This window comes from Diabrotica undecimpunctata, chromosome 5, assembly GCF_040954645.1.
Source record: "Diabrotica undecimpunctata isolate CICGRU chromosome 5, icDiaUnde3, whole genome shotgun sequence".
Classification (NCBI taxonomy): domain Eukaryota; kingdom Metazoa; phylum Arthropoda; class Insecta; order Coleoptera; family Chrysomelidae; genus Diabrotica; species Diabrotica undecimpunctata.
Window position 1 is genome coordinate 120,600,211 of NC_092807.1, and position 112,931 is coordinate 120,713,141.

The window sequence follows — 112,931 nt, forward strand, 5'->3', positions numbered from 1 at the left end:
ATTTTGGTGTATTTTAGCTAAGTGATTCTACCCTCAAAACAATTGAGACAAAATTAGATGAAGGATTGGTTTAAGGAACACAAAACTTTTTCTATCTAGTTTGGCCTAATTGTGTCAAAAAGTTTTCTTAGATAAGGTTATTGTCCTTCGTTCAAAGGTAGACCGATTTGTTTAAGGGGTGAAATTAGGAAGAAAGTTTGTTTGGCAAACTTCAGCAGCTTCTGTCGGCAGGAAATTGAAAAACGAATGAAACTGACAAGTCTCAAAATCCAACTCTAATATTTTTGAAATTGTTCCACACTGCTTTTATTTTATTATATTTGCACAAAAGAAAGAAGACAACCGAAACAAACATAATATATATATACTTCCTTTATATTTTGTTAAATCCGTTGTATTTAGTCTTGAAATATAATCATTTTCCTTATTATAATATTTTTATAGACCAGGCCGGATATGTTTTGAGGTGGATGTGAGAGGTGGCATTTTGATTTTGCAGAAAAAGTTGTATGATAACTTTAATAATAATAATTGACTTCTCCTTCTTTTTAAATAGGGCGGGAATAATAATAAAACAATTAATTTTTTTAAAATTACATATTAAAAACATCTTTTTTTTATAATTTTTCTAATTTCCTTGCTTATAACTTTAAAACGATTTATTTTGGAGCAAAGTCGTACTAAAATAAAATAAATAAATATAAGGTTGAATGCTCGAATAAATGAACTTTGATCAAATAAAAGGCATATATCGAGCACAGTTTAATTTAATCTTGCCCAAGTACTTTCGATCCCTAGATCATCTTCAGGGGCATTATTGGCTTATTTCAGATGCCCCTGAAGATGATCTAGGGATCGAAAGTACTTGGGCAAGATTAAATTAAACTGTGCTCGATATATGCCTTTAATTTGATCAAAGTTAAAATAAAATAGCCATAATTAAATTTTCTATTAGATACGACTGATTAAAATAATTATGTTACCCCTGCTGTAAAATAGCAATAAATACAAAAACAAGATTGCTTTTATTCAATGTTTTTTAACAGCTTTGATTCCACTTTGGACCTTTGTAATTCGCTTAGAAAATCTTTATAATACAGTAAAACAGTCCACCGAATTTGAATAAAATCGATTCAATATATTTCGCATAAAAATTTTGCAATGAAATTTTTTTTAAATTGAAATTCTTGAAAATCTTTAAAAGAACAACAAAAACTAAACTATATAGACTTTTGCCAATTTTTTAACGTATAAAACAGCGCTTGGCCATTCCATCGCACTTTATATAATTGAAATCGAAGAATTTTAGGCGACGTCGGATTTTTTTTTAAATTTGAAACATATTTTTAACTTCTAGGCAAATACAATATCTCGGTATCTACTAGTATTGTAACGATATAGCCCATCTTCGATGCATGGTATGCGTCACAATTCTTAGAAGGATGATTCTCGGATACACAATTGATGGTATTTTCAATAGCGCCTGCCTTCGAGGCGCTTCGAATGCCTTAGAGGTGGACTACGCCAGAATATTCTAGTACATAATACCTTTTGTATATAAGCATACCTTCTAGGAGTTAAAGTTTAGTTGATAAGATATAATCGTGCTGTAAACTTATAAATAAATATACTCATATAAATTCGAACCGCTAGTTTTATTAAATCTCGCTACAGTTAGTGTCCGGTGTGAGATTTAAAAATAAATTCAGCAGAGACTTTTGAAAAACACTTTTGAACTTTTGAAAAGAATTAGTTTTCGGGAACATCCGCGTAGTTCTGTAGTGGTCTTTGTACGAAAGAACATTTAAAAAAGTAAGTGTGTGCCTGGCCAAAGACGCTGCTAGTAGAACTTTCAGTAAAACAGTTGCGTGAGCAACTAGAAGAACGCGATGAAGACTGAAGCGGGACCAAGAAGATACTCCAAGAACGACTGAAGACTGTTCACAACAAGAATGGAGACGACCCAGAGACATTCCAGTTTCAATCAGCAGAAGAAACAGTTTTAACGAAAATAATTGATGGAAAATTCGAAAATGTTGTTTCCAATGTTTCCAAGAGATTCGATGAAAAGTTTGAAATTATTAAACAAGCAGCTAGACAAAACGACGAAAAATTTGAAAATGTCTCGCAAATAATTGAAGAAACTTCTAGAAAGAATGATGAAAGATTCGATGAAACATCTCAAATTATTAAAGAAGTAGCTAGACAAAATGATGAGACTTCTCAAATAATTAAAGAAGTATTTAATCAGAACAATGAGAAATTTGAAGAAGTTTCTAGAACAATCGATAGGATACAAAAAAATATAAACGACGTAGAAGAGAATACCAAACAATTAGAGACCATGATAACTAACACGAAAGTACTACCACCAGTTAATACAGTACCTTTAGATCCGGTAGTGAAAGAAGAATCACCTAGAGATGAAAAGACACATCATATAAGATTCAAATTGCCACCATTTAATGGAAAGTCCTCTTGGTCCATATACCTTAGACAATTTGAAGCTATTGCGACAACCAATCATTGGACAGAACAAGAAAAAGCTGCTGCTTTACGAGGTGATGCTGCGGATATCCTAAGATCGATTCCTAAGGGTCAATAAAAATGTTACCAGACCTTGTTCACTCTTTTATACAAACGTTACGGAGATGCTTATCTACAACAAGTTTTACAAGGCGCAACTAGGTGGTAGAATTCAACGAGCAAGCGAAAATTTGCAAGAGTTTGAAGCAGACGTTGCTCGTAGAGTGCGGTTGGCTTATCCGGAGATACCAGACAACATTTTGGAAGAAATTGCTGTAGATACCTTCGTCAATGGGTTAAAAGAAAGTGAATTACAGAACGCTTTACGACTAGCAAGACTAAAAGTTTTAGATGAAGCGCTCGCTATTGAATTGGAACATGAAACAGCTAGTCAAACTTCACGGAGCCATCGAGTAAGATCTATTGAAGAAGGCGACGAACCAAACGATGAACGTCTGGAAGAAATGGTACAAAAAGTAGTTCGTAACACGATGCCGAAGAGACGCGAGCCCAGATGTTGGAATTGTGGTGATGTAGGTCACATTCGCCGTAATTGCAAGAAAACAATACAACAATCGGAAAACTAGAACTAGTCGACACTAAGGGGCAACTGCCGACCTCGAGAAACACAGCGCCCATAGTAACTGTTAACATTACGTCCTCCGGTGGAATTCATAGCGTTTTGGTAGATACAAGTGCAAAAAGAACTATTGCACGTCCAGAATTAGTACGAGGCCATCTTAAATTATCGCCTGCAACAGTAAAGCTTAGAACAGGAACTAGGGAGATAATTAATACATATGACGAGGCTAATATGTCAGTATCCATTGGCCAGATCACAGTGAAACATAGAATATTAATTGCAGAGATCTTCGACGAATTCATATTGGGGATGGATTTACTAAGGAAAAGTGGGGCTCTACTGAATGTCAAGAATGGAGTTCTCGAGATCAGTGGTGAAGAGTTGCCGTATCATGAAGACAAAGAAGATGTTATCAGCTTAATAACTACTTGTGACGTAACAATACCTGGTAATAGTGAGAAAATTTTAATGACCAGACCTGATGGTTACTGTTGAGATGGAAGTTTAAGGATAGTCGAAGATGTGAACAATGCCGAGTTCCTAACGGCAAAAGCTTTGGTGAGAATTCGAGATGTCGTTCCTATAAGAGTTATGAATTTAAAGGGAACTGCTATTAAGTTAAGTAAAAGAACTTTAATCGGACAGTGTATTCCCGTGACTTTGATTTGTTCTATGAATACTAATGAGAAACTATCGAAATCTAAGTATCCAAAGGAGCTTGTTGAGATTTAGATTAAAAGGTACCAAGATCTTGATGATGAACGAACTAAAAAAGTGAAATCTATGCTAATAGAATTTCAAGATGTTTTTGCCATTGATAAGAAGGATACGGGCAAAACAAGCATAGTAAAGCATACAATTAATACCGGAGACGCACAGCTAATCAGACAACAACCTAGACGACTTTCATTTGCGAAAAGAGAAGAGAAAAAAAACACTAAAATTAAAAGGAAAGACAGTTAAAATTTTATTTCACGTATAGTTCGTCTGTATATCCGCTTATACGTATTTCATCCTAAAAGGAATCCTCAGAGCGGATATTTACAAACGCTCTGAACGTAAAGACAATCTTTCCTGTCGTAGTAGAAGCAACACTAAAATGGCTTCGATATGGACGCAATATTATTTATTTTTTTATTATTTATTTTTTTATATTTTTTATATTATTTATTATTATATTATTTTTTATTATTATTTATTATCAGATGTCGCTATTGCGTCCATATCGAAGCCATTTTATTGTTGCTTCTACTACGACGGGAAAAATTGTTTTCACGTTCAGAGCGTTTGTAAATAGCCGCTGCGAAGGTTCCTTTTAAGATGAAATATGTATAAGCGGATATAAAGACGCACTATACGTGAAATCAAATCTTAACTGTATTTCCTTGTATTTCGGTATAGTCTTTATGAGTACTAGAAACCAATTCGCTAAGGATTTTTGCTTAGTTGAAGAGATATGTTGTGGAATCCAATTTTAGATTCCCCATGCCCATGTCACTAATTACATCTTTATCAACGTCTGTTTTACCTTGCAATTCTTAGAAGGCACAGATTAAAGCAGAAATCTGAATTTGGTTTCGACAATTAGTTTCCGGATTTAATATCAGATGTCGCTATTGCGTCCATATCGAAGCCATTTTAGTATTGCTTCTACTACCACAGTGAAGATTGTTTTCACGTTCAGAGCATTTGTAAATAGCCGCTTCGAAGATTCCTTTAAGGATGAAATACGTATAAGCGGATATACAGATGCACTATATGTGAAATCAAATCTTAACGGTCTTTCCTTTTATTTCAGCATACTAACTCTTTATGAGTACTAGAAACCAATTAGCTGAAGATTTTTGCTTAGTTCAAGAGATATGTTGTGGAATGCAATGTTAGATTCCCCATGTCTCTAATTACATCTTTATCAACGTCTGTTTTGCCTTGCAATTCTTAGAAAGCACAGATTAAAGCAGAAATCTGAATTTGGTTTCGACAATTAGTTTCCGGATTTACTAAAATTAAAGTTTGAATAGATGTCGATTATTTCACAATTTAAAATTGCATAATTACATTTTATATTGTTTAAGGAGCAGGGAAATCTAATGTTACTTGGTTGGTAGCACTGTTACTACTTTGAACCCCACGGGCTTTGTTGAAAAAATGTTTCAAATAAAAAATGTGCGGAGATAATTTTAAACAAAAATGTTTAATAGCAATTTCTGTGTAGAATGAACCGTTGTTCCACAAACAACGCTTAAAGGGACCGTCGATTTTGCATGTCAGCTACGCGCGCGAAATCAATAAAATTTGTATCAGCTCGACGGTAAAAATTCGATATCGTTTGATTCAAATGTCCAATCGACAAAAATCACGATGCATTTTAAAGGCAAAGAGTTTTTGAAACATGTGTGGTTTCTAAGAGAACTGTTCATTGTACACAAAAAGTGCTTATAAATATTTTTGTTTAAAATTATCTCAGCTACATTTTTTATTTGAAACACTTTTTTCTACGGCGTACAAATTCTTGGTAAATCGATGTTTTTGCGTTTTTACCCCCCTAACAGGGGGGTTTTAGGGGAAAGCCCGGAGGTAAAAGTGGTAAACTTTTTTGCATCTTTTTTAAAATTAATATTTTCTGCAAACTCAGCTTGTTTGTATGATTTTTAGGAGTCAACTTTCTGACGACTGGACTAGAAACATATTACTGACTTTGTAAAAAAGGTGTATTTTGCATATTTTGGTGTGAAAATTGGTGACCAAGACAAAGTGGTCGAAGAAAAAAAAAGCTTTCAGATTTTTATTTTTGTACTGTCGATGTTTCTGGATATAACTCCAACAATAAGAAAATTATTATTTATCCTTAACTCCAGTCTTCTATCTGTCCGGTAGAGAATGGGCCTGGACTGCCAGTCCCTATGCCTCCTCTACGTATTTATGACATTTTTAAGACTAGTGAATCAGAAGAGTTAGATGGCTTAGTAAGTTATTTGGGTTTAATAAAGGAAAAAATCAGACTTACACCTGTTTACAAGAACAGGTACAGAGATCAACAGGTTGCTCAGTTTTTTAGACAGAAAGGAGATTTGGTCAACTGTAATAATATTGGTGGTCTAATGAATGAGTTTGGTATTGAGTATAATAAGGATGATGAGAAAAACATATACTCTTCCACAATTAGAACACTTATTTACTTCCTATTGCTCATTCAGTTTATATGAAAGAGACATATGAAAATCTTGACACAATTTTACATAAAATCAGCTATTTAGATCACAGTTTGGATGATCTGTGGATATTAACACGTTGTTTGCATGCTACTTGTTCAACAAAAGGAATTTACAAAGATTCCATGTTTTATTTGTGAATGTGGCAGTAGAACAAGATATAAACACTGGTCCACAAAACAATGGCCCATAAAAAATGTTTTAACACCTGGCGAGAAGAACATTTTGTACAAAACTTTGGTAGATCCAAAAAAGATCCTCCTTCCACCTTTATACATCAAGTTAGGCTTAATGAAACAGTTTGTCAAGGCCCTGCCTAAAAATGGAGAACATTTCAAGTACTGGAACGGAAAGTTTCCCCATCTATCAAAAGCAAATTGAAAGGTGTTTTATTGGATTAGATATTCGTAAAATGATGTTCGACTTTACCTTTGAAACCAAGCTGACTACTAAGCAAAACTAAACTTGGATTGCATTCAAAAAAAATTGTAACCAAGTTTTTAGGTAATGTGAAAGACCCTAACTACGAGCTTATAGTAGCTAATTTATTAGAAGTTTAAAGATTTGGAATGTCTAATGAGCCTCAAAATCCACTTTTGACATAACCATCTTGACTTTTTCCCTAAAAATCTGGGTGATTTTCAGGGAAATTTTAGAAGTATATGCAATATTTTGTGGAAAAATTTGCTCAATTAGTGATTTTTGGGATTTTTTTTTTTTTCGAAAAAACTACTAAATGAATTGCAATTCTATAAAAAGATTTATAATCTTTAAAGCCTCGCGTACAAGTAAGAATATTTTAATAAAAAAAAGAGGTTTCTATCTTACTAAAGTCATGTGTTGAGAGGCGAAAAATACGAATTACTTCAAGTTATACTGGAAGGAAAAGTACAGGGCAAAAGATCAGTAGGAAGACGCCAGAACTCGTGGCTGAAAGACCTGAGGAGATGGTTCGACCGCTCATCCGCAGAAATCTTCCGGGCAGCAATTTCCAAAACGACAATTGCCATTTGGATCGCCAACCTTCGAAAGGAGACGGCTCCATGAGAAGATCTTACTAAAAACAAATTCAAACAAAGATTTCTACGCGTCCCGCGACTGTTTCGCCGTAACCGTACAGGCTTAACGATAAATTTCTCGAAATGCATATTCGAAATAATTTTTAATTCCATGTTTTCAGCAAACTAGAATCCATTTATCGTTCCTATCAAAATATTCTGACTTATACTTAAAGATTTTAATATTAGAAAGCTTTTTATAGAATTACAATTCATTTATAAAATTAGCATTCAAAATTATATAAATATGAAAATCTTTTGCATATAAAAAAAATTTAAGAGCATCTCTGTTGATGAAAATTGTAATTTAAATATTACGTGTTACAAATTTTAAATCTAATTTGCTAGTTCGTTACTGCGCTATCCTGAAATGGCCTCGGCGATAAAATGTAAAACTAAATTCACTCATTTATTTTCGCAGCTTGTTAATGGTCTAAACTGAAGATATTTTATTGGTCTCTTTATCAAAGGGACAAGTTCTCTGCCCATAAAATTTCCGGCCACTTTTTTTCATAAAAACCTGACAGTGTAGCCCTCTTCAAAAGACACTATTGGATCAATAACTTAGTAATGCAGATTTCTGTAATAACACTTTTATCTTGTTTTAGTAAAACACAGGTAGCGCTGTTTGATTTAAAATTAAATCAATAATAAAATACGTATAAATAAGGTGATATTTTTGGTTTGACATCTAAAGGTAAGGTTTGATTAGGCCTGTATTTGAATAAGCATTTTTGAGAAAATTTAGTAATTAATAAAGAATAATAAATATGTAAAAGTAAACAACTAGTAAAACAGCATGAATTGCAAAATGAAAATTATAAAATGATGTTTTTAACAACAGACAACCCAACGAGTTCAAATTTAATTTTACATAAGCTAACCCAGTATTTTTAATCTTACTTTGACACGTTGAAGTCCTACAACGCGACGCGAATATAGCCTGTGAATATAGCCGTGAATATAGCCGTGAATATAGCCTCAGAGGCGACCAGCACGAGTCGCGCGGTCTTTGACTATATGACAATATATGAACGTTATCTTAGCGCATTTTTCATAAATTACAACAAATATCTGCTGGCCGCTTGGAAATACTGGCATATACTGGAGTTTGTTTTGGTTTACGAATTTTGATGTTAAACTTTATTATGAGTATATGACAATGTATGAATGTTATCTCGGCGGATTTTTTACAAATTACAACAAATATTAGCGTTACCAGCTGAAGTCCGTTTGAAGAGGTTTACTCTCCGGACACTGGAACTCACTTATGGGTGTATGTTACCTGAAGTAAAATTTAATTAAAATATTAAACATCATATAATATTATCAACATCATGTACAATCTTTGGTAACACATTACATTTTAAAGGGTTTTTACCCAAATATTTTGGTGGCTCAGTCATGGTAACCTGTATTTTAACCTGATGATGGAACAATTGTTCCGAAAACGTTCGTGTTTTTAATGTTGCTCTTTTAAGGGTTTTTATAAAATAAAATATACCCACATACAAAGATTAACATCTTTGGTAACACATTACATTTTAAAGGGTTTTTACCCAAATATTTTGGTGGCTCAGGCATGGTAACCTGTATTTTAACCTGATGATGGAACAGTTGTTCCGAAAACGTTCGTGTTTTTAATGTTGCCCTTTTAAGGGTTTTTATAAAATAAAATATACCCACATACAAAGATTAACCTCTTTTTTTTAAATATCTTCTGTCCCATTGATAAATTGGATGATAAAATATGAAATCCAAAATTTCATTGCTTACTTTTCAAATAGTCAAGCTAGACGTGCTCGAAGACGACAAAATTAGCTGTAATAAAAGATTGTAAAGTAATAAAAGTAAAAGCATCGGTAAGCTTTGAAAGAATCACCAAATATATTTAGATTGTATTGCATTTCCAATAATTTGTTGTATTATCATAATCCAATCCCATAGGCTATGTATTCCATTCAGTACTATTTTCTACGCTTTCGGTGTTGGATGTCTTTTGGTTGTATAAAAAACCAAAGTTTTACTGTAAGCCATTGCACGTGTTTTGCTAAATACTTCAATTTTAAATTATTTTTAAAATGAGTGATGAATATTGCCAACCTTCGACTTCTAAACGAGGTAGGTGGGAAACTTCCCAGCAAATCTCAGATGATGAATTATTACACATATTAGAAGATTCACATAACGACAGTGACGCAATTAATGAAGATTTATATTGTGATGAAGATGCTCGGACAGACGATCCTGATTTACAAGAAAAATCTAAAGACGATGATGGGAATGACGAGCCTCAAAATATTATTAATGGTCTTCAGAGGTTCAACATCCTACAGTGCTACCATTTACAGCAATACCAGGATTGAAAATTAATGTGGATGAAAGCAATTTTATGAAGTACTTCAATTTATTGGCATGTGAATTATTCTATGACCTAATTATTCAAAATAGCAATTTATATGCCGTTGATATTCTTTCTCAAAGTAAATCTGAGAAAAGTAGAATTGCAGCTTGGAAGGATATAACTGTAGAATAATTTAAAATTTTTCTTGGTCTGTTGTTTCACATGGGAGCCATAAAAATAAATCATCGTATGAACGATTATTGGAAGAAAAATCATTTATTTAGTATTCCAGTGTTTGGACAATACATGAGCCGAAATCGTTTTATGTTAATTTTGTGTGCCTTACATTTTAACAATAATAATGAGAATAACCAATCCAGACTTGCCAAGATATCTCCATTGTTAGATTTTTTTAATAATAAAATGGAGAATCTTTATTATCTAGAAAGAAAATTAGCCCTGGACGAATCTATGATTTTATGGAGAGGAATACTTAGTTTTCGTCAATTTCTCAAGGGCAAACGACACAAATATGGTGAAAACTGTATACTTTGGCAGAATGTACCGGGATGATTCAACGCATATTATTTTATAGTGGATCTAGTGACCCCGTAGTTGGAGGACGTAATCATACGGAAAAAGTAGTGCTAAATTTGATGGATTCGAAACTCCTTATATATGAATAATTTTTATAATAGTGTTCCATTGTGTAAAAAACTACTTTCGGTTAAAACTTATCTTACAGGAACATTGAGAACAGGAAGAGCGGAAAATCCACAAGAAGTTGTTTTTCTAAAATTAAAACAAAATGAACTGGTGAGTGCTTACAATAATAAAGGGATATATGTGTGTAAATGGAAATATCAGCGAGATATTTTAATAATTTCTTTCGAATTTGGTCTTGAAATGGTTCCAACAATATCTAGAAAAACCCCGTTCAGTCGCTGAATATATAACAAAAACAAAGGTGGCATTGACGTAGGCGACCAGATGTTAAATTATTATAGTTGCGTACTATATACAACACAAAACTTTTGTTATATAGCACAAAACTATGAGGTGGTACAAAAAATAGGCATACATATTTTTCAAATTATGCTAATCAACGCATACTAGGTATTTCTATAATAATTCTAATCTAATTCTAATCATTGTACGACTTTCGATTGTCGGTGATTGATAGACTTTTGGGACCAAACCCAAAAATCCCTCTAGTCAAGAAAAAGTTGATGTTTCATTTGCCATCCCATTGTCCTACATCAGCTAATGGTATTACAAAACGACGACGGTGTAAATATTGCTGGCAAACTTCAAAAGAAGGAAAGCACTCATTGTTTTTTTGTGCGGAGTGCCCTGAACATCCGGGATTGTGCTTAGAAAATTGTTTTAGACGTTTTCATGAAGAAATTTAAAATTAGGTAATTAGTTTGTTTTTTTAATGTTGTTGCCAATTAATAATTACTTATGTTAGTTTTCTAGGTTCATAATTATATTTTTTCTTAATCAGATTATTATTTTTTTTTTAAGTTCAACCGACACATTTTCTGCCCTGTGGCCACCAACGCGACTCACACGGTGAGTTTTTTTTGTCACAAAATTAATTTTTTCGTACCCATTTTTATTATAAATAATTTTTAAAGTGTACCTTAAAAATTAATTAGTTTACACAAATACATCTCAGTGGCCCACTGTTTTCCCTTAAAAAAAGGGACGAAGCTGAACATGTAGTTCCCTGATAACAAATTTGTATTTTGCCGTGAGCAAATCATGGTCATTAATTTAACAATGTTTTTAAACAATTTTAAAAAATATTTTTTGTATTTTTAGGTATTTTGGACCGTCCTAAATAAAAAATTGTTGTTAATATTTTTCTCTAAAATGGATAGTTTTGAAGTTATACGACATTTTATGTCCGAAAGAACATAAATGTTCGATGTCTCTGATGCTCCAAATCAGTACTAAGAACTCGTACTAAGTTTTAATGTTACCAAAGTTTAAAATGTACTTTAAACATTTATTTACAAATCCCTTAAATTTTTTGACGATATCGCTATTAAAAACTCTTATTTTTAAATATTAATTAAACGCGCTCGTCGAGTGTCGCGACCTCTGCATGAGCCCGAAATCCAAAGTTACCTATGTAAAATATTTTTTATTTGGTCTTTAAAAATTGCATCGGACACCTAATGCGAGGGGATAGATACGAAATACTTCGGTTAATCATCGTAGGTAAAATTCAGAGGAGAGGTCAATAGGAAGAAGATTACTGGTTCAAGGATCTTCGCCGATAACTAGGCAAAACATCATTTGAAATCTTTATAGCCGCCCTTTTACGTTTGGCTTTGCCAATTGAATCTCAAACCTTCGAATCGTGGCTGTTAGTTGTAGCTCTAGAACGTAGGGTCTTCTGACCCTACGTATTGCCACAATTGTTAACATTGCTCCTGAGTGATCTTTTCATCATTTTGCAGAGTTATTGGGCTGGAATGCAGGGAACTTCTGGCAGTGCTGCCAAAATTGGTCACATGGCTCCTGTATATCCATTCCCAAGTTAATTTGCATTCTTTCTGACTTGGCTCCATCGTACTGATCAGGACCAAATAGTCAGAAATACGTATTTTTGGTTGCCCTCCGACCTCCACCATTATCTATCTTCTTTTGTTTTTGAGTTACGAGTTTGTTCAATAATTTTTTCCTTATCCATGTTGTACTAGTTTTGCATTATATAATATTATTTATTACGCACACACACACATACCTACACACACACACACGCACACACACACACACACACACACACACACACACACACACACACACACACACACACACACACACACACACACACACACACACACATACACACACATACACACACAAACACACACAAACACACACACACACACAAACACACACACAAACACACACACACACACACACACACACACACACACACACACACACACACACACACACACATATATATATATATATATATATATATATATATATATATATATATATATATATATATATATATATATATATATATATATATATATATACATATATATATATATATATATATATATATATATATATATATATATATATGTATATATATATATATCTATGTGTATATATATATACACATATATATATATACATATATATATATATATATATATATATTGAAATGATATTGTTTAAAAAATTAATTTATAAGTTATATACTAGAGAATTTAATAAAAATTATTTATGTGAGGGCATTTTTAAGAAATTAGCATATAATAATTGTAAAAAGTTGTATTTTAATGTTGTAAATATATTTAAGTGAGCCATGTGCATAGGCAACCAACTATACAGTAAGTGACTGACAGAAATTAAGAATTTTTAGGAATATAAAGTGGGGTTATAATAATAATGTTAGTTTAAAATGTTTAATTTATATATATTTAATGATTTAAATGTTTATTCTGATCTGAAAAGCCTAAATGTCAACAAAATTATCAATAGAACATTAACGAATTCTCCAGAATGCAGAATTTGACCTTTGTTGACGGTCGAACATTCTGGAAATAATGGTGATGTCTGTGGATCCAACATATATTTTTTTCGAGAACATCCATATAGAAGAAATAGAACTAAATCGAACATGACTTCTTACCAGATGGTTCTGGAAGATTGAAAAGATATAAATACCCGTGATTTGGATTCAAGATGGCCAGTTTATTATGAAAGTTAGTAGAAGATAAACTCATTTAGTTAGTGAAGTCAATTGTTCAGAATTTTCAAGACAGTCAATCAGTTACAAATAGTCCAATTGTTTAATATAGTGAGTTAAATGAAGATTAAAAATTATGCATATATTTTAATGCACATTTATAATTATACACAAATAATAATTGAAGATTAAAAAAGTATATTAAAAGAATATTGGATGGATATTGGAAGAAATTAAAATTATATTATGATTGGAGATTAGTATAAATCAACTTATAATAATTGGATATTGGTATATTGAAAAGAAAAATAAATATAAATGCTGTTTTGCTGGTTTGCTTGGTGGTTTATAAATGCTGGTGAAGAAAAATATATCTTAAATTGGTAGAAGCTGATAATTGGAAAAAGTAATTTCACAAAAACAAGGATAACCGAAGTACGAAGACAGTCAGTGGTGATTAGAATCTATATAGTGGAAAACAGTTCATTTAGGCATTCAGTGAAAGAAAGGTACAAAATTTTGTTAATATAATTTAGTTAGTGTCATAACAATTTCAATTTTGAAGATAGTTTGTTTAAATTTTACATTGTCTATAGAATTTAATTAGTTTTATAAGAATATCAATTTAAAGATAGTTTATTTTAAATTTACATTGGCTAGGTTAGATATATATGTGTGTTTCATAATAGTTATAATAAAGATAATTTAAAAAAAATACTTACAAACTAATTCTTTGAGAACCGCGATAAAAACCCTATATTATTAAAAATACTCATTGCTCATCATTCAAACAAACAATACATCATAACAATATATATATATATATATATATATATATATATATATATATATATATATATATATATATATATATATATATATATATATATATATATATATATATATATAAGGTATTATATGAGGGTGATTGTTTCTATTCCTCTATTTCATTATCATCTTTACCTCGACAATCCTATCTGGATCCTGGCCTATTCTAAGATTCGTCGCCATTCTGTTGAGTTTCTGGGGACGTGTTGCCATCTTCTGAACTCTAGTATCCTTAAGTCGGTCTTCACTCCATTTAACCACCTAATTGGCAGTCTTGGCCGCCAATGGGCTTGCCTTGGTAATTGGCCTCTGCTACTTCTTCCTATGGATGTTCCTGTCGTTAGCTTTTTACCAATCATATTGTCAGTTCGTATTATGTGTTGAGCCCGTCTAATTCGATGTGTTTTAATGAGCGTTACGACGCAACATCTGATCAAATATATTTAAAAAAATTTTGGATCTTTCTGCGTTAGAGTGCATGTTTCCGCCCCATATGTGGGGACTGCTGAGACTGTTTTGTATATATTAATTTTAGTTTTTCATTGGATATTTTTTAATTGGAATTGTATAGTGCCATCATCTCTCATTCGTGTGTCTCGAACTGCCTTTTCCAAGGTAATGTTAAATATAGTCGGTTCGCTATTCCCAGTCCGAACTGTCTAGTGAATTTAGTAATTTTTTTGCCAAGTTAGTTACTTTTTGACAGACTAGAAGTGGCTGGAAATTACTATACAACCAAGCACACGTACTTATAGCCAATATTAATAGTAAACAAACTAAATAGTATATAAAATAGAACTTTACGAATTACTGACAATCAATATTTATTTATTTGCTTCATATAATAAATAGTTATGTTAAATTATAACAACTAAAATATATCTTTTAAATATATACTAGCCAAAATTTTATGGGTTTAGTATACACTTCCACTATTTATAATAATTCTTTTTTTTTTCAAAGAAAGAAGTCTGTAATAAAAGTTTATTTAAGCTGTTAATACTGTGAGCTAGGAACTTTTGTGTTGTAGGTTTCCAGCTATGAATCTGTTAAAATATGCCCGAGTTGAGCAAATGGACCTTAGGAGGCAAGCCAGGGCATCCTCTGGTCTGAGTCCATCTTTATCTCAAAGGATCGAGAATTTTCTTCTTGTATTCTAATACTTGCTGATAAATATTCTATTCTCCTTGTATTCTAATACTTTGAAGTATTTCTGGTATACTGGTAGCTGATCGCCTTTTTCATGTAACTGGTATCTCACGCCTAGAGATAATTCACACTTCTTTTTATTTAAGTTCTATCTTCTACCGAAGGTTGGAAATCATGATAGTATGCGGACCCTGTTGACTGTCGCTCTAAATAGTTCTGCACTACTGCATTCAAACCATTCCCTTAAGTTCTTAAGTCACGAATATTCTTCGTCTTGCCACATTTCGCTAATAATAATTTGGCCTTGCATAATAAGCTGTAATAATGAGTATCTTAACCCTCTCATAACATGGCCTAAGTACTCGAATTTTCTTCTTTTGATAGTCAATATTATTTCAGCTTCATTTTCTATTCTTCTAGTAACTTCTGCGTTTAACATTCTTTGAATCCATGATATTCGTAAGATTCTTCTGTAACGCCAAAACTCAAAGGCGGCCAACTTATTTAGATGCACTTGTTTTAATGTCTATTCTTACAAGCCATAAAGGAGAGTAGTAAATACGTAACACTGAAGCATTCTTACGCATCCACACTGCATGATCTCATTTTGCCAGACAAGAAGTAAAAGTTTGTGCAGTGTTTATAGCAAGGCGTTGACACCATTCTTGTAGAGCTCACTGCAAATTTGATAATTTCCTGGTGATTTATTATTTTTAAGCTTTTTAATGGCTTAGGAAACCTTTCAGTGGTAGATAGTCTTTTGTTTGGGTTTAATAGATTCCAATCATTTTAATCTGCTCTGGTGTTATCTGCTTTTTTGATATGATAGTCATTAAATTTTGCATCGAAAAATTCAACCCATCTGTTAAAGATTGAGGCTTTATCACTTAGGATATTCCCTTCATCGTTATAGCTTCCTATTCTTGGCTTAAACTCTTTACTAATTTTGTTTCGATTTCTGTAGAACTTTCTGTTCTACAGAACTGTAGAAACTAGTTTCGTTTTGATTCCTTAGCCATTCTATGCTTTCTGACTGATTTTCCTCAAATTACCTTTTTTTCTTTTATATAATTTTTTTTTCTCTCTTCTTAGGGTCAGGTATTCCATCTTTGCTCTTCTTGTGCATCTAGCTTGACTTGTCTTTAGGTATGCTCTATTTTTGTTATCTGTTGCTTTAACTGGTTTGGTGTTCGCCAATATTTTCGTTGCCTTCTCAGTTATTATGTTTCTACATTTCCTTATCCTCCTACATTTGTCTCCTCTACTCTCTTGAAACGCTTACAATGCGCAAATAACAATAATAATTCTGTCTTGTTTTATATGTTTATCCTTCTTTAGGTTTGATATTTATTCCTCTGATTTTTGCCATTACAAGAAAGTGTTCACTATCTATGTTTGGATCTCGATATCTTCTGACATATGTGAAGTCAGAAGAATGCCTTACATCTATTAGGATCTAATCTGTCTGATTAACGGTTTCGTTATTAAGTGATGTCCATGTTCCTTTGTGTATCATTTTATGGAGAAATCTTGTTCTTTCTACTATTATATATTATATGTTTATATTATATTATATGTTATATGTTATATGTAACATATTATATATTATATGTTATATGTTATATTATATGTTTTTTGTGTTTACAAAGTTTATTAGTATCCACCCTTTATCACTTGACTCTTTATGTAAGCTAAGTTTTGCCATTAAGGTCCCTAGCTATTATCTTCACGTCATGACGTAGACGTATGGAGTAAGCTATAGTTAAAGTTAAGGACTAGTTACTTTGCTTTTTTACTGACTAGAAAACCACTGCCAAACTCGTGTCAAGTGTTATATCTGCTATATATTGTATTCTTTTCTCTCGATAATTCCTGAACTAGTTCATCTCATCTCTTGAATCGCTATTACATCGGCTTTCATTTTATCTAGTTCTTGTGTTAGCAATTAGTTAGTCATGTGCAAATTCGATAATAGTTATTTCTTTGTCGTTTGCTAAGTCGTCGTCAATTAAACAATATAGCTTTTCCTTCACATCAGATCAACATCAGATATGCAGATGATACAGTAATAATAGCCGATAATTTACAAGACCTAGAAAGACTCATAAGTAAAATAGTAATGTGTAGTAGGGACTACGGACTCTCGCTCAATATTAAAAATACGAGGTTTATGAAAATTTGTAAAAACAACCATAATACTAACGAAATCTTAATAGTAGAGGGCCAGCAGATTGAAAGAGTAAAAAAGTACACTTACCTAGGAACACTTATAACAGAAATTAATGACTACAATGCAGAAATCAAAGTCAGAATCGAAAAAGTACGTTCTAATTTTATGAAAATGAAAAAGGTCCTATGTGGCAAAGACTTAACATTAGCTCTTAAAGTACGCCTAACAAAACGTTACGTATACAGTGTACTATACTATGGAGTGGAATCATGGACGTTAAATCTAGACACAATGAGACGACTTAACGCCTTTGAAATGTGGACCTATAGAAGAATTTTGAGGGTTTCCTGGGTAGATAGAGTTACGAACAATGAAGTACTGAGAAGAATAGGTAAAGAGAAGGAAGTTGAACTTATAATTAAAGAAAGAAAGCTAGGCAGAAAAGAAAAGAGAAGTATGGCATCCTGCTACTCATAATGCAAGGAAAGATAGATGGCAGAAGAAGCATCGAAAGAAGACGAATTTCGTGGCTTAAAAACCTGAGAGAATGGTTTGGATGCAGCTCAAAACAACTATTTAGAGCTACTGCCTTAAAAATTAAAATAGCTATGATGATTGCCAACCTCCGTAGCGGAGATGGCACATGAAGAAGAAAAAGAAGCTTTTCCTTCTTTTGGGTTCATAACAATAAGTTTTTTTAAGGATAGAGGTCGTTAACCTTCTGCTCATTCCCCTAATCTTTGAAAAACCATGGTTGCTTCTATTTATTTAGCTAAATATTGGTTTAAAAAAAAGATCAAACTTATTTGTTAAGTTTTTTACGAATCCTATACCATCTTGGATCCTACGAGTTTTCCTTGTCTCTCAGAGAAAAGATAAGGTGGCGTCCATTCTATTTAGTTCAATTTTTTAATAATCTAACCTCCTTTCAGTTAATATTATTCTCTTTCTTTCTGCCTTAGCATTATATAAATAATATATATATATATATATATATATAATATATATATATATATAATATATAATATATATATATATATATATATATATATATATATATATATATGTATATATATATGTATATATAATAAACCGACCCCATATCCTCAGTCTAGATCTGTCCTTCAAAATACATGAGAGTCAGTAGCACTATGGTCTTTAAACCTAGCATTCTTCATTTAATTTAAATTCAAAGGCAGAAAATAATGTTCTGGTTTAATTTTTACATTGCCCTACATAGCACCCAACTTTTGGAATCCTTTCTACTTGTGCATATTTATTATATTTAAGAAAGTTGGTGTTACTCCAAGGTACTTTTACTCCCTCCTTCACTCTCTGCAGGTTAATCTGCAACTCCCTCAGTTTCAGTCGATATTAAATCACGCATGATATTAACGTGAATTAAGTTAATCAAATGAAGCTGTTTTCGCATCTATAAAAAGCGACTTTATACGAAGCACCTTGCCAGTAAGTGACACGTGCACCATAACAATGGATTTGCAGAAAGTTTTTTCGTTACCCAAACTAACTCACAGTACTATGTACTATTCCCGCCAAATATCTAGTTACAACTTTGGTATTCACGTGGCTGATACAGATGATGGATTGATGTGTATTTGGCATGAGGGGCAATCAGGAAGAGGAGGCAACCAAATGGCATCTTGCCTTTTACAAACACTAAACTGTGGACTACTCAATACATACAAAAAAAATCTGTGCGTTTGGAGTGATAACTGTGCTGGTCAGTTGAAAAACAGAATGCTTTTGTTCTTGTACATTTTTCTTGTCTGCCATGAAGTTTTTGAAACGATTGATCATAAGTTTCTTGTATCAGGTCATTCGTTCTCAGCTTTAGATCGGGATTTTGCTTTAATCGAAAAAAGAGCAAGGCAATGCAATCTAATTAATATGCAGGATGTTATGAAGGCGATAGTCACAGCGAGACCTTCACGTCCTTACAAAGTTCTGAACATGGGTGACGAGAAAACGTTTTTTGATTTTGATGCAGCCTCTTCCGCGTTTCTGAATACAGCCAAACTTGGAATTTCTACAGCTGTTTGGATTCGAGTTTCAAAGAACAACCCTGGGACCGTCATGTACAAGAAAAGTTACAGTGATTTAGCACCGTGGGAAAGTTGTATAGTCCTAAAACCTGGCATTACTGCTACTACCATCAAAAATGCTACACGGTCTTCTCTTCAAAATTCCTTACCTTTAAAAGAATCTAAAAAGAAAGACATTACTGCAATGTTGCAATTTCTCGATGATGACAATAAACAATATTTTTTAAACATTTTGACAGTTTAAGCACTTTATCATTTTCATTTTTTGTAATATGTGTTATATTTGAAGCATGTTTAATATTTAAAATGACTTAATTTAACAGTTTTTATTTTTAAATAAACGATTTATGACAATAAATTTGATTCAAAAACGGTTTTTTGTGTTTTCCCAATAAAATGGTTTTTGGCACTTAGATCACTTTTCCCCGTCACTCTACAAATAGTAAGTTAAAAATATACATTTTGAGTGATAATACATAACTTTCTTTAAATTAGACTCATGCAAACTTGAGAATAAGTTTTACTGATGTTGCCTGGATACACACAAGCTGGTACGTTTTACATTTGTTTTGTATTTTTTTATTTAAACTTATATAAACCTAAAACACATTTACCAACTACTGCAACACTATATACAAAACTTTAAGATTTATGAATAAAATCATATAATTCCCAACTGAATATCAGTTTTTATCCTTGAGCTACATGGCATTATGATAAACCGATAAAAATTCATTGCCTTGGGTGAAATTCTTATCGTGTATTGGAATTGTATGAGGTTAGTGTTTAGATGCGTATTATGATCGTGACTTTTTATGACTTTCTGTGTGGGAAGCAATATATCACTAATGCAACTGTTTTCATTGATAAATTTAATTAATTGTTTTAACAACAAGTAAACAAGGCTTTCTTTATAAGTATTTATTTAAAACACATTAATAACATAAACTTCACCAGATATTGAGTAATAAATTGGAGCCAGGATTATTTTAGTTGGGTATATTATTATTTTAGGATATGCAAGCGATATTTCTGTTGAATTTTGCTTTAAACTGTTCGTTAACCTACTTACTTACTTTTTTTCCACATCATAATCGATATAGTATCTTTTAATCTTTCTACAAAGTTGTTAGATGATTTTTTCTGGTCGTTATTTTTGTTTTTCAAAGCTACTGTACCTCGCATACAGTATCTTGCATACAGTATCCTCGTCTGAAAGCCCTCTTTTTTGTTTTTCAAAGCTTTAATCATTAAAGCACTGCATAATAACATAAAACTAGAATATGAGATCATATGAATAACAGTCTTATGTAAAATAAAGAATATAACCCAGATAAGATTTTGGTATTAACTAAAATATCAATTCAATATAAAAAGGATATTAAAGATATTGTTCTGAAGCTATTTTCTTGTGGCATTTTAAATTAATTACTATTTAAATGGGAATAAGCCACAATTAAAGGTTCAAATACGTTTATTGACGTTTCAATTTCCACTTCAGAAATCGTTCTCAGAGAACCTCACCCTTGACCTCATTGAAAGAATTGTTCTCCAAAATCTGTACAAACTAAGCGTCTCCTTAAGTCTTTAAAAATAACAGAGCATCCAAAATGAAGAATGAAGAAAATCTCAGAATGAGAGAAAATAAAATTAGCCCGTTAAGCTAAGCTTTTAATTACGCCGAGCTTGGATCTGCTATTCACATTCTATTAAAAAAACAAAATCCCTGGTATTGATGACCTGAGTACAGAAGAACAAAATCTAGATGAATAATAGTTGTGTCCCAACGAATAAACAAAAACTTGATAATGATTTTAAGCCAAAGAGACCTTGGAAATTACAAATTTTTAATCTCATCGAACACATGTGTATCTATGAGCCAACGAAACAAAATCTGTGCAGGTAACATCTACCAATCACAAGGGAAACTTTAACGGAACAAGGATATCGTTAAATAGTCAACTTCTGCCACAGAAAGACAAGATATAATACTTGGAAATGCATTTAGATCGCAGCCTCATATGAAGAAAATACATATTCGCTAAACAAAAACAGCTGGGCTTTTAACTCAGCAAACTACACTGGGTAATAGACCGGAAGTCAAAACTGTCAATCGACAACAAAATTTTAACATATAACGTTATTTTAAAACCCATTTGGAGCTATGGAATTCAGTTATGTGGAATAACAGCTAGATCCAGTATTGACGTTCGTGAAAGATTGCAATCGAAAGTTTTTCAAATGATAACTAATGCTTCATGGTATGTACCAAATAAGACGATCGCACAAGACCTTAAAATGGCAACGGTCAACGAAGATCTATGTTGACTCTGTCAATATGATCAGAGACTAACAAACCACCCCAATATCTAGACCCAAATTTAATGATACAACCAATTGGACGAAGACTCTAACGAAAGACCCAGGACTACCCGTTAGCTATAAACTACCAAAAACTCAACCAAGCCCTAAGAAATATGTGACACTATAGCAGTGCCAAGAATCCAAGGAAATTGTCAATGGGCAATTTTCTATTAGGTATGTTTCTTTAATAATATTTATATTGTTAAATATTGTTAGGAAATAGGACCGGAGGTAGACCAAGACTGAGATGGAGGGTCTTCCCAGATGTGGGCGGGGATGCGAGGAAGGTCGTCGCAGCAAACTGGCAACGGTTGGCGATGAACAGAAAGACTGGCAAAATAGACTGGGGAAGGTCAAGGCTCAACAAGGGCTGTGGCACCACTGATGATGATAAAATATTGTTAGGCAATTTACTTAGTATAATTATGTTACAGATTGTAAATAAATTGGGATTTAAAAAAAAACACACATCGAAGACGGTTATAAAAAGACATCTGGTATCCGGGGTACTATTTATAAATTTTACCACTGCGTACGTTACCGTAAACTACAAGAAACTGCCAAAATTTGTATACATCTTAGAATACTCATTCTAACAAATAATACACATTACTGTATAAACTCATTGATCTTATCCTCGTGTTCTTACAAAGCAGAAGATTATTTGTCTCTTTTAATAGAAAGTATAGCAGAAGGAGAACATTGAAAAATGGACTAACTCAAGGCAGTATAATTATTGTATTTAAACTCTACAAAATCTACACTAACTGCTCACCCATGCCGGTAAATTCTAGCACTTTTATGTATACATACAACACTTGCAGCTAATGCAGTTAATGTTACGCAAGCAAACATTTTTGCCGAAATAGAAACAGCACTAACTAAAAGCCTGAAAAACAACGACAACCTAATACTAAATAAAATACTTTAAACCAAATTCCAAAAAACCTTACGTGTACTTCTTAAATCTTCACAATAGAGATGCATCCAGAAAAGTTAACATTTAATGGCAAGAAGTCGTTAAATACTGTGTGTCCCGTAAATACATTAGTACCTTGATCACACGCTTGAAATTAAAATTCAAATAATAACAATAAACAATTTTCTCCGAAATTATTAACTAAAGTGGCATGCACATCTTTCCACAGTTAGAATATGACACGTGTACTCTGCAGTTCGGTTGAAATGTCTGAGACCCTGAGACCCATACCCATTACTACTCTATAATTGTATTTCTCACTTAGAACATTTTTTGAAAAAAAAAAACTTTATTTTCAAAGCAGGTATATAATTTACAAAATATGTTTAATAATAATGTTAACAATTACTGTTGAACTTTAAGATATGAAGTAAATCACTAAATGAATGAATGTACTTTTTTCTTTGTAACTCTATAATGTTTTAGGCAATAACTTATAATCTAATGGTGTCGTTGTCTTCCGTCTGTGTGGTCTTAACGGTGGTCTCGTCGCGTTGGTATTATACTTCTTTTATCTAGGCATTATGGTAACATTTCTCCTTCTTCCTTGGCATTGAATTCCGTCCTCGGAATTTAGAGAAGTTCTTGAAGAGCTGCTACTTGGTGTTGTAGCATTTTAGATCCAAAAAACAGTTTGTAGATTCTTCTTCTCTTGTGAATTGCTATGTATGAAATTAGTACTAAAACACACATGATTATTAATGTCTATGAGGGTGAAACTGATGCTAGTTTTCATCAATGGCTGTAGATTTGTTGTTTCGATGGGCTCGAGTCTGTGATGGGTTTTGGAATTTCCAATTTCTCCAATTTTTAAAGTGAGTGTTCTGGGTGAAGTTTCATTTGTATGATGTTGGACATTTGCAGTTCTTGAATGGTCTGCGGGTTTATTGTCCCATGATGTATATTGTTTCATCTGTGGAAATCACGCTAAAGTGATTGACAGTGTTTTTGCCAATTTTAAGGGATTTTGCTAATCCTAATAGAACGATGTGGTGAGTCTCTATGGTGAAGTTTTCTGTAACATGTGCAGTGAGACATCCTTGTACGTCTGGCATTTGGTATTTTGAACAAACTCTCTTTTGGCAGATGTTGGGTATCAAATACATTTTGGAAGTTGGGTAAGAATGAACGTGGAAAATAGAAATAAATTTTAAGGAATATAAGCATACTTGTCTGAGTTATACATATTACTGAGTGTGAGGCTTCTAAGAGTTTATAGGGGTGTTCTTCATTAAGTATTAGGGCGTCTCGAGGATAAATTGAGAATAGTGTATTTTGGAGATGGAGTAGCTTATGTAAGTTAAAAAAGTTAGATATTTGAAGTGTTCGATTGAGATATTGTTATTGTTTTTAATAGTTTTTTGATATATTAATTTATGCTTTGTATTTTCTTAAATTTCATTCATTATGGCTAACTGTTTAGAAACGTGATCTAATTCATTTGATAATAGAACATTGTTATTATTCAACTTTTTAAGAAGTAAGTCGAATCTGGTATTGATGGTTACGCTATAAGAGATTTTGATTATTATATTTTTTTATAATTTCGTTTTGTTTAAGCTCGACTGCAGCGAGGTGAGATTTGAGAAGTTCGAAGTCTGAGTCGTCGGGATTGTAAGAAAAAATTTTTTTGTATTTTTTTTTCTAGTGATTTTGTGTAAATTATCTTCTGCTTCTTTCAGTGGGTGTGTAAATTGGTTTTTTAGAACTTGTATCGTAGGTATGTTTAGTAAGACTTGCTGAAATTGTCGCTACGGTTGGATAATGTTTGTTCGAGTTTATCTAAGTAATATTGCATCGAGTGATCTAATAAAAGTAAATAAATTATGACCTGTTGTGTATTCGGGGAGAGTAGCACACAGGCCAGAAATATCGCTATTTGAAATTGGCATTTTACTTTTATCCTCTAGAATCCTAGGAATTTCTTGAATAATAGGAAGTCTATTTAAATGGCTTCTATCACGAAGATGATTTCTTTAAGACTAAGACAGGATAATATTAAGTTCAGTTTCAGTATACTCAGAAAATATGCTCATAAGTAAAAATAAATACAAATAAAATAGAATGTATACGGAAAACTTACAGAAATACAAGCAGTGTTGCTGGTTTATTCTCCATCGTTTCCAATTATATATCTCACTCACTTTAAACACTTTAAAAAAACATTAGTTTTCAAAGTATACAATTTACAAAACTATGCTTAATAATAACGTTAACAATTACTGTTGAACTCCGTCTAAGGGGTGGTCATAACGGTGGTCTCGTGCCTTAGTATTATACTTCTTTTATGTAGACATTATGGTTCATCATCATCATCATTTAACCCGGATCTATCCACTGCTGGATATAGGTCTCCCTCAGTCTTTCCATGTATTTCTGTTTTGTGCTGTTTGCATCCAATTTTTGTCGATCCGTTTTATGTCATCAGACCATCTTGTTGGTGGAAGACCTCTACTTCGATGTGCTTCTTGTCTCGGTCTCCACTGTATTATTCGCTGTGTCCATCTGTTATCCGACATTCTAGCTATGTGCCCCGCCTAGTTCCACTTAAGGGTCATAATTCTTTCTATGACATCTGTCACTCCTGTTCTCCGTCTTATTTCCTTGTTCGTGATCCGATCCCTACGAGAAATGCCTAACATCGATCGTTCCATGGCTCTTTGGGTAACACAAATTTTATTTCTTACTTTCTTGGTTAGTGTTAATGTCTCTGCACCATATGTAAGTACTGGCAACACGCACTGATTAAAGACTTTTTTTTTAAGACACATAGGCATTATGGTTACATTTCTATATATATATATATATATATATATATATATATATATATATATATATATATATATATACATATATATTGTTGGAATTGCACCATTTTTATATCCGAGAAGAAGTTGTTAGAGATGTGGAAGGAAAGAAACAAATTAAGAAACCTCGACATTTACTTCATATTCACCAGCATACAGCACGAAGACTCAAATTAAGGAAAACTTTCTGGCCATATCAATAAATCTGCAAGATATGAAAAGATCTTCAAGATAACTTGCCTTGTTAATGAAAAGAAGCTATAGAGAAGAAGCGTCGGAAAGAACTCTCATTTAATACCGACCTTCCCTATCCTATGTAGAGATATCTATATCGCCAGCGAATCCGATTGTCCAAATTTAGAACCAACATAAAAAAGTGGAGACTACGAGCTGATGATTCAGATATTCAATTAAAATCTGACGCACTATGAGATCTATCTCATCTACGTATCTGCCATATGTTGAAAAACTCTGCATAGAGCTAAACCTTTTGCATACAAATGACACCGTCATCCAGATCTTTCTTGTCTGAATAAGCAGGATTTGGTTTAATATAAATGAACACAAAATGTAAAGTAAGTCAACCAGAAAGGCACAAAAAAAATATACAAACATCTAAGAGATATTCATGTTTTATATATATATATATATATATATATACGTATGTCTGATATGTCAGGGGTCAATAAAAAGGAAGCGAGCTAATGATAAGGGACTTGCATTCATTCAAAGTCAGCAATCCTGAATATTTCAGTTGTGTATTTTGCATTTAGAAGATAAGAACATTATCTGCGACATGTAAAATTAAATATGGCTAAATGTTATATTTTTTTGATACTTTTACCCTTTTTTGTATTAAAAGTGGCGACCTCAAATTATACGTAAGGCCTATAAGGTTATTTGTTTGTTTGTTTTATACCTATTCGTGTGGTGTTTTAGTGAGAACCAGTTTGCTTCAAAAAATGGTGGGTTCATTTTTTCCATGCCGCGTGTGGTTGTTTCTGGAAGGAATCATACAGTATGTATTTCATTGCATGATATTATCGTTCCTTCGAAATGTTCTGTAGAAGTAAAACAAAAAACTGAATATAATTCAATTACAAGCATACTTAACTCAGGTATATTTAATTTTCATTATTATTTATTTATAAAATAATTTATTAAATGAAGGGTATAGATGCAAAAGTCACATTCTTCACTTTTTAAAATTTTAGAGGAAATGAAAAAAACGTCTACAATGTGGTGGAGAATACAACGCTGACAAAAAAAATTACTTATTATTTGGATAATGTGACGTTTTGTACTAAAATTTGGAGAATGTGAGGTACTGCACTGTAACAAGGTGGAAACAGTTAGTTTTTAAAACCAAGCTTAATGGTTTAAGAATTAAAAAATTCAGGTTTTTTTTTAAAGACTTGTTTTATTTTGCTCAAATTTGACTTTAAAATATAAAACTTGCCAATAAAAAATTTAATTTGGAAAAGAGGTATCTCAATAACAGCAAGGCACACTTCTTTTTCTTCAGTTGCATCTCCCTCTTCTGGATCGTTTAATACATGCTTGTAAAAATGTAGTTCTTTAAAATTTTTTCACTCACTTCCATAACGTTGCTTAAAAACAAATTTACGTCTTTTCTTTTGGGTTTTCTCTATACAATTACCTTTAGTAATAGTCTCGGGCCTTAAGCTACGCAAAGTTTGTCGTCGTTTAGTGATGCTTGTCCGCAACTTCACTTATCCACTTGTAAGTTGTCTCACCTTGAACCAAAACAGGAGTGACGTTCTGTACCTTCTTTCGGATAAAGTATAGTCGCTTACATGACTGTATGCCAAAATGCAAAGAATCAGGAGCTATATTAACTTCCTTTGGTACCGATGTCCAATTTGCCACTGTTACGTAATTTCCAAGCTTTTTAGCAGTAGCAAACCTATCTATTATTTGAATAGATTCATCAGAGCTAACGATTATCTCACACTTTCTAAGTTCCTTTTCAATATTTTCAAAAACGTGAACGTATTTCCAAAATTATGTTTTTATTTTGAACGTCACACCCATCACTAATAAGACGAACAACTATGTGGGTCATATCAATAGCACATAATAAATCAAATAAACAGGATACTATTACATCTGAACCTTCTTCAACCTCAGACCATATGTAGGCAGTTGTGTTTTCCTTAGTAAGTTTTGATGATCTGGAAGTTTCGGTAGCGCCTGATTTATTTGACAATCAAAGCTCAAAATCAACAAGTCATCTTTGACCTCCTTAAAAAGGTCATAAAATGCTGTATATTTTAACTTGTGTACTCGTTTAGTTGTTATGAGAGTAGCTTTTTGCTGTACATCCTTGCGTACTTGTAGTTATTTACTCGATAAGTGACAAGCAAGTCGAACAAACGTCCACCCGAGGCTACCAAATCCTAAGTTATATTCTGTGTTAAAAATATATCTAAAGTATATATCTTTTACTTCAACAGTTTTGTCTTAAACAGTTGTTATGTGTATTCGCCAAAGTTTCTCTACATTAAATTCGACTAAGAGATACTTTCGACTGTGTATTTGTACAATTTGTTTCGCTACAGTTCAAGCTATTCAAAAAACGCATAACACTAGCTGTTTTGCTGTAAACTTGTAAGAAGTTTTGTCCCCTTCTCTTCTTTCTTTTGGAATTTCACCTGTTGTAAAGTACCTTTGGGATAAGCGATTCACCCTAAACTTGGATACATTTAGGTTTTCCAAAAATGTAGTATAGCAAACTGGGACATTTTTTTTTATTTGAAACTGCTTTAACCACAGGGTTATTAGCAATGGTCGATTTAACAGGTAACATAAATATAAAAAAATAAAGAATATAATTAGATTTTGTTAATTAGTCCTGAGGAAACAAAAAAAAGTATGGTACGATTACGGTCACTATGTTCACTTAGAATATCTTTTATTGTTGTAGGTAACTGTTCATATTGCCTTTCAAATGGGTACAACGGACACTCCGCTAATAAGTGATGTACTATTAGATCACTATCACACGCGTAACACAAAGGTTTGGATTACTTCTGTAGTAAGAAATCATGTGTCATCTTGGTGTGTCCTAATCGTAGGCTGGACATGAAGTTTTTAAGATTGTGACACGAATTTCCTTTGAAATGTGTTTCTTGCAAGCATAGGATAGAGAGATGAAATTTATTCATAAGAATTTTAAGATCTTTTAAATGGGTATAGTACTCATTTGGGTTCCATTGAATAATAGAATTTAAAATAGTTTAATTAGTAAGTCTCCGGAGAGGAATCACTAAGATCATCGGTAAAAGTATTACTTAAAATTTGTTCTGTAATTTTGTTTTTAATTCTTGAACAACGGGATTTAAGATATCTTAGACTTAACGTAGGACGTATTTTCTTTACAAAGTGTATTAATTCTTCGATATCCTCCGAGTAAGTTCTGGCCACACTGAGAGGATCTGAAGCATCCATGAAAGAGGTCAATAAGTTCTTTCTATGTTAAGTATCCATTGTTGGAGTTTTCTTTGATGAATTGACTGGTGCATTTGGTAAGATCTTCTACTAATTTTCTGTTGTTTTCTTGTTGAGTTTTTGGTTTTTTGCTTCGTGGTTTCGGATTAGCGAAGGCATTTTCGTTTTCTCTTATTGGAGGGGATATTATTTCAGCTAGGTTTCATTTAGGGTGCTAGGATGATAATGTATCTTGATCTAAGGTATCCATTTGAGTCTCATTGGGTAGGTAGCAGCTTATCGGAGTATGCTTATTTGATTGAGAGATAATAATTTTTCTCGACGTTTTAGCCTCAGTAAGGGAGGATTGTGTAGAGGAATTTATCGACAGAGGAGCTGATTTTACTGCAGTTTTAGTCTCAGTAGGAGAAGATTGTGTAAAAGAAATTGTCGAAAGAGGAGCTGATTGGTGTACTTCCTGTAGAGAGTTTAGATGAACAGTATTTTGGGTGTTGTTTGAAGGAGTCTGATTATTTTTATTGGGGCACTGTGATGCAAAATGTCCTTGCTGCTTGCATAAGTAGCAAGATTGCTTTTCGATGGAAAAGAAAATTCGATAGTTGTTATCCTTGTTAATTAACATAGAATAAGGTAATTTTTCTAAGTTAGTTGGCGCTATAAAAGTGTATCGTCGGGAACTTAAGACATGCTTGAATGCTAGATTTGAAGTCCCTATTCTGAGAAAGTCAATTGGAGTTATTAGATGTATTCTTAAATTTCTTAGTTGTTCTTCTATAATGCTGTGCGGAATACTTGTACATACGTTGCAAATAATCAATCGTTCATTTGGAGTTATTAGTCTTCGAGCTTGAATACGTTCTTGATTAATTACTACAATTCCATTGTCGTTTGCTAGAAACTCATCGACTGTTTTTTCACTGATAAAAAAGATACAAATACGATCGTCTATAATTTTAGAAATAGAATTTATTTTTCTGGGGTCCACTTTAGAAGTTACTGCATTATGGTAAACTTCAATATTAGAGTTTGGGAGTGAGTGAAGTAAAATTGCTTGTTTTTTGTTTGGAAATTTATTTATAGGTTGACTAAGAGCTGAAGAATATAATTTTGATGATTGATTTCAAAACATGCTTTTATAGAAGCTGAGAAAGATGTTATAGGTTTGAATAGAAAACTAGAGTTTATTGTATACCTAAACTTTAGATTGTAGATTTTAATGGTGTCCGTTGATTGGTCCTTAGACCTCATCTACATTATCTTGCTCTTCTTTAAGCGCCGTCTCTCGATCGGGGATCTTTACTATAATACCACTGCTCTGAATAACTCTATTGAACTGCATCTAAACTAGTTTCTAAATTTTTTCAACCATTATACTCTTCTTCCTTCTATACCACTTCCTCCTTTTATCCTTCCCTGTATTATCAATCTTTTGCAAAAGCATTTCATATCACTGTCCCACCGCTGAAAATCTTGCTTTATTTATTTTAGTTGTCATAAAAAAATGTTTTGTGGAATGAAGTTAATTTAAAAAACGTTTGAACAATTAAAGGTTTAACAAACTAAAATATATTATACTAACTAGTTTAAATAACACAAATCAATCTTACTTTCAGAAAATAGTTGTTTTGAATTATTTATTCCCAAGACAAATCTCCAGGAACCGCATTTAATTAATGTTAAGGTACAAGTTAAAACAAATGGATTCGTTTATTCCGCTCACAACTTAGATCCTATTCTAGCTTATCCAAATAAATGGACCAAAACTTTCATTGATACAGATAGGGAAGTATATAAGCCAGGTGATAAAATCAAGTTTAGAATATTGGTAGTAGATGACAAACTTTTACCCATTAATATAAAGGTTAGTATAATAATTTTAACAGTCCGTTTAGGTAGACAGCTTCTACTATGTATATTTAAATGATATTGACTTACATTTCCATTAACTCTCTTAAATATTCCTTGTCTTTTGTATTATATTATGTTGAAATAATAAACTGATATCGAGATCTAGAAATATTTGAATAAGTTATCTTATTTTGTTATGATCGAAAGAAGCCAAATAATACATCCAGGTTGACATAGTCCAATAATATATTAATAATTTAATATATATATAACTAAAGAATTTGTAGTGCATTCCTGTTAACTAGAGTATTCTAATACTTTTAATATATATATATATATATATATATATATATATATATATATATATATTAAAAGTATGAGATATATATATATATATATGTATATATACATTTATTTATATTATATATAATAATATTATAATATATAATAATATTATAATATATATATATTATATTATTATATTATATATATATATATACAGATTTGGAAAAATTTTTACGAAACGTAGGATTTTTAATACATTAACTCACATCCTCTGATTTGCAGTTAACCAGTGTAAATTTCAATAAAACGTCGCGATGTTTATTACTTAATTCATTTGTTTGACTGGAGTCTCAATTCATGCCGGGATGCTGTCAGTGTAAGTGTAAAAACGGAACACAACTAGAGTGCATGTCAAAACGTAAGTATTTATAAATATAGATATGGAATTAAAAATATTATTTAACTAAAGAAAATGGTTATGTTGTATTGCCAAATCGGCTTGAAAAAAAGTAGATTTCTAAATATAAAAATAAAAAGGAATTTCAAAAATAAAATAATAATACACTCTTTTTAATTTGAAATTATAAACAATAGTTAAAATAATAAATGTATTTAAGTATAAATTTAATAATTCAAATAATACCTAATGAACACAAACAAAATTGATGTTAATAAAACATTATTTATTATCTGCACAAAACCGGACTTTCAGGAAAAATCGGTAAACGGAGCAACACTGGTTATAAAACATCGCTACGTTATATAGAAATTTACACTGGTTAATTACAAATCGGGGAATCTTAGTAATTCTATTAAAAATCCTATGTTCCGTACATAAAATTCCAAATGTGTATATGTATATATATATATATATATATATATATATATATATATATATATATTATTCAAACGTATCTTGAACTCCCTAGTAGTTACGCCTGAAAAAAATTTAAACGACAAGAGGTAGCCTGTGATACAGCGTTTAAAAGTGTTTTCAATGCTCTATTCAGCAATGTAAATACAGTACACCCTTGATACTCCGACGTTTTGCAATCTGACACACTTGGTAGTCCGATGCATCTCCCGTCAAGGTCGCTGCCGTGTCTCCTTGTACTGAAACCGGTCCGACAGGTATCTCATTCTTACTGGATGCTTCATTTCGTGTGTTTTCCGTGAGCAGTTCGATTCGATGGGGTTTTTATATACAGAATCTTCTTCTTAGGGTACCTGTCCGTTCCGAATGTTGGCGATTATTCTGGCTATGATGACTTCCCTTTATCCTTCAATTTTACCTTGCAAAATTCATTGAAGTAGCTCGTATCTGCCTTGATTTCTCATTATATGTCCAAAGTACTGCAGCTTACGGCTCTTCACGATGTTGACCAAATCCACCGTTGTGTTCATCCTCCGCAGTACTTCTTCATTGGTGACTTTGTTTGCCCATGGTATCTTCAGGATCCTTCTTTATGACCATAGCTCAAAAGCCTGAAATTTTGATAGAGTTTCCGCCTTTAATGTCCACGTTTCTACTCCGTACAGAAGCACTGAGTACACATAACATTTAAGAAGCCTTATTTTTGTTTCTAGGGTGAGGTCATGGCTCTTGAACACAGAACTGATAGTGAAGAATGTACTTTTTGCCTTTTCGATGCGACATTTAATCTCTTGGGTATTGTCCCACGACTCATTGATTATAGTTCCCAAGTAGTTGTATTGTGAAACACGTTCAATTCTAATTTGGTTCACATACAGATCTGCTCGAGTTCTGTTTTCCTTGCTGATGATCATTACCTTGGTTTTGCTGGTGTTTATATCCAGTCCATATTTTCTACTTGTTTCCGTTATTTTGTTCATTAAATTTTGCAGCCCTTCTACGGTATTGGAAAACACTATTGTATCATCTGCATACCGCAGGTTATTGAACTTGACTCCATTTATTGAGATGCCTTCATCAATATCATTTAGAGCCTCTTTAAAAATGTATTCCGAGTAAAGATTGAATATCAGTGGTAAAATTATGCACCCCTGTCTCACTCCCCTTAAGATTTTGACCTGATCTGTATATTTTCTATCTATTCAGAGTACCGCTGATTGATTCAAATACAGGTTAGCTATTATTTTTAAGTTTTTTCCGTCAATCCCTGTCCTCTTCAGCACTTCCATCATTTGTTCATGCCTGACTTTATCGAAAGCCTTCTTGTAGTCAATCAGGCATGCAAAAACATTACAGCTGACATCGCTACAGTTCTAAAACAATATCTGCACGCTAAACAAAGTTTCCCTCGTACCAACGGCGTTCACAAATCCAAACTGATTGGGCGCAATTTGTTTCTTGCATTTCCGGTTAATTCTTTTGTGGATGACTTTTAAAAACAGCTTCAGCAGATGGGCTCATTAGGCTTATAGTCCTATAGTCTTCACAAACTTTTGCTCCTGGTTTTTTGGCAATGGTACGAACTCCGATTGAGCCACTCTACTGGTATTTTTTCTGCCTTGTATATTTCATTAAATATTTTAGTTATTATTTTTATTTGTTCTGCATCTAATAGCTTCAATAGTAAGTCCCGGTGCCTTTCCATCTTTCATTTGTCTGACGGCCGCCGTTATTTTTTCTGGTAGGATTTCGGGACCTGCATTTTCTTTAATTGTGGGCTCTTGTATTATTCTAAGGTCATGAAAAAGCTTCTCCAAGTATTCTTCTCGTGCTTTCTTTTTTTTTTTTGTTATGGCAAGTATATACAGTAATACTTAGTGCTAAACTTTTATTTAATTCGCTTAGAAAGTTCAGTTCAATGGCGAGCACAAGTTCAAAACGAAAGCACAAACCGCTTACGAGTACTCTAAAAGATAAATGGGATATCGGAAACTCCGACTGCGATATCTACATTCTATGATATTGTACGAGCTCCAGGGTACGACATTATGAAAAACAAAGACCAAATCGAAAATTTTATGATATCTGTAGAGAATGATTCTAAGGACAGAAAAACCCTTAAAATGAGCGAATTTCCTGACTTTCTCGTTGCTTAAACCAGAAATTCTGCACATCTGGTTTAAGCAACAACGATGCGGACAAAGCTCCTATTTCAGGTGACATTTTTAAAAATAAAGCTTGGTTTTTTATCAGAAATTAACAAAGAAAACTGGTTTTCGAGCTAGTCAAGGTTGGTTCGAAAACTTCAAAAAACGGTACGGAATACGATTTTAGCAGATGAATGGAAAGAAGTTGAGTGCTGATGAGTCAGAGATATTTAACTTTATTCAGAATTTGAGCAAAAAGATCACCGAATTAGACGTAATTCCTGAACAACTTTATAACGCTGATGAAACCGGTCTAAACTGGCGGCCAAACTAAAACTTCCAATAAAGACATTTGTCACTTCACACACGAAAAAAAAAAGTTTTAGTAGAAAACTTCAGAAAGAACGTCTCACTCTTATAGTATGTGCGAATGCATCAGGATCCCACAAATTGAAATTGGTAATCGTGGGTAAGTGCCACGATCCAAAAAACCTCGTGTCTTCAAAAATGTTAAAATCTAGAAGCTACCAATTACGTACATGTGGCAAAGCCGTGCCTGGGTGACAAAAGAAGTTTTTCTAGATTTACAATTTACTTTAATTGCTATCGACACATTTAACTTCATTTTTCTAGATTGGTACAAGAACAGCTTTATCCCAGAAGTTAAAGATGACCTAATAAAACAGAAACTGTCAGCAAAAGCCCTACTCTTATTAGACAATGCTCTAATCCTGATCAGGACGAATTAAAAATCGAATCTGCCGATGGATATATCAAGGAAATGTACTTACCGAAAAACACTAATGCATTGATTTAGCCCATTGACCAAAACGTTATTAAAACTCTCAAGGCACAATAAACTTCAATTTTAAGAAATTTTAACATCAAAGATGCGATTATCAATGCTGCGTTTGCCTGGCAGCAAGTCAAGCCTACTACACTGATTAAATCGTGAAATAATATTTAGCCCAACAACCCACTCCTTTCAATAGAAATTAACAAAGAATCCAATGACCAACCTGCGCAAGTTGTACTAGATGCTGCCCTTCAAATTTACAACGATATGACTAATTCACCATAATCAAGAGAAGCTTTACAATAGTGGATTTTAGATGACAATCTCAATGCTGATTTAACAGATGAAGAAATAATTAAAGAAATGACAGAATCTCATGAACACGTGACCCAGGAAGCACAGGATGAAAAATATTTCATCGTCAACTGTGATGATGTTATATTGGCTGCAAACACTTCCAATATTCAAATAAAATTATGGGAGAAAGTGTTGGTGGATTATTTTTAAATTAAATTACCTCATAATCTAGTATTTAGAAAAATTTACCTTCACCTTTTTTTTTTAAATTTACTTACTTACTTAGTCCTAAGCCTTTCTACCGTTAGGTGTAAGCCTGGTGGGGTTAAGATTTGCACTGTTGTCTCCATGCTATCCGGTCTTGTGTTAGATTTCGTGCACTTTCCCATGTCAATCCTTTCTTCTCAACTTCTTTTCTGATTTCGTCTACCCACCTAACTCTTGGTCTTCCTCGTTTGTTTTTCCCTTGCATTCTCGTTTCAAACACTCGTTTTGTTAATCTTTCATTCGACATTCTACACACGTGTCCGAACCATCTTAGTTGCCCCTCTACTATTTTTTCGTTTATTGGTTCTAGTTTTAGGTTTTGTCTGATTGTTTCGTTTCGTATTTTGTCTGTCCTCTTTCTGTTTGCTATTTTCCTCAGGAACCTCATTTCCATAGCATTGACTCGAGATTTTTGTCTCCCAGTCAATGTCCATGACTCGCTATTATACATGATTGTAGGTTTAACTACTGATTTAACGACTGCCGTTTTTACCTTCTCCGGTATTTCTTTTTTTCCCAAAAATGTTGTTTTCATAGTGTTAAATAAGCTTCCTGTTCGTCCCATTCTCTCATTTATTTCCATGTCTTGTTTACCGTTTGATTCAATTATTGCTCCTAGGTATTTAAAATGTTACACTTGTTCTAGTTGTTTTCCGTTTAATTGTATTGCGTGTGTCTTTCTCTTATTTGAAATTATCATTGTTTTTGTTTTCTCTGTATTTATTTTCATATTTATGTTTGACAGTTCTTCTTCTAGGATTTCAAGGTTGTTCTGAAGGTCTTCTCTGTTTTCTGCTATCAAAACCATGTCGTCTGCGAATAGAAGCTCTGATAGTTGAGTCTGTCTCATTTGCCAGTATCCTAATATTAGTTTTCTCATTCTTCTCTTGGCTTTCTTTATTGCTGTATCCAGTACCACTGAGAACAGCAGTGGGCTCAACACGCATCCCTGTTTGAGGCCTTGACTTGTAGTAAATTCTTCGGATTCCTCGTTGTTGGTTCTCACCGTATTTGTATTATTATTGTACATATCCTTTATTACATCAATTGTTATCCTGTCAACTCCTCTTTCCTTTAATATCCTCCATACGTCCTTTCTTTGTATTCTGTCAAACGCCTTTTCCAGATCAATAAAGCATATATGTATTTCTCTATTTTTATTGATTACTTTCTCACTTATTTGTCTTATTGTGAATATGTGGTCTTGCGTGCTTCTGTCCTTCCTGAATCCACATTGTGTATCTTCCATAGTTGGTTCTATTTGGGTTTTTATTCTTGTTTCTATTATTCTTGCGAATACCTTCCCAGGAATACTTGATATAGTAATACCTCGGTAATTATTACAGTTTCTCTTGTCGCCCTTTTTGTGTATTGGTAGTATAATGTCTTTCTTCCAGTCCTGTGGTATTTCTGCTCTTTTTATGATATCATTCATTAGTTCTTTCATGCTGTCCACTCCCTCTATTCCCATGAATTTTATCATTTCCGGGGTAATATCATCCTCCTCCTCTCCTTTCAATAGAAATTAACAAAGAATCCAATGACCAACCTGCGCAAGTTGTACTAGATGCTGCCCTTCAAATTTACAACGATATGACTAATTCACCATAATCAAGAGAAGCTTTACAATAGTGGATTTTAGATGACAATCTCAATGCTGATTTAACAGATGAAGAAATAATTAAAGAAATGACAGAATCTCATGAACACGTGACCCAGGAAGCACAGGATGAAAAATATTTCATCGTCAACTCTGATGATGTTATATTGGCTGCAAACACTTCCAATATTCAAATAAAATTATGGGAGAAAGTGTTGGTGGATTATTTTTAAATTAAATTACCTCATAATCTAGTATTTAGAAAAATTTACCTTCACCTTTTTTTTTTTAATTAAGACTGGCAAAATAAAATATTTTTTCAGTTACGAAAATAAAAATTTTCGTTTGGTGGATTTACAAGTTTTTTTATTAACCATGCTAAGTTTGTCAATGAACACTTAATATCAATATATTATACAGTGAGGTTCTAAAATAACGGATAAATGTAATTTCTACGTAATTATAGTAGATGAAAACTACTGAAACAGGTCGATTTTTACACACAAAAATATACAATATACAAACCATCAGTAAATATCTATTACCGTCCTAATATAATCGAATTAACAAAAACACCAATATATTTTTTTTCACATTTTATTTGCATTAATACCTAACTTAAAAGATTTAGATGTAGCAACTAACTTCATGCTGTGAATATGCGCGTACTTCATACTGTGAATTTTATAAAAATTCACTCTCCTCAATTTTTCCCAATCGCGCCTAAAGAAGTATAACTTCCAAAATAGTTTTGATTTACTTACGTGTCACATGCGATGTCATAACAAGTTACAAATTGTTTTTTTTTACTATTATAAATTAAATGGTAAACTAGCCACTCCGGAAATTCACATTCATTTGGAATCTTCCAGTTAGAGTTAACAGTTATTCCAACTCATCGCCATTATCGTTCTCTTCATCACTCTCAGCCAAATTAATAATAATTTTCTTCAAGGCTGGGACATTTTTCATGTAATCTTTTTTAATCTTCTTTACATGTTCTATTGCATTTTTCCAGTTTTGAGCACTGATATTTTTAAACTCTATTTTTATTAGTTCGACAACACTTTGGGCATCTTTTGGAGATGTGTTGTTTCTTCGGACATGGTGTTCTGTGGACAACTAAACCCATAGCAATTCTATGGGATTCAACACCCAGTAATATGGAGGTAATCTTAACACCATATTATGTCCATTGTTAGTGGCTAATTTATCTACAATATGTTCTTTAGTTACTACTTTTGTATGAAGAATCTGGATTAGTTGATCTTTGGTGTAATGATCCTCAAAATATGGGTCTTCGGCTATTAAAAATTCTTGAATTTCATCCTTCCTACTCTGTTTGGTTGGAATTTTTTTAATGCATCTGGAGTGATATGATGCATTGTCCATAACAATCACGCTATTTCTTTTTAAATTTGGGAGTAATGTATTCTCAAACCACGATTCAAAAAGCGTCCCTTCGATATCTTGGTGGTAGTCTAAAGAACTGTCTTTAGTATTTTTGGAACTTAACAATAACGCATCGTTCACCTATCCATGTTGTCCTCCGGAATGTAATATGCAAATTCGCTTGACTCTAGAATGGGGTACATGTATTTGGCATTTTCTTGTACCGTTTATCCAGGCTTTATCTATCGTTTCGTGAGAATCAAACCAAGTCTCGTCCAGATAATACATTTTTCGACACTCACTGCGGTATTGTGAAATTTTTTCGATATATTCATTCCTCCATTTTATTAGGCGGCTACTTTCCATTATGGTTTGTCTCTTATTGACAGTTTTATATTTAAAACTATTTTTGGTCAAAAACCTTCCCAAAGTCTTTGTGGGACAATCATCAACAATATGTTTTTCTTTTAATTTTGCCATGATATTGTTTAGGTTAGGCATAACTTTAGCTGCATACATATTATATATTGTCTCACTAATAGGTTCCAAGAGGTGAGGTTGAATTATTTTAGAGCTTCCCAAATCCTTTCTTGTTGTTCTACTTTTCTAACCTGTCCTTATTAAACGGTAAACTGTTGCACAAGAATTTTTTGTTAAAACCGCCGTTTGCTTAACAGCTTTATATTTGGTCATTTTTTTTTTTGTTAAATCCATCAAATACATCTAACACCATATTTTGCTCAGCTACACACAAATTCTTTCTTTGCTGAGTACTTGGCCCCGCACTTTCATCATCATCTTCTAAATTATCCGTAGGTTCATTTTCGTCAGGTAAACGCACATCACTTTCCCATGGCCGCCACATATTTTTTTTTTGATAAACACTAAAGATATATCAACACTTTTTTCGGCAAACTCTGGCTGAAAGAACCACAATATATACTGCTTAAGAATGACTAATTCCGTTATTTAAATATTGTGACAATGATCCCGCCCCATTTAATTATTCTACGAAAATGTACTTATTAAGTACTTAGCCATTACCGGAGATATAAAATTGTTTTTAAATTTTTATTTAGGTCAATCGCAGGAATTTCTCTTAATTATTTTTAAATGTTATAAACAAAGACATCATATTTTTGATAACATTTCACAAAAATATTTAATGGCTATGATTTGGAAAAGTTTTACTTTTTTTGTGTATATCAATAATTAGTGTTCATTGACGAACCCACAAAACAAAATGTGTACTTATTTTCGACCCTAAAAATATTTTATTTCGCCAGTCCTAAGTTTAGAAAAAAGATGAATGCAAGTATTTTTTAATAGTATATTGCGAGATTGTTTACTGCTAAAAACCATTGTTCCGATCAATTTGTAAAAACATTTAAACAAACTAATAATTCAAAATTCAACACTGCTCCGGTAATTTTATTTGAATGTTGGATAAAGGTTAGTATAACTCTGTAATGTCTCCCTAGGGGTCTGTGTTACAATAGATATCAATAGCGGATTATCAGCAGGTTGGTCTTTAAAATTTCGCATAGATCTTGTCCCTCACTAAATTTACTAGCTTTCATATTTCTTTTAATAAACATGTTTTAGTTAGCCGAAATGCGTGTTTTATTTGCATATTAACCTGGGTAGCATTTTGTTATAAAATTTAAAATATTGTAGGCTACTGCTAGCAAAACAATGCCAAATATATAATCACTTTCGATAATTCGGACACTTTTGGTAATCCTACACCCCTTTGGTCACATACCTGTCGGATTATCAAAAAGTTATCGAGTCGAATATTTTTCACGATTAAATCTAAATCATATGCTCAAAATGATCACCGTTTATCTCCTGACAGAAAAATAGGTAGTGTTAAAAATATTCGATAATATTTTACAAAATCTCTGCGGTGATTACATTAATTTCTTGTCTTATGCGGTGCTTTAAATCATAAATAGATTGGTTTCATCATGTTGATTTTTGATTTTAAATAGACCCACAAGAAATAAATCAGTGGTGTCAAATCGCAAGAACGGGGTGGCCATTCAATTTCGCCACGTCTACCGATCCATCGATGCGGAAAAGTTTGATCAAGAAATGTTCGTACTGCTGCTGCATAATGTGGTGGAGCTCTATCTTGTTGAAATCATATGTTTCTCTTAATTTCTGCGGGATTAACAGTATCTGGAAAGCGTTCAGGTGCTGAAACTTTTTGTAGAAAGTTCAAATCACTCGGCCCAGCTACTGTACTCTCAAAGAAGTATGGTCCAACTATTCTGTTATTTAATATGCCAGCCCAAACTTTCACTTTCTCAGGATACTTAGTGTGAAAAACACTCATTTTAAAGGATTTTCTATATTTTTTTACTAAAATTGTTTCACTTTTTCAAATAATTTGTTGGTCTTCAAAACATATAGTATAAAACATAAAAGATCTTTGGGTTAACATATATTTGTAATTTTATTAGATTCCAAAAATAAGCATAAGTAATCCTCTAGATGTAACTGTAGCGGTCTGGGAAGATGTTAATTTGGAAAATGGATTAGTTAGTTTAGAATATGAGATGGTCGACGAATCACTGGTGGTAAGCAAAATAATAAATTAATTTTTTAGTTCAAAGATAAATATATATTTGTGATGTCGGATAGTATAATTCAGCCAGAGAAAAACAGGATTCGATCGTATAGGCATTTATTTCGAATTTACATATACAAATGAAAAAGTAATTATCGTTAAGTGCGTAATAAATACAATGTTCGGATACAAAGACGTACTGTTTATTTATTTCGATAGATGGGTGTGACGATATTCGATATGGTAAACCAAGATACGGCGATCGAGGAATTGAAGTCGTACTCGCACCTCAACGCAGAACGAGTACTTGGACAGGGATAAGGATGTCTATCTAGTTCAACGCACCAGATAGAAAGAATACGCCAATATCGTTCAACGCACCAGATTGCCGCAGTCAGAGGAAGGATTGTCAATCTCGCTCAACGCGCCAGATCGACTAAGTTCGGAAGGATTTGGGACACGTTCAACGCACCTGTCCCCAAGGTCAGATATTCTTAACTCAACGCGTCGAAAATGGTTAGCTGTCTTTCAGTTTCGACTTTTATACTATTCGAAATGGACCAAAAACATGTTTTGTTTAACACATAGGCGTACTCTAGACGATAAAATATATTATCGTCACATATTTAAACTTAAAAAGGGATCATTCCCGGGAGTTGACTGTATACCATATAGTTAAAATACTCAAACATCGAAGTAGAACACTTCTGTTTACGTGTTATATAGGTGTAGGTGGTATATTTAATTAAAATTAAATTTAAAAATCCAATTAACACGTTTCCTGCCATGTTGATCCGATGAGACCATCGCTGATGTTGCTTCAGTAGACCAGTAGGAACAAACCCTCGCTCTCGCTCATTTAATACTCTCTATCATGTAACACTCATAAAGGGTACCAGATGCACAAGAGTTTGTCTAAAATTCTTGTCAACAGCTCTAGGAATCAGTGAGCGAAAAGTAAATACACAAGATTATTGAATTTATTGAAAACTCTAAAGGCTGCAAACGTCGCTATAACAGATCAAAATCAAAAAGAATCTATTTATCTGCCAACCTTTGTATATCAAAATTACATAAACTATATAACTCACAATGTACAGATAATAATCATTTCTTCAGTTTGACGATATTTGCCCATATTTTTAGAACAAAATTCAACATCGGATTTCACCTGCATCTGATTGCTGTTCTCTATGTATTCGAATCAAGAACAAAATTAAAATAGCAAAGTATGATAAGCAAAAAATCGACTTAATTTAGTAGTACAGAATTCATAATAAAAGAGACAAGGCTTTTTATGAGTTAGCAAGAGAAGTGCCACCGGATTCAATCACTTTTTGCTCTGACATGCAGCAAGTTCAGCCCCTTCCACGAACACCTATTAATGATGCTTTTTATGCTCAACAAGTGAGTTTCTACGTTTTAAGCTGTGTCTACATGCACGCTAAACGTCCCGTATTCTACACATGGACAGAAGATATGGCTGAACGAGGATCGATAGAAGTATTATCTGCTTTACTTTGTCATCTGGATTCATTAAATCTTAGAAATAAACAAAAAGTTCGTTTATTTTGTGACGAATGTGGAGAGTAAAATAAAAACGCCCTTATTATTATTTAAATATGAAGAAATTTACCGCTCTCTAAGAGCTATAAAAAGCCTTTCATCTTATTGAATTCTGTATGATATTAAACAACTGCAATCATATTAAAAAAAATTGATAAAACATCAAATGTTAAAAGAATTATATTAAAGAAAAATCATTCTTCACCAATAACCATTACTCGCTTTAAACGCTTTTGGTTCGAAAGTAACTGAAGTGTTTAAAACATTGCTTAAGAAAGGCAAAAAAGACTCACAGTTGGCACAAGAAACCGCAAGCTTACAAAGACCACTAAAAGAAAAAAAAATCATAAAAACATTTTATGATACAAGAATTTGGAAATACGTGGGAAGCAGAAGATATTAAATGGTATAAGAACATTCTGGAAAACCAAGAACTAACACCGCTAATAAAGGTGATGAAATGAAAAAGGAATATGATTATCTAAAAGATGATACAGGCCTACATATTTGAGAAGCTTTGTTTTAGAAATAAATAATAGTATTTTCGTATATGGTGTTTTATTTTCGACATTTAAGTATTTACTTATTTATCAAAATACCACAAATTCAACCAACGGTAAGCAAAACGAAATAAATCCGTTCATATGAAGCAAAATGCTATAAATCCACACAATGTTTAAGCAGACTGACATAAATCCAATAAAATGAAAGCTTTAGAAATTGAAAACCCCGATATTGAACAAAAACTTCAACTTTCTGTCAAAAATAATCTTATTAATAAAGTTCTATGGTCAATAAAATATTTACTTTTAACTAGATTTAATTCAATTGGTTTTTTGTTGATAACTCAAAATCATAATTTTGGATTTAATACGTCTTGCTCAGTTGCTCCTTAAGTATAGACACTTATAAAGGTAAATTTTGTCGCAACGATTAAGCTTTATTGGAGAAGCAGACGTCATATAGCAACCTAATTCTTCTTTATCTTGCTTTTTTCTGTTACAGGGAAAATGGAAAATTGAATCTTTCGGAGATATGAAACATTTTGAAGTATCCAAGTACACTCTACCACGATTTAAAGTCAATCTAATAAGTCCAGAAAAAATATACCATGAAACTAAATCATTTTCACTTTATGTTTGTGGACAATATTCCCATGGACGAGCTGTAAAAGGTCTAGCATTTATTAAAGTTACTCATTCCCATGGAAGTTTTAAACCTATTAACCGGCTCAAAGGGGTAGGTGAATAATTTTCAGATGTAAATTTTTAGACTGTCGCAAATGTAAACAATGATTTTGATCAGGATTTTAACCAATGGATAGAGTTTTGCGTGCGACTGATAGATATTTGTACAAATTAAAACAGTTTACCGCCCTATTTCTAGATATTAGTCAAATCAGAATTCTTATTGGATTCATAAAGCACATACTCAGCATTCAAAAAAGTTTAATGTATGCGAATTGTCAAAAATAGGCCTATAGGCCCATTTTTTATAGACGAAATCTGGCAACAAGTATTTAAATTTAGTAATTAACCAAATTATTCCTGTACTTCAACAAAACAGCCAGTTACAAAACAAATTTGGTTTCGACAAGATGGAGCGCCCCACTCTTATCGATTGGTTAAAGGGATTTTTTGCAAATCAGTGGATTAAACGTGGAGGATTTATAAAGTGGCCTGCTCGTTTTCCAGGTCTCAACCCGTTAGATTTTTGAAGCGAAGCTTATATACTGTAGTTGTATTAATTTTTTCTCCATAGTAAAATGCTGAGACGAGCGTCCCGGAACTAGCGCCACGAGGAGAAGGCCTTGTGAGGACCAGTTTGTTGAAAATACCCCTATTCTATAAATCTTGGTGCGCTTATCTCAAACAAAAAGTACTACTTGTATAATGGTGCTGAAACATCCCTATAATTTTTGACGGGTTAAATTGTCATTATCTCAATTATTAAGATTTGGAAAAGATACATTTTTTAGAAAATTATAGCCTTTCTAACCTTCTATTTTCTTTTATATATTATTGTATTTATTCTAGATGGAAAATGGATGTGGTGAATTTGTATTATCTGTAAATGATCTAAATTTAACTAATATTGCTAATAGATTACCATCTGAAGACAAAATGTCACTCCATGTTTCTGCTACAGTAACCGAAAAAGGTACTAATAAAATAGAAGTCATATTCAAGAAAATCAGGATTTATTTTCAACCCTACACAATGAAATTTGTTGGTAAGCGTGTAAAAAACTTTAATAGTATTAATATATTTATTAAATAGCTTAGGTACTAGTGGGTTTGATTTTTAATGTAATTATGCTAAATAAAATACTGTTTATACTCTTATTTAACTATTGTATAATAATTTTTGCCACTATTTTTAAATTTCATATTCTCATTACTCATTACTCACATAGTCTGTAAGTAAATTAACGTGAGTTAGGTACCATCCAGTGACGGTTCTCTAAGTATTATTGCGGTAGGTCTTCTGGCCATATTCTCTTCAATCTTCTTTTGGCAAATGGTTGTGTGAATAGATTATTAAAATGGAGAAAGAAATTGTAAACTCCAACTGGCAAGAGTCATCAGCGACACAAAGATCAGATTCAACAGAAAACAGAAGACAGGAATGGCCATCCTAGACATCGAGAAGGCATACGACACGGTCTGGAAGGCCTTCATCTATAAGATGGAGAGAGCTAGATTGCCTAACTACTCTGATGGATCCATATATACGAGACAAATACTACATCCCTGTAGTTACTCATTAATCTTTAAATTTGCAAGCGTTCAATAAGCTGACTGAGGATTTTTATAAAGGAATAAATGATGAAATATTTTCAATTTTGCATAAAATCAGAGGCCTGAATAAAAATCTAGATCAGTTGAAATTAAATTTAGATCAGATGACACTGTATTTTGATTGTATATGTCTAACTCTAACCTGGATGATTTCTGATGTATCATTATTTAAAATAGAAAATTTTAAAATCCTATATAATGAAGGAGACATAAGTTAAAATGACGGTGTTATCGTATATGTGAGAAATGATTTAAGATATACCTATAGAATTGTAAGGATTTCTGTATGTAAAGCATTAGGGATAACTGTGATTGGTCAAAAAAATAAAAACACACTAAAAACTATAATGTATAGAGCATCATCAACTAAAGAAAATAACTGTGTTGGTTGGGATGATTATTTAAATACCACTAAAAGTACTGCCTGTAAATACTATGTAATTTTGGGATATATTATAAACATATTATCACCATCGACGGTATAAAAGACGGTTTTATTGTATATCTTTAATGTTTCTAAAGTTTTATAATATCTTTCTATAATTTAAAAACTAAATTAATATAAACAGATAAATAATATAAATGTGTCTTTTAAAGGAGAATCAATTTTTCAACCTGGTCTTCCTTATCACGGTAAACTGGAGTTCACGGAAGTTAACGGTAATTTAACCAAAGAAGTTGTTGAAATTTGCTACAACATTGCAATTAAGAAAAGTTGGAACTATGTCAACTCCGAACAATGTTCAAACTTCAGTCTTAATCAGGATAACGAATTGAATTTTCAAGTCCTACCAATGACAAGGAATGTTATTCATATAAACTTTTATGTAAGTATACACTCTCGAGTATAACGAGTTAGGAAGTTGAATTGTCAAGTTATTTTGTATTCTTAATATTTTTTTCAAGGTGTACTTAGTACGTATCAAACGTGGAAGGGCACATTTAAATTAAATTAGAGGAATTAAATTATTAATAATTTTTTGTTTCCCCATCGTGCAATTATCAGCAATTTATCTGCCAAAGTGATGAATATCGACCTATAATAATATTGTATTAAATAAACTATTCATCTATTCAGGTAAAACACAAAATAATTTCAAAAATTCCAATCAGCTCATCCAATAAAATATTTACTAATTTATTCTATGTGCCTATCATCTTGTTGTCTGTTTTTGTTGTTCTTATTTTTGTTGTTTTTGTATCTATTATTACTTGCTAAATCTTTTTTTATTACGTCATCTTCCTCCAAAGTTTTGCGATCCAAATGACAATTGTAATCCAAACTATCTCAGCAGGTTCTCTAATCATGAATGCTATGGCCCTGTACTAATCTTTTACGCTATTTTACTCTCTAATATTGGTCAAAGTAGCACCAAAGTATCTGTAACCTCTTAATATGTGTGACCCAGGTGCTGAATTTTTCTTTCTTTGAGGATATTAAATGGTTCGTTTTGTCTTGTTTCGTGCGCTGACTTATCTACTCGGTATCCATAAAATGGTTAGACAGAGAAAACGTCAAGCCCTAAGGTAGACTCCAAGCTAGTGTGGAAAAGACGAGAAGAGCTTGATAGACGGGCGAAACATAATTCCTTACTAAAAATTCGCAAGCTATTGGACACCTCTATATAATAGCGCTGATTCATAGATACTTAGGCTGCAGACTGTGTAGTAGGGAATTTGGAAAAAATGAACTTTATCTTGCACGACTGTGAATTATTAGACAGCAGACAAAAAAAACAATTTTCTGAGACTACCGAGTGACTCCAAAAACATGTGGTACCCATCCTCTAGACTGTTATAAGCTGGTACAGGTTTCCAACAAGTTTTTCTTTGTTACAATTTAAATGTTTACATTCTTTTAACATGACACAAATATCTTCAGTTTACAGTTTTCCTCCCCGTGATTTGGAGGAACCTTTTATTGTTATGGGTATCTGTTAGGATATAAATGTATTAAACACACAGACCAAAGATAAAAAAAAATTTACTTAAAACACCTTATTCTTACGTTTTTTAGAGTACCAAATCCACATATGACACTAAGATCTATCACCTACCATTTCTTCACATTTACCCTTAATTTTATTAAATTTTGTAAATGGAATTGTAAAATAACTTGTACTGGATGTAGAAGAGTTGGAAATACTGCTAAAACACATTTACTACATATTCATAGATGATGTTTTGTTTACTGTCAACCTAACCTCTCTTTCTGGTTTCCAGTAAATGTGCTCAGTAAAAAAAGCTAACAGTTTTTGTTATATTTGTGGTGAGTTTGTTATTAAAAAACACCAAAGCAACATATATATATATATATATATATATATATATATATATATATATATATATATATATATATATATATATATATATATATATGTATGTATATATATATATATATATATATATATATATATATATGTATAGGCGACATATGTATAGACAAAGGCGGCATTGCTTATTAGTTGTATGATGCTTAAATTTTGGCATTCTTAAGACTTCTATTTCTATATCTGTATTTAAAAAAAAGTAACTGCGACAATTTGATCTGCATTTTTTTTAACTTTTTAGGCAAGGTCTATTAACCATACAAATATCGAAGATAGTTTTTTGGTAATAAGATTATTTTCTACGAGTAACAATTATATTCAACTAAATCAAAATATACTGGAAATAAAAAGAGATGGCTGTAGAGCAGATCAAGAATTTCGAATAATATTTACGGCAGACCAGTTTAAAGATAGAGAATATGTAACTTTTTATTATATGGTAAGTGTTCGAAATTCTCATAAACATAGTCAATAAATTTTTATTTATTTAAAAGATTATTTCTATCCTTATGGTTTAACCTGGAGTATCATATTTACCTAATGGTAAAATAGAAACAACACACAGCGAAATTTAACCTCTGTTGACGACACAGTAGCCTCTTTTTTTCTTTCCCCAAGTTAGATAAAAACACAATATCAGCAGAGTATATATCACAAATAGTATTGTCAGTGGAATAGGATGGGTGAGGAGAGTGATGTGCATGGGCCCAGCCGTTCGTAATGGCGACGGCGTTACCAGTTACGTTAGGTGGGGGTTTGACATAGCAAGAGGCACATGACGTTGATGTAAGTGCTGTTGCCATGGTTTTACTAGTTTTGCATATTTACCCAAATAATGATTATACTATACAATGTTTTCCAAAAAAAACAAAGATTGTAGCAATTTGGACAATTGTGATTGTAGCAAATTCGATTGGAGCAACTTATTTCTAAATAATTATAAGTATATACCGAAAAATAATGTGTTAGTGGCAACATTGTAATCCATGCCTTGGCAAGTTGCAAATTGCGTTATAAAAATGTTGTAATCCAAATTTTAGAAATAGTCGATAAAATCAGTATACATTAATTTTTATATATCTAATAAACATTGCTTCTTCTACTTCTGAACAATAATTACATGCTAATTTGTGATAATCCTGAAGAGCCAGATCGCAGAAATGCCAGAGTTTACACTTTATTATCTACAGATGGTCCCTTAAGGAAGAGTATTTTAAAAGGTATGGAACTTATAACAAACCAGCACCAACGAATATAGAGACATCTGTATTTGTTTATCAAAAGAAAGATCGCCAACACGATGGGAAGATTAAATGAAGATTGATGGAAAAATCCCTACATGAACTTGTCCATCTAGTACAGGATTGCAGCCAATGGAGACAGCAAGCTAACAATATTTGGAGTGGTGCCACCCACACTCTGACAAAGGTTTAAGGAATAAGGAGGATATTTGTTGCCAATATTTTACCAAAGGAAATTATACAAATAAACAAGTGTCAGGATATCTGTGTTTTATTTTGTTGTTTTCGCGACTTTGGTTTGTTAATGTAACGGAAAACAGGTATAGTCATAAAATATTAAACAAAAAATTCTCTGTACCATAATATAAACTCTCTTTATCTGATATTGTGTATACTGTATTTTTGGACAGAGAGAATATATTTTTTGGCATAGAAGTTTTTATTTCTTATTTTATGACTATATTTTCCATCCAAAATATACTTTTTGAATTTTGGCGCCTAAAATTCAGAGCATATTTTTTTAATTTGCCGCCAAATGAAATTAGTTTCGGCCCGTCCGCATTTGGCGCTAGGAACTCGCTCCCAAAACTTTCTATGGAACTTACCTTACTAGGGGGGTATATACTCTAAAAGTAGAAGACAGTCGAAAAATGGTCGTCATAAAAGACACAAGTACTCGTAGTGTCTTATCTCTCGTGAAAGACTTGCAAGTTTTTTCGTAGGAAATTGTATTTTTTAAATTCGTGTAATTCGTGTTTTTAAAATAGTAAAATCACTTCTCTTTTAAACCCTTTATCTTTGGCGCATTAAAGAAGGCTTATTTTTACAGGAATCGTTTTTAATTTTTTTTGTCTAAACTTAAATTCTTAATCTTTCGTTCTTTTTAAATCTCTTATTATTTATAAACAAAGTCCTGGTGAATTTTTGGGAAAAGGGCTATAAAAAACCGTAATGTTCTACACATTATGTTTTTTGTTAATTCGCGTAAAAATGTCAACATGGCAAATAGAAAAATAACTTTCTACATGTTATTGAGTAGTAAAAGTTATTTTAATTGTTTATAAGCTCAAAATCACAGTACTTCTCAATGGTACCCAGATTTAGTAAGTTTTGCTCAGCAGGTACTGACAGATTGCGTTCGAAAATAACAAAAACTGACCTGCACTAATCATAATAATAGTTGTATAGTTATTATGTAAATTAAAATTAATTTATTGGGGATTTTTTCATTGAAAATGATTGGAGGATTAGTTTCGTTCCACCCCTTTAAAAATAATACAAAATGTAGTCTACATGCTACACGTTTGACTTTACGTTTATTTTATATAAAACAAAATCAATGCTAAAATAAATCCAAAAATACAAATTGCGTGTATCAGCAATTAAAATTATAGTAACCAGTAATAGCTAGACGCGAAAAAAAGAATGAAAAAATAACAAATTTTGTGTTTCAGATAAAAAGTGGATCGCACATTTACAAATTACAGAAAATTTATCACAGAGTTAACAGAGCTATTCCAAACTATTTTGATGAGTTAGAGAATATTATAGGAAGTAAACATAGATTTTCGAAACTAGGAACCCATACTGACAACTTTACTGTTAAATTTCAACTGGATAAAGGAATAACGTCCGCCTATCAGTTTTTGGTATATTATGTATCCAAAACAGGTGAGACTATTGCGTCAAGTAAAGTGATTCAAGTTGAACCCTGCCTCATGAAGGTAATACATGTACTTAATAATAAGTGAAATTTATTTATATTTCTTGAAAAAAATTTTTGTATTAAGATAAAGTTTTAAATTATTAAATCGTGTTCCAGTTTGAGGAAGGAGTCTTTTGCTCAGAGCAAAATTAAATAAATCAATTTCATTTGTGAATTGTCCAACCCAATCCGTAGTTTTCTATTCTATCTGGTATGTTACAGACTTTTGTATTGCAACTCTAGAAAGATGATAATGTCAATTTTGTTTGTAATTTTCAGGGCAGTTTGTAAATCATATTATATATTTGTAGCCTCGATTTCGTATATATATGTATATATATATATATATATATATATATATATATATATATATATATATATCTTCTTCTTGTGCCACTCCTATCGGAGATTGGAAATCATCAAGGCTATCCTGACCTTGTTTACAGCTGACCTAACGAGTTCATTAGTGGTACAGCCAAACCAATCACTCAAATTACGCAGCCATGACATTCTTCTACGACCTGGATTTCGTTTTCTTTATATTTTTCCTTGCATTATATTTTGAAGTAATGCGTATTTATGTCCTCTCATCACGTGACCCAAATATTCGAGTTTTCTTCGTTTGATCGTCGACAAAATTTCTGGCTCTTTTCCTATCCTTCACATTACTTCAAAATTTGTAACTCTTTCAACCCAACTCCTCTAAACCGTATAATAGCGTATTAAATACGTAGCCCCTTAACATTCTTAATCGGAGAGGGATGCTTATATCTCTGTTGCCGAAGAATTTCCTCATCTTTATGAAAGTGGCCCTGGCAATTTTGATACGTCTTTTTATTTCATTGTTTTGGTCTCCAGTTTCGTTTATTGAAGTACCCAAGTATTTGTAACTTGATACTTTTTCAATTTGAATGTCGTTTATACTAATATGTGTTGGTTGTGTAATGTTCTTACTGCCATATACTTAGTATTTTGATATTGATACTTATGCCATAATTGTTGCAGGTAATATTTATATTTGTAAGTAATCGTTGTAATTCTTCTACTGTTCTTGCAACTAGTACAGTGTCGTCTGCGTATCGAATATTATTTACAACTTCTCCATTGAGTATATATATACATATATAAAAATACGTTGGAATTATCGGGTAAAGTGGTCTCTAATGAAAATCTTTATTTTTTCTAAGATACTCAATATTTCGCTATTTATTTGATAGCTTCCTCAGGAGTAAACTGAAACAATTTGAACATTATAAAAAATGGCGTACAAATGCATTTAAAAACACTCAGAAATTAAAAGATTTCGCAAATAAAAAGTGATATTGAAGTATTTGAAATATTGAATGTCAAGATTAAATTGTCTTAAGCGCGTTCGTTACAGCAATACGATATAAAATTAAAATTACTTTAAATGTAAAAATAAAAATAACAATAAAAGGAACGTTAGAAGAATGATATTTCTTTGATGAATTATTAAGGTTAGTTGTTATTAAGGTGAATGTTGGCTATTTTGAATATTTATAAATTTTAATTTTGTTCAATATATTACACTGGACCTAACTGTCCAGTGTCCGTTTTATAATTTAAAGAATTTTTTTTAATAAAAAATCCTATGTCCTCATTGTCTACTACCACCGATTCATCTTTATGAGTGGAACTCCTTAGGTAATCTGAAGCTAAAGTTCTATAACGTTTTGCATAAAACCCATTGGGACTAATAGACGGCAAATTCTTGAAAATCCATTCCAATGCCAATATTGAACCTGAAAAAATAAAAAATCAAATAATCATTTTGATCTCATTCAAACTTACTGTACTCAGATGAGTACAGGTCTATTTTGTAACATAAAACAACAATAATAAAAAAAATCTTACACTGAATAAATAAACATTACTAGTATTTATCTTTACAACAATAAAAGTTAAAAAAAAATGATAAATAGTATCAAAATCACATGATAACAAATACTTAAATGATCCAACAGAAATATAAATGTGTTTTAGATAATAGCTCGATGGGACCAGAAGCAGGTTGTTCCTGGTGCCACTGCTCAATTAAACATTAATACTTCATCACAGTCGCTTTGTTCTATATCAGCTATAGACAAATCGAGTACCTTTTTAGATACAAATAACCAGTCATCAACATTAGGTTTGGCTTTGAAATCATTCTATCCCGAAGATAGAGGTTTTTTAAACACTACAAGAAAAATATGTGTGGTTAGAGAACGACGAAGGAAAAGTAAGTTATAAATTTTTTTAACTAATTTTTTAAGTATATAATTTATTTTACCAATGATAAGGGGATATGCTATTCCCGTATAGATTATTTAAACTACATTACTACATTCTGGTGTTTTCATTTAATGATTGTGTTATACAATGTTACCCTTTTATCCTCGCTATTTTTAGAGAAGTTAAAATTTAGAGAAATTAAATTTAGAGAAACTAAAAATTAGTTAATTAAAAATACCAACAAATAGTAACAATAATGCGTGATAAAAAAACAGAGACATAAATGTAATAATGGGTAATAATGGGTGACTTAAAGGCCAAAATAAGAAAAGGCAACATCAAGAAAACATATACGAAAACATGGATTGGGAGAAAGGAACAAAAGAAGCGTTCGACTACTTTAGTTTTGTCATGAAAAATCATAAGTAGTTACAATGCCCCCAAAGAGATTATATACTTGGGAGTCCCCACAATATAGCGCAGGAATAATCTTGAGAAACCAAATTGATTACATCTTATTAGAAGTAGATTCTAAATTGCCATAAAATCTGTTAAAATCCAGCCAAGAGTAGATATCTGGTCTGATCACAACCCACTAGTAGCTCAAGTAAGAAGCAGACTGAAACAAATCAAAGATCATATTGAGATTAATCAAATAAACCTTGACGCCCCGAAATACAACAACAAAAGTCTTCAGCTATATACTAAATTTAACCAAAAAAACAACAATTAAAAAAACACATAGACACTGCATATATAGATGAGATATGAGCAAATATCCCCCTTTTCTTTTTAATATTTGCTCAGAAGAGATATTTGAAGAGACACTAGAAGACATCAATGAAGGTATATCAATTAACAGAAGACTAATGAATAATCTCAGATATGCACACGACAATACAATACTACTTGCAGAGAGCAGAGAAGAGCTGTAAGAATTTACCGCCTTCCGCAGTACTGCAAGAGATATAGAATGGCTTTGAATACAAGAAAACAAAAATCATGATTGCCAGTAAGAACAAGATTGAAGACGAAACAATCTACGTTAGCTAAAAAAAAAGCTTTAGAGAAAGTACCCAGATACAGTTACTTGAGATGTGAGCTAAATGAACAATGGGACCGCAGCCTTGAAATAAAAGGACGCATTGAGATAGCCAGAAGCGTTTCGAAGATGAAAGAAGTATTATGCAATGGAAAACTTCTTCTTCTTCAAGTGCCCTGTCCGTTGCGAACGTTGGCTATTAACATGGCAATGCCATGTTAATGGAAAACTGGGAATAGAAATTAGAACTAGAGTCTTGAGATGCTACGTATTCTCTGCCCTTGCCCTTTTAGATGGAGATGAAGCCTGGACAATTACAGACGCAACTAAAAAAAGACGTTCCAGCTTTGAGATGCGGTGTTATCGAAGAATGTGGAAAATATTATGGGCATAATACGTAGCAAGCACGAAAACATTAAGAAAGATAAAAAAGAAAAAGAGATACTCAACACTATAAAGGCTCGAAAAATGTGCTACTTTAGTCACGTACTAAGAAATAAAAAATATGAGTTGATGCGATTGGTTATGCAAGGGAAAGTGGAAGGAGAAAAAGAACCGGGAATACGACGCACGTCCTGGTTGAAAAGTTTAAAGCAGTGCAGCGGAGTAGAAAAACATCAATATAACTCTTTAGAACTGTAGCAGACACAGTAAAATGGGCCGTGATGATCGCCAATGTCCTTAAGGGGTGAGTTACACGAAAAAGAAGATGGACAGATATTAAAATCATAGCAAAAGAAACTAATTAGAAGTCCTGGAAAATACAAGTAAACAAACAGAAAAAGATAGGATGGCCAATGAAATCGTACAGCTGATTGAAGAGGAGAATCTACAAAAGGATAACAAAAATGGATGTAATAGAATAAACAAAATGATCAAAAGACAAATCAAAGAAACCAAAGAAAAATGGATAAATTAACCGTGCAAGGACATAACACTTGAAAGAAAACCAGATAGTTTTAATCTACAAAAGAGAAGAAAGGAACATCACAGAAGTAACACATACTTATAAATACAAAGAGACCTAATAAATCAATCAGATGGCGAGTTAGACGGGTCTGACATATTTAAAGGAGAATTAATTAAAAAAGCTTTGGAAAAAACTAAAAATGGAAAAGCAGCTGGTCCAGATGATCGAAGTGATGAAGTTCTAGGATTATTGATTGAGAAACGTAGTAATCTTGTACTTACGTCCTTTAAAGTAATATATATATATTATTAATTATTATTATTATTTATATTATTATTATTATTATATATTATTTATATATTATTAATTATTATTATTATTTATTATATAAAAAATCATCAAATTAATTTTCTGGACCTGACCTTACATAGAGAAAACAGCACTATAACTACTTCATGGTACACCAAAAAAACCTGGTCATCGAGATATCTGAATTTCAACTCTCATCATCCCCTGTCTCAAAAGAAATCAGTAGTTATCGGACTCGCCGATAGAGCTATTAGATTATCCGATCCTATTAATAGACCTCAGGCCATTAAAAAAGCAAAAACAGCACTAACACTTAATTCATACCCACACCACCTTATCGACAACACTTTCAAATCGCGACTGCATAAATTTTACAATAACAATAATAACAATGAAACCAACACGGTAAAGAAAAACTATATGTCTCTTCCCTATATAAAAGGATTATCAGAACAAATTGCAAATCTTCTGTCCAAACATAATATTATGGTTGCTCATAAAGGGCACAATCTTTTGAAAAAGAATTTTACAAGATTAAAAACAAAAACCCCTCTATTAAAAAGATCGCATGTTGTATATGAAATTCCCTGCTCGAATTGTGATGGAGTTTATATTGGACAAACCAGTCAGCTACTTAACTCAAGAATACGTTCCCACAAATATGACAAAAAAAACTCAACCGCCCTCACAAAACATGAAAACGAAAAAAAACATAAATTTGATTTTGAGAAAACCAAGATCCTAAAAAGTGAACCCAACAGGAAAAAGAGAGAGCTTCTAGAGTCTATACAAATAAAAAAAAATAATAATGCAATAAATGATAAAAAAGATGTCAAAAATTTGAACAAAATATATTTTAACTTAATTTAAAAACACATAATAAGACAATCTCAGAACGCCTATGATGTTAAAATAACTGGTTGTTTAAACGATAAACTAACTTCAATAAACAACACATTAGATCTAAAATATATTTTACATGTAGTGACTTAGTGGGTATGTCCTATGTTTTTAATATTATTTTAATTGTGACGTCTACTTGTTAGTAACAAATTTTTACATGCTTGGTAAGTCAAAAGTTTAACCCTTAAAATCGTATTATGTCTGTCATAAAATGTTTTTTTAGTCAATATTACTTCTTGAAAAAGGCATGGATTTCCTGCCGAAACGTCGAATAAATATATGAAAATGCCTTAGTACCAAATCAAAAATTTTTTTATGAACCTAAGCCCAAGAAAATCCACTAAAAAAATATATATTAAGGTTCAAGAACTAAACTCAAACTATATATATATATATATATATATATATATATATATATATATATATATATATATATATATATATATATATATATAATACTGCAAAGAAATCCAAGCAATGGCTTCAATCTACACATTTTCTACATCTACGATTTAGTTCAAAAATATGTAATAAGGTACCATTTAATAAGTGTCGCTAAAATGCGAATCCTACACGCTAATAATTTTGTGAAGAAGTGAAAGCCAATTTGGTTTCAGAAATGATAAAAGCACCAGAGATGCTTTAATCGCAATGCAAAAATTGATCCAAAATAGTTTCGATCAGCAGAGGAATGTCTTCGCATGTTTTATAGATTATGAAAAGGCATTCGACGAAGCACGAAACCATAAATCTGCTCAAAAAAATTGTAATAGATGGTAAAGATATACGGATTATTAAGAACTTGTGTCGGGACCAATCAGCTGACATAAAAGTCGGAAATATGCTAACATCGAATAAATCCTGGGCAGGGGTGTATATTGTCGCCACTTCTGTTAAATTTATATTCTGAATCAGTTTTCCAAGAGGCTTTAAAGATAGAAATAGAAAATAGATACTCCAGCATATAAGGTCACCTAGGACTCGATAAACGGAAAGACTCAGAGCTCAATCCTGTTGCTACCGTAAGTATCTGGGATGGGTGAATTTTCCACTTAAAAGGAGTGAGTGCCGTACAGCGTAAATCTGATAATAATCTCGCAGGAATAATAATCGCATAAGAATAACGCTTAACATCAATGCTGGATGGATCAAACATACGACAAACAACTTTCAGCCCTACAATACTACTTCCAACGAATCCTTCACCACTGAAAAAATCTCAAATATTATATAATATATTATTATAATAACTTGGAATTTGATCGGCCAGATGGATTTTAAAACTTCAGGCTAAAACAGTTTTGGAATTTTTACGATTGCTTATCAATATTAATTAACCAAATTATTTCTAATCCGCGGGAATACCAGCATTCCTAACTCAAGAAACACCTTATTTAATATTGAAGGATCAAAATAACACACAATATCTAGCCAAGTACCACCCAATTACGTATTTTCTACTTTTTTATAAATTGATCGCATCGTTTAAATATAGCTCAACTAATCTACCAACACTGTTGTGTTCTTAACAATATCATATAGCCTCAACAGAAAGGATACGCTAAGAGTTCCATGGAAACAAAAACAAATTATTATTGGCTCGGTCATTTGTAACCAGATATATACCAAAAAAGTGCATTTATTGACTACAAGAAAGCACTCAGTACAGCAAGAAGCATGAATGGCTTATAGGTATATTAAGAATATTTAAAGTCGATGGTGTTCTGGTAATGTTCTTGTTCTAAACTTTAGGCACAGGACAAGTAGTTAAATGTAGTATAGAACAAACCAGAAACGCATTTCTAAAAATGAGACAATTTTTCACACCCTAGATCTACCGGTGCTGGACTTCGGTGGCAGGGGACCGAGGAATCGAGCTCCCATGCTCATGCAATTAGTTACAGCCCAACACCAACAGCAACCACAAGTGAGCCAAACAACACAAAGACAACCACAGGGCTAGATGAAATAGGGAGCATCCTGAATAAATATATACTGCGCATATATTATACTGTGAATATCTCGATGAATATACTATCAGCTATAAAGAACAGTTTAATGCCGAATTTTAGAGAATACTTACATATATATGTAAATATCTGAACAGATAGTAGCAGACCAATACCGCGTCATGATAAAAACTTCCCAGACGTTAGGCCCACTACTATCTAGACTACTACTATCACAAGCGTGATCGAACAGAAGTTAAATAACCAGCAGGTAATAGCAGATCAAGTTGATAATCTAGGTAGGTAGGGTAATGGCAGATCAAGTTGGTAATCCAAGTAGGTAGATGATCTTACTATGCAAGAAACTTGACCTGATAATACGCAGCAGGTCAACAACGACTCACAATATGATCTGGTAAGTGAAGTAGAACGTGCCGAAACAGAGAGTTTCAGGATCAGATTATTGGAGGGGAAATGACAATGGAGTGTGGAGAAGACGATGCAGTTTTGAACTATATAGAATATACCAGGAACCAGATATCGTAAATACACTAAGATATGACGTCTGAGGTGGGTAGTGCATGTAATGTGAATGAAACAAACTGACCCAGCTAGAGAAATGCTCCTTGATAGAACTATTGGTCATACAAGAAGACAACGATCCAAAATAACGTTCCTTGATATCATCGATGAAGACATGACAAATATCCACACAGGGTTGCAAGACCAGAATAATGGTCAAGCTCAAATTCAATTAAATAAGAATGTTTTTTGTATATTCTAAACTATTTCTTGTGCTTAACTTTTAATTAATTTAATATAGCGAATAAGATTAGTCTTAAACCAAGGGGAGAATGCATGGCTGAAATTATTGTAGACTGAAATATACTTGTTAAAAATCTAATAACTTGATCGTCATCTAGAGAAACTCAATTCGATTTATACAATTTCCCATATGAATTCCAAAAATTACCTTTTTTGAAGTTGTAAGTTACCTAGTCGGAACAAAACCTTAAGTTAGACCCCACAAAACATTTGTAATTTTATACGACATTAATAATTTTAATTTTATATGAGCTTGGTCGTAGGAATCTGCATATACTAAACGAAACCCTGTATACAATTTATCTTACTCTTTAATACTTGTTTTTTATTCTCGGTTTTTCCACTGGTTATACAATAGCTGTTTATTTTGTGACCTTGCAAATAGTTAGTTAGTTAAAGGTTTTACTCCAATTTTTTTTTCATTTAATGTATTATTAATTTAAAGGGCTATGGAAATATTTATAAAGGAGATCAACATCATTAACCTGTATGCGTCCACTGCTGGACATAGGTCTCCCTCAGCTCTTTCCATATGTCTCTGTCCTGTGCGGCTTGCATCCAGTTTTTGCTAACACGTTCCATGTCGTCAGTTCATCTAGTTGATGAGCGTCATCTGCTCCATGTTGCTTCTTGCCTTGGTCTTTACTCTAAAATACGTTTTGTACATCGGTTGTCTGATAATCTGGCGACGTATTCTGCCCAGTTCTATTTTACCGACGCAATTTTTTCGATAGCGTCTGTTGTTTTTGTTCTACGACGTATTTCTTCGTTTGGGATTCGGTCCCTCAGAGAGACAGCCAACATCTGGCGCTCCATAGCCATAGCCATCTGAATCACACGAATCTTATTAACTACCTTTTTTGTGAGTGTTAATGTTTCCCCTCCATAAGTGAGTACAGATAACACACATTTAGGTAACACACATAGAGGAGACATATGACGTTAAAATCACGCAAACAAGTATCCAATCCTGTAAATTTAATTTCTGTGGTAAATATAGGAGCATACAAAATTGTATTCAATTTAACATTTAACAATAAGTAAATAAGTTATTTTTCTTCTGGTGTATTACCGTTAAATGCCATAACTTTTGGATGTCGGGTCTAGAAATTTGGATTATTAGCTGATATCATCAGTCAGCTGATCAGTATCTTATGATACTAATAATACAATATATTTATGTATTAATTTGTGTATTAAATTTTTCAGATTCTCAGAAAACATGGAATTCTTCAAAACGAGAAAAGCGCCATGTATATCAATTTTCCGAAGATTATGATTCATTCGATATTTTTAACGTAAGATTTATATCAAAATAATAATCAGCAATATTTTGAAATTTAGGATTTATTTTAGAATTTCGGAAGTGTAGTTATCACAAACTTAAAGATTGTTACCAAATCTTGTTACCAAGGTAAATATACTAATAGCAGTAGATATATTAGTTACTATATAATTCTCATAAACAAAACTATTAGTCCAAGTTATAGAGAAAAAAACCTGCATTAATTAATGAATTTTTGAAATCGGCACAGCGTTATGAATAGTCTAGGCGGGATCTGTTTTGGATTGGACATTTTCCATAGGAAGCTATTTTTTGCTGTAATCACTTCAGGATGTGCATGGATGTGCATATCGATAATCACGATATGCGCCAGTCGCAAACCCTGTGCTAAATTTTTCATTTAACAAAATCTGAAAACAATTGAAAATTTCTCATTTTTTGCTCCTATTTTCGTTTATAATTTGGAAAATATTGATCCTAGAGAAAAAATTATAAGAAGTTAAAAGTTTCGTTATTCAATTTTACATAATATTTCGTTAGCTAGAAATTAAAAATTTAATGTTTATTGTTGAAAAAATAGCAATAATTGGAAAAAAAGTACAAAAAAATGAAGTTAATCCTTTAAACGTTTTCGACTTTCTAAACTTAATCTACAAGCTCCATATTCCGCCTAGAAAAACCTTTTAATATGTTTAAAACGTGTGCTAAATTTTGTTAAGATCGGTCGGATAGGTTTTGCATAATAATTTTGCAACCCAGCCTACTGGAAAAAAATTGCAAATTTTCAAATTTATAATAGGCCCTAAATAAAGCCCTCAGACAGTTGCAAATTTTTTTACACATAAAGGAAGGCTCAAACTTTCAAACGCTTTTTGAAAAATTCAAATCGATTTACTAGGAGAGCCTAGAACATTTTTTAAAGTTTTAAACATTTTTTATATATATTAGGCTTATAAACAAATTGAATAACTTTACAAGCTTTAAACATACCAATTTCAAAATTTATACACTTAAAGAATATTAAAAGACGCTTCTTTAAAAAAAGATACATTCGGCTTACTGGTTGCCAAAATAATGAAGATCAAAGTTGGCATACATTTGCCGTGTAAGCATAAGTGATAGAGGGCTCGTTTTTAAACAAATAGCCTCGTCTTGTCAAGAACTTTTTATATGAAAAGTTTTACGTAATGCGCTTTATGGCAACATCACTCGTTATGGCACTCAAAATGTGAATCGGCGAGTTCAAAATCATAGCGCGCGCTAAAAATTGCATTATCTCGGCTTCTTGTTAACCAATTTTGCTCTTTTTTTTTTAATCGATGTCTCGGACGACAAGGATTTCAAATATCATATTTTCAAATACCATTTTTAATTGCAAAATTGGGAAATTTGCAAGAAACAATTCTATGTTAAACAAATAATTGAATTTTTTCTTCATGCAGCAATTTATACATTGAAGTAAATTGTTACTTTTAGTAAACAAATATGTATTTATAAATTGTTAATAAATAATTTTAATTGTTAAAACAAAGGCGAACGAAAAAAAATTTATTTTTCATAAATAAACTTTATTTTGACTCAATCTTCAATAATTTTTTTTAAAGTTTTTTTTTTTTGGAAGGACAAGAATCTTCAGGTCTGACCTTGCCCTTCAATATTTCGGCAACCAGTAAGCCGAATGTATCGTTTTTTTTTAAGAAGCGTCTTTTAATGTTCTTTAAGTGTATAAATTTTGAAATTGGTTAAAGCTCGTAAAGTTATTCAATTTGTTTATAAGCCTAAAAAATGTTTAAAACTTTTCTAGGCTCTCCTAGTGAACCGATTTCAATTTTACAAAAAGGGTCTGAAAGTTTGAGCCTTCCTTTATATGTAAAAAAAATTGCAACTATCTGAGAGCTTTATTTAGGGCCTACTATAAATTTGAAAATTTGCGATTTTTTTCCAGTAGGCTGGATTGCAAAATTATTATGCAAAACCTATTCGACCGATCTTAACAAAATTTAGCACACGTTTTAAACATATTAAAAGGTTTTTCTAGGTGGAATATGGAGCTTGTAGGTCAAGTTTAGAAAGTCGAAAACATTTAAAGGATTAACTTCATTTTTTTGTACTTTTTTTTCCAATTATTGCTATTTTTTCAACAATAAACATTAAATTTTCAATTTTTAGCAATAGGAGCAAAAAAATGAGAAATTTTCAATTGTTTTCAGATTTTGTTAAATAAAAAATTTAGCACAGGGTTTGCGACTGGCGCATATCGTGATTATCGATATTGGGCACATCCTGAAGGGATTCCAGCAAAAAAATAGCTTCCTATGGAAAATGTCCATTATTGTCTGAATTTCTACAGATCCCACCTAGTCTAGAAGTGCAATGCTGGGAGCAACCTTCAAGTGCGTGCAACTCCAAACTGTTGATTATAATTTTTTTATGTCACTTTTAAGGCATTTTTAAGCCAAAAAACGGTGTTTTTTGATTATTTTTATTTGTATTGTATTAAATTAATATTTTAGAATAAACTGAACAAAATATTATGAAAGTACATATAAAAAGCTTTAATTTGAACCATATTACATTAAATTTGACCCAATAATTTATGCAAAATTAACGATTGAAGTCCAAAAATGTAAATTTTTCCGCATTTTTTTTTATTTTTGAATGCTATATATATATATATATATATATATATATATATATATATATATATATATATATATATATATATATATATATATATATATATATATATATATATATATATATATATATATATAGTTCGGATAAGTTTACGCGGTCAGGTAAATGAAAATTACTGAATTCTCGGGAAGAACCGCGTTAAGAATGTAATACTCGACGTTTCGGCACCCATTTTTGAGTCGTTATCAAGAGGAATACGGTTCCGTTCGAGTTCAGGGTCTCAGTCTGCCTACTCTCTTCACTTGTGACGTACCAGTATCGGCTTTTGTAGAGATGCAAGTACCGTCAAACGGCACTGAGGTTTCAATCTGGCTACTCCTCAGTGTCGACAGCCGTCACTTTTACAAGTTATTTCAAAAACAAAAAATGGAAAAAAGTTGACGTGTTTGAACCTTTATTCAATAATTTTGCATAAACTATTGGGACAAATTTAATATAGCATAGCTCAAATTAAAGATGTTTTTCTTGTACTTTCATAATATTGTACTTATTTTTCCTTAGATATTGATTTGATATGCTGAGAGAAATAAGCTGGGAGATCGAAAGAGAAGTAAAGAAATTAGAAGAGAATGTGGCGTATAGTGTATAAGCCAATGGGGGAGAATTGGGGAGACATGCGTCGTTAACATAGCAAGAGATAAATTATCAATTGGCAGAAGAAAGATCGGACGACCGTGCAAAAAATGGAGTGACTACCTACTATAGAGGTATTAATCCGCCAATAAACAAGCAGAATTGCTTATAAAGAGGAAGAAGAAGGTGGATAAGATATTGGTTTGATACAATAAAAATTAAAATAATAAAAAAACACTGTTTTTGCACCTTAAAAGTGCCTAAAAAAACTATAACGAAGTTTGTAGTTGCAAACACTTGAGGTTACTCCAGGCATTGTCTTTCATAACGCTTTCAACAGCTGTAAAACTATTATTTTTTAAATCTATAGAACAAACTGTTAAAAAACCCTACAGATTTTGATTTAAATTTGTTAATGTTTTTCTTTATGTTTCTTGATTCTGCGGTAATTCATAATCTTCCATTTTTTCCAGGACCTTTACTAACGAATACAAATAGAGGTATGTGACATATTACACAAATTGCATTAGATTATTGCATTAAAATTTTTAGTTCAGTTCCTGACCCAACAGTATGAGAGTGAAAATGAAGATCAAGTTATTTCAATTAGATGGTACTTTCCAGAAACATGGCTTTGGGAATTGGTACCAGTCAGGTAATTAATACAATTACAATAAGAGGTTTATAATGGGTAAAAATAGTATTATATAGTGCTAGTCAAAAGTCCTTTCTACCCCTCGTATCTTTTGAATGGTTATACATATAATAGTGAAATTTTGAGGGAGATAATAAACAGACGTAGGCTTTTTAACTAGTCATAACAAGTGACGTAATAGTGACAGATGACGTCACAGAGCCACTGTGACAGATAATTTTAAATGGGACCTTATGGCAAGTGATATTTCGTTTGAAAGGTATTGAACATTCCTATTCAACCATACTAATTTTATTTGAGTTTGTGCTCATTTTGATGAATAAATTAAATAAATACTAAAATTGTAGTTTCGCATTTAATTAATAAATATTAAAACTCCCGCCTCTGGTTGAATGTCAAAAAGTTGACGTTTTTTAATTCTCTTATTTTTTTACGTCAACGTCAACTTTTTGACAATTACCCAGAGGCGAACGTTAGAATATTTATTAATTAAATGCGAAGCTACAATTATTTTATTATATTTTAATATTAATTTAAATTAAATAAATAGTAAAATTCTAGTTTGGCATTTAATTAATAAAAATTCTAACGTCTGCCTTTGGTTATTTGTCAAAAAAGTTGACGTTTGTCAATTCTCTAGTTATTTCTAGTTTGCAAACGAGTTTATACCTGAATATTTAGTTTCTGTTTCTGCTTAGTTTAGTCAATTCAAGTTTAGTCAAGTTGTTTTTAGTTAGTTGTTCTTGTAATGATGTAATGGATTTAAAGACTAGGTACGATTAAATAGCCAGCTCGGTCACCGGACCTCACACCATTAGATTTTTTTCTGTGGAGATACTTGAAATCTAAAGTATACGCTACAGTACCCGACAATATCGACATTTTGAAACAACGAATTCTTAAAGAATGTAGGGCAATTGCATCCGACACATTTGAACGAGTAGGGCAAGAGTTTAAAAATAGGATACATTACTGAATAGGTATTTTTAATACCTTTTAAACGAGGTATCACTTGCCATAAAGTCCTATTTAAAATTATCTGTCACAGTGGCGTTGTAACGTCATCTGTCACTATTATGTCACTTGTTATGACTAGTTGAGAAGCCTACGTCTGTTTATTACCTCCCTCCAAATTTCACTATTATAACAATAGCAGTTTAAAAGATACGAGGGGGGAAAGGACTTAAGACTAGCACTGTATAATAGAATAGAATAGAATAGAATTTATTTAATCAATATACAAAATTATTTTGTTTTTGACAAGTCAAAGGAATAGTGACAATACATATAAAACATATAAAATTTTTGGAGAATTTAAACATTACAAACATGTATATATTTAATATTAATAGTTAAAAAAAAATAATAATAATATGAACCAATGCCATGATTCATTATTTATAAATGGCCAATAAACTGGCTAATGGCTAAGAATAAAATGTAAAATATTTCTACATGTACAACGTACCATAAAATACATAATTATTGTCATTTATAATACCAAAGTCAATTAAGTCGGGTGTTTCATTTTTAACAGTCGGCCTGTATGTGGGTTTTTCAGTTGAGTGCCATTTTCCATTTAATTTTTCTATTGCTGCATGTAATTCTCTACCCTTTGTATTGGTTAACTTTGATCTCAATACAGTGTTTTTAGCATTAAAGTCTGCGCCAATGATACATTTTTCTCCAAGCGTGTTGAACAAACGAACACAATTTTCTTTTTTTAGATTATGTTTTGGTGGAAAATATTGCAGCTGCTATTATTACGTAATTTTTTTTTGTTTTAACATTTATACTAGCTATTTCAGTAAAGTTAACGTATATATTTTATGAGGCCGAATTCAGACCAACACTATAATTTATTGCTAATTTATTACGGAAAGAAAAAAATTATTGCTGTAGTCCGAGAAACAGTGGGTACGCTAACTTTACAGTAAAGCTAGCATAGACATAGCTATATCTCGGAAAGGAAAAGATATACAGGGCCCATCTTGCCGGCATAATTTATTGCTAATTAATGGCTGTTGATTGGTATATTAACCAATCCCCAAAAGCCACTTTATCATCCGCTAGAAGAAAAAAGAACTCGGAAAAATCGAGATATCGGAAAAAAAGCGAACCATAAGGAAGTTATTGCTAATTTATTGCAGAAGTTTTATGCCAAAAAAAAAATTATTGTTGCAACAGTTTATGACAAAAAATGATATGCTAACTTTGCGATAAAGCTTTCATAGCCATAGCTATATCTCGAGATGGAAAAGGGGTACAGGTCCCATCTTGGCACCATATTTTATTATTATATTTAGTTTAAAAATAAGCACACACCTTTTATAAATTCCATAACTTCCAGGAAACTATGAGTACTGTAGCTTCCGAGACACAATGGGTGTTGTAGTTTAAGTATGTAGCTACAATAATTTTTGTGTTTTGGAAAAGGGTGAAGCAATAAGAAGTATTATCGGCATTAAACTGCAAACCATGTATTAACGGGTCTTAATTACTAAATACATAATTTTTCCTAAAGAGCATAAAATTAATCATAAGTATCTAATAACCAGTAACATCTCAACCTCGTCAGAGGTAAGAAGTATTTACAGTAATTGAGTTTGTATACACTATACATATACTTACAATATATGTGACCACTTAGATAATAATATGCCCAGTGCTCACCTACGGATCGAAAACATGGACAATGACGACCCGAGATGAAGAGTTACTACGAATCTTTAAAAGAAAGGTATTGAGGACGATATATGGCGGAGTTAAAGAATGGGGTCTGAGAAGAAGGCGATATAATTTTAAATTTTTGGTGATGCAGATATCGTAAAAACTGACCAAATAAACCGCCTTAGAAGTGGACCACGTTATGCGGATGGATAAAATATCCTTCCAAAATGACCATGAGATTGAAGTAAGGGGATAAAGAAGACAGATGCTCGACAGGGAAAGATGGAAGAATGTTTTGTGGCAGGCCAAAACTTACGAAGGGGTCTATAGTGCCAACTGATGATGATAGATAATAACTAACATATAGTGTTTTATGACTATTTTTCAAAAACCTGTAAGCCTTTTCGTTGCCGAGATATAGATATGCCTATGCTACTTCTACCATGAGCTAGCATAGCCATTATTTCTCGAAAACATTATTTCTCGAAGTTGCAGCAATAAATTGTTTCTTTGCGTAAAACTTTAGAAACAAATTAAGAATTAATTCCTAGCGGTTCACTTTTTTTTAACGTTTTTGGCCGATATCTCGATTTTTTCGGGGATGAGTATTGCCTTATTGATTCCGAGATACTGTTAAGTTAGCGTAATTATTGTTTCTCGGCAAAGGTTACAGCAAAAAACTGTTTCTTGACATAAAACTTTGGCAATATATTAGTAATAAATTTCTTGCGGTTCACTTTTTGGCCGATATTTCGGTTTTTCCGGGAGAGTGTTTTAAGTTAAGGGATGATGGTAGCTTTTGGAGATTGATTATTATACCAATCAATGGCAATTAATGAGCAATAAAATGGGTCCTATACCCCTTTTCCTTTTGTCCTTGCCGAGATATAGCTATGTCTATGCTAGTTTCATCGTAAAGTTAGCATACTCACTATTTCTCGTAAACGATACAGTAATAATTTTTTTCTTTCAATAATAAATTAGTAATAACATATAGTGTTAGTCTGAATTTGGCCTTATAAAATGGATGTGCTAACTTTACAGACATATACTAGCTACTTGGATGGCTTCAGTCTCTATATTTTCTCTTTCTAAGTGAATTAGATTATTTTTTACTATTACTGCTACTCCTTCACTAGCTGTGTTTCTAGAGTGAAGAGCTTGATATATTCGATATGTTTGTTTTTTTTTAGTTTGTCTCTAATATTAAACATATATCGATATTTTGGATGTTTAAGGTAAACAGTATCGCCTGCTGATGTTGCAATAGGCCATTTGCGTTCCAAAGTATTATTATTAAATGTCCCGCCTTTTATCTTCTACTAATTTCCATTCCATCTTTCTAGCATTTCTTTTATTATATCTCTCTTACTTGTTCATGCATTCTATTAGTATGTGAAGCATGTTTGATATCGACTTAAGGTCATTCTCTACTATTTGTTTTGTCTTGTTAGAGGCTATTGGGGCATATGTTCGGATTTCGTTAACCTTTCTTGGATGATTTTGTATCGGATTCTCCGTCTCGTCTGCCTTGTTTTGTAGTGTGGTTGTAAGTTTCTGTTTGTTCTGTAATTTTTGAAGAGCTGTAGCACTCGTGAAACCTTTATAATTAGCTGGGTGAGCACCACCACAGTGTACACATTTAGTTTTTTTATTTTGTGGCTTTTCCCAATCTTGTTTTAAATGTTTTTTGATGCATTTTACGCATTCCGATTCTCTTCTGCAATAATTTTGTGTTTGTCCGTACTCTTTACATTGGTTACATTGTGGAATCCAATTCGGTTTTCTAAAGACTTCTATAATCACTTTCATGCGTAAAATTTTGTTAATTTTGTACACATTTTTTTGTATTTACTTAAATTAAGTGCAAAAAGTAGCAGTTTTCTTTTCCCTTTAGTAATTAAGTTACGTAATTTATTTTATATCTCTTAATTTTTAGATCTTCCCTTATATCCTCGGCGTGACAAGTTTGATGCAGTTTTCTTGTAACCACTTTTAGAGGCCTATTTTGTTTATCTTTAAACGATAATTTGCTATAATTGATAATTAGATTGCAGAATATACGAATTAGTATATTACTAGCGGACCAACTCGACATCGAGTTTTTTAAATGAAATTTTTATTTTGCGAGAAAAATTAAGAGATCAATACAAACAATATAAGCAAGAATATACATAACATTCATCAATAATAATGCAAGTAAAAAGTGTATTAAATATCACGAAATATTTCGTCGAAAACAATGTTTTTGTTACAATGTTATCATTTAGCAGTTAATTTTGCATGCTGATCACGAATCCGGTGTCAGATTTGCTCTATCTTGACGTTTTATGCGCGTTTGGGGTCACTTCCGGTGTCGGATCGCAACCGGAAGTACATATTTAGATTCGTCTCGACGAGACCTTTCGATCCATATATACATTGTGGGGTCGAAAACTTAAAGTAAATTTTAACTTCCGGTCATCTCAAAACCGGAAGTGAATTTTTGTACCAAAAGTATATTTTGACAATCTCATACGTAATACTAATAATATTCCGAAAAAATATTTTAATTATCTAATATGGTTTTTGAGTAAAGTGGTGGACAAGAAAAGGACTTAGCGTTTTAGTATATAAGATTTTTTTTATTTCAGTAACACGGTACAATTAAAAAGGCATCTACCACACTCCATAACATCTTATATAACAAAGATATTATGTGTGTCTGAAACTGAAGGGGTTGGAATCAGTGATGAATTAGAAATAGTTACTTTTCAGAGCATCTTCGTAGAAGTATTAACACCTTATACAGTAAAACGGGAAGAATCGTTTTACCTTTACGTTTACGTATCAAACTACAGAAACCATGCAATACCGGTAAGATTGTTACTTTAATATTTTTTTGGTTGAGAGTAGGTAGTTAATTGCTTTTACTTCAATAATATTCCGAGACGTCACTAAAATAATAGACCCTAAATAGACACATAACGCCCGCCGCACTTGCCCACACTCGCATTGGCCGTCACGAGCCGAGTGCGAGAAACTCCGCATTTATTCTAAAGTGTCGACGCAGGCACGTACATGAGCGTGTACGCGCGTGTCCGCTAGGCGACCGAAACATTGTTTTCGAGTGGCAGTGTCGCGAGTATTTGCAAAATAGAGGAACTTATTGAAGCTGTTCGAAGCCAAAAATGTTTATACGACGTAAACACCAAGACTATTCGAATACAAAATTAAAGGATTCTATTTGGAAACGAATCACAGAGGCGCTAAATCTCAAGGATGGTAAGTATTACTTGTATAAATCTTACTGATGATCTAAATGTGAAAGTATGGATGTTTGTCTGTTCATTGACATAAACATCTAAGGACAGGGCTAAAGGACTCCAATAATGGCACCTGAACTTTGACCATTAAGGGGCTCGTCCTTATGTTTATGTCAATGTTCATGGTATAAAATATAGTCTCGTATTTGTATAAAATAGATTAGATTTGTAAGGTGTTAAAAAGGTAGGTAATAAAACTGGTGTATAAGTAGATAAGAAATTTTAACATTTATTTAATATACTAATATGTGCATTCACAAAATAATTATAAGTTCCATTGTTGTATTAATTGTCGAACGATATCAATACACGCCCCGTTGCATGCTGTGGTTTTGCCAAGTCACTCGTCCTTCTACGGAGTTAAAATAATCCGTAAATTGGTCTCTTATTTCAAATGCCGTTTTCGAAACGCGACCTCTTGATCGCGGCAAAAGCAGTGATTATTGAAAATTTGGTAAATTTTCATTGTCCTCATCTATATTTTTAGTTATACTTTTTGTGCGTAAATAGTTATGCAAGTCACCACTCGCCATAACAATTTTGTCTATTGCTTCTACTTTCATTTCAAATGGCCGTAAAAATATTCTAAACTTTTCTGTTCTCTGTTTGTCTTGCTCTTGAGAGTATGTAATTAAAAACTTTGTTTCTATAATTGTCTACCACTTGTCTCTGAGAAAAAGGTCTCATAAGATTTTCCATTAAAGGAAATGCAGCGTCACCAACAATAACATAAGGCACAACTATGCCTTCTCTTCCGGGTAGACCCTTGGGCTCGGGCAGATGCAGCTGTCTGTTCATCATTTTTCTCTTTAATATGGAATTATCAAATATATATCCATCAGGAAATCTGCCTTTAGAACCGACATCAATAAATACAAATTTATATTTTGCATCTACTACCGCCAACAGCACAATAGAATGATGTTGCTTATAATTAAAAAATGAGGATCCACTGTTTATAGGTTTCTTAATTGTCACGTGTTTTCCATCCATAGCGGCCACGGTATTAGTCATTTGCCATATATTTTGGAAATCGATGGCATTTTTTTCCATATATCCAGTGTAGGTTCCGGCAAGTAAATAGGTTGGATGTTCCTCCAAATGGCTGAAGATACCTTGGTTATAATAGTTAAGATAGTCCTTTCTCATATTCTATAACTATAACCAACGCTCCGATATGAGTTACCGCTCGCGACAAATCTGTAAAGAAAAAAAAAATACATTTATTACATTTATATAGTCGTGCTTATTAATAATGACTGAAAATCTTGGGTAAAACTAAGAAACAATCACCGAGATGCGCAGTGTCGGCAGAAAATTTCTAAAGCGAAAAATGGATCAGGGGCTATTAATATAAAGCCATGACGATTTCAAGAAAATATGGCGTTTTTAATCCCACATATGACAAATAGGCCAAGTAACACCAACGTTAATGAAGACATACTAACTGACGAATCATTGAAGAACACTTTAAATAACTTAATAACTAAATCGATTGAGGACCATGACCGTAGAGCAGCAAAAAAAGCTGGAACAGGAGCACTTAATTGCTAACACCAATAATGATTTCACCATAAGCAATGTTAAAAATGATCCACTGTTTCATTTTTTTATTAGTATGTACGATACTACAAAAGCATTGCCGCCACTGTTTCAACACAATATTAAAACAAACATATTTTCATTGGTGTCCCAAGAAGAATCTAAAAACTTGATGGAATATTCACCTCGTCCTCATTCTTTCTATTCACAGATTAGTAATGTAGGATCGTATTATTCATTATATACGCCTTCTCCTGCAGAACAACAGCCATATAGTGATGCAGGAACCTATGATACGTCTACTCCTATACAACAACAGCCACAGGATGGTTGGACACCAAATATTGTAATCATTGAGAGTAATGAATTTGACAATTTTAGAAATATGTTTCAAACTTTTTAAATTAAATTTATAAATTATTATTGTGCTTTGAATAATTTCACTTAATTTTGTAATTGTTTACCTATATAATACCTAACCTTAAGAGCGTAGGCGCAAAATTTCGGGCCAATGCTTTTTAAATGCAATAATTTTTTTCGAATCCTCAGAAAATTAACAAATATTTTTGAAAAATTTAAATGCAGAATGAAAGATTACATTATTACCGAGAGCCGAAAGTCCCTTAAAATAAACAAAAAGTTTTTTTAATGAGATATTTGAAATTAAAATCACACTAAAGTTTCTATTTTTTTTTTTTTTTTTTCACCCCTGTAAGTTATTAAAATAAACATTATTGAAGTTTTCAGGGACTTTCGGCCCTCAGTAAAAATGTATTCTTTCATTCTGCGTTTAAATTTTTCAAAAATACTTATTAGTTTTTTTAGGATTCGAAAAAAATGAATGCATTTAAAAAGCATTGGCCCAAAATTTTGCGCCTACGCTCTTAAGAAAACGGCCAATTTTTCATCATTAGTAATTCGTATCTGTAGCAATCATCGCATGTACTTCCTAAAAATCGTTCCTAGTCGTTCTAAAATAATGTTTAATGAATTGAATTCTCCATGTGTTTTCCTTTTGGACAGGTAAGAGCTCCTCCATATATTTTTTTCGGATGATTTCCTTATTACCAATAATCTATTTAAAAACTCGTTATCACTGTCGGATTCTGAACTTGTACTACTTGCGAAACCAATTGCGGACACACACGTGCCCACCAATATCAAAGCGACATTGGCGCAGTGTCGTGATCGAGTGCGAGTGTGGGCATGTGCAGCGCGCCTAATATACGTCACTACTTCTGCTTGAGAAGAATTTTGCAAATTCCATGGACCAAGCGTAGAACAAATAATTATATTCTGGAAGAACTGAAGATCTCTAATAGACTTTAACAAAATTCAACTACAAGAATCAAAATATTTTGGACATGTCATGAGGTCAGACATAGACAATATGGAGGGGCTCATCATTCAAGGAAAGATAAAAGAACGAAGACCACGAGGAAGATCTCCAACGAGATGGATTGACTAGATCACAGGACGTTGCAAAAGACCATTGCATGATGTAATGGAAATGACCAGTGGAAGACTGAAGAGAGGTATGGTCCTGTTTTAACGAAATCATTCCAATTTTGTCACTCACAAGCAGTTACAAAAGTGCGATCTAAATGGTTTGTTTATTTATCTCATCGAATTTGGGTTTTTTAACACAATTAGTTTTTTATTATTATTATTTTTAATTAATGCGAAATTCTAAAATGTTCAAAAAATTAAATTAAAATAAATCCTTGTTTTAGATTCGAATAAATATCTTACTTTCCAAAGGCCTTGATCGTGACGATAAGAGTACTAAATTAAGTTCATCTTCATGTGTATCCCCAAATGATACTTTTTCTTATAAAATAAAGGTAACAGCCACTATGCTGGGATTAGTTAATGTAAGTGTCCTAGCAGAAACGGACGAACAATTCCCGTTACATTGTGGACCTGAAACTGTTTTGTTTAAAAGGTATTATTATATTGTTTAAAAGGTATATTAAGGTAAAATATGTTAAAATTGTGTATTATACGATTTTTTTAGAGATTCCGAAGTAAAATCGATTTTAGTGGAAGCAGAAGGATTTCGCATGAGGAAAACAAAATCAGCGCTATTGTGCAGCTCTGGTAATATTAAATCTTTTATGTTTTTAAATTTTAAAACATAAGATTGTCCGAAATTCGTTGGTTTATCGGTTTGGAATTAATCAGACACTATTATTGTTCAAGGGAAAGAGGTGATTCCTTAAAAACACAAATATATTTAGATTCTGTCTGTGCAGTATAAATAGATTGTTTATAAGTCTATAGATTGTTAATCGTGCTAGTAGCGTAGCAACTATAGTTGCATGTATGTTTCCAGCCGGTTATTTAATTTTGGTATTTTTTTTATATTCTTACGGCCAAATTTCTTTTTACTAAGGAAAAGACAGTTAAGATTTTATTTAACGTATAGGGAGCTTGCGCATCCGTTTATACGTATTTCAGCCCAATAGGCATCATCAGAACGGCTCTCGCAAACGCTCTGAACGCGAAATAAATCTTTTCTATCTTAGGAAGCAACTCTAACATGGCTTCGTATAGATGCAATGTAGCAACATCTAATAATAAAATCCTAGACTAATTTTTGAAACCAAATTCAAGAATTCCGCTTTAATCTGTGCCTTCTAAGAATTGCAAGGCAAAACAGACGTTGATAAAGATGTTAAGAGAGATATGGGGAGTCTAAAAATTGCATTCCACAACATATCTCCTCAACTAAGCAAAATTCTTAGCGAATTGGTTTCTAGTACTCGTACAGAGTATATCGAAATAAAAAGGAAAGGACAGTTAAGATTTACAAGATTTACAATACAATATTAAGAAATATTTTGACGCTTCTACTACTTATCTGAAAGAAAAGATTTTTTTAAAGGATTGTTTCCTTTATCCTTGCTCTTCGTCCATATCGCTGCATAAAAGGCCCTAATGAGGTGCTAACTTTCCTGGATATAAAGATCTTAAAACTTACTGGGGTAGCAACTTCCCAAGAAGTTTCTACCCGTACCAGGAAATTAATTTCTTATACGTTATAAAAGAATGAATATTATTGAAATCTTTGTTATTTCTGAAATAAGTTAAGTAAATAAAAATTTCAAAAAAAAATTGGCATTTCAGAAACATCTTCAATAAATAATAATGTATCTTGGTATCACATTGTACCCTCGACCATTGTTCCTGGAACTTACAAATCTCATATTAGTCTGAATGGAGATATTCTTGGAAAAACAATAGATGTAAGTTACATAATAATATTTCTATAATAATAACTTTTCTAAATTCTATAAACTAAACTCCGTTTAGAACTTGGATGACCTACTGGATATGCCTACGGGATGTGGAGAACAAATCATGGCTACCATGGCACCAAATTTATACGTTTTGCAATATTTGAATGCCACAAATACATTGAAAAAAACCATGAAGCAGAAGATTTTAAGGAATTTAAAAATAGGTAAATACTACAAAACAATAATCTAGGTAAATCTCTTTTTCTTTAAAATTTTACTAACCAATAATAATGGTGACTTTAAAATTTACTAACCAATAACAGGGTGGGGCGAGCGCTAGATCGGAAGCAATACAGCCTGGGTATCTTTATGAATATTGAGGACGCCTATAGTTGAGCCACTTTTGATTTTATGTGTAATGCTGAGAAAAAAAGACATGGAGTTGGCTACAGCTTGGTCAAATGGATCCGGCCCTGCTTTCTCAGAGGCAGATAGGTGCGTAACGAAACGGTTGTTGCGTTAGGGTGTCGGCTTCTCGTGATTGCACTCAGGGAGGAGTTTTGTGTCCCCTGCTATAATGTCTGGTAGTTGACAGCTTTCTTCAGCGACTGACCGAACAAGGCATAAATGCGCAAGCCTACGCTGATAACGTAGTTATACTGGTTTAGGGTCTCTTCCCTGAAACGGTTCACGAGGTCGCCCAGGTGAGCCTCGGGGCTTTTGGGGAAAGGTGCCGGAAGCAAACACTCGGAGTTAATCCTAAGAAGACTGGTGTGGTTCTGTTCACTTGGTGATGGCCATCGAACCTACCAGAGAGCTTGCCTTATATGGTAAAACTTTATCGGTTTCCAAATCAGTGACGTACCTAGGAGTGATCCTGGATTCTAAACTTTCATGGAAGGAAGGTCGCGGCAGCTTTCTGGGCATGCAGAAGTGCTTTTGGAACTAAATGAGTCTGCAGCCCAAAATTTTATATTCGATGTATCAATCCATGATAAAGCTTATGTTGACATATGCGGCCATTGTGTGGTGGCTTTGGACTAGACTGGCCCAGCTGTCTCACCTCCAGCGGTTGACATGCGTTGACATCTTAAAACCACACATACAGCGGCTCTTAAAGCTTGGCTGAATTTACCTCTTCTACATTTTCTTGTAGAGCACAAGCCATGATGAGCCTATCGTCTTAACTGCTAGTTACCGCTGTAGTTAGTATAATTTTCCCAGTATAAAAAACCAATTTGTAGCCTGATAAGTGCTATGGTAAGAATGCCATCGCGAAGCCTTCCAACCTTCTTGGTTTTCTGTAGGAGTTTTTCATCTCTTAGCTGATACGTTATTTTGTAGGCTCCGAAAATTCACCCTGCTCACGCCATCATATGTTTTAAGTCGATTTCATGTATTTTTCCGATGCGGCAACGTAGCAGTCTATACAGATATAATATGTCATATGTGAAGAATAAAAAAAGTCCCGAAAAGAATCTCCAGGCGACAGCACATACGAACGAGATCGGTGATCCAGCAAGTGCGAGGCGGACATAATATATATACATTAGCGGGACAGGCGCCAACCGTCATACATTCATGTATTTATATTTTATTGTGTTAATTCAAAATAAAGTCTTTCGGACGAAGTTTTTTCACTATTTACCAGCGGCACATTCGAAGTGCAAGTTACATTCACACCATATCTTGTCAGTTGCATAATATACCTGCATTGTATGTCTTGTCAGTTGCATGCAGTAGTTTCGCCGCGTTAAGTTAGGCGTCTTCTTCTTCTTCTTAACATGCCATACACCAAAGTGCGTAGGCGACTCTACTATCTCTACGATCTCATTACTAGAATTCTGTTCTTGGCGGCGTGACACAGCTCGCCTGTATTGTGTATTTCTGTCCATTCTTTAATATTCCTTAACCAGGATAATTGTTTGCGGCCGGCTCCTCTCCTACCTTCGATCTTCCCTTGTAGGATTAACTGTGGTATTTCATATTTTGCTCCTCTCAATATGTGCCCAAGGTAACCAATCTTGCTTTTTTTAATTAATTCAAAGAGTTCTCTTTCCACGCCGGCTCTCTTAAGGACGTCATCGTTTCGAACTCTATCCACCCAAGGTATGCGCATCATTCTTCTCAATGACCACATTTCAAATGCTTCAAGTTTGTTGATAGATGTTTTTTTCAAAGTCCACGTTTCCATGCCATAAAGCAAGATGGACCATATGTAGCACTTGACCATTCTGTAGCGTATTTTGAAATTTAGGTTTTGATTACATAGGAGCGCTCTGAATTTCACAAAAGCTTGTCTTGCCATTTGTATTTGGGTTTTTATTTCTTGTTGTGGATCCGATTGGTCATTGATTGTGGTGCCAAGGTATTTAAAAGTTGTCACGCGTTTTATGCGATCGTCACCTAAGCATATTATCGGGTTTTCTGGAGGGTTTCTGCTAATGACCATATATTTCGTTTTCAAACTGTTGATTTTGAGGCCATATTTTTTACCTATGCTATTCACCCTATCAAGTAATAACTTCTGATTTTCCAAATTATCAGTTATAATCACTGTGTCGTCCGCATAGCGTAGGTTACTAATTGGTATGCCGTTCACCTTAATGCCTAATTCCGTGTCTTCTAATGCTTCCGCAAATATATTTTCAACATATAAATTAAAAAGCATCGGAGAGAGTAAGCAGCCTTGGCGGACACCTTTCCGGATTTCAAATTCATCCGTATATTGGTCTTGATCAATCCTCACCTTTGCCATTTGGTTCCAGTATAGATTCTGAATAATTCTGAATACGTCTTCTACACGATCAATTATATTGCACAATATTGCGAATTATGCAATATAGTTAATCGTCTATAAGTACTAATATTGAAATTGCGCAATGATTAAAAAAAAGAGCGAGCTTAATTTTTATAGTGCCATATTTCTTCATTGCATCGAAAGCATTGCGTAGTTTGTGTTATTGTACAATATCATTAAACGTTTGGATAGAAAGCGCCATTCAATCTTATTGTACAATAAATGCATTGAACAATATTATTGTAGATCTAGGGGCCACCTTGGCAACGTGAGAGTAGGATTTGTTGGAAAAGGTGGATTGTATTTCTGGAATGTTTATCCCTACAACCTTTACTTAAAACATTACTTTCCTATAAAATGACAATAATTATTGAAAACCTTCTTAAGATGAAACTAAATGTTGTTATTTTGGTTTTTGTACAAACAAATTAGAAGAAATTGTTTTTACAATTATTTTGGTTTTTTAGGTTATCAGAGAATTTTGAATTATGTACATGAGGATGGTTCTTTCTCTGCGTTTGGATATTACGACCCAATGGGTTCCATGTTTTTAACAACATTTGTTGTAAAAATTTTATCGCAAGCTCGAGAGCACATTTATATAGATCAACACGTCATAAACAAAGCTATTACATGGATATTAAATAATCAACTAGAAAATGGATGTTTTAATACGATGTTGCACGTTTTTCAAGATATGGTAAGTTTAAAATCTTCAAATATTTCTCCAAGTTTATCTGATCTGGATTATATTATATATATTATCACATCCTTTATTGCTCTTTTTCCTCATATTTCCTACTTTTCCTTTTCCCAGAAACTTCACAGGGAGACTATTAAATATATGTTAGGGGTCAAAGAGAGTCTTTTATGTAATTCGTTGAGTCTCTCACTTTCGCCTTGGATATGTATATTAACATAAACAAATAAAAGCAATAGGATTCTGAATAAACCATATTTACATACATACACAATATTATACGGAGTAACCCAAATGTCTGGAAACGGCCAATTATCTCGTAAATTGCTAGTCATAATTGTACAAAATTTGAGGTACACCTATTTTGGGATAAGATGATTCCATATTTGATATTTGCAATGTTGCCAGATTTGCCGTTTCTCTTATATTATTAGTAACTTTGATTTTTCAAATTCATCACCCTGTATATTCAGTCATTATTGGAATCTCCTATTCAATACGAGTTCAACTATATGTAACACTTATGATTTTATGTAGTCTGGAAGGTCTTAAATACATAAAACAGAAGTCTGGCAACGCCTAATTATCTCAAAAAAATTTTTAATACTAACTATTTTCAACTACATTAAAACGTAACAATTGATAGATTACAACATTTTTTAACATAATGGTTACTTTATCAAGTATTTAAAATGTGCTCTATTTGTGAGTTGACAGTACCCTAATCGATGGTAGAATGCGTCTACCACATTTCTCCATGATTATCTAGAAATTATTCGAAATGTATCGATAATTCGTTGCCTTAGCTCTGCAAGACTGGCTGGTTTAGTTTTGTAAACTGAATTTTTCAAGTATGCCCAATAAAAATAATCTTTAGGATTGAAATCAGGTGAACGTGGAGGCCATTTAATTCTATCTCGTCTACCAATCCATCGTCCGGGAAATATGTCATCTAAATAACGCCGAACATTTAGACCAAAATGAGCTGGAGCTCCATCTTGCTGAAACCATATCTGATTAAAATTGTTTTCGAAACCCCGAACAAGTTTCTCAGTGTAGGTACAATTTAATTTCTAAGTAACATTTCGTACTATCTCACGTTAAATTTCCTTCGATAAAAAATGGCCCAATTAACTGAGTACCTACTATTATACCTGACCATACATTTAATTTTTGTGGTCTTTGAGTATTGGTTTTCACGAATCCAGTGTGGATTTACGTCACTCCAGTACCTTAAATTGTGTCTATTTACACATCCAGACAGTGTAAAGGTTGCTTCATCGGAAAAACATATTCTGTTAACGAAATTTTCATCATTTTCAATTTTATCCATCACTACCTCAGTAAACGCTAATCTACGATCGAAGTCATCTTCACTGAATTCTTGCAATAAGTTTATTTTGTATGGTTTAAATTTATTCTTACGTAATACCCGTAAGACTGAAGAACGACCTACATCATGTACTTCCCTATTAAGAAAGAACCCCGTATCTCCACAATAGCGAGTTTTGAGAAAAACGCGATTAAAGATTTTTGTTTAATTCCTTGTGCTTTTGGTACAATGATAACATAAAATCATTTAGGGTAGAGTGTGTAGCATCGTAGTTACCTTTTTTCACAAAAAAATTTGCAAAATTACCATATGGACATTAGTTATAGGATATACGGGCACTAAAGCAAAGAATTATGTCAAGTTTACTTAGCTAAAACCACGTATTATCCAAATTTGTCTTAAGCTTGGTTTTAACTATGTAATTAATATAAAATTTATATAACTGCCTTGAAAGACAAAACATTTAAATATTTTAATAATATTTTTTATGAACATTTGTTGAATAAAACATAAGTATTTACGAAAAACGTTTATTTAAAAATACAAAATAAAAATTATTATTAATCGGAAGTTGGCAATTCTTCCCAAAATTAATGGCGGTTCGCCGATATAAATTGACCTAAGTTTTTTAATATTTGTTCTTTTCTCTTTTTAGCAATCCCAGAAGGTTTCGTCACAGGTGTGGGGTCCTTTATCCCAGATTTTAACACTCTGGCTTGCAAAAAGTCCATCTCTATCAACTCCTCGCTATCGTCAACCTTATCGTTCTTTCCAGATAAGAAAATCGGAAACCCCCATTTCTTTCACCACCACACGATTCAAATTACACGTTTTAACGGCCTCGGCGAAATCATGATAATCATAAACTTTCTTCTTTTTCTTTAACGATAGTTCCACTGGAAACTATTAGTGGCGTTGCTCTATTCCTTAGAAAAAACCTGGCATTTCGTTTTATCCTACGTTAAAAACCAGTATCTGCTGAGCATATACCAGGTTTTTACTACGAAGCGTTAAATGCCAGGTTTTTACTAAGCATAATAGTCATCTTTGGCGTTTACGGGGAAACTATTTTCTTTCATAAAATATTTAGAAATGTAAAATACGGGTTTTTCTCTATGTGAATATGTTATATAAATCATAATTATTCATATGGTGCAAAGATCCCAATTTTTCAAATTTTGGAGATACGGGGTTCTTTCTTAGTAGGGCAGTGTACTTGTGCAACCCTTCGTGAGGATGTATGTGGATCTTCAACAAAACTTTGCATTATATCTAAAGTTTTGTTGTCGTTCATAACTCTTTTCGGTCTACCTTTTCACTTTTCGGTTTACGGTTTTACTGAAAAATGTCTAAATGAGAGTCTTTTTAAGGTATCTCATACTACACATTTTAACTGTCAAACCCGTCTATACAATTGTGTCGAGTAAAAATCAAAACTAATTGGAATAAATCGTAACATGTAACATATATCTCGTAACACAATAACACGTTTTTGCATATTTTACTTAGTCTTAGCGTTTTTTAACACATTATTTGTAAAAATCTTTTTTTATAGGGTGGAACAAGCAAGGAAAATAGCACGGCAAGTTTAACTTCCTACGTTATAGTGAGTCTTTTAGAGGCGAGAATTGATGTTCCCGAAAAAGTTATGACGAATGCTAAATATTGCATTCGTAGTCAGAATAATCCAGATAAATATAGTTTAGCTCTCAATTGCTACGCTATATTTAAAATGAAGTGGTATGGAGAAGCAAATAAATTATTAAGAAGGCTCTTAGCCGTTTCTGAACAACATCAAAATATGTTATGGTGGAGTAATAAAGGTAAATTAATAAATACAATGTCATCATCTTACTATCTAACCTGTTTATCAATTAGCAATCCTCTTTTTTGCATATACAGGAAACTTTTTTGCGATATATAACGGGTGTATAAACATTTTCCTACACGATCTTGTGACACTACAGGGTGTGTCAAAACAAGCAGAACGATCAAATATTTTGCGAAATTAAGATCGGATTGAAAAACTGAAAAACACCTGTTTAATATTTTTCAAAAATCTATCGAATGACACCAAATACGAAAAGTTAGCCCCACCCTCTAGTCCAGGGAGGGGGCAACCTTAAAATCATAAATGGGAACCCCCATTTTTTTATTACACATTTGAATTTCTGATACAACAATAACTAACGTTTATTAAAGAAATTTTTTTGAATTTTGGATACATGGTGCTTTAATCGGCAAAAACTGTTTCTCTCGCAAAACCGGAAAATCGGAAAACTCTGACACTCTAGGAAAATTATAGAAACGGTCTAATATCTCGAGAAATATTGTTAAAATAAAAAACTGAAAGACACAGGTTTCAATATTTTTTAAAAATCTATCGAATGTCACCAAACACATCCCCCATCACGACCTCCACCCATCCACGAAAATTAGGATATAGAAAAGTAACAAAAAATATTGCTAAATATGGTTTAGGTTTAGAGCTTACGATATGGAATAAAAAATACACATCAGCGAAAGAATCAGCTAGAAAAATAGGTTTAATAATAAACATCAACAAAACGAAGTGTATATAAAAGCTCGCAACTACAAATTCTACTTCCACTTGTTATAGAAAACGACGTTATCGAAGCAGTAATCGAATTTATATACCTGGGAGCTCTCCTCAACACTAAAATTAATAACATTACCGTCTTTCGGGTTAAACCTCGATTATGACTGCGCCGAGCTTTCTTCGGGGCTTCCGAGGTCTCAGTTTCCCGATCCACCAGTCACTACTACACTGATCACTAAACAATGCATTATGTTACTGGGAACAGCGGACCGTTCATTGTGCAGTCGTTTGGGTGGAGGTTTTTCGTGGGGGTTAGCGTGATTGGTGGGTGAAGCGGACGATATTTTCTTTATAAGAGGTCTCCTTTTCGACGGTAACCGGTTGCCGTCATCTCTTTTATTGAGACAATTATGCCTTTTTTAATTTCTATGGCTTCTCGGATAATTCTTGGTTTATAGAAGCGGATGGGGGCTATGGTTCTGGAGTTTTCAAAATCAATTCTATGACCTGTATAAAGATGGTGTTGACCTAGAGCTAAAATTGAATCGGAATAGCAAACAAAAATGGAATCTTTATAAATCCTATTTTGGATTCTACGATTTGTTTGATTGAGAAATAGAGGATTTCGAAAGCTCGGCGCAGTTATAATCGACGAGGTTCAACCAGAAAGACTTGAGTTTAATATTAATTCTTGTTATGGTATTAATCTTAGCTTAAGGTTTAATTGTACTAACCGCGGAAATCTTTCCGCGGTTAGTACGCGGTTATACAATATATATATATATATATATATATATATATATATATATATATATATATATATATATATATATATATATATATATATATATATATATATATATATATATATATATATATATATATATATATATATATATATATATATATATTGTTCCTTTAAGTACAATATAGCCTGCAATAAAGAGTACTGAAACTGAAACTGAAACATAGGTGTTTCCTTATGCGCACTCTCATACCAAAATTTAATTATTTTACACATATCATGTTATCTTTAAACAATTAATAATAAGGCCTAATTGGTAAAAAAAGTACAGAGGACAAAGTTATGCTGGTGGAGCATTATTTTCGCTTATACGAAATCGGCCGACGTAATGGTGAAAGTCTGCGATATGTGTGTGATCAATTCACACAACGGTTTAATAAACGTTCTCCAAGAAATGCTGTAATTTTGAAGGTTATTGGAAAGTTCAGAAATACAGGTAATGTGCCAATGAAAAGAAAACTCGTAGCTTCCCAGGACAGTTAACAACAACAATAATCATGGACGTATTTTTGAGCGAATCTTGGAAAATTCGAAGGCCAGTCAGACATGAACAGCGTTGCATCTTGGCTTAAAAAGAGCTTCCTTGCAAATAATCCTGAAGAAGAGGGGTGCATTTTCGTATGTGATTTAGGTAAATCAACAATTACATCCTCGAGAGTGGAATATTGTGCCAGAATTCTTGCATTACAGTATGAAAATCCTGAATTTTTGAAAAACGTATGCTTTTCAGACGAAGCGCATTTTCATTTGTCAGGCCATGTAAATCGTCGCACAAATTGATTTATGGACTTTGGCAGACCATATAATGTTTAAGAAGTTCCTTTACATAGTGCAGACGTGAGTGTCTGGTGCAGTTTCTGGACATGGAATCATCGGTCCGTACTTTATTGAAGAAAATGGTAGACAAGTTACACTTAATCAACAGAAGTACATATAAGTTTTAACATGCTTTATCCCTTATCTACGTCAACATTGTCCTACACGTAATTTGACATTTCGAAAATTCGTCAATTTCTTCAGAGTCATTTTCCAAGCAGATTCGTTTCACGATTTACTGACTTTCCTTATCCTTCACATTCTCCAGACCTCACATCTTGAGACGCATACATTTGGGGCATGGTTAAGACTGCCGTTTTTAAACGGGCATTGGAAACCATCTATGAATTAACGATGTTAGATCCTTCTTCGCGGTCCTTCCACAACATGACGAGAAACTTGGAGCATTGGTATGAAGTCTGTCTTGAGCGAGGAGGATCACATTTAGAATATGTTATAGTGTAAATAATATGTATTTTTTAAAATAATAAAATAATTTTACGTTCAGTACTGTTCAGTACTATTTTGGGCTATATTGTGTTAACCAATTATATTGGATACAAATTATTTATGTTATATTGTAAGACTTTTTTACGTTTAATACTTAAGAGTTAACAACTCTACTATATTAGGCCGTCTAGAAACATTTAACATAATTTGTCTATTTATTTCTAATTTGCACATTATTCAAGTAAAAATCAATTTACACGACATACATCGAAGTAATATTCGTTAATTTTGCTGTGTTTAGTACCATTTTTACTAAACTTTCCAAAGAATATTTGTTATAAATATAGACGTTATTAAATTCTGATTTTTTTTATTTGGTTTTATATAATTATATTATATATAAAATCGTAGACTAATTTTCTAAACCAAATTCAAGAATTCCGCTTTAATCTGTGCCTTCTAAGAATTGCAAGGCAAAACAGACGTTGATAAAGATGTTAAGAGAGACATGGGGAATCTAAAAATTGCATTCCACAACATATCTCCTCAATGAATTGGGCCGAAATACGTATAAGCGGATGCGCAAGCGCCCTGTACGTGAAATCAAATCTTAACTGTCTTTTCCTTTATATTGTATATATAAATTGCGCCTTTTATTTTCTAGTACCATCTAAATAAAACATTTTTCAGTTTTTCCATGAGCTTAGGAAATATAATGTTAAAAAACACCTACTCTATTAATCAAATAACTTAACATATATATGCAAATTGTTTTTTGTTTTATTTTGTTTAGAAATTTAAATGTAATATAAAAACATTCTACTAAAAATATAATTTAGGTTCTAATACATCCACTGCAACTGATATTGAGACTACTAGTTATGCACTTATATCTCTTTTATATCAAAATTCTTCTGAACACTGGGCTCACGCATTAGCAGCAGTACGATGGTTGTCGACGAAATTAGGACCAAAAGGGAGTTTTGTTACAACCCAGGTAAGACAAGTAACTTAACAGTAACCAAAATACGTAAGGCAAACGTCATTTATGATAAAGTAACGCGAACGACCTACTTTCTCCTTTATTCACTGGATCCCACTGCCAAAACAATTAGAAGCTCGGTATTCATTCGGTAGAGTTTCTGCTAGTGGTTAGTTACTGATAAATGTTAGATGTTAGTTAGTGTTATCTGCTACTCAGATAAACTTACTTACCGTTTTATTGCCACGATTTGTTTAACTAACGCGACTAAAATGGTCTTTGTAAAATGAGAGCTCGGAAACTTTACCATAATTGACATTTGCTGCATCAATAGTTTTTACTATGTACAATGTTTCTTCGCTTCTATGTACAATTTGAGGAATGGAATATGCGGGAACAATATTGTCAATAGATTAAATTGAGATATGTCGTTCATATGTGTTTTCCTCATATTTAAAAAATTTAATTATTGCAAAGAAAACTAGTCACAAATATATTTACAAACAAAGTCTGAAGCAGATTACTTGATATTTTCTAACTTAAGATCTAAATGTAAAATAGAAACTTAAAAATGTCACTCTAATTGTATAAAAACTGGTGGTAACAACCTGCAAGATAATCCAGCACATTTCTGAAGATACATTAATGATAAAAAAATCAAACAATGTTCCACATCACATGTACCTTGATAACCAAATGGCAGATAATGCCCAAAACATAGCTAACTTGTTTGCTGAACATTTCGCTAGTGTATATAATTCATCCACATGCCGATTGTCCAAAAGAGACTCATATTCAAAAGCAAATATTTCTTTATATACTAATAAAATCTCTGATATTTATGATGGTATATGTCAACTCAAAAACTCTTTTTCAACGGGACCAGATAATATTCCAAATTATTTTTTGAAACATTGTTCATTTACATGTAAATTACATGTACATTACATTACGCTGTAAAACATTACAGCGAGAGATACAGAGAAAGATCAGAGAAGCCAAACAGAAAGAACTGGAGAAAAAATGCTAAGAAATCGAAATTCTCCAAAGTAAATACGACGACTTCAACGTGCATAAGAAGGTAAGAGAAATTACAGGTAAATGTAAAAACAGAAGAATAAGTAAACTTGTTAATGACAATGGAGAGATAATCGTGGACAAAGAGAGTATCAATGATACCTGGAAAAATTACATAAGAAATTTATTTTTTGATGAGAGAGAGAACCAGCCCCCAATACCTACGGAAACAGGACCACCTATACTAGTGGCAGAAATAAGAGCAGCCATAATATCACTAAAAGAAGGTAGAGCTCCAGGACCAGACGGAGTACAATCTGAATTTCTTAAACTTCTTGATGATGAATCTTTAAGAGTACTATGTAAAATTTTCAATAATAACTATGACACAGGCAATATCCCAAAAGATTGGCTACTTTCAGAATTTATTACCTTACCAAAGAAACAGGGAGCAAAAAAGTGCGGAGAATATAGGCTAATAAGTCTAATGAGCCATACATTAAAACTTTTTCTTAAAATTATACATCGTAGAATATACAAGCTATGCGAAGAGAGAATACAAGACACACAGTTTGGATTCATGAGGGGCGTAGGTACAAGAGATGCACTGTTTAGTCTACAAGTATTATTTCAAAGATGCAGAGATATGATTTGCGATATTTACACCTGCTTTGTGGACTACCAAAAAGCATTTGATACAGTTCAACACCAAAAAATGATGGATATTCTAACAAAAGCCCAAATGGATGATAAAGATCGGCGTATAATACAAAATTTATACTGGAACCAATCAGCCACAATAAGAACGAATTTTGGAGGTGAACCAACGGAAATGATCCAGATTCTACGAGGCGTTAGACAAGGTTGTATACTTTTACCTATATTATTTAATCTATATTCAGAGGAAATATTTAGTGGAGCCTTGGAAAAATGCGAACATGGAATACTTCTAAATGGAGAACGCCTAAACAACATCCGTTATGCAGACGACACCGTTATTTTTGCAGACAGTTTGAACAGTTTACAGCAACTGATAAACAAAGTAAATGAAGTAAGTGAAAGATTTGGACTTCAAGTAAATATAACAAAAACTAAATTTATGATCATCAGCAAAAATAAAGTTAGAGACGCTCAACTACTTATCAATAATACACCAGTGGACCGAGTAAAACAGTATAACTATCTTGGAACAACAGTAAATGAACAATGGGATCACTCACAGGAAATAAAATGTAGAATAGAGAAGGCTAGGAGTGCATTCAATAACATGGCCAAACTCTTTAAAAGCCACAATCTTAATCTGGAGATAAAAGTAAGGCTCCTACGATGTTATATCTTCTTAATATTGTATTACGGAGTTGAATCCTGGACACTAACTGAAGCAATGGAGAAAAAACTTGAAGCCTTCGAGATGTGGCTATACAGGCGAATTCTAAGGATATCATGGACAGACAAGATAACCAACGAGACCGTATTACGAAGAGTGGGCAAAGAAAGAGAGGTGATGTATACCATTAAAAGGAGAAAGTTGGAATATCTCGGACATATAATGAGAAACAGCACTAAATACAGATTACTGAAGGTAATCCTACAGGGTAAAGTATTCGGAAAGCGAGGAATTGGGAGAAGGAGAATATCATGGTTGAAGAACCTGAGGAAATGGTTCTCCACAACAACAACGAATCTATTTAAAGCATCAGTCAATAAAATAATTATAGCCAGAATGATTGCCAATATTCGGAACGAATAGGCACTGAAAGAAGAAGAAGTTCATTTACAATTTCCAAACCAATATACCTACTGTTTAATTTATCTTTGCTTACATGTTCCTTCCCGACTAGATATCAAGAAAGCTATGTATCACCTATTTTTAAAGCTGGTGACAAAAATAATGTAAAAAAGTATCGTAGTATTTCTAAGCAATCAGCAAGACTACAGTTATTCGATAATATAGTATACAATCAACTATATTTGCAATCTAAATAATTATTACCTGTAGTTCAACATGGGCTTGCAGCTGGAAAATCCACTGTTACTAACTGGGCAGTATAATAAATGGATCTGTTGGAGGCATTGGAAAGGAAGGAACAAGTAGATTCAATCAACACTGACTTCTCCAGGGCCTTCAACAGGGTCAATGTCGACATTTAGCTTGCAAAACTCCATAATTTAGGAGTTATTAAGCAAGCCATAGAATGGATATCAAGTTTTTTAAAGGATCGAAAACAAAGGGTGAAACTATTTAATTTCCTATCTGAATCATTTGAGGTTTTATCAGGTTTCCCCCAGGGAGGCCGCTGTTCACCATTACTATTTAATCTCTTTATAAATGATATTTTTGATAATCTTGAATCATTAGTTTTACTTTTTGCAGATGACTTAAAGTTATATAGATGTATAATATTTATAGCTGACATACATATATTGTAAAAGGATATTGACAGGTTATGGGACTGGAGTATACAGAATAATCTTACATTAAATATCGATAAATGCTTTTATAACAGTTTTTTAGGGGGAATAAACAATACAACTCAAACTACCTTATGAATAATGTTAACTGTAGATATAAAAATCAAGTTAGCTACCTGGGCATCACTTTTAATGAAAGCATTAATTTCAATGACCATTTCACAGATTACATTGAAAGGACTTAAACTTCTTTAATTTACATTAAGAAACTGTAGTGAGTTCTCAATTGATGTAACGAAAGTTGTGTATTATTCTCTTGTTCGCTCTCAACTAGAATATGGCACGCTAGTCTGGTCTCCTATGTATGACCAGTATATCAATTCCATTGAAAAAGTTCAGAATAAGTTTCTTAGGTATTCTCTCTCTCCAATGGCGCTACAGCCCAAATCGGGCCTTGGCCTCCTCCAAACTATGCCTCCAACCTTGTCGGTCCCGCTCCGATCTTCTCCAGGTTCTCACGTCTAGCAAATTTTGCGCGTCCGCTGCCACTTCATCCTCCCATCTTTTCCGTGGCCTTCCGAAGTTTAACGAATTCTGAGATCGGTGTCTCTTTGAACAGTTGGTAGAGTTCATAGTTGTATCTGGATCTCCATATTCCGTTTTCGTTAATAGGTCCAAATATCTTTCTTAGGACTTTTCTTTCGAAGACTTCCAGTTTTCTTTTTGTCTCTTCTGTCATCACCCATGTCTCGTATGCATAACATACTATTGGTCTGATAATAGTTTTGTAGACTCTGATTTTCGATCTCTAGTGTGTGTTTTTGGAGCGGAACACATGATCGAGTAAAAATAAGCTTTGTTTCCCTTTACTATTCTTCTTTGGATTTCTGGTTCTTCTGTTCCATTGGTGTTTAATGCAACTCCTAAATATGTGAAACTTTCTACTGTTTCAATATCGTCCTCTAATTCAACTGTGCGCCTGTTTCCCCTAGCTCTTGTCTGTGTTAACTTTTTTGTCTTTTGAATATTTATTTCTAGTCCGGTCTCTTTTGCCTGTGTTTTTAATTGTGAATATATTTCTGTCGTCTCTTCTGTTCTGCCAGACATGATGCTGATATCATTGGCAGAGGCGGCAATCTGTATTGATTTATTTGTTAGGAGATTACCTCTTCCTATATTCAGCTGTCTTATTACATATTCCAAGGTCAGGTTGAATAGTGTCGGTGCCAGCCCGTCTCCTTGCTGTAATCCTTGGACTATTGTAAAGTTTTCAGTTAGCTCATTTTGGACTCTGACAGTTGCTATTGACGAATCCATTGTTGTTTTTACTAATCAGATGTATTTTTGGGGGATAATAAAGCTCTGCAATATTTGATATAACTTGTTCCTATTTATTGAGTCGTAGGCTTGTTTGAAATCTATGAATATGTTGTGGACGTCAATGTCGTATTCCCACGATTTGTTTAAAATTTGTTTCATTGTGAATAGTTGGTCAGTTGTAGATCTTCCTTGTCGGAAACCGGTTTGATATTCCCCGACAATATTTTCAGTTAGTTTGTTGGAGTCGTTTGTTTAGTATGTAAGTAAAAAAATTGTACGCCGTGCACAAGAGGGTTATGCCGCGATAATTTTCGCATTTCAGTTTATCCTCTTTTTTATAGATTAAGCATATAATCCCGGTTTTCCAATCATTAGGGATCTTTTCATCATTCCAAATCTTGTTCATGAGCATATGCATTTGTCCTACTAGATGATCGCCACCTAATTTATATAGCTCAGAGGGGACGTTGTCAATACCTGGAGCCTTATTGTTCTTTTCTGCTCGTATTGCCTGTTTTACCTCTTCTTAGGTATTGCGGTTACAAAATGGAAATTCCAATTTGCAAATATAGACAAAAAAGTAATTTTATATGGATTAAATCTAACAACACTTTATAACAGGCGAATTCAGTTTGATTCTGTATTTATTTATAAATTATTAAATAACTTAATTCAATGTCCGGAACTTTTTAGTAAAATTAGCTAAGACTAAGATCTTTTGAACTTTTTCATACAAATTTTCATGCTACGAATTATGCAATAATCCATTTGATAGGGCCTCAAAATTTTAAATAGTCACTGTAATGTAGATCCTTTTAGTTTAAGTTTAAATCAATTTAAAACCATGATTTATAGTAAACTCTAGAATAATTTCTAAGTATTGTATTTTAAAGTGTAGTTATAAGATAAATTAGATTAAAAAATATAATGTCATTATAATACTGTAATGGGGTGATCCAGTCTATTTAATAATTAAAAATAAAAATAAAATAAAATAAATATAACATTAGCCACAGATTTTTATATAATCTACTTAGTGTGATAAAGTGAAATATAATTTTCTTTTCGTTGGTAAAAGCGTACCTTTTTGGTTTCGTTGAAATACATCAAGTGAATGCAACACTGATGACGTAACATAAAAAAACCTAACAACTCTTATAACATATTATACCATGTGTAATTTTTAAATTCAAGCCATCTTAAATTAAATCCATCTTAAATGAATCGTTTGTTTCACAGAGTAGAGATGGACAACAGACGATCAATGTCCATCTTCGCCCAAGTTTTAGTATGAGAGTTATAGTACAGCTCCCGAAGACTTATTTTCTGATCCTAAATTGTAGATTTCAAAGGAGTCATTTGACATTGAAAAATTTTTCTTCTATGACAGCCTATTATCCATTTTAAAGAGACATTTGTATAAACTACATATATTTATGATGTTTTTGTGAATAATGCAAAAAATATATTTCGATGTCCACAAGGAATCTAAATTCCTGTAGCTGGCTGTATACCATGTATTACAAAAAATTTATTTAAAAATTCCTTTATAAAAGTTATAACATTAAAAAACCCTATCGGGCTACATCACAGAACGTTTTCTGAATTAATATTCCATCATTAGTGCTATCTAGATGTACATATTAAAAGCCACTAAATGCATGGGTAAAAATCCTTTAAATGTTATATGGTTAACTTTGAGTTACATTTTTTAACTTTATAAACTATGTTGTTTAAGTTACAACAGGAATAAATAACATGGCAACGTAAGAGGTTGCTAGTCCTGAGACGAAGTGTCTACGAGGACTTGTTCATAGCAACTCAAGTCCTCGTATACACTTCTGGACACTTTATGACTATCCTGAGACGTAAACAAACAATATCTGGGGTCGACATTAATGAAATCATGGATGGAGACCCCAAAGCAAAGAGAATCAACATTTATACTGATAGCCAAGCGGCTGTTTTGGCCATAATGGATTCCCTCCAACTACAAAGATGTCCTCCAAAAGCTGACAAAAGATAATACAGTGTCTTTAATGCGGGTACCGGATCATGAAGGGGTGCATGGGAATGAACGAGCAGATTTACTCAAGGGATAGTTACTACAATAAAGCAGAGATTAAAACGGTCACTGAAACGATGACATTATTGTTTAAGAAAACGCCTATATAATATAACTGAATGAACCATCTGATGAACTGCCATACACTTCTTGTGTCATTGCAATGTGCTAAGTGATAAGACTCAGGAATTCACCGGTCAACTAGAGGTTGAGGAACCAGAAGAAATCCTAAAACTACCAATAAATAAACTGTTTGCCTTGAGTTGGCCGTGGAGAAAAACCAGGGTATGATACAAAGGTCTTATGAGCAAGTGCCACTTATTTAAGTGTGCCTAAAATAAAAAGAAGAATAGAAGATGTAGAGAGTCAGTAATATTTCAACAAAGTAAACTAAAACTGTTAAACACGTTATTTTTCTCATTGTCATATACGCATTTGAGACGTGGACGTTAAAGATCGTCAACCATAAATGCTCTCTAACTGTGGGCTTACAGAAAAATGTTACTAATGCACCATACAGAACATTGCACTGTCATTTCAATTATAAAGAGGTTAATACAAGACTGTAAATAAAAATAGATCAGTCTTGCCGCATATACTTTGGATACGTAGCGCAAGGAACAGAAAGGCTAGAAAAACTGATCATCGAAGATAAAGTCAATGGCAAACGACCGCTAGGGATGTCTCCCTTCTTCAAGGTGGGTCAAACTAGAAGAATTATTAGCCATGGTCTATATGAAACTGACCTATTAACTCAAAACAGATAAAGATGGAAATCCACTATTCGAGCGATCGAGACATGTTGTCACTCTACTATTTTGATAGTCTACGAATAAAAGAAGAATTTGGTCATTCCGTATTACTTGACACTTTTTGAACTGTTTAAAAGACTTTTATATATTTTATATAGACTTCCTGTTACTTCTTCGTTGAATATATTATCCTTGCGGGAATCCTGAATATCCTTTTATAAAGCTACATATCAAAACCTTTTTGATATGTTGAAATGCAAAATAATTTCGACATCCTCCAGAGAATCTTACTCTATTTCACATCTAACCTGATCGTGACAGGAAATTTGAACGATGTTAAGTTTTAATTGATTCAAATTCAATGTTATGATCATTCGTCATGATTATTTCTTATAGAGGTGATAAATTCGTAACATATTTACGGATTTTTTGATTGATATTTATACCAATTTTATGATCATCCAGTGCATTGTTAGTTCCAGAGTAAAATACCTTATAGTTTTCTATTTGAAGTTGTCTTGAACTAAGCCGTCTCAGTTCACTAATGCCCATTATGTCAATCTCGAGCATGATCATTTCTTGTTATAAATTATCAAGTTTTTATGCTTGGTATAGAGTTCTCAGCTTCTGTGTACTAATCTAAAATGCTTATAGCCTACACTTATTTAAACGTTGATTCTCCATAATTATCCACCTATCATAAGGCTCTACAGCACAATTCGAACCCTGGCCTCCTTCAGCAAACCTCTCCATTTGTTACCGTATGTAGCCATTTTGCCCCATGGTCGATTGCCAAGGAGATTTCTGGTGTCCTCATCCACATTATCCTCTTATCGCTTTCTCGGTCTTCCATTAGGTCTCTTCCCCTGCATTCTTGCATTCAACAGGTTTTTTTGGAAGACTGTTTTTTTCCATCCTAAATACATGACCTGTCCATTGAAGACTCTGTACCTTTTATTCGAAGATGTCTATGCGGTTTACAGATTTTGAGTCCAAGTTTCACATCCATAGCTTACTATCGGTCGGATTATGGCCTTGTAGACTCGTATCTCAGTTCTTTGATGTACATCACGTGATTTAAATATCAGGGCCATAGCAAGATATAGCGTATTAGCTAGGATGATTCTTCTGCTAAGCTCTGCATCGTCAATTTTGTTATTTGCGATGTTGACTCCTTAATATTTTAAAGTTATTTACTTTTCCTAAGTTGTCAACTGTCAGGTAGGGTCGTGTTGCTCCCTCCGATAGATTTTGTAGTAGGATTTTAGTCGTTTTTTTTTTTCGTTTATTGACATACGTATTTATTTAGCATACATGATTTGGTTCTGCTCATGATATTTATGTCATCTGCATATGCTGTCAATTAGACTATATATTGATAAGTGTGTTGTTTCTACCTTCTGATGTTTTTGTTATTACGTAATTAGTGCTAAATTAAACACCGTTGGTGCCAGTTCATTATCCTGTTTTAACCTTTGTGTTATTTGAAATGGGTCTGTCATCTTATGCTGACAGAAAATGTATCTGTATCTGAGCCACTGTGGCCGCCATCGTCATTCGCATGAACCTAACTAGTTTGGATGGCATATGAAATTTTCTTAATATTTTATATAAGTGTGCCCATCTACGTCATGTTCTCAGGCTTTGCTGAAGACTTGCTTAACCGTGAATAGTTGGTAGATGGTTGATCTTCCCTGCTCAAATCCTACCTAACATTCTCCGATGATCTTATCTGCGAGGGGTTGTAATCTATGGTTAAGTCTACTGGTAAATATTTTATATGCACATCATAACAAGGAGGTTTCCCTCTAGTTTTGACAGAGAGGCTTTTTGCCCTTTTAATAGATTAGGCAGATGATACTCTTATTCCACTCTTTTGGCATTTTCTCTTTTCTCCATAACCTGATTGTACCATGTACAACCATACAATGTACATAAATAATAACTTCTTCAATAATACAACTTTTTGGAAGTCCAAAGTAGGGATCATCTTTGAGGCTTGAAAGAAACGTTTTAAAAAAGGATTTTGTTATTAAAAGGATAAAAAGGATTCATCCATGTGATGTTCCAATTTTGCCCTTTAATGACAATATAATATGTTTATATTTAATATTTTAAACAAAAAATATTGTAAAATTACATATCGACTTTAATTTTGTATGTATTCACAAGTAGGATGAGTATGTTATCCAATTATAAATTTGTTGTTTATATTAGCAGAGCATCCGTGAATTTTCCAAGCAGCCGTAGGTAGCCTCGTTATATAAAGCTGATTAACTCCTAAACAGATTGATTATTCTAGCCTGATTGATTAATTGAGCCCTTTAAATGAATTAATTATTATATTACACATAATTATTATTTTTTCCTATTTTTAGGATACTGTTGTTGCGCTAGAAGCCCTTTCTAGATATTTACGTTTAGTCGGGTCCAAAAATCTTAACCTAATTATATATATGGAAAAACCTGAGGGCAATCACAACCTTACCATCACTAACAGCGATATGCTCAAAACAAGGAGAATTTCAATGAGAGAGAAGAATGGAACAATCTCCGTTAAAATAACAGGAACTGGTTGCGTTTTAATTCAAGTAAGTGATTATAATATTTAAGACATAAACTTAATAGTTTTTGTGTTAATTATACTTTGCGAATTATAAGCAATCATAATTGCATCCTTTTTTTCTCAGCTTCGTAAAAAACAGAAAGTTTTCAGTGTTCTTCCATCTAAATAAGTTTGTATACCTACCTTTATTCTAACTTATACATTTGTATATACATTGATATTTGTATACATTTATTACTTAACAGGTCGCTGCCGTTATCTCTCTCCTTCTCTCTCCCTCTCTTTCTCTCTCTCTCTCTCTCTTTTTCTCTCCCACTCTCTCTCTCTCTCACTCTACATTATATTTTCACTACATCATGAGTATACATTAAGCACCAAGGAATGTTACTTCGTAGTTTCCCCGTTCTTTGATCCAATACTAACAAGAATAAACAAGAACTAAGCTCCACTGAGGACTCCATTGTAGGAAAATAAAATTCCTGTAGTTTGTATATTTGGTTGGTTCCTGTATACCATAAATCACAAAAGTTTTATTTCAAAGTCGTTTATTTAAAAAAGATATATAATTAAAAGGTCCTTTCATGCTACATTACAGAACTTTTTCGGACTAACAATGTTACAGGAGGGGTACAATCATACCCCTCCTTAAACGATGGTCGCCTGGTTTCAACTACGTAACCCCCTCCCCCGGCTAAGCCACTGCCTGGTTTAGTGTTGAGTGTCCGGACCACGGAAGTATAATAGGTTTTCGAAACGGACCCTCAGGGAATATAATTGGTGACCCCTGCCCTATACCTTTAAAACGCATTTTGATTTTTGTCGATCGACGCTATGATCAAAAGACATCGAATTTTTACCGTCTACTTGATGCAAATCTTATTTAAAATTGGTTTTACGCACGTAACTGTCATTCAACATTGCCGGTCGCTTCTAGCGTTATTTCTGAGAGAACGATCAATCTACACAAAAAGTGCTATAAAAGATTTTTGTTTAAAAATATATCAACTACATTTTTGAAGAGAAGCTTCTATACTGACGTTGTATAACTTTTTTCTCTACAGTAAAATGCTGGGACGAGCGTCACGGAACTAGCGCCACAAGATGGTTTCGGCTTTGTCACGAATATCGTCATAGATTAGTGGTTTTTGACATCGATTAACTACTCTCGATCAATTCTTTTCTACTCATCATATATTTACTCCAAGCAGGTTTAAATTTAAAACTTCATAAAAAATAACTAACAAAATATATTCATTAAATAAAAAGTGACAGATTAGGCGAATATATGTCACTAGAAGATTTGATTTGTGACGATTGTCAAAATTTAATCTCGTAAATTAAATTCTCGTTTTAAAATAATTTAAAATAAATACAATAATTATTCAAATCTTGAACAGATCGCCTGTGTAAGTCCATTTCAAATAGGTAAAAGGAAAGGAAAAGACCTAGGTACTCACAATCACCTTATTCTACCACCAATGACCGGTTTCTCATACTTGAATTTGCTATGCATCTTCAGGTCTTAAGGTACATGTTAAACTAAATGTTGAAATTATAAAAACCCGTATTAGGGTACTGTAAGAATATACAGCAAGTATGCCAATATTATATGTGTGTGATTATTAAATATGACTTTAAAATTGATTAAATACACAAAGTAAAAATTAAGTGAAAAAACAATCTAGTAAAATTAAAATTAAATAAATAAATAACTAATAAATAATAAAATCGTAAACTAATTTTCGAAACCAAATTCAGAATTTCGCTTTAATCTGTGCCTTCTAATAATTGCAAGGCAAAAACAGACGTTGATAAAGATGTTATGAGAGACATGGGGAATCTAAAATTGCATTCCACAACATATCTCCTCAACTAAGCAGAATTCTTAGCGAATTGGTTTCTAGTACTCGTACAGAGTATATCGAAATAAAAAGGAAAAGACAGTTAAGGCTCTCTAGAGCGATTGCGAAAGCCGTTCTGATGAGGCCTATTAGGCTGAAATACGTATAAGCGGATGCGCAAGAGCCCTGTACGTGAAATCAAATCTTAACTGTATTTTCTTTAATAAATATTAATTACATGCAAATACAAGGATTATTATTTAATGTTTTTTGGAAAACATAGTTCAAACTGTTATGGTAAACTGGTGACGGGTGATCATCGGTTTTCTTGTAACTATTTAACAAATAGAGGGAAAGTTCTTGAGGGGAAAAGATATTAACAACCAAACTTGGAAAGTAAGTATTGTATTACGATAAATGTGATTCATACCCTAAGCTCTAAGCATATTTTTCTAACAAGTATTTTTAGAAGCCGTAGCAGGTAATACCCACGGGTCCCCTCTTATACCTGCGATTAAAACTTTCCAGATGAGGGTCGAATAATTCTTTGGCGTTCCGATCAAATGTCAAAGAAGCGGGCAGAAACTTCTAGATAAACAAATCAGGTATAAAAACGGACGATTTGAGATTTAAAAGGACGTGAATGACGTGACTGATGTGAATGTCTTAAATAAATTATATAAGTGTAAGTAAATTAATATTTAAGTGGAAAAAGACAGTTAAGATTTGATTTCACGTATAGTGCGTCTGTATATCCGCTTATACATATGAATCCTTTTATTCCGGTATACTTTTTATGAGTACTAGAAACCAATTCACTAAGGATTTTGCATTAGTTGAGGAGATATGTTGTGAAATGCAATTTTAGATCCCCCATGTCTCTAATAACATCTTTATCAACTTCTGTTTTGCCTTGCAATTCTTAGAACGCACAATTCTTAGTTTCGAAAAATTAGTTTACGGGTTTAATATTTACGTGTTGCTATGTAGATTAAATAAATATATTATATGTAAATAAACTCGTAAACTTAAATTTATGATACAGTTTAATTGTATAGATTGTTTGTTGAAATAAATGTGATGTATTATATTATTTAAAAGTTATTTATATTTACTCGAGAGGTATATTTAGAAAATGTGTATTTATTTATTGAAATTATTTATTTAGAACAGACAGCACTATGATAATATATAAAAAGGTAGATGTATAAGTTTTGGGTGTGCCATAACTCCAACTTGGAATTATCAAATTATGATGAATCGATTTGGTCTGTATTTGGGCAGAAATCATTGTCATGTCAAGTAAATTTAAAATTAAAAACAGTTAAGGATACTTAGGGACAAACAGAACACATTCAAAAAGACACAACAGACATTTAATTTAAAAGGAGGCACTTAGTGGCACTAAATCACTTGTAAGAAGAGTAACTGGCAAAAAGGGATAGTTTTTTGTAAACTGGCAAACTTGCAAACCGGTCGTTGGTAGTAGAATAAATTGATTGTGAGTAAGTCTCATTATTATTTCTTTTTATCTACAATATTCAGTTTATATAGTAATTAAATTTACTATCAAATGATATTTATTTATTTTTTATTATTAATATTTGGTCTGAATTTGTCAGGTTTGTCATAAGTAAACAACGTATGCGTTATTAATACGTTAACAGGTGGCGTTAGGAGCAAACATAATAATTTATTGAATTTGTTTAAAATATAAAAAATATATAAATAATAAAATTATTGTATTTTATCTACAGTATCGCCTACTGTACCACCTTTTTTATTTAAAACATGTTCCTCTAAGGCATACAGATTCTTGGTAAGTCTATGTTTCCCGCTTTCCACTCATACGAGGGGTAGTTTTAGCAGGAAGTGCATATTTTTTGGGGTCACAAAATTGATATTATTAGCAAAATTCAGCTTCTTCGTATCATCTTTAGAGGTCAAATCTCTGAGGACTGCACTATTAGGAAACTTATTTGTCTGAAAATAAATACATACTTGTTTCACAAATATGTTTATAATTTAATTTTATTTAATACAATATACAATACTCCTTACTGTGAACGAGCAGTATATGTAAGACTATGTTCATTTAAATTTTAATTATTATGTATATTTTTACAGTAGTTAATATCCATTTCCTTAACATAAAAATGTATTTATGTTGGTAGGTTATCCAATCTTTTAATTTAAAGATTGTTCCCAGAAATGAAGCATTTAAGTTTGCCATGGAAGTTTCACCCGTGTCTACAATTAATAAGTGTTCTATTACGAGTTTATCACCTTGCATATCATATCACGCTCCTGATGGGCCCTCCAACATGGCTGTAATGGAAATATCATTACCAACAGGTTACCGAGCTGACAGATCTACATTGTACCAGCTCACTGAGGACCGTAATGTGTCACGTAAGTTTAGATTTGTTGTAGGTACTTCATTGTTTAGGTACTACAAATGAGTTTGACAAAAAAGAAATTAAGAATATTTTATAAGTAAAAGATGAAACAGACAATTTTTTAAAGAGCTGTTTGTTTATATAATTAATAGAAAAAAATCTCTTCAAGACTCTTGTCTTACTTTACCTTGTCAATACGTGGCTGCTAGCTTCTTTGGCTTATGCCATAATATGTAGGTCGCAATGAAAATTTAATAGTAATTACTTACGCCCCTTGTGAGGTACTAGCTGCCATCGGGCGCCTCCCAAGGTGACGGAGAGTGGAATGTCCAGATATGGGTGATACCGGGGAAATGAAGTACCCGAAGTGGACTAAAACTAGAACACATGCAGCGACTGATCCAAAGTGGACGGTTGCAAACAGCGTCTGGCCCAGAGTGAGCAACTGAAAAACAAACTCACCAACACGTAAGGCAAGCGCGGTGTTTTAACTGCCAAAAATCCCTAATGGCGAATTTTAATTCATATCGATGTGTTCCCCTGCAGCTTTGATTGAAATATTGAATATATTTTAGTAGATTCTAGTAATTTTTACAGACAGAGACATCTACGAGTAAACTCTTTAAATACATTAGAGATGATTAGAATATCAACTGTTAAATAATATTTCAGTATAGATCATTTTTCGAGAGAAATGTCGATAAAATAAATATTTATATGATCATATGCGTTAATAAAAGATTTTCTGTCACACGGATTTTATTATTCCACTGTAAAATATTGCCCGTTTATGTTAGGCGAATAACTTAGCGAACTCTTATCGATCTCCACCAGTAATTCACAATTTAATGAAATTGAAACTACAGAGAAGCGAAAACGGTTGAGTTTCATTATTTTATTAGTAGAGAGTAAAACAGTATTCATTAGTAAACGACAATAACCATAAAACGTGTACTTTTTTTTCAAAATTTTCAAATAAAATCTATGAAGTATTTAAAATGAAAAGAAAATATGAACAATCTTACAAGATAGAATGAGAGAGCGATTGTTTGTTTTTAAAATGACTTTGTAAACCACAGAATGGAAAATGTGACAGTGCCCATTGTTTGCAATTGTTAAATATTGCCTCAGATGGTTTTTTTAAACTGATTGATTTACGAACAGTAATCCGGTTATAAAAATACCGGCATGTGCCTTATCTAAAGGACTGGACTTGCAAATTTTTAGTTTAGTTGTATCTTTGCAACTAGCTTCTTTATAGATAGACGTGCATTGTGCATTGCTTTAATCTTGAGTTGTGTTGAAATTTTGTTGTGAGTAGTTATAATAATTGTAGTATTTTTTTGTTGTTTGTTTTTTTGAAACTGTCTATTTGTATATAAAGAAAATGTTTAGACTATGGGAAAAATCACTTACAGTTTTTCGTGCATGGGAGCAAGAGAACTCAAGTAGTAATAGAGAAAGTGTAGTAGTCAACAATCTTTTAAGTGTAAGTGATACAAAAAACAATGAGACTGAGACTGTAACTGTAGAAAAGTGTTTAAGACTTCCAAAGAAAAGGATTGTTGTGAATGAACAATCTAAGAGAATTTGTATGAACGTTTACAAAAATCTTCAAAATGATCCTGAAAATAGTTGTAAAGGCAATATTATAAGAAAAACGGCCTTTCTAACAGGATTTCCGTATTATACAGAGGTATTATATTATACATGATACCGCTAGTAAGGGTTGGACTGATGGTTCACTTAGGTGCCAATTGAAAGGAATAAAGGTTCTCGGATGATTATTGTGCAGTGTGGGTCTGCAAATGGTTGGATGCCAAATGGGTTAATGCTTTGCGGAAACAAAATAGAAAAATGTAGTGTAGATTATCATCAGAATATAAATTCTGCTATATTCGAAGGATGGTTTAAAAATACACTACTTCCCAATATAACACCGGGCGGTGTGATAGTTATATGGACATTGCTAGCTACCACTCAAGGCTTCTCATAAAAAATTCCCAACAGTTCGTCTTCAAAACAGAAACTAAAAGATTTCCTCTCAGATTATGATTTGTATTTTGAGACAACTATAATAAGAGACAGTTACTTGAAGTGCTTCGTACTAAAACTTATAAGAAACAATATATGCTGGATACTATTGGAATACTAGATAGCCATATTGTTTTAAGGTTACCACCGTATTTTTGCATATTCAATCCTATCGAACTTTTTTGGGGACAAGTAAAAAAACGGATTCGGAGGAAAAATAGTTTTCCAAAATTTGACGCGAAAGTGGTCGATTTAATTCGATATGAACTATCAGAGATTACAAGTGCCGACTGGAAAAAATCAGTAAACCATGTAGTGAAAGTAGAAAATGAGTACTACAGAAGACTAGGACAATTATTTTCAAACAGTGGGTAACTTATTAATCAGGAGAAATCTGCAGGAGAAATATTTTAGACAAGATACGCTAATATGGTGATTATTTCAGTTAAAACAACTCAGTTTTTCATTATAAATTGCTAACTATGTTTAAAACAATATTTTCTTAAATGTAAAATACTTTTCCACAGTTTCGTCTATGTACGTCATCGTTGAACGCTAATAGGGCTTTTCAACGCTTCTCATTTGTTTCAGGCACTTGTTATATGTCATACAATTTTAATATATCTACGTCATATGTTATTGGTATATAGTATATACCAATAACTATACATACCAAAGACGTATGACGTAGATATATTAAAATTGTATGACATATAACAAGTGCCTGAAACAAATGAGAAGCGTTATAAAGCCCTATAGAAGATGCCGTTGTATCACCTAGTATTTTTTCCGACAGGGTGGTAGAGTGATAATTTTTTTTACATCTAACTTTTAACCGTTTAAAAAACAAAGGAATATAACATTTTGTTTGTTTTTCCAAAATCAGATTTTCTGTTCTTTGACTATAATATACACATTACACATTGTTATTTTATGATTTAATACTTGTATCAAAAAATTTGTGTCGTTGAAACAACCAATATCGCGAGACGTCCCTGGACATCGGTTACTCGAACTTCAAACATACAAATATTATCTGTTTGAATTTGCCGACGGACGAAATATCGATGGACCTGACTTTATCAGAAATATCATCTTGCAGTTTATCACATACATATATTTTTATGAATGATCGTTCACATGACACAATAAGCTAATTGTGCGGTGACCAGTAAAAGAAAGTATTATATTTTCTATTATTTGCACACAATGCATCACACTAAGAATATGCTAATTACTTTTGCTAGACTGTTTAAATACACGTTTAAATATTGATTTTCTTATTTAGGAATAGAAATGTTTGAAGAAAAGGATGACAAAGTCAATTTTTACTTTACAAAGTTAGATAAACATCTGGTTTGCTTTACTTTCAATATTAACGAAAACTATTTAATAGAAGAAAGAAAAAATTCGCTGGTAAAAGTTTACGACTATTATAATCCTGAATATGAAATCCAACAATTCTACAATATCAGTGAAGAATGTAAAAGAGTAGGAGAAGAATCAAAAAATCTCCAAATAACTAGTAAGTATTTATAAATAGTATAATTAAAGCTGCGTCAATTGGACATTTAACAAACACCATTAAATGCCATTAATAAACTAGTTTTTGACTATTTTTATGTTCTTAGACTTTATGTCTCTGAAATCACCTCGATTAATGACAACATGTACGCTGGTCAAATGTTAAACGCCGTATCCACCGAGTTATTTTAGCGTTAAACATTTACTAATCGTCTTGACTTATGTATGCTCTCTTCTTTTGACATCAACTGATGCCACATATAGACTTCCTTTAATACTCTAATAAATTCAATTCTAATTTTATCGGTTTTATGAATTCCTTCATGTACCTTTTCATTTTTATCTTTTTTATTTTTATTGTCATTGGAAACTTTCTATCAACAACACAGCACTCATCTTCTTCTACACTTGAGTGCAAAATAAATGAGCCAAAATTATTTTGCGAAAGTATCTCTCCTGTTTCAATCTAAAAAGTGGAAATTTAAAAATATTTAGTGTACAATCATTGACCTCATTATTGAGTTTTAAAAAGTTTTATTTTTTGGTAAATCGGATGACGTATTACAAATAAATAATGCAACACGTATAAAGGGGGTCAGAATTTGACTCATTGAAATCGACACGCACCCACTGAATGCATTCGGTTAACATCTTACGTATTAATTTCCATAGCATTTCACTAATAATTCGTAATAATTAGTAAATGCTCAATTCGAGCTTGCTAGGCAGGGAGGAATCGGTTTTCTGTGGTTTCCCGATCCCGTTGAACAATGATACCTGTCTATTGCAGAGGATAGAGCCACAGCTGCCCTCTTGCGATTCACAATTTATATACTTATTAATTAAATTAAATTTATATACTTATTACATTCAGTCAATTTATAACCATATTTTTCACTAATAAATTTCTGAAAAGGACCGTTTTAGGTCAACAACCCTTTCACCTCTGATTGTCCAGGATCCTCCTCCGCCGACATATCCACGAAGCCAATCACCAGTAGAACCGATGCAACGAAAATGCCAACCCAACAAAAAAAAACAAACCACGTCCTGAAGAGGTGAAAAACCTAAACAGGACAACAAAAGACACACGAAGAGAAAATCCAACCAAAAACAACGATCATCGAGACAATGAACCACTAATATATCAGTCAATTAAGTTCGCAACTATGCAACTGCATTACAAATGTATGCCATATCCATCAAGCAACTCAAGCAGTAGCATTATTGATAGAAAGCCTGAGAGCCGTGGTAAATCGAGTAAATTTAAGCCAATCTGCTGTGTTCTGAGTGTATCGTCGGTACCAAGATACTGGTGATTATGTCCGCCGACAAGAAGAAGGCCATAAATGAATAACAACGGAGAGAGATGATCGATTTCTTGTAGCGAAATACCTGAGAAATGGACATTTGACTGGTGCGAATCTCAAAGAAGAACTTAGAAAGGTCCGAGGTGTGGTTACAAGCATTTGGACAGTCAGAAGGTGAATGAATCCAGCCAGATTAGAATTTGTTCGCGAACATCTGAATTGGGACGACTATCGATAGAGTCAGGTCCGACAAAAGTAGTAGGATTTGCCTACATGGCAAACACAAGAAGCGTTGAGTCTATAGAAGGCCAGGAGAGCGATTTGCTTAATGTTGTTCACGAGAAATTGTGTCATAATGTAGGCGGTTCTTGTATGTTTTGGGCAGGTATTGTGATGCCTTTATTTTAATGCACGATAATGCACGATGCCATACCGCACAAGTCACCACCAACTATCTGACTGAGATGAGTATACCTACAATAAATTGGCCTGCGTTGAGCCTGGACATAAATCCGATAGATAGAGTATGTTTGGGATGAGCTTATACGAAGGGTCTGGGACAGAAATCATGCACCAAGGAGCATAATCGAATTGAGAGTTGCGCTTAATGATGAATGGGAAGCAATACCTCAAGAATTTATTAGAAAAGTCATCCGATCTATGTGAAATTGATTATAAAGTGTAATTAGGAGTAGGGGTGGTAATCTTAAATACTGAAAAATAAATAAATTCATTTTGTAACTGATGATTTCTCTGTTTATAACGTCTTGCTTGCGTTAGTTCCAATGATGAATATTTAGAAAACTCTGTTCGTATTACATATTGTTTTTATAATGCGTCTTCCAAATAATGCAATTGCGGTTTTTGTAAGTTTAATAATAAAGTTATTGTTTGCACATTACATTTTTTTATTTTCATACTTCTTACATTGAAACAGAAGGTATAACCTCAAATATCGCTTTTGAGTTAATTTTTTTGCACTCAATAATAGTTCATCTGCCGCTATTGGATTCATCTCTATATAGTGACTCTGAACCCGAATTATGTGTGTTAAAGTTTTAAGATATCCAATAATTCCTCATTATTCTGTTACGATAATTATTAAGAAAACACGAAAATATATTCCCTTATTGTCGATATATTTTAACTAAAATAAAACGAGTATTTTGTCTCGTCCACCTTCCGTTAAAACAGGTTGATTCTTTACACACTTTCGATCCATTTTAGCGCCAATTCTCCCCTTTCAATATAAAATGATATTTTCAATGCAAAATAATATAATTTTATTATTATGCAGTTTCTTTGTAATGTATAAAAAAGTGGATTTTAGAACCCACTGTTTGGGACATAAAAAGTTCGTTAGAAAACGTTAAAAATTCGTTACGGCAGTTGAACGATTGGCGGTTGTTTTTCCCTATAAAAGCTTGAATCAAAGCGACATTCAGAGACTTCACCACCGGCCCTCGTGGCAAACAGTAGTCACATTTGAGACTTCGTTGCTCGGCCCTCGTGGCAAACAGTTCATATCTCACTCTTCACTCTTCATTCGCGGCCATCGTGCCAGTAGTTACGCACCAACTCTTCTCGCAAACTTCTCGATCCTTAAGTAGGATAGCTCACACGCGCTCTACGTAAATCTTACCTTCGCACACATAGCAGAAAAATAAATAGTGTTAGTTAAATACTCTGTAAACTACAATATTTGTAAACTAGAGTGCAACGTAGAATAAAGTGCCATTAAATACAACAAAGCATTATTATTACCAGTTCGACGTAGACATTGTTTTCGACGAAGGATTATTTAATCCAAGTCCAACTACTTAGCCAGTTCCAACGTCTGGTCCACTTCTTGTGTTGTAGACAGGAGACAATTTACAACAGTGTGTTTTTTATGTATACCTAGATTTTTATAATATTCTTTTTAGTAATATTTTCAGGAACATTTTCAAAAAATGATAGGTTAGGCTTATTATTCTGTAGTTTTCGCACTTCTTTGCGTTTTACTTTTTAGGTATCGGCGATTTGGTATATCTGATTAAATATCGTGGTAGGTCATTTATTATCTTCATTTCTTTTTCATTTATTTTCTTCGGTGGTGGTTCAGTATGACTCTGTCTGTTTTTCAATGTGCCTCCAGTAAATTGTCGTTTCATCGTTTTCGTGGTCTTCTTACTGATCGTCTTCCTATTGGAGAACCGTCTCTTGCCGTCTTACTTTATTTGTTGTCATTTGGCTTATATGATCGTTTCATTCTATTCTTCTGTTTCTTACCCAGTTCTTATTGTTCTTCACCTTGCATCTACGTCGTATATCTGTACTTCTAGCTTTGTCCCATATTGTCTTGCCATCAATTTAAGTATTTTCATCTCTGCTGTTTCTAACACCCTTTTTGTCTTCTCTGTGTCCGGTCGTATTTCTGCCGGGTATGTCATTATTTCTTCCTTTATATCTTCCTCCTCAATATGTATTTCTTCGTTTGTCGTCACCTCTGGTGTTGATAGTTCATTATCGTTACCTTTAGCAAATATGAATCGAAAGTAGTCTACCCATGTTTCCTTCTAAATATGTTTCGGTTTTATTAATTCGTTTATCTTTTTTTTTTGTCCTCTGATCATTCTCCATATTTCTTTTTGTGTTCCGTAGAAGTCATGTTACATCTATTTTGAAAATTTCTGCCAGTGTTCCCTTTTTATTTGTCTATCTAAAGTATTCATTTCATGGTTGATTCGTATATAGTGGTTATATGCATGTTGTGTTTGTTGTGTTTTGTATTGTAAAAAGACTTTCTTCTTTTCTCCACATGTCTTCATTTCCTCAATAAACTAAGTTGTTTTCTGTTTTGATTTGTTAGTCTTCGTTACTTTTCTCTTTCCAAGTGACTCCAAGTTATTTTTCAAAGCTTTTCTTGATCGTTTTCTAATATTTGTATCATCGTTAGTATGTTATTTTTACTTGTCTTAATTGAATAAATATTATCGTTTATTAACCATGTAGATTTCAGTGATATTTCGAAAATAGAATAATTTAAAAGTATAAAATGATCACGTCCTGCTTTAATATATTTTTTTAAATATTTGACGATATTTTGCTTTTATATTGTTATTTTGGACTACTACTTTTGTTTTAGACCCAGAAATAGTACAAGATTTTATGATTACTTCTACAGAAAGAAGCTCTGGAAATATTACTACAACTACTTTGAAATAATTAATATTATTTTGTAATTTTCTTTAATAAATAAGGTACATTTAGGTGTTTATACTTCTTTCATTTCACTAAACCAAATCGTATACTATGAGTTATTTAAAACTAAATTATTTTAACTTACCTGGATTTTCCCCACCGAGCACCCGTGAGATATAGTTGTAGATAAAATTTATACGCTCTGTCGTTATTACTATAGTTTATTTTTATGAACGAGAGAGTAATTAGCATAATTTTAACTGGTAGCTCCGACCACTCCATGGGCGTGCTCAAGATTAATTGAAAAATTACTTTGAATAATTGTAAAAAATAAATGAATTATTTCAGTGTTATAAAGTGTTATGTGTATGTAAACAAAAGTGACCTCTTTTATCATACACTATATTAGAACTGACTGGCCTACATTAAAAAGGGTTTTAAAAAATTCACATTTTTTTTAATTTTTAAAAATTACAAAAGAGAAAAAGAGTTTTTAAAACCGTCTAAGGTATGTTAAATAGATGAATAAAAATATTAATATAAAACTTACAGCTACTTGTTACAAATCCAAATCAGATTCAGAAGATGAACTTTCAGAACCAAGATTTATAATAACTGGCTCGATCATTTTATCAGTAATATTGTCCAGCTTCCACATTTTTTCCTCTTCTTTAATAGTGTGATTTACTGCCTTTTCCCAGTTTTCAGGTTTTACATTATTTACGGCCTCCAAAAACAACTGTTTAACATCATCAATTTTAAAAGTGGTATTTTTTCTTGAAACTTCACTCTTTATCTGTGCCCATACCAGTTCAATCGGGTTTAATTCACAATGATATGGTGGGGATCTAAGTACTGTCATTCCACGATTTTTGTCAATTTCATCAATTTCGTATTTTTTAAATTTTTCTTTATGAAGGGCACACAACGAATAAAGTTCCTTTCTTATAGATCCGGGATGGTACGTAATATTTTTTGAACTCAGCCAATTCTGCAAGTCTTTTTTTAACCACCTGGTTGTGGGCAGTCCTTCTATAAGTCTGAAGTGATAACTTGCATTATCCATTACTATTACACAGTTCTTAGGAAGAAGATCTATCATTTGTTCGAACCATTCTTGAAAGACATCAGCGTTCATGTCTTCATGGTAGTCACCGGTACGAGTTGATTCAAAAGTTAATAAACCACCTTCAACAAAACCGTCTGAACTGCCAATGTGTACTATTATCAGCCTGCGTCCCTTTACTGATGGTGGGTTTAAACCAGTTAAGTTATTTACAAAAGCGTGCCTTTGACTTGTAACAGTTTCATCCTGCCAAAATTTATTTGGTGTATGACCCTCGTTGATCCATGTTTCATCAAGATAAAATATTTTTCTTTTTTGGTTTCTCATTTCCTTTATGGTTCTTAGAAAATGTCTTCTCCATATGACAATATCGCTTCTTTCTAATAAAATAGACTTTCTGGGATTCTTTTTCCAGCGGAAGCCTATTTCTTTTAAAAGTTTCCATAACGTACTTCGACTCATTTCTGGGTAATCCTTATCATCTTGAACTGAGACAAGAACTTTATCCAATGTTGGAAATTCTTGTCTAAAGAAGAATTCATGCACTTTCCGTCGAAGTCCTTCTTTAAAATGATATTCTATTTGAAATTTTGGTTTCCCTGGAGCATTACGTGGCATTTGAAAACTACCACATTTCTCTTCTTTAATAACTCTATAAATCGTAGATTTCCCAACACCAAGTGTACTGCTAACTAACTCAACGGTCTCATCAACACTTTTACGTAAACGTTTGTCTGTAAATGATTTAAAACAATTAAATATTAATGTTTTTTCATTAACTGTTAGAGGACCAATTTTTCGGCGTTTACACGGCACTTCCAAATTTTCCATAACACTAGTATACACAATAAACTGCACCTTGCAACTGAAGTACCTACTTTTAGTGAACTGTTAAGAATTTTGAATACGCCACTTGGACCTTCCTATATACAAAATGGAAAAACCCACTATCACATTTTCTGTGGAATAAGTTTAGAAGGTAATTATCTAGTCAATTACTGTCGTAGATTCCTGGAATTAAAGAATTAAATGTTTGATTGTTGAAACCCTTACTTCGTGGAATGCACTCATTTCAGATAAAATAAAACGTTTTATTTTATCTAAAGAATTAAACTTTATTTTGCAAATAGGCAAAGAATTAAACTTTATTTTGCAAATAGATAAAATAAAACGTTTTATTTTATCTAAAGAATTAAACTTTATTTTGCAAATAGGTAGGTACTTATTAAACTTTTATTGGTTATATATAACCAATAAAATAAACATCTTACATTTCTTGCAAATTCATTAGTACCTGTTAACCTCCATCACTCCGACACTGGCAACCTTATTTAGGGATTAGTAAACCTCACAACTATTGTATTCTATTCTGCTCCAACCTTTATACCTGGTGGTCATACTCAATTTAAAATTGTTTTCCTATATACTTCTGTAAACTTGTTGACAAATATCTGTTTTTCATTGAGTCACCCGTATCAACAGTTTAGGGATTTGCATACATAATTTATTGTTTTATTACTCTCTCATACATAAAAATGCACTATAATTGTATGAAGGGATGGCAAAAAACAATAATTATTATACATGGATATTTCCTATTAAGTGCTACATTTAATGAAGATGTCGATAGACGATATATATCGGCAGAAAAATATCGATATATTACTGTGTAATTAAATAACATAAAACTAATAAATAAATTAAAGGATGGGGTTTTCTTTAAAATTTAAAAGCTAATAAATAATTAGTTCAAAAAGTATTCTCCAAAGTTCTTGTGGATTTAATATTCCAGTTAAGAATCCACATCAATTGTTAACGAAAATGTTTATATTTCCCATTTTTGTCATCTAATATAGTTATAAAAATTAAATTTAAAGGATACATCTCAAAAAAAAACCAAGGTTTTGGAAGCAGATCAGGTTTTAAATTTAATCAATAGAGCTCCGGATGAAATTTATTTTTTACATAAAGTAGTTCTCGTAATGGGTATTTTTGGAGGACTGAGAAGGGATGAGCTTGAAAAATGACTGTAGACAATATAGAAGATAAGGGCTTATTCGTTAAAATACCAGTACCTAACTAAAACTTGTACGTCAAATGGATTTACTATTGTGGAAGAGGATAAAATAAGTGCCTTGAAACTGGTCATTAACGTAACATTAAGACCAAAAGGAATAAAGAATTTTTCTTACATACCAAACCTGTCGATGCACTGTCCATTCTGTTGGCTGGGAAGTTTACTTTTAATAATTATCGTAAAATGCTTTAAATTAAAAAATGCAAATGAATACACTGGACATTTCTTGAGAAGACCTTCGGCAGCCCTTTTGGTTGAAGCCAGGGCATAGTTCGAGAAAACTGTATGAAAAATTGAAAAGTGCATCTGTAGCAAAAAGATATATAGAGGAGAGCATTGTTTCTAAGAACACAGTGTGCATGATAACTGATTCGGTAGCGGCGTCAGTTAAATTAACAACTGAATCCTCTTTAGAAACATGTCAAGGCACTAGTGGTAGTAGTCAAGGTTTCTCTTCGAAAATTTCAGGGAATTTCGGAACTTATACCTTTTCAAAAATGTGTACTTTTAATATTTATAAAGATTATTAAGGGTAAAAATCTTAGTTCTATAATACTTAATTTCTTTGAAAATAGTTTAAAATAAAAAAAAAACTTCGTTCTACAGCATTTGCTTTTTTATATAACAAGGCGTTATCCAAGGTAAAATAAGCAAATAATATGCAATTGAAAAATAAATGAATTAATATTTTCCATAACAAAGTTATCGAATTTAGTATTATTTCGCAAGAAATATTAAAATTTTAATAATTATTGTATATTATTTTTATAAATATATAATATTAATTATAAATTTCCGTCTACCGTCCATTTATGATCAATTTTAACACCATCAAAATCATTGATTAATGACTGATTTTATTAATGAACGATTTCATTATAGGCAACACAACATACATTGCTTGATTAAATTAATTAAACGCTCTGTGATTTACAGTGACCTATGGTGTAGGCAACCAAACATATACCTATTTATATTCTCACTAAAAAATTTAAAATGAAGTAGCTGCTCTTAGTACTGTCTGTCGATGGATATTGACGAAGAGTTTAATTTAACTCCACCAGAAGTAGCAAAAACTGCAAATGAAATATCTTTAAGTTTACTGCCGAAAAAAGCAGAGTGTTACGAAAAAACATACGCTGAATTTGTTGCATGGTGTGACGAGAGAAAAATAATACGATATTCAGAATCTGTATTGTTGACATATTTTCAAACATTGCCGAAAAAGGACTAATAGCAAGTTTGTGGCCCAAATATTCTATGCTAAAATCAACCTTAAGTTTAAAATCAAACATTGATATATCTAAATATAATAAGTTAATTATGTTTATCAAGAAAAAAAGAACAAGTTATGTACTAAAGAAATCAAAAACACTTGAAAAAGAACAAGTCCAGAATTCATCTCTGATGCTCCTAACGACGTGTTTCTAATGATAAAGATAAACCAGTAAATTAAGTTTATATATTTAATGCTCGTATTTCATAACATTTCATGTTGTAGATTGCGTTGATTTTTGGAGTGGCTGGTGCGTTAAGAAAGGACGAACTATTGAAATTAGAAATAAATAACGTTCAAGACTTGAGGTCAAAGTTTCTTGTCACAATAAAAGTATCAAAAACACACACAAATAGAATATTTACAATAGTAGATAACGAAGCAAATACTATTTTCAATGCGATTAAAAACTATATTTCTTTAAGACCGACACACACACCACATAAAAGATTTTTCATTTTTTATAAAAATAACAAATATTCCACACAGCCAGTTGGCAT

General features: G+C 32.5%; 1 protein-coding gene across 2 annotated transcripts; it reads left to right on the forward strand.

The window, feature by feature from the left end:
- Window positions 1–26,557: 26,557 nt before the first annotated feature.
- Window positions 26,558–108,086, forward strand: LOC140441710 (murinoglobulin-1-like). 2 transcript variants are annotated; one of them, XM_072532593.1, is made up of 26 exons: window positions 26,558–26,688; window positions 26,747–26,925; window positions 30,892–31,139; window positions 41,253–41,369; window positions 43,931–44,164; window positions 44,962–45,157; window positions 46,323–46,552; window positions 48,297–48,494; window positions 50,751–51,020; window positions 53,006–53,243; window positions 60,384–60,472; window positions 60,531–60,588; window positions 64,203–64,229; window positions 64,282–64,384; window positions 69,688–69,910; window positions 73,635–73,846; window positions 73,919–74,001; window positions 75,031–75,149; window positions 75,217–75,367; window positions 78,411–78,643; window positions 81,532–81,799; window positions 85,447–85,604; window positions 95,534–95,746; window positions 99,737–99,974; window positions 103,284–103,520; window positions 107,957–108,086. In XM_072532593.1, the coding sequence occupies exons 1-26, from the start codon at window positions 26,618–26,620 to the stop codon at window positions 108,034–108,036; spliced, it is 4,473 nt and encodes a 1,490-aa protein (XP_072388694.1). In that variant the 5' UTR covers window positions 26,558–26,617; the 3' UTR covers window positions 108,037–108,086. The 2 variants fall into 2 exon arrangements, with proteins under 2 accessions (XP_072388694.1, XP_072388695.1); XM_072532594.1 differs by lacking the exon at window positions 41,253–41,369.
- The last annotated feature ends 4,845 nt before the right edge of the window (window positions 108,087–112,931 follow it).

Bases quoted from the DNA above. Each gene is read 5' to 3' on its own strand.
- LOC140441710 (XM_072532593.1), top strand. From the start codon at position 26,618: ATGGCTAAATGTTATATTTTTTTGATACTTTTACCCTTTTTTGTATTA. The intron at 26,926-30,891 runs GTATATTTAATT...TCTTACTTTCAG, and splicing joins TACAAGCATACTTAACTCAG to AAAATAGTTGTTTTGAATTA. The intron at 78,644-81,531 runs GTAAGTTTAAAA...CTTTTTTTATAG, and splicing joins TGCACGTTTTTCAAGATATG to GGTGGAACAAGCAAGGAAAA.